The sequence below is a fragment of the Pyxicephalus adspersus genome, chromosome 8, assembly GCF_032062135.1.
Source record: "Pyxicephalus adspersus chromosome 8, UCB_Pads_2.0, whole genome shotgun sequence".
In the NCBI taxonomy this organism is placed as follows: domain Eukaryota; kingdom Metazoa; phylum Chordata; class Amphibia; order Anura; family Pyxicephalidae; genus Pyxicephalus; species Pyxicephalus adspersus.
This window is the reverse complement of record NC_092865.1, coordinates 49,301,379-49,445,557: the sequence shown is the minus strand read 5'-3', so window position 1 is coordinate 49,445,557 and position 144,179 is coordinate 49,301,379. Positions and strand designations below refer to the sequence as shown.

Below are 144,179 nucleotides of genomic sequence, written 5' to 3'. Positions count from 1 at the left end.
CCCTCTGCAGTACAGCACAATTGGGATACAATGCGACAGAATATTCAAGACTACATTGGCTCTTTAAATTGGGGCTACAGAGTGTCCCTGAGGGACAAGAAAGTCCGCTACGAAAATGCATATGCAGAGTTTGTTGAACCACATAAAATCAAGGTAATCTCAGTTCTCTGCTGCTACCAGTGTATGTCTTACATTGTTACTGAGCTATTGAGCTCCCTTGACAAATGTTTCCCAGATGCTGCTGATATCTAATTGGCCATTTCTGCCAAGATTATGGTAAAATCCCACTAACAAAAACAAACCCTGCCTAAAGGTCTATTGTGCAAGAACTGGAGCACATTCTGTGTTCCTCCCCATTGTTGTACTAGTTAGTATATTACCTTTTATCTCATGTCCTGCTAAGGTTTCCAAAACCAGAAACCGAGGAGAAAGCTCTCAATACAGCATTTAAGTATTTGAAGATAGATTTGCAGCTTTGCATCTTCCGTGCTGTTCTGTATGAGATTTGCAATGCTGCATTAATGTTTTATAGCAAGTTTGATTTTTATTTCATCACAGTTCATTGTGACTTGGAGCAAAGTGCATTTTTTTATAGGTAAAAAATCACCTGCTTGTCACATTTCCCCTCACTGATGACTTAGGGAAAACTGACACAGCAATACAGAAGTACCCTTTTTTGTTCTGCATATGATTAAAACTAACAGCATTCATTGTCTAACTTATCATTTTAGGCAACAAACCGGAAGGGAAAAGAGACTTTCTTCACTTCAGAAAAGTTTGTCGTGGCTACTGGTGAAAGGCCCAGATACCTTGGTGTCCCTGGAGATAAAGAATACTGCATTACTAGGTGGATATATAGCTTCTATTGTATCCTCTGTTTTGTGTTTTATACCAATACTACATTCCAAGCTGTCAGTCCTGCCTGAGGACATTGAACCCTTTTGCTGATTTCTTCTGTTGCCTTACAGTTTTATGGTCAGGGCAGAGTTTAAACTTTTTTTTTTATTAGTTAAAAGCCTTGTTCTGTACTGTTTAATATAAGCCATTGCATATTGCATATTTTTACCCACCTTCTACATTCTAGGTATGAACTTTGTAAACTCTAATGAGAAACTTAAATATGCATACTGCTAATGTAACGATCCATAATTTGATCCATAAAAAGGACTTGCGCTGTGGTAGCTGTATCTCAAATAGGCAAACAGAGGGCAAAGGACTAGTCACTGATATAGAATTGTGGTGTTCAGCAGCTGACTTTTTTTTTTTTCTTCTTTTTCATACCTGACTGGCCATCTTGGTAAAAGCAGGGTATGAGCTTTGCTAGCTCATACCTGAGCCGCACTGCTGTTGACGCTTGCAATGCCGGTTCTCAGATACAACTTTCTGTAGCAAAGGCAACAGTGGTCAGCACAGTGGTTACATTTCTTAATTTGCCCTGTATATCTGCAGTGTGAAATCACACTGCTTTATATCTTCAGTTTTGGGTTTGTCTACCGTAAAATCATGCAAGGATTAGCAAAGCCAGGAAGTTTTTGTAATCTTAAAAAGCTTTCTACATATACAGTGGTGCAAAGTGTTTCCTCACTTCTGCTGTTCATTACACAGATCAGTTATGATTTCTGCAAAGCTCCAGCAATTGGAACAGTTGTTTTTCTTCATTTTGCCTTAACAAGGGTGTACTTTCCTTCTAATGTAGGTCACAACATCCGGTTTGTGAACTTGCATGAAAGGGGAACTCGGAAGTGGATTTCTGCACAGTCATTTTCTTTTGCTGGCATGACAGAACCGTATTAACTGCCATTACCCTTTCAGCAGTTATCCTTTGACTGTGTTGTGAGATGCTGACCTAGAACAAAAAAGCCAGGGGGGTTCAGAATGTTCCAGGTCAAAGTATTAAAGCTTAAAATCACATAATGGCCTGAAATCTGTAGAATAAAACTACTGCCTACCTTGTGTAATAACCTACAGCATGTTTTATTATTTGCATACAAAATATAAGATGACACACTGTCCTTTGCATGGCTATAATCTATCAAGTCACTTGACATTCCAGTATTTCCATTCCTGCAATATAGATGCAAGGTAAAAGCACAGCCAAGAATCATTTTAGGAATATTGTATGTGTTTTGGTGCTTCAAATCAATCAAAAAATGGAGCAGTATAAAACTTCCGCAGATCTGTTTGTGTGTTCCAACCTTTCATATCATAATCCTATCTGATCATCTTTTCATATATACAGCCGTGTGGAGTTTAGTTTATAACATGTTAATGGTGGCATTAACCACTGTGTATTTATTCATGTTGCAGAATCGGAAAGCTATATTCTGAATTGTTACAAAGTTGCTCTTCCCATCTACCCTGGTTTTCTAAAACGGTGGTCGGCGAGAATTTTGGTGGTCCGCAGCTCTGGCCGGTGCGCCCCCGAGTGGGGCCAGGAGAAGGTCCCCTCTGAGGGTGCACATCGGCCAGAGCCGCAGACCATGTCCCCCATACAGATTGCAGGCTGAAGGAAGTGGGCGAGTTGTGTCTCTGGACACAACCTGCCCACTCTGGCATCATGATGTCACTAATAAGAGAAAATTTCTTCCCCTTTTGAGTGGCTCCTTGAGCATAAACGGTCCAGAGCCAGTAAATTTAGTGATCTGTCAGTCTGAAAAGGTTGTCGACCACTGTTCTAAAACAAGATCTTTGTGTTTTATAAGGGTATGCAAATACATGCAGGCAGTTCCTTTGAAAACCACTGCTACCCGTACATTAAGATGAAGACCATTTAAAAATGTTTCCAAATGTCGTTTACAATAGACATGCTTACAATGCCAGCCCCCCCCAGGGTGACACTTCTTACTCATTGAGCTGTGCATTCTTACCCACTGTCAAATCTTGCCAGTAACTAATGAAGTGCACCTCAATCTTCCTCCAGAGAATCTGTGCAAAGTTCCCTTCAGAAAGTTTTAGCCTGTTGCCCTGCCCGGCTGCTGTGCCTCCCCCGCCCACCTCTCCTCAGCAGCTCTCATCCTCTGCACAATCTCAGTGAGGCTGCTCTGTTCTCTGTGTCATCCGTTCAGAGGATTGCTGCTGCCGATGGGAGGTGAGCACACACCGTTCAGCCTTCATGTGAAGGGGACACAGGCAGCCCCACGCTCATCTGATAGCACAGGCTGGGATTTCTATTGGAAAAAAAAAAAACTGCCTGTGAAATGTATCCACTTCACAGTATGTGAAGTCTGCATGTCGTTCTGCATCCTCACAACTGTGTACAAACGTCCATATCTCCTAAACTATATGTCACAATGACTTGTTATTTTCAGGGAACCCTCATAGATACTAGTTACTACAATTTCAGCCCCCTCAGCTTTAAAGAATTTCAAGATATGGTCACAGTGTATGGGGTCACAAATGTAAACAATTATGAAAATTGGACATTGGGGTTGCTGTTTCACAGGTAAGTGCAACTAGGGGTACTTGAAATTGAAAATGCACATTGGGGACCCCAGGGGCACTAACATAGCAAGGAGCATTGGGGTGGGGCCCCTAAATATATGCCTACCTGTCATAAATCTATACCTTTGAATCTACTGTCTGCTTCTCATCTTTAAACCCCAATTTCTTTGAGGTGGGAGGTACAAAACTGAAAAAATAGGTGCAAGTGGCGGGCACATTCTCCCCTTACAATCTCATTACTACAGCATCATTAGAACATAAAAAACTTAACCCAACAAAATGGGCCTCCCTGCCCTGTTACACATTCCTGTCCACTTAACTAACATTTTGAACTTCAATTTCCCTGGAATGGACCAAAAATATAGGTACAAGTGGGGAACATCTGTGACATCCCCTAAAACGTCATCACTATGGCATCATTAGAAAATGATCTCTGCCCACTAACATTTATTGGGGTTGAGGTACTGGAAGGTTACAGTCATGTGTAACAATGAAGTGCATTTTGATGGACAGTTTTATTTTTTTTTTATTTTATTTTTCCACCTATTTTTTTTTTGTTTCCCTGCACCTCTTAAATCTAGAGAAGTTAGTGTTTGCGGTAGAGATGCAGACAGATGTGTAACAGAGCAGGCAGCACATTTTGCTAGGTAGAGATTTATGTTCTCATAATGCCATACTAATTACATTTTAGAAGGGTTTAGCCACAAGTGTCCCCCACTTGCACCTACAGTTTGTTTCCTATGCCTCCACGTGTACCTTCAAATTTCAAGTCAATACAACCCACGGTTTAGGGGATATGAAGGCTTGAACACAGCGAGTTGTTAGGCTGCAGAATATAACAAGAAGCTTTTACACACACAGCTATCACACTGCGCTGCTGATTACATCATTACACACTGTGGGTAAAGGTGTCAGCCGTTTTTTTTTTTTGTTTTTTTTGGCGGGGTGCGGGCGGGTTATAGAATGTGGACAGTTATGAGAGTGGGTCACTGGCTGTCTTGTCCCCAAAACTAAGAACACTAGTAAGTTGGGTCACAATACACGGCATAGGACAGTTGTTGCAAAATACATAGAATGGAAAAATTAGATATACCAACAGGACATGCATTACAGAGTTGGAACAAAGTATAGAGAGAAGATAAAACACTGAAACAATAAAGATGTTACTAGATACCCATAGCATAAACCATAATAAAATAAAATTTGCCGTGTTTTGCCACACCCTCTTTTTGACCACCCAGCTACAGCTTCCCACCACCCTGCTGAAAAAATTTCTGCGGAGAGCACTGCTGTGATTTATGTCATTTATCATACATTTGCACCTGCTATCGTTCTTTTGTATTAGAAGCTCTCCTGTAAACTCCTCCACAGAGGCTTCTTTGCAATCTATACCAAATTAAGTCAATTCAACTGTACAGTTCATCAAAATGTGATGGTGGCATATGAAATAAAAGTAAATTTTTAACCTTCACTTACAAAATAGCTTTTTGTAAAAACTTAATTTTGTTTTCCCTCTATTTCAGTGATGACCTTTTCTCCCTGCCATATTGCCCTGGAAAGACACTGGTGGTTGGTGCCTCCTATGTGGCGTTGGAATGTGCTGGTTTCTTAGCTGGCATTGGTTTGGATGTTACAGTCATGGTGCGATCTATATTTCTCCGTGGCTTTGACCAAGAGATGGCAGAGAAAGCAGGCGCCTACATGGAAACGCATGGAGTGAAGTTCCTCAAGAAATTTGTACCAACTTCAGTAAGAATTTTTTTTTTCCCTTATGATTTAACCTTATGTACAGGGTGCTAGAATACACTTTGTGTGAATATTGATTAATGCCTTTTTGCACATTCATGTAGCTTTTACTCAAACTTATACTCGCCCCTATATGACAATGACACGGTTGGTCCTCCAGGGACAGCCGCTCTAAAATACCCTCAATTATTTAATTATAATTAAATAGCCGCTCAATTGATGCCCATCAGTTAATCTCCAGAAAATGCCATGTTTTACCCTTGCAATGGGTCTCCCTTCTCTATATTAATACAGAACTGAAACAAAAAACTTTTGTTTATACGATGACTCCTTCAGCAGCTTTTCAATCATTACCTCAAAAATATGTGGGCATGCCCTTTGGCGGTTTCCTATACAATGGACAGCTTGATATTCCTGTAATGCACAGGATTATATCTGAGTTGATGTAATCCTGTGCATTACAGGATTACACCAGGTCATGTTTTATTCCCCTAGACAAATGCAGTACTTCTTGAGTAAGGAGGAGGTCCCATTGAAAGGATAACAGTTTTTAGCTTTAAAATATCTATCTGTGAAGAAAAATGTGCTTGATTACCTGTATGTATTCCTCAAAGATTTGTGACTGGTCAAATTTTCCCAGATTCAATGCAGTAGATTATATGGTTTTTATACTTGTTTGGGAGCACTGACATCACCTGCTGTGAAGCTGCCAACATTCAGCTTTACTACCCATGGAGAAAAATGAGAAAATATTGTGTAGTGCCCTTTTCAGTAAAAAAACAAAAAACAAAACCGCAAAGTCTCTTGTTAGCTCTCTAGTTAAGCCCTTCTCCAGGGAATGAATTGACAGTTTTGCCTATAAATTGTATAGTTTTATAATGAAGTCCAGTGTAAGCTGACATTACTAGTCCTAATATAGTAACTGATTCCCACAGGTGGAGCAACTGGAGCCTGGAACCCCAGGGAGGCTCAAGGTCACTGCTAAGTCAACTGAAAGCGATCAGATCATCGAAGGAGAATATAATACCGTAAGTGATCTTCACAGGTTACAAGTGTATATATTCAGAAAATTAATGTAAATTACCCTTTTATCCTTCACTGTAAATAATATTTGATGGGTTTGTTCTTGCAGGTTCTGATTGCTGTAGGCAGAGATTCCTGCACCAGAAACATTGGCTTGGAAAGAATTGGTGTTAAAATAAATGAAAGGTATGTTTTATTGATTAGAAGCCTCCATGTGGGCGGTAGGTTTTACAAAAAAAGTTTGAATTTTTAATGAAGACCAGCCCCACACTGATGTTTTTAGCATTTTTAAAAAATTTTTATTGCTCTGAATAAATCCATGTCCATGTTAGGGCAGGTATATGCATTTTTAAGTTTCCTTAAATTTCCTTTTTTTCATGAGTAAAGAACTTTCAAAATAAGTTTACTAACATCATACATTTGTGTGTGTGTGTTTTTTTTTTTTTTATTTATTTTCCCAAGAAATGGCAAGATACCAGTAAATGACGACGAACAGACCAATGTGCCCTATGTATATGCCATTGGAGACATTCTGGAAGGAAAGTGGGAGTTGACGCCAGTGGCTATCCAAGCAGGACGCCTTCTGGCCAGAAGACTATATGGTGGCTCCAATTTAAAGGTGTGAATGTATTTTGAGCAGTAATCATTCTTGCTCCATTTAGTTATGGGCCAATAGAAGGAATTTGCTAGGGTATACCATGAGGCTTTTGGTTAAACGGGTCACATTATCTGTCACATTGTCCGTGCAACTCAACTGTTCTGGTCAGTATTACCTGCAACAATATACATGCTTAATAAAAATACATTTGAAAGTTGCTTGGCTGGCATTTTGGAATTGAAACTTGTAATGGTAAGCGTTCTTAGTGAGTACTTGGTGAGAGGTCATAGTCAAGCTATTTCAAAACACATTCACTTTAAGCTTCCTTCTGTTTCGCAATGCAATGCCTTCTTTTAATTCTGGTGACCACCGCCAAAAAAAATAAAAAAGAGGATCCATAAATTTCCCACCGTAGATTTTAGTAGCTATGAGAAAACTGACTAGGTGGAATGGAGTATTCAGAAGAACATAATCTGCTTTTTTGCTGAAGTTAAAAATTCACTGTTTGCTGAATATTAGCAGTTTAGTAATTATGACCAGTAGCGATTTTTTTTTTTTTTTTTTTTTTTTTTTTTTTTTTTTTTTTTTTTTTTTTTTTTTTTTTTTTTTTTTGTGTTCTGGTGCTCGCTCTTTAAAGTGTGCAGAAACTTTTGTGTGTGTATTTAAAAAATATATATATTTTTTTTTTCCTTAGTGTGATTACATTAATGTTCCAACAACTGTGTTTACTCCAATGGAGTATGGCTGCTGTGGATATTCGGAAGAGAAAGCCATTCAGGTTTTTGGAGAGGAAAATTTGGAGGCAAGTTTTGGTTTCTTAACTAGTCATACTGGTTTTAATATAGAAATAAAGAAAGAAAAACTTACTCATTCTCCCCCAGATGCGTGCTTGCTAAGATTTGATATGGAGCTCTTCTGTTTGTTTCCACACAACATCCTTCACTGTTATTTTTACACTTGGGCATTTCAGCAGAACAGACTTTATGGAGTTGTGCTTTAGTTCCAGAGATATTCTGTAACTTCCCCATGGAAGTCTATGGGGAAGTAAAGCAATGGCGTTGCAAGATCAACAAAGACTTGCGTTAGCATAGCAATGTCTTAATCTCTTAAGTGTGGCTCTGTGGAGGTTTAAGGTTAGTCTAGACTAAATTTGTTAGCGTAAGTATATGTTAATTTTACTGGGATAGTGTATTTGCTTAAGTACTTTCCCTATGAAAGATGCTCCAGGCTGCCTCCAGTAGTCGCATAACAAGAAAATATAACTATGAATATATTTGTTAAGGAGGTGAAAACCTCAAACTTGCTGAACCTACCTTCCGGCAGGGATGGGAAGAAATTGTAGGTGTGTGGCAGCCCCTGTATTGTGATCCAATTCATCGGTAACCACCCAAAAACAGCCGGATGGCTGCTGAAAAGTGCCCGGTGGTGCACCCATCTAAAAGGGTCTGGGGTGAACTCTGTCTCTTTTATTTACAACCAAAAACCTTCACTTGTCTACTTTGGAAGGTATGAGCATGTATTGAAAGTTTTTAAATATATTTTATGTTTAACATACAATATATACAGTTAATAAACATGAAGACAAATTTAATGGCACGGATGGTTTTTTAGTAATTTGTTTGGACAACACCTTTTTTAAATGCTTTCTATAAAGATTATTTTAGCTGTTTGACCAGTTTGTTTTGCATTGCTCTGCTTTTACTGTATTCAAAGTCACATTTGTATGGAAGGCAAGTTGTGTATATTGACCATCCAGCGGTGTAACCTTTTATCCTACGTTGATCTTCTTTTAGGTCTACCACACTTTGTTTTGGCCTCTGGAATGGACGGTCCCGGGACGTGATAACAATCAGTGTTTTGCAAAGATCATCTGCAATAAAGCTGACTATGTAAGGAGAAATAAAATCCTTTCTAAAAGTTCCATTCCTTTCTTTTAAGTAACATAGAATTAGAGGGTCTATAAACCCAAAAACAATCAAACAGGCAATGTTACAGCTTGCCAGGCTATAAATGGGATGACTGCATTTGTCATCTTTTTCAAGCAATGTTTCATTTAACTGATGAAACTGCTAGTAACATTTCCTGTTGTGGAGTAACCTCAGCCACTCGTTCTATTGTTGGTTAAAGGGCTTTAATGGTTGAAGTCTGGCAGCCACCCAGACCTGAACGTTGTCATATTTAGAGGCTTACTCCACAGCCAAAAGCTTGGCTCAATCAGCACAGTGGACTGAGGGCTGAGTATAAGGTGCTTAGGTTGTAGGCAGTCAGGGATGCTGTCTTTGAAGGCAGATTTGTTCAGCAGGATTGCTTTAATTCCTCTTTCAGAGCAACCCATGCTCTTTTTGCCTTGCCTTCTCTTCCCTACTCAGGTCACATCAGGGCAGCAAACCCAATACCCTGTACTTCTCACTCTCCTTCCTCTCATGTGACTACATGGACAAAGCACTGTCTCACTTTAAATCGTAGAGAACTCTTTTCAAAGATGTCACTAGTTTATGGTTGGTCACGGTCACCTCATATAGTGAACACATCACCTACATGTGACCAGACATTCATCATTGTCATTTCCCTTTATTCATTGTGTACTTGGAGCTCATGGTCACGGTGTCAGTGGACAGTCATGTTTCCACAGCCTGATGGTGTAGTTCCTGGCCATTTAATCACTCTGACAGCTAGTTAAAGTTGTTACAATAAAGTTATTTGTATACATGTTTTTATTTTCTTGGGTAGCTGTTGTGTTTAATATCTATTTTAAAAGATTAATGATTAATGTTCAATTTTCTTAGGAACGCGTTGTAGGGTTCCACGTTTTGGGTCCGAATGCTGGCGAGATCACTCAGGGCTACGCCGCAGCAATGAAATGTGGGCTCACCAAAGAGAAGCTGGACGAGACAATCGGCATCCATCCAACCTGTGCAGAGGTGGGTAGTTCTAGGCCATGCCATTACTTGTCACAGCGATTGTAAATCCAAATTGCTAGGAGGGTTTGTCATTCTTTGTCATGATCTGTAGATTTGGTGCCCAGACTTGCCAAGCTGCTTGATAAAAACATATGCTTTGAAATGTCAAAATAGAAGATGTGCAGCAATTTTTATTGGCGGCAATATGTTGCATTTTCATGGCCAAAATGTAACTAACTGTAAAAAAAAAAAAGCAGGAAATGTTTTAGCTAGACTTGTGGGGGGGTTATTAATGTGTCTTGATAAATACATATTACCACAATATTTAAAACCATCCTAAAGCATTGTGCATTAAACAGGCTTACCTTTTTTTGTTTTTTCCCCTGCACCAGGTATTTACCACTATGGAAATCACTAAAGCTTCAGGTGGTGACATCACTCAAAAAGGCTGCTGAGGTTAAATCCTGCTGTTAACGCCATCCATGAACAATCTTCCAATTGTGATGCCAATGTGGCTTGGTGGACTCCAGCAGAAGATCATCAAGGCCTTCTAAAATAAATTTGGAAAAACTCATTCGAGCCTCCAGGAGTCGTTGGTGAAGCGCATTAGTCACTAACCAGAAGATTTTCGTGGATGTTTGGTGTGACAGCAGGGTTTCTGAAATGCCTGGATTTTCTTTGGGAGCAGCATTTTCTTTTTCTAGGGATGCTGAATAATGAAGTCTTTGCTCATCACCTCGAAGTTAGGAGAGCATTGACAGATGTCCAAATATCTTCCAGATAATAATGTTCTAGCTTAGGACTTCTTGTTTTAAGTATTTACTTTTCTCTTTTTTGTGTGCCCTTCCAGTATCTCCATGCACAACCCTATCTAGATCACACATCACATAGTTGCAATCAGTTTGTGATGTGCTCAGGGTTATATTAGTCCTTTCGTTGCCCTGTTGGCGGTTATTCCAATATGGCTGCCTCCAGTGACTTTTTTTCTAAAGAGCTGCCTATTTCTGTGTTCAGTCTTGCACCCATTGCAAGCTCTCTGTGCGTAATTTGCACCCTGAATGTTTTTCACATCCAGGGTGTTTCATAAAGTGATTTGTACCAATTGACCGAATTGGAATTTACATTTGCAATGACATTGTCAAATGGTATTGTATGTTGTCGGAAGAATAAAGTCACTTGCATGCCAGTCCTTTTTCATTGCAAATAAAATATCACAGATCTACCTGAAATCCGTAATGGGAGTCTAAAGCCTGTATAGCTTATTGAAAGTTTGCAGTGATAAAAATTCAATAAATTGTAAAATTTTTCCAAAAAATTGCCTGTAGCAGAAGCTTGTGTATGTTACCATGAAAAATGCACTTCAGAAGGGCCCCAGCAATGTTAACCATGCCTGCTTTCCCTGCTGGGTTACTTGATACATCCCCTTCCCTAATTTCCATATGTACAGATGTTCTGTAGACCAACAGGTAGGGTTGGTGCATGTATTGTAGAGATGTACTGACTATCTTGTATTTCCTACTTAAGTTTATTATAAACGTGAGGGCTTTGCGTGTTCATCTGCAGGGAACTTGACGGCTCTTACTTAACTGGTCTGTGTCATATTGTTTGTAAGGTCTTGGTAGCAGGGTGTAGGCCAAAACCTTTGAACTGTTCAATAGATCTCTAACAGAATATCCCATCCAATTGATCTGATGAGTAAAAACTTTCATGGCCGAGAGCATTGATGGCCTTTCTTGGACACTGTCCTATGTAATTATACAATTCACTAATACTTCTCATACCTGTACTGAAAAACCTTTACTCCAAAATCTAATCTTTGTCCAGGGACCCAGCCCCTTCTAATCAATACTCCAGTAGGTTAAAATCAATATATAAATTCCTCAGATATGTTGCTGAATCCTTGCTCACATGATGTGCTAGGTCCAGGATCTTCCCCCTCTGGACAACATCTTGTAGGGGGTCCTTTTCAGCCTCCCTTCTCGGTTTCTTCTGTCCTTGGTCTCTGCAAACTGCAGATATGAATGATGAGGGGCAGAAATTAAGTTGTGGCCTAAACTGCAGTGGTGAGCCAGTTTTTGTCAGTTGAGGTTCTACCAAGAGTCATGTGAGATTAAAGGCGAGGGGTTAAGTTTTTTTTGTGGGTGAGCACTGCAATGCAGTTTGCATTTTTCCTTGAGCATCAGAGTTTGATAACATATCCTTAAAGCACAGATTTACCGATTAAGTGTAAAGTTGTTTATCAAGTAAAAATATTTACTATTTACGGTGGTGTCCCCTTCCCAGCTGCGAACAGAAGACTTTATTCCACTGCACATTAAAGGGAACAATCATATGATGAATAGGTAGTCCGCATCTGTTCTTGCTGAACATTTTGCTCCAGCATGTAGTGTAAGATAGTGTAAGATCAGGATCTGCTAAGGCTGTCTAATTGGTCTTTTCTGCAAAGTACTACAAGCCTTCATTGAATTGCTTGTAAAAAGTAACTTATTACTCTATATACATTCTGTTGGTTTTTTTTTTATATTTCTTTATGCTCATTATTTAATATTTGCATCCTACAACTGCCTTTCTCAGCTCATGCAACTATTTAAGTAGATGAAATTAATTTTGGTTTGGGTTGGTTTTTGCATCTGAGAGTTCCAGACTGAATGTTCATGTCTTTGTAACACCAAACCCCCTCACTATGGGCTGTCGGGGCTGTAGATGGTTAGAGGTTCAATAAAATCGTTTGTTAACTTTTCTGCCTGTTCATTACTGCTGGCTTGTGTGAGGAAAGTCTTTTTTTTTTCTTGTAAGAATTGTAAAATGTATTTTTAAACATTGAATTTCTACTATTCTGTACCTAGCAGGTGGAGATAGCATGATATAGATTTGTCTTTACTCAACCTGTTCTGAGGACAAAATTCAGGTTAACCCGCTGATGTTTTATGTTTCTGGTGCTGTAGAAAGATTAAAAGGTGCATAGCATCTCGGCATTTAAGCTGAACTAGTAAACCATTGCAAGCAGGCAGGTTTTGTATTGCAAAAGGGACCATATGCTGTCTAACTAAAATGCCCACCTAATTAAATTTAATATGCACTCAACTTACCTCATGCTGTCATGGGTGCCAACATCTTCACTACGTACACTTCAGGTTTCAGATCTTTGGTCAGGCCAGAATGATGTAACTCTAATTATTTATTCCCAGCAGCCTGGGGTATGCCGGGATACCTGGCATTTTTCATCCATGTACATTGAAGAAAAGATTGCAAATGAGCAGGTAGGTTTTATTGCAGTAGGGACATAACTGTTCCCTTTTGCAATAATTAACCCGACTGCTCACAATTTTATAGTTGAGTTCTCAGGCATGTCTAGTATAAAAGCAATGATTGAATATAAACTACGCTTAAAGACTAGTGTCTCATTCTACGTAGGGGGAGATGCCGCCATATAAAGTCTGACTGTATGGAAGTAATGCAATATCGTCCTGACCACCTTACAGGGTATAGGGTGAACTACACAGCGCCCTCTAGAGGTAACACGACTTGGCTTTGGCCATACCTTATGGTTCTTGGTTATCTCCTATATGAGTTTACTGCCTTACATGTTTTCCTTCGATGTACTCTGCTGGGGTTACAGAGTTTGACCACAGTGATCACATGAACTCAAAGCCATCTGCTTGAACTCGGAGATAAGAAAATGTTCTCTAAATACAAGAGTTGCCAGTTCTTACTGGAACAGTGGTGTGCAATATGTATTTCTTCCAGATCTGAGCAGTAATCCAGTGTGAGGCTTTTCCTGTGCAGGAGCTCCCTGTAATACAGGCTGGTCATTGCTGCTTACTTGTGCAGTGTAGAGAAATGCCTATCCACCCTCATTTTACAAGGATTAGCTTAGCCAATGATCCGTTCCAGGAAGATGAAAGAAGGTCCAAAGTTATGATTAGAAGACTCCTATGTGAAGCTTAGCTATTGTCAAGAAGCCTCTACAATGGCCTAATGTTGAAAAAAAAAATGCTGAAGAGGTGATAGTTAGCCCAAGAACACATTGAATGGCGTAAAGTGGAAATGGTGCAACATTTTACAGACTGATGAAAGTAAGATTGTTCTTTTTGGATCTAGGGGCCGCAGACAGTTTGTACGATGACCCCAAAACACTGAATCAAGCATAGTGGCGCAGGCATCACGATATAGGGATGTTTCTCATACCATGGTGTTTGGCCTATTTATCACATACATGGATCAGTTTGGTTACATCACAATACTTGTTGAAGCAGTCATGTTGCTGTATGCCGAAGAGGAAATAGATATTTCAAAAGGACAACAACCCCATAAACACCTGTAAATGAGCAAAGGCTTGGTTGTAGACCAACGTTATGATTGACGTTATGGAGGGGCTAGCCCAATCCCTCACTTTAATACAATGGAAAACTTGTGAAATGACCAAAAATGGTTTTTCTGACAAAACCAAAAATTGTGCAATGCGGTCTGATCATCCTGGACTGGGATACCTGTGAAGAGGTGCCAGAAATTGGAGGACTCCATGCAAGACAGATGTGCAGCAGAAACATTTGTTATTCAACAAAATATTAGTTTAGTGAGTCAAGAAATGATGTGTTACGGAGAGGCAGGAGGGTGACCATACCATCCTTATTGCAGTGATTCAGATGACCTTTGCTGCCAATTATGACTATCCCCGGATACACCTCTGTTTCTAGGATCGATGTCCAATCTGCACAATCATTGTGACACAGAACTAAGCCATTGCGGACAAAACAAAATTGTGCTCGGTCATGATGGAACACAGGAATCTAAATTCGGTAAAGCTGCAGAACAGACAAAACGTAGGAGAACCAATCACGGTCTGCTAGCTTTGCATAGAGAAACACCTTATAATGATATCACCGGGTCTAAAACAGAAAAGGAAATAAAAACATTTTCATTAAAAAGTTTCATCAGCGTGTTGATGATGGAAGGCAACATCACATCTTCATAAAGTTACCTGGGTGTCGTGCTAATTTCTTTGCCACAATGCTTTGAGATGCTGACCTGGTTCAGGTACGAACATGTAAACAAATTTTCTGCATGATTCAGCTCTGTGCCTTGCAAATAAAGATCTGTGCAATTACATTTTCTAAAGGTGGTAATGAAAGTCACATCAAAGAAGTGACACAGCTGTTGTTAACTTTATAAGCCGTTCATCCAAAAACAGGTTCCCATTCAATGTATTGGGTGGATGAGGGGGAGCATTGTTCTCTCATAATTCTCCCACCACCCCTCCTACGACTTTCTAAAATCATTAAACTAAAAGTGTTTAGAAGGAAACCTACAGTGTTTATTTTTGCAGACCCTGTCCCCTTGTCCCTTTAACTTATGTTCCCTTTACGCCAGTATGTAATACCTGCACCTAACTGTATCTCTACGTTGCCCCAAAAGCACAGTGCTAATAGATTTGGTTATAATTTATGAAACTCTCCACATCCCTGTGTTGTGTTACAGAACAATATGAAGAATTTTTAAACAGTTTCCTACATCTTTGTGTGCTTTTAGAAAAAATAGGTCACATGGTCATTATGTACCAATAGTAATGCACAAAAAATGCAAAATGTTTAATCAGTGCACATGACTGTGGTTGCAATGTGGTTGTTCCATCAGCGGAGGAAAAGCAACTGCATAGCTAGAAGCAACATAACTCTATCACAGGAACTGTGTCGCAGTGCAAAAGCTGGCACAAAGTGGTTCTCAACCTCCCCAATACAGCTGAATGGGAGCACAGTTGAGCATGTGGTACCATGCTGCAGTGTTAGTCAGGTGACCAGGATTTCGGGGAGGGATAGTAAAGGAAAAGGGCAAATAAAATGCATCTGTGCATTGGAAACACATGCATTTTCAAATGTAGAATAAACCGTACTTAAGGCTAACCTGCATACCAGTAAGGCTTTCTGCTCATTTCCAGCTTCTTCAAATTACTCCAAGCTTCCATCTATGAGGCAGCATGCGCCCCCCCATCACATGAAGAAGGGAGGATTTTGGAGTGGTGGCTGTAGGGCTCTGGAAAGGAGATTATAAACTGATGACAGGATGGGCCATACATCCATAGACCAGCATGACTCAGTAGACAGGGCCTCTTTAAATCAAATACTGGAATGATTATAAACTGATTTGTGTGTATTAATTTGTTACAAAATATATTGTGTTTTACATACAAAAAAAAAAAAAAAACTAGAAAGACAATAGCAGTCCCCAGGAGCTGCATGAGAGGTACAATGAGATGAGAGCTTTGGAGCCGTCTAGTTAATGGAAGATCATGAGATGTGTACATGTATACATTGCCTTCTGATTGCAGGTTCCCTGTGGAATAAGAAACATCGCTTTACAAGCTTATAATGCTGGAAACAATGGCTGGGAACTGATGTGACACCCACACATGCAGGTGCACACAATTCACACAGCAGTTAGCATTGTGACATGTTTCATAGCCACTTATTAGCGCTCTGCTATTCAAAGACAACTCCTCTCCCCGTGCCTCCATTATTATATAAGGAGATGATTTGATCATTGCGAGCAATAAGTGGATGTTTGAGCTTGGCAGGCTGTGGATGTTGTGGCTACATGTTTTTTCATTTTTCTTTTTATGTTGTCACCTGTGATCTGATAGTAAAATACTTCCTGTCATAGTGTGAGGATCTAATAGAAGAATCCTGGCCCATTGGCTTGCCTTTGCTCCTTCCTATGTCAACCCTGTTCTCTACCCAAGCATGGCCTGAAAACAATCATGTAAAGTCCAGTTTGAATTAAAAAAAATGTATCATACAAACTTATTAATATTATTATTAGTAAACAGGATTTAGATAGCGCCAACATATTATGCAGTGCTGTACAAAAAAAATATGGGTAGCAAATGACAGACAGATACAGACAGTGACACAGGAGAAGAAGAGGACCCTGCCCTGAAGAGCTTACAATCTAGGCGGTGAGGGAAGTATCACACAACAGGAGGGGAGATATGGAGCGATAGGAAGTAGTGAGTGTTTTAGGAGACAGAAAAAGAGGGGTAGGCAAGTCTGAAAAAGTGTGTTTTGAGTGCTATTTTCAATGAGTAGAACGTAGGAGCAAGCCAAATATGACAAAAGTATTGCGTTTCAGGGGCTCATGGGGTTTTTTTTCCCCTTTGAGATTCTGCCAGCACCAGCGCACCACATTAAGCCTTTGCCTTACAGTTACCAGCAATGTTGCCAGCCTGCTGTTTTAGCTCCATTGCCTATTAAGGCGCCTATCTGGTCTGTGCATGCAACCTGCGGACTGATCAGCCAATTGAAGGAGCATGCACCTCATAATGACAACGCTGCTTCTAATTGCAAGGCAGTGACTAAGTGTTGTCAGCCTGCATCAGGAATTGCTGTCTGTATACAGTTGGGCACAATTCCAATCATATTAAAGAAATGATTTAGGGAAGCCTTAGAGACCTACTTTGGAATCAAGCGACCCTGCTTGGCTCCCAGCAGTTGGTTGGTCACCGCAGCGCTGGTTCCTAAACATCTGCACATGTGACGGCTGGCAGCAGTGAACAATATTAGTACCACTCACTGCCACCCCTATTCATTCTCTATGGGGCTGCTGCTGGGTTTAGCTACATGTAGCGCACCCCAGAGGCAGCTGTTCCCTGGCATGAGTAAGCGGTAACCGCACTACAACCTCATGGCCAGCGTGAACACAGCCTTATGTTTTACATGTACTTTGCAGCCCTGATTAAGTTCTGTGCCCACAAAATGCGTTGGCACTTTTGGATAAAAGCCATACCTAAAGTAGAACACTTCAATGTGGCATTGTTATCTGTCCTACTGTCACTTTTACAAGGGAGGCATTGCTGCTCATTTCTGATTGGTTGTCTGGCTCACTGTGACCTACTCACTTGTGGCACTAGAGAGTTAACTGCCTCCATAATGCGGTTTATTCCAGCTCGCAGGATATTGATGCTTCGGTCTGTGGGAAGGTAATGAATTGCTTGTGTTTAATTGGTGCTTGTTACAGAGTTTTTATTACAATCACCTGTGCTTCCTGCAGCTCTGATTGCATTCTTCTGTCTCCAGAGGTTCATAGTTGTGCGGTTGGAGATAGCTATTTGTTTTATTATTTTTTTGTAATAATGGATTGTAATCTATTAATATTAATGATGAATGTTCCTAGGAACATCAGAATCTATTATGGTACAAATTACTATAATTTCCTTATTAAAATGAGTTTGTATACTGATATTATATATTGTGTTTTAGCTGATTTTACAAACATGTACAATATAAATATTATAGTGCAGTATATTATAATATATAGTACAAGCTACATCCCTAACATACTTGGCCAAGAATGCTAAGCTAAAACAGCCTGCATGCTTTTTGGCAGTCTCTCTATAATTGACCAATCCCATTTAAAATAACTGCTAGGAGAGATATGAAAGCTATCTGTATAACTATTTAGAAATTATTTAGCAGTGTGTGTAATCTGATCTTCCCACTTCAGGTCTTTTTAAAATCTCTGGAGGCCACAAAGTTGGTGGTGCCCCTTTCAGATGAGCGATAGGTACATCCAGGATTTGGGAAGCCATCATAAGACACAAAAAAACCAAGCTTGTTTCCATTGGAAGGTTTCTGTTAGTTTTCTGTGGTTCTCTTCTGCTGCCGTTTTCCGTACACATAGTCCTTGGAAGAGTTACGAGGCTCGTGGGACATCGCCGCCGTCTCGCTGCTCTCCCTTTATTGCTTCACTGACATCTGTCCCTAATCATTGCATTTTTTTTTATTAACGTCAGCTGATTTCTCCGCTGTGGCCGGGGTCATTCGTAGGTTAATTATTTAATTGCAATAAAGAAATAAAGCAGATTATCATCAGGCGCGTTCCAATTCCTGGGAAACGAGCACAACACCTGTAATGCTGCTCCGAAGTTTAATTGGTTCTTTCTAATCAAATCTTATGAGCGATCTGCGGCACTGGGATTGGAGTAAATAGATTGGGGAGCCACAAGGGGTGGCATTTTTTTTAAAGGTCGCAAATGTCTTGCCACCTTTGCGGGGTTGGTGATTACCAGCAGTTTTGAATTAAATTGCGACCAACGCCAAAACTGTTTTTTTATTTTGGAGCCAGGAATTTTAAAGGCCCAATTCAGGCCGTAGGGTTCTTCTGTGGGCCTGACCAATGTCTCAACCTCTTCTATTCAAGTGAATGGGTGAGTTTCAGAAACTTTGAATTTTGAATTTTTTGCATGGTTTCTAAATTGTGCAGCTGCATGCAAATGTATAGCAGTTTTTTATCATTTATATCGTCTGGTTTTCTAACACTTATAATCCTGCCACCATCCCCAACATACAATAAATAATACAAAAGCAAAAAGATATGGGACTTTACCAGTAGTGGATATTATAAAAATTATCATACATCTTTTATTTCCTTCATTAAAAAACAACAATTAAAAGATACATGCCTCTTCCCCTATATCAAATGTTGGGAAGGGTCTAATTGACATTCTAACATACATGGGCTAGATGCATTGTACACATTACATATGTTGAGATCATCCAACGCGTTTCGCAGACTATGTCCGCTTCCTCAGGGATGTAATTGGTACAGCTAGTAGAGGTATCAGCACTACAACATGACACAAAAAACAATAAGTACAATTTCATTGTATACATAATTTCTTCAACATAACTAAATTGTTCTATACATACCAAAGGTTGTTACAATCACCAGTATGCTTATTCCCTTAGTATGAAGGCAGGCAAAAGGCAGGATTAAAATCACAACATACAGAGATGGCGGTGTCCCATATATGTTCTCCACAGTAACATTCAGTACTTCTCCAATTATTATTAGTAATGTTCATAAGCCGTTATCTTCAAAAACTAGATTCAATCACTGTGTAACGTACCAAAAGGTACATAGGTGAGATGTCCAAAGTTATCTTTATACATGTAAATATCTACACACACATATTTATTCCCATATAAATGTCTCCCCATATATCCTTACACTGGATCCATATCCTTATGTTATAAGTCACAAAAGTAATTCTAGTCTATGTGACTATATCATTCGATCATTATCCAAGATGAGACATCACTTAAAAAATGATCTTATTTAGATCGCTAATTCCATAGCATTCCAGCAAGACCATATGGCTAATCCAATCCTAAAGCCCCCCAAGCATTACAATTCCCCAAATGTATCAAAAACAAGTGGGACTATGTCAAAAATCTATTAGTGTTGTAACACAATATTACTGCCAAGAATTATACAAAAAACATCTCAGTACTTACAATAATTTCATCCATAACAGGTTTAGAGGGAATATCGTGCTTGTCTCTGGACGAGATGTCCTCACTGGATGTTTCCTTTTCAGTTCCAGTCCTGAAGACACAGCAGCAGAAAGTAAGAGGACATAGGTATATAAAAAGGTGGATCATTTCTGTGCAATTCTAGATTTCGCCACAAGATGGTGCTGTTGCTTAATGTAAGAATGCCATCCCTTTCATATTCTGAATCAGCATCTTTCCCTCCAGCAGCATCAGAGATGCCAACCACAGCCTGACCTGCCAGTAATCAAACTGCCAGAAATATAATATTAAGTAGAATGTCATTGCTGGGCATGTAGACCAGTGACCAGGGATAGATTGTTCAAGTACATGACAATCAAAATAGGCTATAGTTCCCAGTGTGTCCAAATATTCTCCCAGCAGCTCCAGCATACTGTAATCCAATGGTCCAAAACCAACCCAACACATTATACAATCTGATTGTACTGATTTATCAAAAGCTATGCAGCATTGCCTTGCTTGTACAAACCGAACAGATTGTTTTGGTAGACTTTGGGCCTGATTTAATAAAGTTTAGATTTAATTTTGAGGATAGGTTCAGACCTCTATCAGGTGATTAGGTGATCCCACGCAGCTCCTTACTGGTTACTTTAATTTTTTATTTTACTTTCCACATTGATTATGGGGAACTTTAAAGACGTGTGTATTGATGGGGTAAATGGATTTCAGGGTAGCATCTTCGGGACACCAAAGGATTTTAGGAAGGTTCAGTTATTCCTAAATAATCTGATATATACATTTGGGGTTCACAGGTAGGAGAAGTGTGGATTGTGACCCTGGAAGATGTCTTTTAATATTCTCATTGTCACATTGCCAGTCTGCATACAATTCGGTCACATGATGTCGTGGAATATTTCACATTCTTACTGCATTGTTGATTCTACTTCTCATTCATAGTGGTGCCCCTTATAGAAAAGTCCAATCGTATACCCAACATACAATCACACAACATTCCGCACATAGTCTTCTACTGCTTCTATCTGATGGGGAACAACAGGACCCAAAATACCCCAGCTGTATTAGTTGGGGTATCTTAGTTTTCAGAGACTCAAAAACACATAGTCAGTGCTATGGGGGACAAACTGGGAAAATGCTCAGGGCACCAATTGACAGAATGGCAAGGGATGAAGGGAACTGGAATGCTATGGAATCCCCTTCTCTCCTATTTGCCCATTATGCCCCCTAAGTATATGTAAAGGTTAGTTTTAGATAAAGCAGGGAAGGATCAGATGTTTTTTGGGGTTTTTAGTGCCACTGGGAATTAACCCCCTTTATTTGCCCTAGTTACCATGTTCATTAGTACAGAAATTAAGGGAGAATCCAACAATTGGAGATCAATAGGTAGAGGAAAAATGCTCTGAAAACAGTATAGAAATGATTGTACCACGGCCAGCAATGCAGCAACATAATAGAACAAAACAATATAATTTTTATTATTTTTAATAAACAGGATTTATACAGCGGCAACATATTTTGCAGCGCTGTACAGTAAATAGAGGTTGCAATTGACAGTCAGATACAGACAGAGACACAGGAGGAGGAGAGGACACTGCCCCTAAGAGCTTACAATCTAGGAGGTGGGGGAAGTATCATAAAGGGTTTTATTAGGGGTTCAAAACTTGGCAAGTGCCCTGGGCCCTCTACCTATTTAGCACCCCAATTAACAGAATAGCAAGAGTGTGGGGAGCTGCAATGATGTGCATTTGGGGCCCCCACTTTTTATATGCCCAGGGCCTCTATTTTGGCAAAAACACCTCCTGTATGGATCTGAAAAACAAGTCTGTAGATGAATTGGTGACATGGGACAGCATACAGCAAGCGTATCATATTTCTGAAAAGCTCTCTATGTGGCCAAAATGCCATAAACCAATCAAAATCTAAACTTTCCTTGCATCAGGAGGTTTCCTTTAGTTTTTGGATATTTTCTGCCACGTATCTGCCTGGTTTGGTGCCAGCGGGCAGACAGAGGTGACCATTGTGTTTCCAGGCTGAAATGTTACTGAAATATACAGCATCGCTCTGCCTGGGACAAAAGACCATATTTATATGCCGAGCTCAGCGTGAATCAAACGTTGGCTTGGATGGAATGAATAACTTAGGATAATGTTTGAGGAGCTGAATGTTTTGTGGGACCTGAAGTGTATCTGTGGCATTCGGATGGGCGGGAGACACAGCTACTTCTATATTTGTCAGTTCAGATATTTTTGTCCTTGGAAATGTCAGTGTTTTATGACTTTCATGCTATAGTGTGAATGGAACACAATTTACATATCAGGAACCTATTGGCACAGAAAGCCCGGGGTCATAAACTCTGCCTTTTGGCACTGGCTGCACCCCCTTATTGGGATTACTTTTTTCCTAATTTTAAAAACTAAACAGAAAATTGCAATGCAGCAGCCAGACTCAGCCTCAGCATGTCATCCCTTGTGATCCCATAAACAAGCAGTGCCAGCGGGCAGCCAAAACATATCCGGCTTTGCTGGCCAGCCTGAAACACCTCCTATGTGAAACCACCTGCAGCTGCAGCATGTCATGATACCAGTTTGTGAGTCTCTATTCTTCGCTCTGTGGGGGATGCTGCAGCATTTAATGAGGGCTAGAGGAGGAGAAGGGGAACCTTGACAACCACTTCTGCCCTCTAGGCATGCCTACCTCTCCTAGTGGCAAATATGGGCCTGATGAACTTAGCCACCCCATAATAAGTTCTTCACCGGTCCTGCTATTCCAGTTCACATTACTTTTAAACCCTAATAAATGGAGGAGCCTCCAAAACGCGTTGTAATTTTTACCTTGTTTATAAAGAGCCTCTTGGCATCTGTGGCCATTGGTGCAATACTTTCCAGCACATTTTCTGAAGGTAGACCCGGGATTCTCTAATGAAATAATCACCTATGAAAAGTGAATTTCACATTACACTTCCATGAAAGCTCCTCCATTTCCAGGGTCCCTCTTCACCCACACAGATAAAAGGAGATGCAGAGCATACTTTGGGGGTCAATGCTGATGAAATAGGGTCCTGAGCCCAAATTTCGCTGAAATAAGGATCATGTCGCAAGGAAATGACTACATACAAAACCACGACTTGAGTCATTACAAAACAGGAACATTAGCTAATCAGCAGAAGGCAGTTGGTTTGGGAGAATGTAGAGACGTTGTATTATGAAACACTTTGTAGAGGATATGAACCACTTCCCCTTTATCAATGTGACTGATATTCCCTGTAATGTGTTGGTGTAACTTGTAGGTACCCCTGGGATAGGAACCAAGAAGCAGGTAGATAAACCCAACATAAGGCATGGTGGCAGCACTTGATAGGTGGGCAGACAGGGTTCTTATGCCCTTCCTTTCCCCAGGCACTGTCATTCAATGTGCTGGATGTGGTTTGCAATGGCTTCTAATTGGCAACCACAGTCACTGCCTGCCACTCAGAACACATGGGCACAACAACATTGGAAAAGGCAAATACTCAACAACCTGCAGAGCTTATTCCTTGCATGTGTCTACTCATCTATGACTCAATAAATCCACCTACAGATAGCCACTGGTTTGCTGTATGCAACCAAAGAATGTTCTTTCTAGAAACCTACAGGTTGTGCAAATATAAGGGGGAGCTTGACAGACAGGAGCGAGCTCAAAAGAAACAATAGTGATTGCAGGCTTGTCCAGGGGTCATTACCCAGGGCCCTGGAGGAGCCTGCAAATATACAAATTTTCTTTGTAGTGATTATTCTGAGTACATAGACCTTATCCTCCATCAAGCAAACAGTAAAGACATTACAAACCCAAAATTTCAGAAATAGCTTCTCCTAGAAAGCCACTTCAGTTCACAGAAAGAAAGTCAATATGGAACTTACGCATTTCGGAAATGCTTAAGTATTTATCGTATCTGGCGCATTTCTAAAAGTGGCTCATAAAGTCAACTTGCGTGTTGTACATTTCTATAGATACGTGGCTGCTCTCAGTGCCTCATTTCTGCATGTGCCGGAATATGGAAAAGTGCTGCGAATGGTACAAGGCTCTCCTGTGTGTTTGGAGAAATCTACAGTAAGCCGAATCCACTCTGTAATTAATGAACATTTTGTTTTCCCCTTGCAGGCCGCCGGGGAGTTACGGGATATATTTTGGGAACATCAGCTGTGTTTGCTATTCAACAACACAAACCAGCGAGTGATTTTTAATTTACAGTCACATTATTAGGAGTGCATAAACAGCATGAATTTATTTATAAATTATTAAACAGAGGAGTCAGGCTGCATAAACAAGAAGGTTTATTATTTACAACAGAGGCAAAACTCATTTTAGAAGCTGCTCATTTGTGGTGGAACTTTCTTTTAAGGTCTGGATTCATCTTTTAACACTGTTTTATGGAAATTTGTGTTCTAGGAGGGCATTAATGGTTAAAACTGGGATGTAGATATCTGGTGCTGGACAATCAACAGTGGCTTTTGGGTGCATTGGATGGCTTGCATGCTATCCTAAATTGGTTGACTAGCTGATGAATATAAACCCATCAAGCAAGCTGAAGAGGTTAAAGAAAACCCTTTTCTATTCACTCAGAAGTCACATTTTTGACTGTCCATTGCTAATTGAAACCATGATTATAGAAGTTATACACAGTCAGGGATCTCTAAATTGATCACAGCTTCCACTTTCAAACTCCAGTTTCCTCTTGCCAATTGCACCTTCCAGTTGACTAGTGATGATGTCTATCCCATTGGCCAATGATGGGTGGAGAAGAAGAACCACATTGCAACCAAGCAAGACTGGTCACAATTTGCATCATTGGCCACCATTAGCCAATGGACACCCTTACTAGTCAATAGGATGCTGTAATCCACAGGAGAGAACTAGAGTATGAGAATGGAAGCTTCCTACAATGGCACAGTCTTCCATTTATTAAGGCCATGGCTGTATGGCAAAATTCGATTTTTCAACACCCGTAAAACCCATAAATTTTACATTCTCTAGTCTTGAAAATGTTACACTTTCCACAAAAAACTTCACTGCCTCACCAGAATGACCTTGGCCTCATAGCATAAACCCTTGCATCTGGTTGGCGGGGTAAGGACACCCTCCAATAAAAGAACAGAAATCACAGTATGATGGGAGAACCAAGACCCTCTACAGTGGTAGACACTGGGGACAAATCTTGCAAAGACTTCTGCTGTGCCAATATGGAAAAGTTCCCACCATTCCTGAAGCTGAAAACACTCAAACCAAGGCAGAGCCAAACAAAATTTTCAATCAAGAACTATGACGGAGATCATAAGGCTGCCTTAGGGTACCAGGTTCCAGACATAACTACAACAGTTCTAGGTGGACTGACCATTTAATAAAAGCAAATTGGTTAACCTTGCATGCAGAATTGTTTGATTGGAACATACCATAACCATTACATAGCTGTTGCCCCATGTAGACCTGTAAGAAGATTACCATAGAAGCACCCTTCAGGCCTGGTCAACCTGGTACTGGAGATCACCAGCAGTCTTCATACATTTTTTTACAGTAAAATAAATAAAGATGTTCAGTAATTCAGCATTTATCTATCTTATGCAGCACTCAGGATAAACTCACATTCCATTTCACATATGTTGGCCAACTGTGCTTATAGCGAAAATATTCTGTGCCAGACACCTAAGCAACGAGCCTCCATCACAACGGGTGGGAAATGTGACTGAGAACCGCCCAAGGGAATTCTGTTCACCAGCTTGTAACTATCATCTATATATAAATGTTCCCACTTCTGGATAAAGTTTGTAGAAATTCTCATAACATTTGGGAGAGACCAAAGCTCAACAGAAGCCACTGCTGGCTCAGTATGCCTGACCACAATACAACCGAGAACGTGAGAATGGAGACCTTTTAATAAGGCTCAGAGTTAAGTCGGCTATTTGTGTTTGCTTGGGTCACGTCTTTTTTTTCTTTTTTTTTATTTAATGAAAAAGAGCAACCCGTTTCACATATTTATTATCCTCATAAGTCACTTTGTAAATTGTTATTGTTTTCAGCAGCTGCACCAAAAACAAATTAGGCACTCATTCCGGAAATGTAGGACCTTCATTTTTGATGGTTTATAACTGTGTTTTTCGATCTTTTTACATGGGGGAACCCTTGAAATCACTTTCAGGTCTTGGTGAACACCTTCTATAATTACTATATCCACAGCCCACAATATAGTAATGTGGTGGTGAGAAGGAAGAATTCCTTTTACATTGCTGGCCATTGGGAAGAATGTCACCCTTACATATAGCCAAAAAGATCATTGGTGTCACTTAAACTGACCTGAGAGGAACAAACTGCTCATTGTTCAAGAAACCGCTGAAATCCTGGGGTTCTATGGAACTGGTTGAGAAAAACTGTTCTATACCTTTCTGTGTTACAGCCTTGTGAACCTCCAGGTGATCTCCACTGGTAACCTTCGACAGCCAAATGTTGTTTTTTCTTGACTTAACTCTTGATAACTCCTAAATTCCACACCAGCACAGAAAGATGGAAGCTCAAGAGTTGCCAAGAAGAAAACATGGACTAACTTTTAGTCTAAGTGACCTTTGGGTTTACACAGAGTGCCATTGAAATTAGCCAATGGGGGTGCTGAAAAAAACATGGCTTCCTTGGTAAGGTGTTGGTGAAAAGCCATTGTTCATATATACTAGGAAATGACGAACATGCACAGTCAGTGGTAAAAATCATTTAGAGAGCAGGTAGAGATCAGATTAGATTTTAACGAGGAGGTGCAGGATGCAAAAGCTGAGGACTACAGCCTGAAGCAACTAGGTCACCCTCAAAAACTCATCATCAATTGTATAATTACTTTTCTGGTTGTCCACGTCCGTTTCTTCAACCAGCAGCTCAGTCTTCATACCTTTACATGGATGAAGCTACCCAACACTTCCAGGGTGCTGAATGCTGCAGACTTTGGCAGAGGCTTCAAATCTTCAAAAGAACAAAGTTTAGACTTTGTACCTAATGAGAAGGTACTGTAAGTATTTGTTCATTACAAAAGCAATGCTTTACAATTTCTGTTTTGAGTTACTTGAATCTGTTTGGTTGTTTTCAGATTTCTATAATTCCCTGGGCAGCAGCACCCAGATAGGGACAGCAGTAGGTGCCAATCTGGTGTGCTGAATGCCCCTGTGCACTATAGGAAAGCACGCTGACAGGAGAAAAGAGGTGAACACATCTATCTGTTGCTGTCCCCTCAATGTTATTCAGAGGTTGGGGAGGTGAGAAATATTTATTGTCAACTGCATCAATAAAAATGTCAGGTCACTAAGCTCACTGTGTTGTCTGAAATGTATTTCAACTGTATATTTACCTGGAGTTCGCTTTAAGCTACGTATGGTAACTAAAAATCTGATCTCCAGGGACAGTTTTCAACATTTCTGAAGTTTGTCTATGGTCTTTTTTAAAATGTTGGGATAAATCTGATCAGTAAAAAATAGAAACAATCTTTTAACTTTAAAATTATTATTCCTGCAAATGACCAAAAATAAATTCAGCCAGCACAGTGTTTTCTGATGCAACTTGCTGATTTACAGCTGCAGATCAGACAGAGTTATGGAGTCCAAAGTTTATGTAAATCACCTTTCTAGAGAGTGAACATGTGCTCATTAAAGAGACAGCAGACCTGGGGGATGCAGAGGAGCTGCCACAATTCAGCAACATCGAAAAACCCCAAAAACCCAGCCTATGCAAATCTCCTAAATCATGCAATTCAGGGGCAATAGGCACCAGGAGGTGAAAAATGTACCACTGTGCAAGGACCTCAGACCCTATTCAGCCAACAGGGGCTCCAAGTCATTTCAATGGAGTAGCCCCAAATCAATACTGTACAAGGGCCTACTGTTTGCTTTTTCCGCCACTGATGCACATCAATATTTATCAGTTGTCTGCCCACCAAAGGTTTGTACCCTGGTATGGGCATTGAGTTAAATGTTTGGACTGGGACCTACTTTATGTTCTCTTATTGTATTTCTCTATTAAAGCACAGAAACAAAACTTGCTTTTGATGGCCATCAAAAGCTATGCTGCCAAAAGAATGAAAAGCATCCAATATACTTCCAGGTGAGTCAATTGCAGCATTTCCTGCTGCACCCTGTAGTCCTATCCACTGGACACTATGGTAATACTGCGTCCTGTATGCAAAGGGCAGCTGGCAGGAGGAACCACAACATGCAGCAGAATACCAGAAATCTGACATTCCTGGAAGTGTATCGGATCCAGAAGATTCCTCATCTGTTAAAGCTCTTTATTCAAGGCACAGGCAGCACGGCAGGTATGGCACCTTTTCTTCTACCTACTTTTTTATTGTATACAAGTAGCATTTACTTCATCATTGTTTTGTACATAGCAATGGTAGGATCCCACCTACTGCAAGCTGCCTGCAGAAAACTACATAGGAGGACAGATACAAGATAGGTCACTCTGCACATGGAGAGAGAGAAGCAATGACTGGTCTGTAGTACAAGAAGTGCCTGTTGCTCTGTGGAAGTTGTTTCACGTTAAATCGCTCCACAGATCTTTGCCAAATACTCGAAGGAAATCAATATTCTGGTAATAATATCCTCGGCGCTTGTATTTTTTTTTTTCGCAGAGACATGTCTGTGCAAAAACCTAAACTAAAAAAGTTCACTGGAGTCTTTTTATGGTCCGCCTCTAAAGAGGAAGGGCCACTTTTCCCTGACCCCCCAGGGGCATAACGCTTCTGATAGGGGAACTGGGTTACTTGACCCACCTGGGGGAAATTAAGTGGGCCCCATTCCTTGCGGGCTAGCCATAGCCAGCCCACCAAGTACTATTTACGGAGCTCCCCCCAAAGGAAGACTTCCGCTAATGGAGGGCAACCAACTATATGGCCAGGTAGCTCTGCAAGAACATCAGGGCTGAGTCCATAAGGTTACCAGCCTTCTACATTCAAGCGCCACACACAAAAACACACTAGTGACATAAAAAAAAACAAAAAAATGAAAAAATAGTGCTCAGTGATAATATTGGGTAAGAGATAAAGAACTGTCCATTGAAGACTAGTTGCAGCTAGCCTTGAAAAGAGGCATTGTGCCGAATAAGCAAAAAGGGAAACGAGCCCGGTGCACAGAAAAAGCACTCTGGGATGACCAGGCCTATTGTAGTTTTTAGGTGCCCCTGGAATGCCCCCTCCCCAAGGATTACAGGGAAAGATGGCAAAGCAGCATTCATGATGAGTGTCAGCCATTTCCTCCCATAGGATGATCATGACACTTGTTTCTTGCCCGGCTGAGCCACATTTGGAAACACGCTAATTATACTGCATGTGAAGGCAATTTTTGTTTCTGTTGTGATAACTGTCTTGCCCTCTGCCTTGCAATTCTGTGGTCAAACCTCCAGTAACCCAGACAGAAAACCATAGGGCAGGGGAGAGTTGTTTGGTAGAAAAGAATCTCACATTGTTCAGAGGATATGGAAATGTATTGTAGAAGTTGCTGGGTGTTTAAAGATACATAAAGTAAAATACACACAAGGAGTGAATCATATCTACCCAGGGGTTTAGGTTTTCACCCAGGCCAAGGCTGGTTGTAGAGGCGGGCAAACCGAGCAATTGCCCAGGGCCCCAATTGACAGAATGGCAGGGGCTTCACTAAGATGGAATGTTGTGCATTTTGGGCCCCTCTTAATTGCTCAGGGGCCCTACTTTCTCCAGGGCCCCAAATGATAGAATGGCAGGGGGTGCTGTGAACTGGAATTCTATGCATTTGGGGCCCCTACTTCTTATTTGCCCAGAGCCCTATCTTGTATACCACTGTCCTTGATGAATAGCAAATCCTTGGTGATTTGAGAACATTTTTGGAAGAGTGACAGCATTTTAGGAAGTGCAGCCCCGTGCAGCCCCGTCAGCACTTCCTAACACATTCTCTTTCTCTCTCTCTCTCTTTTTCTCTCTCTCTCTCTCTCTCAAGAAGAGAAGGGGGATAGGTGTTCTGTAACCTTACTACACTCCTTATCCCAGGGTGACAACCCTAGTCCTCCACTACAGTGAGTGTTGTCACCTTAGGACAGGAAGTTTGTTACCGCTGTTACAGCAGGATCAGTGACAGGAATAAAGTCAGAACATAACACTAATGCAGCCACCACATCTAAGGACTTGCAATCTGACATTTGTATTCCTGGGTATGAATTCATTCCTCAGGAGAAACAGAAAAGTCTTGTCTTCCTCTCTGCCATGTGACCTCCCTGCCTGATACCAGAGGAGTTTTATCTTGAACTTTAGTTTGCATTAACCACCAGCATTGTGCAACTTCCACTAACTGCAGAAGGGAACTGGGAGAGGGGGGGACAACCGTGGGGAATTTCCAACCAATAGAGATCTGTCCTCAGACATAGAATACTAGAATACATGAAATATGAATATGTATATTGATTGCAATAAAAGATTTCTTCGAATCTGTAAAGGATATTTAAACCCAGGGACCAATGTTAAATCTATTTCAGCTTGCCAGTTCTTAAATCAGATGGCTGCCTTAGTTTTCTTTTACATATGTACATATCCTGAAAGTACAGACAAATACCTGTTGATCCTGCCAGAATTCCTTTGTCCTTGTCACTTCATTTGCACTAGACTGATATCTCAGAGAATGTTATATTGTTATATAAAAAACACTTCCAGCATTTATGTTAAAGAGTAGATGTGTGCAGTCCAAATCAGTACAGCCAGGTCTGACAACTCTTCTCCTACATACAGTACAATAATAAAAAGTTGTCACCCTGAAACAGGGAATGTGAAACTCCCAGGGAGACTTTACTTGATGGCCATTTTGCTGGGTGTGAATTTGTTGCTGGCGGCGTTGTTTTTGTTCTCTGTTCCTGTAATGATGGTCTTGCATGGAACTCCAATAAAACATTGGAAGGAAACCCCATGTGCAGCTTTCTGATGCAGTGCCACTGTAACCCTCTCATATCATAGGCAATCATGGAGCTGCCTGTCCCCACCATAGACATTCATTCTCATTATTTGTCCTGGTGACTACCTGTACAGAAAAGGATGGCAAATCCAAAATGTTTGTGTTGGCACAGGAACAGGAAGTAAGGGAAAAGGTTCACCATTTAAATGGGGACACTTTTTGCTGTGGCAGAAGAAATAAAAATGTTCTTTGTCACTTTTAGACAATGGTTGCAAGGACCAATGGGGAAAGGGTGAATCTATGGGGGACACAGACAGTCATAAAAAAACTAGCAAAGGTTCCAACCCATTACAAAGTCCTTGGGTCAGTTTGCACACATTACCACATGCACCCTAGTGTGCATTGTGAATACATTAATTAATACCTTTTCTGCAAAATGTAAGACCCAACCACTGCTATCAGGTCTTGGCAATGTGGGTGACACCATCAATGCCTCCTGAGCACTCAACATCCCATGAGAATGCATTAGGCAACACTGGGACCACTGAAATGTGCTACAGCACATAGAAATATGCTTTAATGCAAAAAATGCAACTTGTACAATTATTTTCCAGTATGCACCAATGCAGCTCTTATTTTTGGCTTGAAGCCATACATTATACATATTGCCTTATTCTTGCTCAGAGACTACATTGGGCAACACTGCTGATGCAAATACTTGCTGAAAGCTAACAGTTTTGCAATTGCATACACAAAAATAAAAATATATATAAAATACATATACACACTGCAATCCAAACTGTACAGATCCTCCCTCTTTGTTTATACGAAGATTTCCTTTGCATCATTATTGTATAATTCATCATAAAATGTATAAAGTCCCCCTGACAATATTTATTCTTCCAGTATACAAATATAAACTTTTCAGATGATACAAAGTTTCACCAACTTTTCTGGAGGGCAAAAAAGGAGTTAGACTGTTCCATGTTACAAGCAGGGGGGATCAGCCACTAGAGGGGCTCCTCTCCAATAACTTCTATAGCTTGAGTTTGCCTATTGCAGTGGAATAGGCTGAACTTTTGTGAGTTGTGTTTGCAGGGGGGGTTGGATAGGGTGTTGCTGAGTGACGTTTGAACTTGTCCTCCCCTCTGAGGAGGGTGGGTGGTACAGTCCTGTGTGGGTCCCCTGGCTGTGCAGGCTTTGCTGATAGTGAGTTGGCTGGGCTCTCAGCACACTCTTCATGGGCAATGAGCACTCAGGGCTGGCACCCTGCACAGCATGAGGAAGAACAAGGTTATGGTCCTGGCTACTTGCCTGGGCTCCTTTATCCTGGTTATCTTTTACTTCCAGAGCAGCCTCAGCACAGGTAAGTGGCTCTGCACGCTTTACTTACCTCTACAGAATGATGGGGGGATCCTGGAAAAAGCCTTGGGTATGGCAGACTTTTTCTAAATGTACGCTGATATCGATCATTCCCTGATCAATATCAAAAATTGATCAGTAACCAATCGCATTGCCGCCACTAGCTGTGTACAGTCTAAAGATCTATAAAGCTAGACCGCTGCTCAATCAATAAAAAGAATGAAATTTTAACAATCAACATTCAATCAATTATTTGATAGATTTTCATTCTTGAATCAAAAGTCTAATGTTTAAAAAAAAAGAAAACGCAGCTCGTGTATTGCTGGCATTGCCCATTGTAAGATCTGTGTCCCCTTTCCCCGGTACATTCATTGAATTCCCATAAACTCATGTAGACAGCTTTGCAGATCATTGAGGAGCCATACCCAGCAACTTTCAAATGATTAAGGCGAATATTCATAATTAAAAGTGTTCTCTTCCCATGGCGCTGCATGCCCTTGTTCATTCTGATAGCCGATTGGATGAAATTGAAACATTTCTGGATTCTTTAACATAATTCCAGAATATTTTTTAACCTTATTTAATGTAAAGTGCTGCGTAATATGTGGGTGCTTTTTAAATACAGTTTAATAATTGTTATATAACTTTATTATCATTGGATCAGGTCTGCATTGGAAAGTGGACTTTACGACTGTGACACCAAAACTGCACTGATCCTTTAATTATAGATTCTCTAAGCAGTGTTTGTCAAACAAGGTTCCTCCAGAGGTTGCTGGGGGTTCCTTGAGCAATTTGTGACTTTCAGGTCAGTTTAAGTGACACCAATGATCTTTTTGGCTATCTGTAAGGGTGACATTCTTCCCAATGGCCAGCAATGTAAGAAACATTCTTTCCACTGACCACCGCACTAATATACTGTCATCTGTGGATAAAATATTTATACTAAGGGTTACCTAAACACCTCAATACCTCAGATATTTTGAGGGCCCCCCCATGTTGAAAAAGAAAAACATTGCCCTAAAGGGTTAATTAAAAGCTGTTCATTCATACCACACATGCTACATGTGTTCTTTTCCCAGTCCCCCCCCCCCCACTTTACATTTGTATTTTAACCAGTAGGATTATTTTGGAATGAAAACCTTTTTGGACAATGGGATTAAAATGTATGGGGGGGGGGGGGGGGGGGGGGGATGCACGGGTACCGGAGGGACAATGTTAGCCCAGCCTCACCACATGCCCCCATTTGGATAAAGGATTTTCATTGACAGTCCCAGGGTTTGCATGTGTCCATGGATTTTGATTCTTGACTAGTTCCGCTGTAAAACCTCTGAATGAATAACTTCCCCTTCTTTGCAGAAGTTTTCAAGCTGCTTTCACATTGTTTCAGTATATGTTGACTTTTAGCTTTATGTGCATTACGTCAAATTCTGTTTTTCGTTAAGCTAGCATTGTCATCAACCAGCCCTATAATGCACACTGATGCAATAAAAAAAAGTGAACAACGCATGGCACAGATGTGAATTTGCACCATTGAAAGTAATAGCTGACCTGCATTTGTGCACTGATGTGTGTTACAAATGTATAGTTATAAATAGGTCTTGGTTTTTAGAAGCAGCAGTTTGCATATAATGAACATGTAAGTTCAATGACTTCCTCACACCAAAATACAATGTATAGACCTGAACACATTGGCAGCTCAGCCTATGTATGAGTAAATTGTTCCTCTTCTCTGGAGTGGAGCAACAATTGGTTGCCAGCATGTCTGAAAATCTCCATGTGTGATACTGTGCGCTGTAGAAGTTCAGAAGGTCGTTGTTTTTCTAGTTCTGTCCACTAGATGGCCAGTTGGGACCAGCAATGATCGCATCCCCTGCATCGGTTGCATTTGTTGGGCCTCCGGTGGCTAAAAAAAACCCACAGGATGGTCAGCTGTGCTGGCCAGATGTATCACACATAGCTGCGAACCTTTTAGAATAACATTTGGGGACAATTGGCTGTGGAACGGGTGTATGTGAGCATGTTGTATCAAATATCTAAACAGCACCACTCGCCATACAACGATTCAACTATTTGGCATAGTTAAAGAATGACTCCAGACAGACAGCCAGATAACACACAGCATTAAAAAATTGAATAATCACTGTAAAACACAAAATCAGAACTATTTTCAATCTGACTGGTAAGGAGGCATATTATGGTGGCGCCAATGAAAATGGAGTTGGCTCCTCTGGTGTTGCCACCTTTATTCTAATGGAGAAAAGTGAGGTCACCCCCCTGTATATTGCATGGGTGCACAATCTGGTCCACAATACTGGCTGAACAAGCTTATGTTAATCAATTTTAAAATAAGTCGATTGTGTATTTAGGGCCTCTTGAACTCTTCTTGTATTTTTATACTGTTTTTATGATGATTTGTTAGAAGTTCTGTTTTGTCTAAGCTGGAAAAATATTTTCAAAATCAGCCTCTGGGAATAACAACAGTTGTGGTCCAGATGACAAAAAAACAAAACCTGTAAAACAGAAGTTTATTTTTATAAAACTTCCCCAGGCTCCCCTTCCCCCAATCTAATGACGTTATAGGCCCTTCTTCTTCTCCAGTGGCATTGTAGTAATGCTGTGTGATGGCTCTGCCCCAGGGCCCATGACAGACTTAGAGGAAGTGGGTTGAATGACGCAGGGCATCATTCCACCTAGATATTTGAGGACATCTAGTGGTGAAAAAAATTACTTCAAGAAACCACTTTAGATTGAAGTTTAGAATAACAGCAAAATCTTCTTTTGCAGGAAAATGTACTAATTGAAAGTTCCCAATTGCTCAACCAAATGACATTCCAAATCTACAGAATTGTCTTTTTTGGGCCACCTAACACGAGATCAGAGCAGAAGTAACCGTTGCTGTTCCCTTTCCCCCAGCTAATGGCTTGTCTCGTGGCATAACCTAATAGCAAGTCATTATAGGAAGGGGAGGGGTTTTTTTTGGGGGCAGGAAAAGTGTTAACAGGGTTACAAGCTGTGCTCTGTGGACACAGTATAAATTACACGGAGCTCCCCCATTCCCTGGCCTGGGCTGAGGGCTATGAAACATTCTCTTTATTTGTTGCCTGTGCAGAGTTTTCAGCCCAATGAATGGAACCTCTCAGCAGCCCATATTTCCACTTCGAGCACAGCTCAGCCCCACCATCACAAGGGTTAATGCTTCCCTTCTTGTTAACTCCTTCCAAGGAGCAGAAGATTTTTGGCTCCAGTCAGTGAGGTTTGGAACTGATCTGTGGCATTACATTTACCCTTTACTTGACAATCTGCAGCATGTTCAAATCAAAGCAAGAGACAAAGGTAAATAAACTTCAGAGTTTAAGTTTGCAGTCAGTAGAATCTGACTGTAGCAGTCTGAGAATCTTTGGCAAATTTAGGGGCCCCAAAATGGCACAGAAATCTGTCTCCCTGCACCATCTGCCAATCTGTCTTTTGGGACCCTGAAGAAGATGGGGGTCCTGGGCAGCTGGGTCTCGAAATGGTACAGCGTTCCAGCTCTCTTTACTCTCCACCATATTGTCTTTTGGAATCCTGTAGAAGGTGAGCAAAGGACTAGGCAAATTTGAATTTGGTTCCTCAAATGGCACAGCATTGCAGCTCTCTGCACCCTCCGCCATTCTGTCTATTGGGACTCTGGAGAAGGTGAGGCTCCTGGGCGAACATGAAGTAGGGATCCCCAAAATGACAAGCAATTCTGGCTTCTTGCACCATCTGCCATTCTGTCTTTTGTAATACTGGAGGAGGAGGTAGTCCCCGAAATGGCACAACATTCCAGCTTTCTATACCCTCCACCAGAACCTCTTTTGGAGCCCTGGAGAAGGTGGGGGCCTTGGGCATTTGCTCAAGGCTTGTCACTGGAAATCCTTGCCACTTATCATTTTGGGAAATGGTAATATAGCATCTGTACACAGCTTTAGATATGCAAATGGTTGACACTTAGATAAAATCTGTTGTCATCCCATTGGTGGACTCTTCCACTTATATTCGGACGGACCAGAGTATAGTGTGGGGAGCCCACTTCTTTTTTCTATATTTCTGTATTCACCCCCTTGGGTTGTTTCTACATCATTTCTTCTTCATAATAGAAAATTCCAAAAGTAAAGCCCTGCACAGAGACTCAATAATTGCCACTTGAACTGATTATATTGGGTGCAGTTTTTGGAACAGTCATTGTGCATTAAAGCTGCTGGGCCTGTTCTGTTCTATGGAGGAGAGGAAGCAGATGCAGGAATTGCTGCAGAGATCTCACCAGTCCCTGAGACACAGAACAGATCTCTAGTGGCTCTAGGTGCAGCTCAGCAAAATATGTTACAATTGATATTTGTGGTCTGTGGCATTCTCCTAAACTTGTGCAGGCTCATGAAATATCTGTTCTGTTCAAATATCTGTTTTTGCTCAGCAGCTTCTATGGATGCATTAGTAATCCCTGCACCACTGCTGACATCACTTGCTGCATGCTTATTTCAGGCTAATAATCAATGCACAGTGCATTATATAGCCATGCAACCAGTATTTATTTTCACTATGTCGTCCCCTTAGATTTCACACTGTGTAGTACAAAAATCACAACTTCAAGCGATGAGCCAGCTGCCAGTTATATTGTTGCCGTATTCTCAAAAAGCTAAAACGGTTGTCACACCAGGACAGGAAGTGAACACTTTACCTGCACCATAGCCAGAAATACAAATAATTGTAATTAGTAGAAAGCTACAACCTCTGTTTTATTGTTTTTCTTTAACCATGTTGCAGATTTTCATTAATGCTAATGGAGTCACAGATATCAGTAAAACCTGACATGGGGTCTAAATGTTCCACATTCTTTCCAAAACTAAAAAATGCATTATTGCTGCAGAGGCCATTCCCACCAACCGGCACCAGAGGGATCCAAAACGAATCATTCCACCAGACCCAAAAATAAAAAAGTGCCTTTTTCTTGCATTTCCTTTTTTTTAATTTTGCCATTTTCCATTATTACGTCTGTGTAAATAGTATTTATATTTGCACACCATGTTTTTATTTTGCGTCGCCCCATTGTTAGACTCTGGAACAGAAGGCTTCATTCATTCTGCTCCACAGCCTGTTTTAATACTTCTCCTGCAAACCGCAGCAATGCTAAAATTAGGCGTCGCGCTGCCTTGGTCAGGGTCTAAATCTGGTAGTGAATAGGTTAATTGTCTGGACTTTGACTTGTGGCCCCTCCCGGGGTCTCTGCCAAAGAGGCAGCAAAACAAACCTGGACTCCCCCCATTCCACCCAAAAGACACAAATTCTCTGTCTAGGCTGCATTGTGGGATCTACAATGTGTTATAGAGACCTAGGGGGGGGTCTTATAAAAACACAAAAATACTTCCTAGCTGACATCATCCTTAAAACAACCCCCCTCCCTTCCCCTGCTCCCCCCATGATTGCTTTAGTGTAGGATCGCCATGATTCACATATATCTGCAAAGTCACTGAGAGTGCTTGATCGGTGCTACATTCACATTTCATAGCTTTCTATGTGCTGGACAAGAATACCATAAATGACACCAATAACCATCGAGGACGAGGCATGCTACAGAACCGTGAATAGAACTTTTATAGGAATCCACCACCCTTTCCAATACTTCTAACATTTAGAAACACATAAACGGATATATATTTGTGCTTCCTTTGTTGCACCCATATATTGGCTTAACACCTGCATCTCCAAATTGGCATCCCTGGATCCCCTGTGTGTGAGTTAGAAGTTGAGGGATGCCATTCAAAAAAAAATTAAGTGGCCCTAAAGGATTGTTAGATTAAGTAGACTTTGCATCTGATATATTTTTTGTGCATTAAATGGATGCTATGCAATGTGTAAGTGCCGCAGACATCACAGTACCACCACCTGGTTCCTTCACTTGTTCCTCTCTCCTAAAGGATGGATCTGTCATTGTTCAGGTATCATTCAGGGTCACCGTACACGAGACACAAAACAGGGGAATCTCTTATTAAATCATACATGTTCTGACCTTTTGTTTTTTCCGTTCGTACCCATTTAATCATAGTATATCAAGGGCAGGAAAAATCACGTACTCTGGTTAAAATTCAAACTTTTGCTGGTTGTTCCCCTTACCCACACAAAGTTTTCTCTGTACATTGTGGTACATTGTTGCTCATGCAACTCCCTGATTGGCTGCCAGACTGTACATCAACCCCTGATAGGCTATCAATCATTTTTATGATTCATTTTATCAGTCATTTCACTGCCAGGATAATTCGCAGTAGGCCATCGATTTTTAGAGAGGATTTTTTTTTCATTCTGCATCAACTTTCTAGCAAACTTTTATTCCTGTGTTGTACTTGTAGCTGCCAAATGTCCTCAATTTCCAACCCAGAAATTGTACAGATGCCTGGATTTGTATGATTTTGGACCAGCATTTCAATACAGAAAGTAGATGTTGATACTGGATGAATCCTGAACAAAACTGGTGCTGTCTTTCTAGATAGCAGGATAGGTGAAGGCAATGTTTAAACCTGAAAAAAAAATATGTCTGACTTTAGGTACTGCTGTGTATTTAGCAACAGGTTGCCAGCTTTGCCCATAAGTATGAAGTATGGTATGAAGTTTGACCCCCCCCCCCCCAATCACCACCACCCCTATCTATGGTGCAGTACTGGGTACCCTGGAGTTAAGTTCGCCCAGGATACCTTGAATCTGTATTGAGAGAAATGTGTATTCTGCAACTTCTCAATTCTTTCTTAATGTTCCTTGCTGTCTGGTTAATCCTCTGGCTTCAGTTCCTTCTGGCTTCTTCCCAGTCAGTGACTCTTGAGTATTAAAGTCTGTGGCTGAGCAGGACAATGAAACAGCGAGTTGTTCCAGATGGAGAACTGCAGCGGTAGCTGACGCATTTCGCTCAACTCCACTGACTGTGAAGAATATGACTTAAATTGCCAAAAACATATTTTATAGACAAATATTGAACTACTGAATTCCATCCAACACCTGAAAATCCAGAATGGTTTTATTATACTTTTTCAGCATTCATATATCTTAAAAAATGATTGTATAAACATAACCGCTCTGCATGCTGATTTACTGCTGGGATCTGAAGAGTAGCTGAACTCTGATATAACAATTCTGATTTCCAAACTTCGACTGCTGACTGTGATGTGATGACATCACAGGAGAATGCAGCCTATCCATTCACTAGAGATTGGTGACATCACAGGGGAATGCAGCCTATCCATTCACTAGAGATTGGTGACATCACAGGAGAATGCAGCCTATCCATTCACTAGAGATTGGTGACATCACAGGAGAATGCAGCCTATCCATTCACTAGAGACTGGTGACATCACAGGAGAATACAGCCTATCCATTCACTAGAGACTGGTGACATCACAGGAGAATGCAGCCTATCCATTCACTAGAGACTAGTGACATCACAGGGGAATGCAGCCTATCCATTCACTAGAGATTGGTGACATCACAGGGGAATGCAGCCTATCCATTCAGTAGAGACTGATAAAATCACAGAACAATGGATCTGTTCAATTGAGGCCAGTAATAGAATGCAGTCTATACCTTCCCTTTAGACCAAGGACATCCAAGAGAGTGTAGCTTGTCTCCTGTGGCCTGTCATCAATGTGACTATATTCAATTCATTTCATGAATCTTTCCATATGTTCCACGTTATTGCTTATCCTTGACAGCCACATTTTCCTATGTTGCTATGAAATGACACTGAGGTTGTATTATCACTTTCATAGATTTTTAGTGTTTGGGAGATATCTTCTATATATAACATTATTGCATCCCATACCATATCCTGAGTCCTCTATGGATTGTCATATGATTATACAACACTGGTTAAATTTGAATGAGGCTGAGTTATGTTTCCATGAATTGAAATGTACTTGAGCCTCAGTTGAAACTTTAGATGGCGTCTTGTTATAAACCGACCATAAGGATTTGTAGCGGCTTCATATAACCGTCTCACCTTTGGGTTCCACGATAAATTTCCTTCCATTACACAACCAAGGGTTTTTGCATTTTAGATTAGTGAACCACTGTCAGTTTTTTTTCTCTCTTTGCAATCTTTACAAAATTATTTATTGTTCATTGATGTTCTCAGCGCAACCAGAAGTGAGAGGATATCTTTTCAAAGTGCAAATAAATCTCAATACTGTGATCTCCAGGACAGTTGTCCCATCTGGATGATTTCCCCTACAATACTGTTCTAGTAGTTACTCAGAATTTTGGATTTCCCATCATGCCGTGCCCTTGTTGACCCTGTCCACCACCTACAATGAGCACATGAGATGGCAGGGTGCACTATGGGAGTAAAGCAGGCTGACGGGGGCAGCAGGGTGAACAATGGGAATAAAGCAAGCTGGGGGAGGCAGTGAGACTTAAATGATGTTCTGGTACTCTCATGGTGCTAGATACCACAAAACACCTTCAGAGGGTTTGTGGAGTCCATACCTGAATGGGTCAGAGCTGCTTTGATGGCACAAGAGGAACCTGCACAATATTAGGCTGGTTACTTTTGATCGCAGTATATTGTACAATGGAAGAAGTTTGTTAATTTTTTTAACACATATGCAGAATTTTTCCATTAAACCTGACTTATGGTTTCTAGTATAAATTGGCTTTTCCATATATTTAATTGTCCTCAGCAGGCTGATGGTGCACATTTGGTCTAGCATGGAGGTGCAGCAGGGATCATTGGCAGGTGGTCAGAATAATAATGTGACCAGTACGCTGTGCACATCTGATGGAGGGTCGGACTTGTCGCTCAGTAGTGTTCTGTCTGTTCGCTCTATATCTGGCCCTCTGGGTAGCTGGAAGTTGCACGCACAGTCCCAGGGGTAAACCGTCTGGTAGTTTTCCACCGCCAATGAGTGGCAGGGAACATTAAAAGGAGACTCTGCTAAAAACACACAATTCAGGAATAAATTTATGTAGATAAATATTTATTCTTGTTGTGCTTCTTGGTTTTGCACAGACGGTCTGGAGGAAAGTTTTGAGCCACCCTCGTTTCTGGCCTGTGTTAATTCCAAGGTACTCTTCCACTGACAACGCTCTGTGTATATCAAAATAGATACATGATTCAGGAACAAACTTGTTATGTAGATACATATTTACTCTTACAGCCTGGAAGAAAAAGGTTATTGCTACCTCCATTGCTTTTAACAATTCCAAGGTAATCGACAATGGACAAGTTTGTAGAAAGGGCCTCCTATACTCTATTATGCAATGCTGTACCAAAAATCCATCCAAAAAGGGATAAATACATAGATGGAATACATATAATGTAATGTCTTTATGTGGGAAGGTTTTTTTTTCTGTCCATTCACTCCTGAGATGTACAAAGCTCTGCCACGGCACAGGAGATGTACTTTTGGTCATATATGTAGGCCAATATAGTTTCATGTTCATATATGTAGGCCAATATAAGGGTGCTGCTGCCTTCGTGGAATGTAACAGTCGTTGCTGCCAGTTGTCAGAACAGGAAATCTGTTGTATGCTTTGTTTGTTCAGCTGATTTGCGGACCTGCACTGACATGCAGTATTACATGCGTTAATCCTCATTCTCCATAGAGATAAATAAATGGATGTTGACAGCTGTTAAATTTAGCAATCAGCAGGCATGAAGATCTTTATTTACCACGCCAAAGAAGGGTGCTAGTATGTTAAGTTTACATTTTTAATTTTCCAAGTATAGACCTCTAGTTTTTTATGGCATGAGGGTGGGAAGGAACCTTGGTCAGGGTTTTGTTCCCAGCCATTGTTGTGTCAAGAAGTAAAGAAAATCTCTTTGGAGACACATACACCGTCAAAAGTGCTTTCACACATTCTTTGTTTTATTAATGACTGGTCTTCTATATTGCATCGTCTACAAGTCCCCTTTATTTCTAAACTTTTGACATCCCGGCAATAATATGCCACGTAGCACAGCTTGTTGTCTGTACATCGACATTCATTAGGTCAACCATGGAAAGCCGCATTCCTTTTGTTAATGTTCTAAAATTATTCCAGTGTCTTGAATACACATGATGGGGGGGAATGGTGATTGCCTTGAGCAAAAGTCTAGTCTAGGTTACGGGAAAAATGTGTAAGATGGGTTTTCAATTCTTCTGTCATGGTTGCATAAAAATTGTAGATTGCAATATGGGATTGATGACCATAAGAAGAAACCTGTTTAGGCAAAGGGCAAAATCATTAGTGATCATCACATCTGATGTGCAAAGTTCACGGTAAGCCTTCATCGTTATCCATAGTACGTCATTATCAAAGCCTATGTAGTACGTCAGTCCTTGTTCCAGAGGAGCTTACAGTCTAAAGCCGTAATTACAGGTTTACTGCACTCTAGGCCAATTTAGGTGGAATCTCAATAACCTACTCATGTTTTTGTGATTTCTGAACCTCATGCAAGAAGTACATACAGTCAATATGCTGTCCCTGGCTACAATTGAATCCAGGAACCAGTACAAGCAAGGTATGAGTTCTGTGGTGCATGGGATGACTAGTCCAGCTGCTGTAATGAACCACCAAAGGTCTACTTTACAACCAGTTGCTTTTTGTTCCCCTTTGATGTGCTTCATTGTTGGTTTGCCGGAAGTCCTATCTTTCACAATGACTAAGCCTGCTAACCACTCTTTCCTTCTCTTGTCTTCAGCCATGCCAGAGGCATCACTACCAGCATCCATCAATCTATAGCATGTCTCAGCCCTTTTATCATTTAGTTGTCCTCCCCGGCATTGACTTCTGGTCACCACCTGGATCGTATGTCTCCGTAACCGTTCATTTGGGTCTTTTAGTCTTTCTATACTTATGCTTTCTGTGCCTTTTTTACTATTAATTTACTGCTGCTCATCCACTTATTCTTCAACTTTTGCAGGCATAATTGTCTTCCCCATGGAGTTGGTTGTTCTTATAATATACCCCAAATAATAACAGCTTTGGTCAAGTCATCTGGGCTTCATTTCTGGAAGGATCCATTGGATTGTTTCTTGCTGTTTACATTAGGATTCTTCTCCAACATCAATGGCCTTCAGTATTAATATTTTTTCTGATTTGTCTTAGCCCTTAGGTCTAGGCCCATTCTTTGCCTGGGTCAAGAGACTTGCGTACTGACTATGGGAAGGGAATGAGACTTGAACTCCATGGAGGCAACCAATAAAAGTTTATAATTTTCCTATACAATGCTGTTATTGCTTGTGGTAACTCCAATTTTATTCTCCATTCTTTTTCTAAAATCCTAATTATCTGCTAACCTTTCTGTAACAGGCACATAAATATCAAATGTAAAAAAAATTGGGGACCTGTGTAGACTGCCGCAAAGGTTTCCTTATATTTTAAAAGACCCATTATGACCATGGTTACGTGGAAAAAAAAACTGATGGACCCCCAGCTCTAAAATGAAGGTTTTGCCCAGCCAGACATCTCCCTGTCAGCGTCTCTAACCGTTCACTTGTCAGACGGATCTTGTGGTATGACACCCTGCAGGGCAATACATTCCTCTGTGCAACCTACTCTGCTGAAACTTGCCTGACCCTCTCAAAAAGAATCTACAGACGTCTGGTGTGGCATGTTATACACAGGGAATAAGTCCAACAGAGTTTTCTTTTCTCAGAAATTTTGGCAAAAACTGGGAGATCTTATTAATTTTTAAATTATAGGAAAAATGCTTTAGCGATGACAAAGAAGGTGACATGAATGTTTCCTGGGGTGAATTGAGCATTAAATGTCTCCTAAGAATTACAGAATGTCCTTCCATCTCTCCTGGAGCTGTTCCCGTGCCAATTATTGGCCTGTTATATGACATTTTGTTCACAGAAGCAAGAAGTTGAAATTGAAACATTTGTAACCATTCACAAATAATCAGAAAAGTAATGATCAGTTACTGCATTACTAGGGAAGGGAGCTTCGTATCACAAGTTCAGGGTAATTACAGTAAAATGATCAATCACAGATCACTAAAATAAAAAAAAAATTAAAAAAAAAAACTTTTTTCCATTTAAAATGGTGCTCAGAAAATTTTAAAAGTGCTGATCTGTTATCTGATTGGCTAAAGTTGCGTACATACGTTAGATAATCATCGCCCGAGTATAACAGTCATGCTCATCGCAGATGACGTGTACAGCACTCCCCAATGTCATTTATCAGCCTACAATGGGGAATTGAATGACTGGGCAGAAATGACCACTGTGCATTTCTACGGAGGGGAACACATCAAAGTGCCACTCATTTGTCCTTCCCCCTCCCTTTTCCATATAACTGAATGGTGCTATCTTTACAATGGCTACCCATTCATCTGTGAGGGGAAACCATTACAAAGGATGTTTATTAGTGACAATACTCTCACATCCATCTGATGTTTGTATGGGTCTCAATGCATTGCAACCAATCGGAATTCATCTCTCAGCTCATGGTTTGACCCTAAAAATGAGAAATGTAGCCAAAAATGGGCCCCTGTGCTGAGTTGACATGGGGACCCCACCCTTGCCAGACAGATTTGCAGCCCCTGTTGGCTGCAGAGGGTCCAGGGCCCTTGTGAAATGGCACACTATGCACCTCCCTTGATTACAGATTAAGGCTGATTACTTAGCACTATTGGGAGTAACTTAAATGGGCCAATTAGAAATCATCTCATGTTTCTTTCCTAACTTTGGGTTTCTGGGCTCTACATTGCATTCATACAATTATTTGCTGCTTGGGCCCAACATATTTTATCCTGTAGTTATAAAGGTTTTTTGCCCCCGCAGCCCCACAATGTCCTGTGTTTGAGATAACATGATCCATGCCTAGACACCAACCATAAGAAAGATCCCTAAAATGATGCAGAATTCCAGAACAGAAGATTCTTTTTCCATTTCCATTTATTTACAGCAGGGATTGAAAACTACTGCAATGTAATAGCCTACCCAATCCCCCTGCCCCCTATGATCCCATTTTGATCTATGGAGTGTTTTTTCCATACTCTCATAAAATTCTGTTTTGGGGTCTGTGTGCGCAGCTCCGTCTCCTAAATCCTCATCTTATTGTCTGGCACTTCAATGGCTCAGTGTAGCGTCCCTGGGATCCCCCGTCCATCCGTTTCTCTGTCTGGGGAAACCACTGTGATGTTTTAACCATTAAAAAATCTGTATAAAAATACTTTCACCGGCGGATACGTAACTATTTCCATACAGAATTGGATAGGAAGGTATTTATATTGACTTGTACTGTCTCCATATGGTTTAATGCTGACGGCAGCAACAAAAAAAGGCTATTTTCTTTTCCAGACGGAACTTTATAGCACAAAATCTTCTAACCATGACCTTCCCTTATTAGTCATTTTGGTTTGATGAAAGTACCATTGAAGGTGTTTTGTTATGTCTGTTTATTAAGTGCCAAAAAGACCTCTTGAAAAAATGAAATTCAGATCTGTCTTGTGCACACTTCCTACTGTATGCTATCTCAAGGAATCTGATTGGCTTTTCTGGTTGTCATCTTGAGACTACAGGATATTATCCCTATAATTTCACTTCATTGACCCAACCCAATTGTGGGTCAATGCTACAAAGTAAAAAAAGCCAACAGTATACATTAGAGGGGTGTACGGGGGGTGCACGGTACAACATGCAGTAGGGAAAAAACTTCTGCACTAGGAACTGTCCTGGCCATCACAATATAGACTAACATCTCTATAGGAGTGAATAGAATTTTTCTGTTTATGCCCATAATATTTTGTGTTGGTTTCAAAAAATTAATTAGGTAGAAATTTTAAGAAGGCTCATTAGGAATATTGTCTACCCAATATTGAACCCAATTATAATTTTCAGGTGTCAAGGAACCCGTTATAATTGGTGGGGAAAATGCTGCTTGCATTGATTGTCAGTGAGAAGAATGCCCTCCCCCCCATACATCAGTGGTCAGAATGCCACCTTTATAGACAGCTATCTCAGAGGTTATTCAGCCACAGTTTCAGGAATCCCTGGTAACTTCTGAAGAAACAATTTGGTTCCCTAAAACCCCAGTTCAGAATGGCTCATCTAATTTATGCAGATGTTGCTTTCAGCGTTGTGCCATCTCCTAATTTTGTAGTTAAACACTGGGCTGGGCCGATTCGTCTGTCACATAATTGCCACACAATTGTCAAATATGACATAATTGTGTTTTACCAGATTTATTTTACTTTGTAAAAATGCTTGATGATGCAGCCCAACCTAACCATTAAACTGAGGGGTTCACCCAAGGATCATCCAAGGGTTCCATGAGTTGTGGCTACTGGTTTTCCCATAAGATGGTGGCTGCATGGTCAATACTGCTGTCAACCCCATTTCAAAATTTGCAACATGGGTGCAGTTATCATTATAGGTGCATTTTGCCCACCACTGCAAGGGTGCATTCTTCCTATTGGCCACCAATGTAGAAAGTTTTTCCTACTGACCCCCAATGAATTGGTTTTAGAAAGGATTCCCAGAGACCTAAACGTCAGGGGTTCCTCTGAAATAAAAAAGATAGGCTGGTCCAATGACCATATAGTGACTGTTGACTTACAGCTGAGGAAGCCCTTGGTAAAATGTAGTGATGTCATCCTACAATCCATTTCTTTTAACTCTGGTGATGTCATCACTTACACATCCTGCCTAGTCATTCCGCATCTAGCACTCCGACATTCTGAGGTAATGGATAACAGATGGAAGTCTGAATTCCTGACTGGCCACTGGAGATTACTTTCCCTGACTCCATCTCCCCCTTCCTCTACTTATGAAAACCTGATGGGGAGGACCAAGCGGTGAAGCTCTCAGGCAAAGCCATGCGATGGCTCATGCAACAGAGTGGCGTACATGACGATATTAATAATATAATAAAAATAAGTTTGGCTTTGTGTTTCAAAAAATCTAAGATAAAAGTTTATAAAAGGTGCAGCGAGTCCATGGACTCATTCATGGAGTGGCTCAACACAACCTCATGGACCGCAGAGGGGCTGTACTGTGCCCGCTTGCCCATCTTAAAAGAACAGAGACGTTCATAAACTATTGCCCCAAAAATCATTTCGAGGGCAATTATTATTTATTGTTCTCGGCTCTACAGTTCAGCTATGTACACGTCACATAAAAGTCACCTGAGATAAATGGTCGTGCTCATGTTGGGCAAAAATCTGACAATTGGCCCACAAAATATGTCCCAGAATGACTGACCCAGAACAACAGCTGTTCACTCAAATGGAGGAGACATAGTGGGGTGCAGCTCTCTCATCCTCTGTCCCCCTCTTTCCATAGAACAGAACAGCACTGTGTGTACAGAGCCTACTGGTTCATTTGGCACTGGAAACAATCACAAAAGATCAATTCCATCGACAATCATGTGACATTCATTGTTGCCTGTTGGGGTTTAATGCATTAAACCCCATCAGAAACCTGTTTCTGCTCATGGTCTGACCCTAAAAATGCCCCAGACAATGGAAGATTTAGCCAACAGTGCAGAACTGACTTTGGGCTCACCCTTGTGAGGGTCCCTTGTTGGCTGAGGAGGGTCCAGGGCCACTTGAAGTGGCATGCTTTGCACCCCCCTAAATCAACCCTGATTAGATTAGCGCTGATTACTTTAGCGCAATGAGAAGTAATCTAAAACACCCAATCAGAAATCATCTTCCTGCTTGAGTTGCTTTCGTAACTCTGGGTTCCTGGGCTTTGAACTGTATCCTGATTTTCTGAATACGCCTGTTTATGTAGGAAAGAATGCGAACGTATAAAGTATCCATTTCACAGGGGATTTTACCACTCGATTTTATGAGGTAAATTCAGATTTTTGACATTAGAAGTTTTATTGGATGCGCTCCCAGAGTTGTGTTGTGAAGATTCTCCACATTTTATTGGGGATTGCAAAAACCTTCTAAAGGATGTTCCTGTCAGTAAGACGCCTGCTGCAATCCAATAAACATTTTCTATGTTGCAGGTTTCTGAAGCATCTCATGGGGCAGAATTCAGAAAATTCCAGCACAATTACTTACATTTGAATCTGCTGGTGCTGTATGTTTTTGGGTCCACTATCTGCCATATAGACAGGAGCGCCGTCTAGTGGCTGTGCTACTACAAAGGGCGTCATATGTACACTGCAAACTTACAGAGTGTAAATACCAGCTCAAAAGTTATGTAACAACTTAACAAACTCATGCCTAAAATAGTTTTTTTATTCTTCCTTTTTATAAAGTGTCTTTCTCTTTTCTTCCTATTTAAGCTGAGGAACACGTCACTGCCGGCATCTGGAAAGGGAAGCGAAGGAGAAGTCCATTGCAAGCCTTATACGACAGTGAACAGGTAGGTAGGGTCCTATTTAGAAATGTCCAGGAACAAAGAATCACCATGCACGTGCTATGTATGTGATCTTGTAGGCTTTGAAGTCCTCCAATGTGTAGATCATGGATTGTCAACCAGAGTTCCTCTAAAGGTTGCAGGTCAGTTTAAGTGACACCAATGATCTTTTTGGCTCTCTGTAAGGGTTACATTCTTCCCAATGATCACCATGCTAATCCACTGTGATCTGTAGATTTAGTAATTATAACAGGGGTTCCCTGAAGACCTGAAAGTTATTTCAAAGGGTTCCTCCATGGTAAAAAGGTCAAGTAAGGCTGGTGTATATGTAGGATTGACCTTCATTGTGTGTAACTGCCAACTATAATGATTTTTTCTTGTCGATTGTAGTTGGAACCCTCATCAATCCAAGCTACACACCAAAAGCGCCGGGAGCTGCTGGCCAGCGCCTGCAAGACGTACACTCGGAAACGCCGCGTGCTGACCGCAGAGGACCTCAAACACCTGGTCGTGGATGACACCCATGGGCTGATTTATTGCTATGTGCCTAAAGTGGCTTGCACCAACTGGAAGAGGGTCATGATGGTCCTCACCGGCCAAGGCAAATATACAGACCCTGCCCTCATTCCAGCCAACGAGGCCCACATTGCGTCAAATCTCCGCACTCTTACAGAGTTCAGCACCCCGGAGATCAATTACCGCTTGCGGAACTACCTCAAGTTCATCTTTGTAAGGGAGCCTTTTGAAAGGCTGGTATCCGCTTACAGGAACAAGTTTACCCGCACGTACAACACGGCCTTCCACAAGAGGTACGGCACCAAGATCATAGAACGTCATCGCCAGGATCCTTCACTTGAAGCACTTGAGCGAGGGGATGACGTCACTTTTGAAGAGTTTCTTTATTACTTGGTTGACCCCCAGACTCAGAGAGAGGAGCCGTTTAATGAGCACTGGGAGCGGGTCCATTCCTTGTGCCACCCGTGTATTGTCCAGTATGACGTAATTGGTAAATACGAAACTTTAGAGGACGATGCCAGATATCTCCTTCAGCTCATCGGAGTAGGGGACTCCATAAAATTCCCATCTTCTTCCAAAACCACGCGGACCACCGACGGCATGACGGAACAGTTCTTCAAAGGCATCAACCGCTTCTACCAACGACGTCTTTTCAACCTTTACAAGATGGACTTTCTACTCTTCAACTATAGCATTCCATATTACTTGCAGATACATTGAACATGCAATGAGAAGGTGTCTGGGGCCTGGAGCCTTTTACAACACCTTTTCATTGGAGGAAAAGGAGATGGGAGCCATGTTTTTCCTTTTTTATATTTATTGCCAAATTTGTGCGCTGTGAACGTATAGACTTTTATAGAATGGCCACGTTGTGGAACTTGGTCAAACACTTCCTAAGCATTTTTTATTAAGAAAGAAAGCCTGTCTGCTTTTAGTGGTAGTTATACTTGATGGATGTTGTGTCATTGAACTTTTTTGATAAAAGGGAGCAAAATGAGGCTGCAGGAATCAGCCATTTTGCTGCAGTAACATGTTGCCTCGAGCAGCTTGAGCCATCGATTTATAAAAAAAGGCGGTGGTGAGCTACCGAATAATTGGTCGATGTACTCGGGTTGAAAATGAAAGAAAATGTTTCTATGATGGTGGCAAGAGGAATCCTAAAAAAGTAATAAAGGACTACCAAGGTTTTGGAAATGCTTACACAGAGTTCCTTATAGTGTAATTCTTAATTTTAGATCTTTTCTCTCTCTTTCTCTCTCCTCTTTGTGTTTTGGTTGTCCTTTCCTCTTTCCCTGTCCTCTCCGTCTTTCCTCTCCCTTCTCCTGTCTTTCCTCTCCCTTCTCCTGTCCTTTGCTTCCATTTCTCTGGTCTCCTCTCTTTCTCTCTCGTCCTCTCTCTCTTCTCCCGTCCCTTTCTTGCTGACCACTTCTTGAGAATATTAGGTTTTCGGTCCTTCACTCTTTAAACCTTTAAACTCACAGACCTACAGCACACACAACATGAAAGTCAGATTGATGTCCCAAATCTTGCATGCTTTTTCCATGTCAGTGACCCAAAGTACTAAATCCAATGTGCCAGCCAGGCAACTAGCATTTGGAGAAGGAGATGTCTGTGACACCACCCATTATACTTTTCCAGTAGAGTTCCTTTAAGACACTCACCTTTTCCATGTCTCTTTGTGCCCATGCTAATCTCCAATGAAGCCGAAAGATACACTGGCTGTTCACAACTTTTTCCTTTAACTTGTGTGATTCTTTCCCCTAGTAGCACCCCTAGTGGGAAATGGCAGAAAGTCGGTAAACAGGGGGAGCGGGTGGAGAATAAGCCTCCTTTGACTGGAGAACAGTCACGGTCGTTGTCCTGGCTGTACTGTGGTTGAGCCTTGTTTACCTGCTGACGCTCGCTTTGGCTGAAACAGGGCTATTATGCCCCTGTGGCTCTGATGGTGGAGGAAAGGTTAATCCTGCTGGGTGAATTCCAGAAGTTGGGAGGGAGATGGGATATCTCATGTGTAAGAGAAACCAGGGTAGCACTAAACTTTCCAGAAGCAAAAATAAACATTTTTACTAACATCCACCATTGTACTTCATTCTAAATTAAGGAAAAACACACAGTGACCTGTTCAAAAATAAACCTACAAGGTAACAAAAACATCCTATTCATCCCACAGCAGTGGAACTGTAAATGTGAATTTACCATTTATAAACCGGGAAGCCAGATTGCTGGCTATTATAGAAGGATATGTTGTTGACCAATATTAGCACTAGGGATGAACAAAATTTTTTTTTATCAAAATGTTTATATAAAATCACAAACACAACAATGTACATGAAAAAACAAAAACTGTTAAATGTACAAGCATAGGTGTCAATGGAGAAATTATTATTTTTCATGGTTTTTTCATTGTGAAAGTATAGGTTTATCAGAAAAAAAGCCATCAGAAAATTTTGCCTTAGCAGTCCTCAAAATCTGGGGCTAAATTTGATGAAGACATGCCTCTAAAGTCTAACTGTTGACAGTCCCTTGGATAACCTTAAGTGCAGGCATGGTCAAAAGTAGCAATTTTGGATTTGAAGTCTACCATACCATTGTACCACATTCTCAGCTGTACTCCCAACAGCTTCTATTCAGCTGTATGCGACAGATTGGGAACCGTTTTGTGCATGTGGTTGCAGTTGATTGTGTCACGGTTCCTGGGAGTAACAGAAGTTCTTGCTCTTGCAGTTCCTTTTTTGCAGTTCAGTTTGCCCTTCTTCAGCTATGCACCTGGGATAGGCTTACTATGCAGTTTGCAGCCACAAATGTGCAATGGGGCTAATGCCACTTCCATCCTCAACTACACAACTTGCTGGAGCTTTTAGGCCAGTTCATATGCTTCACATCCCCATTGGGAAATGAATAGGCTGTCCAATGCAGCCCACAATAACACAAAATGTGAACTTGTACACAGGAACAACTCTGAAGCATTAAAAATATCTGAATGGGTTGCAAAAGGGAGAATCCGACAATGAAACCATAATGTATTGGTCTTCAGGAACATACTTGTCCTCAGCCAGTGTCTTATCTAAGTTATAAATAAGTGAGGTCATAGAGAATGTCAGATGTCACTGGCACCAGTGTCCTGGGACTGTTCTATGTCCTGTCAATGCTCTGTACTTTTAGTCCTCTGTTATCGGGCTATGTGGCACTGATGTACTGTGACATTCAGCTACAAAGTGACACCACAGTGTGCCATGCAGCTTGTAAGAGTGTAGCTGGACAGGAAAGCAAATTCTGTCCTCAATGTTAAAATGTATTAAACCTAAAAGTCTTAAAGTCACACTCACCTTGGATCAGATGTGCTCAGTCGTTTTGTCCTTCATTATTCACGCCATCTATTTAGCTGTAGATTGACTTATTTTAGCTTTGCAGGAGGCTTTTTGTGGTGGCTGCCTTCATGTGCTGGGACCCTATGGAGCCCCATCATAGCCACCATTATGTGGTCACTGCAACCTATAGCCCCCCCCATCTTCCTAGGATCTTCAGATAGACATGAAGAGGAGAGGCATTGTGCACATTTAATGTACAAAATTGTACATTACAAATTAATGTACATTGTGCAAAATTAATGTACATGCCCAAGAAAATGCACAATGTGCCATTGGATGCACTGTATTACAAGGCTGAAAACCTTTTGCATGAGCAAAAAAATCAAAGTCAAACATACACAATTCTCATGTGACTTGTGCATACACCATAACCTGAGGTTACAGAGCATTTAGAACAACCATTTAAATTGCCTATGGAACATGGAGTCATGGGGGGTAATGGGTTCTGATCGTGATTAAGTATGTGCTCCCTGCCCAAAACGTCAGAAAAGGAACAAATAATAGCTCTGTGGTTAGCACTCTAGTCTTGCAGCATTGGGGCCCCAGAGTCTAGAATTTGGCAAGGTTGTTCTCTGCATGAAATTTGTACTTTTTTTCTCCTACCCCGCCCTGAAAATGTACTAGTAGGTATATTGGCTTCCTCACAAAACTGACCTTACACACCTGCATGGGGTGTTAGACAATGGCAGGCACAATAAAAGTCCCCTGCTTCTTTGTAAGCTGCTTTGAGAGACTGTTGGCGACATGGCTATGCACGCTGTAAAACATTATGGTATATGTCGGCACTATATAATTAATGTTGATATTAGTTTAAGTCATACTCTGCTTCCATAGGCACAGCTTCCCCTATTAGCCAATGTGCATTCATATAAATCCTCCATATCAATAGGAACACACTTGTTATCAGGATAACGGCCTCATGTGAGTGCAGACAGATGGTGTTTCTGTGACATTGTATGGGTTTGGCACCCTCTCCAGTTATCTCTTATCGACATTGGACTTGTCGTTTTTTTTGCACATCTCCTAAAGAGAACCCTATACTGGGAAATTACATCAGCCAATGCTGCTAAACTCTTCTGTCTAAACTAAAGCCCAATGTGATCAGCAAAGGGAAATCCTCCATCTGTTCTGATGAGGCCAGCCCATTTTATGATCCCCCCGTAGATGGGAAAAAAAACTTGCCAATCTCACTGCGCATGCGTGAGATCAGCATTTTTTCCCCTTTGACGAAAGTGTTTCCTCTGCGCATGCCCAAGGCATCCAATAGCCTCCCGGGATGACTGATGTAGGTATCCAGGGAGGCTCTGCGCTCCCATTCATTCTCGATCGATTAGGGGAGGCAGTGCTCCACCCTGTTGTCTACCCTTTTATGTAAAGTGAAAATTCTGAGTTTAGGTACGCTTTAAAAGCTGTGTCACCTTTCCCGACTCCAAAACCTATAGATACATCTTCTCTTCCTTTGCTTTGTGCAGGCACTACAGGTTTGCTTTATTTGTCATTCAATCTTCCCCACATCTGCACCAGGTGCTACAATCTGGAGATAGAGGGATATTTCCTTCTATAGAAGAACACTTTGTGTTTCTCATGATGATTTATGGCTCTATCTATCACATCTGCTGACCAGACGTTTTGTCATTTCACCACAATCTCCGCTGAATTTGCTTTTTAACACCACCGCAGGATCCCCTTTCTGTGTTCTTTCTCTGACATTAAGAAGTGTTTTAGCTCTTCAGATGATTGGGCTTCATTAACTGGCTGCTGCCCAACCTGCAATGTTGGTCTTACACAATATATAACTTTATTTATTGGGGGGCTCAGGTAGTTCTGAGGGCCGCCCTGCACCACCAGTCAGATTTACAGTTTCATTTCAGGCATCAAGGTAAACCAATCAGGGAGGGATTAATCTCATGCTCTAAATTGCGCTAAATGCTGAAGATTTAGAGCTGAACCTCACTGATTTGCACTTGCTGGCAATCCTGCCAAAACCCCAGAAAACTCTGGAGTACTCCAAGGACTAATGGAAATGAAGCTGGTATATTGTAGAGGGAATGTGCCCCCTGGGTTATCTTGGATTGGAGTAGGACCTGTAGGGAGTCAGCTAGGGTAAATGCGTACTAAATGCACCAGCGTGCAAGGTGTCGTTTGGCCCTTAAAACATATGCAAACACAGGTGATCGAGTAAACCTAGAAAGATCTGGTCCAGCATTGAAGAAATGCATTCCAGCTTTGCTGGATTACCTAGGTTTACCTAGGTAATCCCATGATCGTCTATATTCACCAGTCTTGGAGAGCTTAAATAAATCAAACCCAGTGAGTGTGTTCTTATGTTAGGTCTGCAGAATTCATTAAAATAGGTGTTGATCCTGCCAGGGATGTCCTTGTTGAGGCACTCTCACTTGTGCCCCTGTGTTGGCCATCTGCACCCCAGGAGGAGATTACAGCAGCTGTGGTGACACACATTGCACAGGCATTGTCCTCTGTTGTCAGTATCAGGAAGCCAGTCCAGATCAATTCTGTGCAGCTGACACTAGTGGCTCCCTCTAGTTTCATTTAAAGCATAAAATACATAATATTAAAAATTAGGCCTAAAAAATACCAAAACCAAATTAAACAATCTGACAAATAAAGTGTATGTAAAGCCAAAACATTTTGAAAAATGTAGTTCTGGATACAGATAAGGAGTAAAACCCTAGGGTATTTCAGCATCTCGCTTGAGGGATTCCAGTTTACTTCCACTCATAGAGGAACAACATCATATCTACCCTAAGCAAACTGTTTATGTTTGAGAGTTGTCACAGAAACAGGTGTCTCCACTCTTAGATTGTAAGCTCTTCGGGAGGGAGTCCTCTCCTCCTTCTGTGTCACTGTCTGTATCCTTCTGTCATTTTCAACCCCTATTACAGCTTTGCGTATTATGTTAGGGCTATATAATAACTGTTTATTATTATTATTAATATTAATATTAAGAAGAAGTTATAAGCTCACCTTCTTTTCTGGTATCAACACCATTATTGCTGCTATCCATATATATCAGACGTTACAACACTGCCATCTCGTGGCAGAGTTTGGTATGGGTGGGAAATCAGTGAAGTGGGCCTTGGGGCTGAGTATCTGTAGATAGGTAATATGACCAGGTGAAAGGATGAAGATTTTTAGACTGTGAATAAGCACAAATGTTCTCAGGTGATGGACAACTAGACAGTTTATTGTAAACTGCAATCCACTTATGGGAAAGTTGTCACAATTGCTTGCAGAAGTTTTAGTGATATTCATCATAATACACCTCCTCTACATCAGTGCTCACTTCGGGGCTCCAGACTCCTCATACCCCTGCTCCTGTATTTGTCAGGAGACACTTTCTGTAATGGCATCAGGTTTACTCCACTGGAAATCCCATCTCTATGACTTCAGGCTGAAATCTAACATACGGGAAAAAGATTTCCTTTTCTTTTTCCATTTTTTTCCTCTTTTCTTTCAGCTTTTTTTATCTATTCCATTTTACCTTCCTCCCATTTTCCTCTTTCCTTTCATTTCATTTTCTTTCTCTTTTTTCTTTTCCCGTCCTCTCCTTTGCTATTTCATTCTTCCTTTCCCTTCCCTTTTCCTCTTTTCTTTCATATCTGTTTTCCTTGATGATTTCCTTTCCCTTTTTCATTTCGCCTTTCCTTTAATTTTTTTTTCTTTCCTTTTTTTATTCCTTTCTCTTTTACTTTCCCTTCTCCCACTTTACTTTCTCCTTTTTCTTTTGTCCTTTCCTTTCCTCCTTCCCAAATATGCTCTTGGTCAAAATACATCTACATGTGCACCCCATCTTTGGCCAAAGTGAATAGCTAGGTGCCTCCTTCTGCTCAAACTCTAGTTAGGGAGCAGCATAGAAACTGGGGCTGCCTAGGAAAAAAATAAAGTTAAAGCTAGCGGGTAGGTTAGCAGCAGAGGTAGCAGCTTTGCTTTTTCAGGTGTTTGCTAACCTGCTCCAGGTGGGTGGCACCTTGCCAGTTGCTTGGTGGTGGACATGCTGGTTCTTAAAGAGCCAGCATCTACTCATTTGAGAGCTGGTGGCAGTGAGCGGTACTGAACCATCCATTCTGTATGGGGCTGCAGCTGAAAGTAGCTATATATAGCACCCCCCAGAGGCAGGGGTTCACTGGCATGAGGAAGCTGTACCTGCACCACAACCTTCCCATATTGTGTGATCATAGCCTTAGTCTTGAGGTGAGATGGGGATGTTGTGTTACACAAAATGCAAGGATTCTGCAGCTGTTATCATTTATGGTGTATCAAACATGCAGAGCTGCTGAGAGTCTCTGGACTGATCTGTACATTCAGCCCATGTGCTCATATTATTATTAATATTAATAATAAATAGGATTTATATAGCTCCAACATATTATGCAGCGCTGTACATAAATAGGGATGAACATGATCCAACATGCTGTGAAATGATGACACTGTACTGTTCTTTCTGTGGATTTCTCCTTTAATATCCTGGGATTAACAGACCAATGCCAATGGGCGTTCCCTATTCCTGTGCCAGGAGCGCCATCTGCAGCATTAATGCAGGAAGGGCAGAAGGTCGCAGGGTGAGGACTGGACTCTGCACCGCCAGATTGTACAAAAGAAAAATCTGCTCCATCACTTCTGTACTTGGCTTCACCAAATCTACAAAACTGAACTCCAACTCTGCTATTCACTGGAAGTCTGGAAGGGAAAACACAGTGCTGGCTACACTGCGACAGGAAGTAGGGGCAACATTTTCCCAGAGGGGTCACAGAGACATTTAGGAACCCAAATATTGACTTCCTGCTGAACTTCCTATTTCAATAAGCTATGAAACAAAAGCAGTGATGTGTAAGGGGTCTAGAAGCTCCTCCCACTACAGGCTGCCTGCAGAAAACTATAGGAGGAGGCGGAGACAAGACCGGTCAGCCTGCACAAGGAGAGAGAGCAGACGTGGCCGGTCTGTATTACAGTTCCTGCACAGAGGCAAAATATCCCATTGGGTCACTGCACAGATCTAAATAGAGATACACAAAGCACCCCAAGAGTAACCAAGATTCAACACAGCTCTACAATAATAATTTATACTAAACTTTTTTCATTACAATAGCACAGGGAAGGGATTAACACCTTGTCAGGGCTTTCGGTAGCCATCAGGGAGATTTCTCTTGATTTCCTGTTCTGAAGAAACAACAGGAAGTGGGAGGAAATCTCAGAGTAATCTGCTCTTAAGCTGGGCTCACATCTGTTCAATGTAAGTGGTTCCTGGGACCTCCAGGCACTGCAGTGACACCATCCTAATTGGTAACTCATCGAGTCACATGCACATGTAGTAATCTGCGAATGTATGCAGAAATTAGTAAATGACGGGTTTTCCTGCACTGCCTGCAGCAAGACACACATAAGGACACATCAATATAAACCAGGCCTTAGTTGTCACCGGTCCAGGTGTCCCCAATAGAAATTCTCCCTTCTGTTGCTGTTTTGGTGACAACGATGACTAGGAAAAGTATAGCATGTTGATTCTCCCCAGTGGGGGCACAGATGGTAAAAAAAAAACATACAGGGGGTTTATTTCCCTGCATCTGGGTTCTTTAAAGCCAATAAAATCATATATTTCTGAGCTAGCAATAGAATCTGTCAGCACTGCGACCTCTTTAAACATATATATGTGTCACCTGACCCCCCCATAAGCCCTCCAACCCCCTATCCCTGTCCCCTCCTCCCCATAAAGAAATTAAAGCTGAGATGGGAGAAATTTAACCCCGTCATATTAGCCGTGACACAGAGAACGTGGCCCCATCCAAGCAGCAGCTGCACCTCCCTGTAACTGTCACAGTGCCACTGAGGAGCGGACTTCATCCAGCAGCGCTGAGCTGCCCCTGGCGTCCCCCCAACCCAACCGGTGCCCCTGGGATACCCTCCAACCCAATTGGTGCCCCCTGGCATTCTCCCTATACAACCTGTGTCCCCCACATGGTGTCACTGGCCGCACTACACCAACTAGACACATTGGATGAGGATCTGCTGAGCAACAACACTTCCAGGTAACGTCACCTTTAATGACCTAGAGGTACAATGTACACAGGGGAGGGGCAGATTAGGGGGATGGGAGTCTGTAACCCCTCCAGGGGTAAATTCAGTCTCTCCCAGGTGCCCATTCATGAAGATCCAGCAACTATATTCCAGAATTCAGATTGCTACTTTGTATCTTTTTTTTTTTTTTTTCTAAATTGATACATTTACCACACTAATGATGATCAGGGATTGGTCGTCAGGCTGTCATTCATTTCTATCAGAGATCAGTGATTGGTGGCCAGGCCATCATTGATTTCAATCATAGATCGGTGATTGGTCCCCTCATGGGATGCACACAACTATATGTTATGCTGTGACATTAGGGAAGAAATTCTCCCTTTTAGAGAATTCTCACTCTTCGATGTCCGCAATGGACGATTTCCCCTATCACTTGTTGTATGCATGAATAGTGCTGCCTTTAGCAGTGCCGCAGTACACTATACAGGGAGGAGCAGACGTGAAGAATAGGAATAGGTTACGCTGCCTGTAGCAGTAGTGCAGTACATTAGGGTAACTTATAGAGTGGAGCAGAAAAGGGAAGAAGAGAGATGAATAACACTGCCTGTAGCAGTGGTGCAGTACAATAGGGTAACCCCTCCAGAGGTAGGAAAAAAGAGAAATGAATGGCGCTGTCTGTGGTAATGTTGCAGTACATTAATGCAGGAAGCGGTGAATTACTGGCCCAGAATTCACAGGATCCAGGCGCCCCTCCCCGGCTCTCATCCCCCGGATTCTCCTCCCATTCCATAGTGTGTGAGCGCACACGTTATAGCCCCAGGACACGCACAGGCCATGGGTGAGTATGGAGGTATCATTATTGGGGCCCCGTTCATTCTGCCACGTGTCTTCATACAATACAGAACCCTGCTTCTGCCGCTAGAGGGCGCACAGCTTCCACCACTGACATGAGCACGGCCATCTTGTTCCCGGGAATGGTTTCCATAGAGATTGGGGCTCACCATAGATATGAGGGACAATGTCAACAACCTCAGCTGAACGCTTCCTTTCAACCTCCAGCCAATTGGAGCACTTCCCGCTATTTTTTATAACCATACACCTCTGCTGGTTGCTATTGTAAATACCAGAAAGAGCTCCTGCTGGTTGCTGGTGGCAGATGTGCTTCCTGGCAACCAGCAGCCAATTTTCACTATATGCTATAGCAACAGACAGAGTTGTGTAGTTCCAGTGACAATTAGGGAGCACTCCTTTTGGTTATTATTAGGGCATTTTTTCTGACATTTCTTGTTATAGGCTGACAACTGTCTCCCAATTGTTGTACTGTGTTGTCACTCCATCACATGCACCCAGGAAGGAGAACGTGTTGTCACGAGGTGACAACGTTTTGTTTTTGCCTCCCAGATGTGCTCCTGCATTGTCACCTTGTCACCTGGCCTGCAAAGGGAGACAAGTGGCCATTTTAGGACACATGGGTATGGTGCATACCCATCAGGAAACTGGTCCTGAGAATACTATGCAGCTATCATTTGAGTGCTTGTAGATGGGAAATGGCTGCAGAAGATCAGCAGCACTGAGATGCAACAAGGGACGAAAGAAGCGTACGAGAGGACTCTCCCAGTCATGTGACAGAGATGGAGAGGCGTCACAAGCTCCCTCTTACGTCTAAGTATCAGGGTTGCAGCCTAGCCACCTAAAAAGAAACAAAAAACCTGTTGCTTTTCATGGTTAAATCCCAAATTCGTTCAGTGTAAATTATAATCTTTAACTGAAATCTAAATGGCTGTTCAGATTCTGTTCACGACAAGCACTCTCTGCTCAGCCGCTTGTCTCATTGCTTCGTCGGGGATTAGAGCCCTCTATTGATCCCCCTCCTCGTTTAGTAAAGGGTTTGCGCTGCCCCTAAAAAACAGGTGTGCAGTATATTTATATCCTGAGATCATCTCATAGAGGCCGTGGAACAGGACACCGACATTGCCATCCCTGGGCGGAGAGCAAGATGGCCGCTGACGTCAGCTGAGGGACCAAGTCCGGCAGTTCTGCTTGGTTACCAGAATTCCTGGAGATCTGAGCACGCCGATGTCACCTGGCGTGATTCCTGGGTTCCGGCCATTCACAAATGCACATCTGTGTGCGTAAATATTTCAGCATCTGGACTGTACTTGTCTCTTCTTGTGCGGCAGACGGGCGTTTGGAAGGTATTTAGTGCTTTGCTTTGTGTTTTGCCATTTGCCGTACTTAGAAAAAAGATTGACGCAGTTGGAAGATCACTATTTTCACTGATGGTGGTCAGCCTGATCACCAGTTTATCGATCTTCAGATTGCATCAGCACTTTAAAAGTAGCCAGCGCCATGGGCCATAATGGAGATCAGCTGCCTTATTTTCTTTCCCCCCATTTACCACTTTTGCCTCAATCTCAAGTCTACACCTTCTGATTTAAAATGCTGCATAAGACTGGTTACACCACACATTAATGATCAATCACTGGCGATCATAAAATACCTTGTTCCACCTTTGTTTCATCCTTGTGCTACCTTTTTGCTGCTGTGCTGATTTCTTGCAACCTCCCTCAGACACTTTCTGTCTACATGCACTCACTCCACACCACCTGCACATTATTGCCCCTGACAGTGACAACAGTGGACTGTGCCTGTGCAATATGTGTCACTACAGCCACTTGTAGTCTCTATTAGGGGGCGTATGACAGGGTGACATCGCAGTAGCTTAATTGGGAAACAGTTGTCAGCAACTCTCCAGAAGTGGCTGAATGAAAACCTTCATAGCATGATTTACCAGTGTTTGTGTGATCCTGATTTGTGCAACCAGCTCAGATCATGACCTGTCCCACATAAAACATATTAATAAACTGCCCTTTGTGCCACCAGGTAAGCATATGTACTTTAAATGCACATAATGTTTATTGGGAAGGTTTTTGTCCAAATGAATGGTCTAGTGACAGGTTCTCTTTACGGATTTTAGGTTGCTCTGTCCTGCAATCAGCTCTGTAAATAATCATTATCTTTATCTCTGCAGTGTGACAATCCCACAAGGACAGCCAGGTCACCATGAAGGGCGAGGATACCCGGCAGAGGAGGAAAGAGGGTCGTGCCAGAAAAGGAGAGCGTTCCAAACAAAGAGCAAAGAACAAGGCCAAGCACAATGAGAGCCGAGCCCTGGCCCGGGAACCCATGAAAGAGGTAGAGCTGCCAGTTGTTCCTGAGAAGCGGCTGCCAGAGAGGAAACCTCCTATGCCCAGACCAGGAGATGAGTCCTCAATTTCCATCGCCCTCCAGGTCTTATTCCCGTACCTGCTGGCAGGGCTCGGAATGGTCCTAGCTGGGATGGTGCTGGATGTGGTGCAGGTAAGGTAGAACCTTATGGAAAACATGCAGAGCTTGGGGGGGTTGGAGGGGAATACCTCTGTGACCAAGCTAATTGATACCATCGACACAAGTGGCCCCTTGTTTCTGAGTCTAGGGGATCGCTAATGCTGAGCCGAATTCAATGACTGATCCCCTACTGTTTTCATGCTGAGATCAATGCTTCTGCACCCTCTCCTGGATCCTGAAAGGACCCCACTACTGGTCAGCCAATAGGAAGTATTTATGTCCTGCAGGGAAGGAGAAACCATAAAAAAGGACAGGTCCTGCTCTAAGCAAGAGCAAGGACTCTGGACTAGAAAGTCACATGACTGTGGCTGTTTCCTTTCATGACAGTGTAAAAACTTGTATGTAGGACAGGAAGTAAGGAGAAATCACCCGGAGGCTATGGACATACATCAGAGGATTCTCACCTGATACAAACAGTTATGCTCATCGTGGGTGGGTACAGCAGTTGTCGGATGTTATTTATGGATTGATCAGGGTGGATCCATGAACAACTGATGAGGAACGACTGCTATACAAGTTAAGGTGCTGCTGGTGTATTTGTGGTGCCATTAGTAGTAAATAGTAACACAGCTCACCAAGGTATGCGATTGCATTGCTGCACATTTCTACACCCAATACAATGCATTATCACAACCTTAGTGGTAATGAGCCCTTCAAAACAAAAGCACCCATTCACTTTTTATAAAGCCTCAATCACATGACATGCTAAGCTCTGAATCTTCTACCAATATAACAATAGGAGGGTATTTCTTTGGGTCTGCACAAGCCTAGGTTATGAGGACACTTACTATTGGCTGGCCAGCATTGGGATCTCCAGGATTCCAGAAAACTTCATGATGTGATGAAATGACAATGCGTTGTCTTGTGCATGGTGGAATGTGCTGGATCACCATCCCTCTATCCCAGAGCTTTCTGGGGCTAAAAATTAAATTAAACTTGTCTTGTCTTAAATTAAACTTGCCTGTTTACAAGCATAATTTGCCCAAATTTGATTGGTAGATCCTCGGAATTTACAGCTATGTAATATATTGACCATGGTGAAGCGGTTGTAATCTGAATAATCTGTTCATGTAGGTCCACCCAATTAAGAAAGAGTGTTTGGTAAATCCTGAGCTGACCATAGATCTTATCATGTAATTCAATGATGTAGTGCAGGGGTATTTATAATTAGCAACCCATTGAATGGATGCTCAGGTAGGTCCTTATATAAGGATAAGTGATATGGTAAATGTGCAGGGGTCTACAGTCAATTTGTAATATGTGGTGGCAGCTTTGAGCACATTGTGCTGTCAGATTGTAATGTGTGTGCGCCTTTCATTGCCAACATTCAAACATTTCTGAAAGCCCAGACCAAAGTTAGCAGCATCAAGACACCACAAGAATCAGACCACTTCAATTCCTTCCCACCAAACCGGATAAATCATGTCTCTGTGCAGATGCTGTGTCCAAAGTACCAAACTGTTGTCCCAAGATAGGACAAGCGCTAAAATGTCTTTGCATGCTGCAACACTAGGAATTCCTTTCACTGGAGACATCTGAATTTGGAGAGGTGTCCACATTTGGCCATATGGTAGGTGGGATGGTCTGGTATCCACGCATTGTTTGGACAAATACTGTATGTATTGTATACCAACAGGGAACTGTACTCAGCGTTCTACTTTATGTTCCATTGTCACTGTGATCAGGTCGCTGTGCCCTCTGATATCAGATAACGACACAGGACAACATGTGTCTTGTGCCAGCAGTCTGAAAGCTCAGCGAGATGGGACGGGCGATACAGGAACAAATGAAACCAGTAATTAGAAGGGGACCAATGTGAAATACCAACCAGGGATTTTAAAGGCAACTCTGGTGATGATGGCAAAGGCAACTTTGGAAGATGAAATTGTTACTGTAAAGGTGCTTGTGTACCAATCAGGAATATGTATTTGCATTTATGGTATATGTAAAGATCACATTTGTTTATCATTTTGGAGAAAATAGGAAAAGATTCCCTACAATCCCGTCATTTTTTATTTATTTTTTTTTTGCTAGGTGGAATAGCAAAGTGTCTCTAGCACAGTGATGTAAATCACCAAGGATAATTAAGTGTCAAACTGCAACATTTTGGGACCACATAAAACCATTTTATCAAAGGAAAATCAGTTGCTGGGATTGTCCAGCCCTGACTCTAACTCCTCCATAACTGGAAGCAGAAAAAAAGGACAGGTCTTATTACCTACCAAAAGTAGTCCAAGTAAAGGCAATCAGATCACTGGTGACAGGGCCACGGACACCCAGGATCATTGATAGGATGGGATTGCTAGCTTGTTTGGTCCGATCCCACAAAAGAGAGGCACTGTAACCCAAACTGCTGAAACAAAGCTGGCCATTACTTTTTTCTGTATATGGGACCACACCACCACAAACCCTTCAGGGTGCCCATTGTCACCCCTTTCCTCCTCTGAATGTGCTTACAATAGGCGCGTCATCATCAGAACTGGTGCAAAGGAGAAGGTGGCCTGGTCTGATGAATCGTTTTTTTCATTAAGAGATTGCAGCAGGTTGCATTAATGGAAGAACACAGACCAATGTGTGCAGTGTGACTTAAAGGATCTGGTACTAATGTCTTGGTACCAGGACCCCATTGGAGGTCTCGTTCCAGTTAAGGGGTACCCACACAATATTAGGCAAGTGGTTTTAATGCTTTTGGCTGAAGTGTGTACATACAGAATCTTGACAGAGGTGTGGTGGAAACATAGAAAAAGAGGTCATCGTGTCTTTGCTGCATGGACAGCTATGGTATGAAAAAAACGCATGAAAAGTACAGACTCATCCTACATATGCTGAGTCATAAAACAATTATTACCGCTGACAGTAGACATGCAAAGATATCTTGAGAAAGTCACATTACATCTCATTTGTTCTATCAGAGCTTCTATTTTTATTTTTCCCAAAGAATCTGAAGATATTTTTTAAAAACTGTGATAATGTGACCCGTAGATCTTTCACCTCGATGAGATTCGGTGATAATGAAACCAATTCTTTCATTACTGATCTAGTCATTATGGGTATCTGGTGGTAAACTAAGGCCATCACTCCATTTTCTGCTCCCAGTGACCTTGGGCATTTTCCCTCATTCTTCTTTGCAAGTCTTCTCTTTTTATCACACCAACTCACCTTTCTTCATCATTATTTTAGATGGCAATGGGCAGCACATCTGCCAATCACCAGCAATAATGTCCATAATGCTTATTTTCTCTTACTCTTACTTGTAGATCTGTTCTGTAGAAATATATATACACAGTTCTTGCTCTGTTCTCCAATCCCTCTATATGCCACAATATATTCATAAAGCAATCCAGTCCAATTCCACCCTTCTGTAAAGGCTTTCCACATGGTTTTGTAGATTGTCTTTGTGAATTTGTGCTCATTTGTGGGGTCAGGTACTGATGTTGGATGAGAAGACCTGGATCATAGTTAATGTTCCAGTTCATCCCAATAGTGTTTAATAGGATTCACTATGGCTCTGTGTACGACACTCAGATTCCTCCAAACCAAAATGTACAAACAATACATCTATGGAGCTGGCTTTATGCACTGGCACATTCATGGTGGATCAGAAAAGAGCCTTCATTAAACTTTTACCACAAATTTGGAATTCTACATTTGTTTCAAATATCGTTGAATAAGGTTTTATTAACTGTACCCTTTACTGGAAATGTCTAAGTTCAATCATTTAAACAGGTGTCCATGTTTTGCCATTTAATGTTCACTTATTTCCCATAGGTTGAGACAGAACTGTAGCCATACTACATCACATGCAATTTGCTGGTGGTAGGCAGGGTTAAATTGACAATCAGATATAAATCCTTTCACACCAGCCCTTTCCAAGTTTTTTTTTTAATATTGAAAACACAATAATTTTGAAGGGAACATGTGCTGTACCCAGGAAGGGCATAACAACAGTTTTACTTTAATACCAGCCTCACCAGCAGTACGTCCTTTATCTGCTTTCCTCAGAAGAGAGGCCTTGTGTTAGCCCCATATCTAGACTCAAATTAAGGTTGACACAGGTCTGCCAACTCTTTTTCTACCCCTTGTAACAGTGCTGGATGGCCAATGTCCATGTTGTCACTCTTCCCCATACTTGGAAATGCTAGCTGGTCCATCTTCGATAACACAAACTTGTTTATTTGCCCTGCATCTGTACATAGCACAGCTTCATTATAATGTTCCTTTTGGAAACATTTTTGGATAAATGACAAAAAAGTAAACTCATTGAAACATGTGTTTCCATCACATTACCCACCTTGTGCCCGTCCATGTTAAAATAACTACAAAAGCAAGGTCATGAAACCCATTTAATCTCTTTCATTATGAAAGAGTCAGGTCCTCGTTAGGTTTCCCTTGGCATTTTTCTGACACTTCAGTCACATGCTCATGTTGTGAGAAATGCCTGGAGTTGTTTTTCTGGTTTTCCTTTATATTTTGGCCTTTCAACTTAAAACCTTTTTTTAAATGCAGTTTACCTATGCCCTGAGGGAGGCTAATAAGTATGATGATAGCGGACCTGTCAAGAGGTTAATGGGGGTACACACAGCTTTGTAACTTGAACACAGTTGTACTGGTTCCTTCCCTGTGCTGAAACTTGGATTTCACTGGGCTCTGTGAGCTTCTCACAATGTACATTAGAAGCTGCAACAAGGGATATCGAGTTTGCCTCACTTCTTGGTTGGATGACATACACCATCATCTGGCTCCTCCTTCCCCAGCCTGACCCCCACTCTTTAATTTATTTGATTTTGATAATTTATTAGTTCTGGAGGATAAGGATTACATGTGGGCATTAGCAAAACTTCTTACTTTTTGAAAGCTGTGTACAGGAAACCTCCCACAGGCCACAATCTTCCTGCATTGTATGGGGAAGCACAGATTACTTTTTGGGGTGATTTTTTGAAATTGTAGAAAATGAATTCTTTATAGCCCCCATTGCACTAGTGGTGCATTGCACTTCAATGCATGGGGCCACATGAACTGTGGATTGAGTTGGAAATATAAAAAGTGAGAAGTGCAAATTAATGATCTGCCTGACCTCACCAAATGGCAGCCCATAGGACAATGCACATATGAGCCTATCCTAAAATATGCTGCATTAAGGCAATGCATTTATTTTAATGTAGGCTCGCTATGGACTGATAAATGTTTAGTGCTATTTTAGCAACCCAGTGTAAAAAATGCATTGTATATTTAGGTTTAGCTGCAATATAATTGTATTCTTATATACCATGGGGTTGTTATTTAATTCAATGCAAATGTGCCCTTGCAATAACTTATTTTGTACAATGCCTATCAACTTCTTGCTTTATGTGTGCTCAGTCTTCTCTTCTTTAGCGGGGTGCACCACCCAGCACTTTTCAGTAACCACTCTGCTGTTTTTGGTTACTAAAGGGTTTCATCACAATACAGAGGCAGCCACCCGCCTACAATTTCTTCCCACCCAGGTTAAAAAAAATTCTGGGTTGAACACTGCGTGCATATCAGCATTTAGTGAATTTATTGTTTTAATCAATTAAGAGCTATTATACTGGAAGTGGGTTTTGAAAGCGACTAAAATGTGTTTGCACTTCTGAATTTCGAATTCCAAATGAGGGACCAGCAAATCCATTCTATTTTCCTTTTTATTTGTATATAATTTTTTTTCATCAGTTAAACTTAGCTGTCCATGCTTTAAAGAAAGAAATGGAATATAACACACACATATATATATATATATATATACGACAATCACTGTAGAAAAAACATTTTTTCCACCCACGATTCTCCAGTATCAGCTGTGTATAAATAAATACCTAAATATGTCCAGATTTCCTCCAGATTTAACATAAATCAATAAAATGCTGCAGAATCAAGTGATGATATTGGAGCCTCCATGGGCACCACTCATGTAAATGTCACACCAGGCTGCCCTTAAATCTTTCCATGAACTTTGCACGTCATGCTAGCATAATAAAAGAAACTATTTTAATATGCGTCTTTATAACCGAGGTACATAGAAAGCGATGACAGCTGATATACATCTACTGTCTGATTGGTCACTACCTTGGATCTGGTGCAGGAATCTCCCTGCCCTGCACACACTGCTGATTAGACCCTTGTGCCATTCCTTCCCCTCTTTTTCTATAGATGAAGAACTGCGAGTGTAAATGACTAATCTTTCCTCACAATCTTATTCTTTGAAACTGCAACATGTTCTGAAGAAATTTGAGGCTGCTTTGTGGTGTCAGACAACTGATAGAAAGTCTCAGAGGCGTGACGTTAAACTATGTGACGAGATTCTGGATCTTGTGGTTTAAAGATAGCAACATGGGCTGCAGATACGTCCCACTACATAGCTGCATTATCTGCTAGAAGCACATGACGCTATATACCCTCAGGAAGCACAACCTTCACCTAGATCTGGACAGTCTCGTTTTTCCCTTCTCCTGTCCCTCTTTCTTAGCAGTCTTTTTCGACATCTGAAGAACTCGCTGTCCTCTTGCACTCGTCATCTTTTGAAGCTCAGTTGGGTCCTGGAAAGACGTGACTTTGTATGGGTCCACTAATAGGTCTAACAGACCCTGCTCTTGGTTTGAATCCGTTTTCAACCTGGAGACTATGGATTACGTGACATGGCGGTGACTCAGTTGGACCTGGAGTTTTGTTATTATGGAGGGAAGCTAAGAGGGTTCAGGTGCAAGCTCTCAAGGTACCCACATGGGTTCGTTAACGAGACATTTTTTTCCATTGCTGCTCAAGTGCTTGTGCCCTTTCTGTTGTCCGGGTATGGCATGGTGGCAGCTGGACTTCTAATGGACATATTCCAAGTGAGTAATCCAAATTCATTGTAACTACTGAATTTCCTGTTGCTTTTAGGGTTTTAGGGTGGCTTCATTGAGGGTCAAGGCCCAGCCAATGAATTGTAAAGAAACGGCAACTTGGGGCACTTTGGCAGGAAAGTCATCTAACCAGAGCCCTAAAATTTAAACAATCTCCTAAAGAGTAACTCATTTTGGTGAATGTCACATTTATTATTTTAAAATGTTGTTACTTAAAATATATATATATAAACCCAAACCGGGTGACATTCAGCTGTGTAATGTAAACCATTTTCTTTTTAGAAATTAATTCCACTCCTTTTTGTTTAATTCCAGTACTGCTATTCTTCTCTAGCCTGTTTCAGCCATTTCCTACCTACATTCAGTCCAGTGGTAGTTGCATGACATTTCACAGGATCAGTTTTCTGAGGGTGACAACCGATCCATCACGTGTCCTCCATCAGGAAGACACATGGTTAAGGTGACAACCCAGGAACACGACTGTGACATACAAATAATTTTCACCTTATATTCTCCAGAAATTACCTGTACAAGCCAGGATCAACAATTTTTAATTTAATAAAAGATGAATATTGAAAATTACATTTTGAATTCTGATATATGGTAAAGATATTTTTAGTGATTGGGTTAACTCCAAAATATAGCTGAAAACCATCCCCCTGATAGTTGTAGCCAAGACCCTAACTCACAAACCCTGACTCTAACCTATACTACAAAACTGACTACATTCTAAATTTAGCTTCCTCCTGTCCAAACTGGACAGGGGGAAGCTAAATCGCTATAGCAGCCAAAAGCACCTGTTTCCTGCACCCAAACCAAGCAGCACCCACGTTGCAATGTTAAAAATGTTAGATCACACGGCAGATTTTGTTCCATTTATGACATCTGTAAAGGCACCTTTGCAGGCTATGAAGTATTTGTCACATGCAAAGCTCTACCATGTACCTAAAACATACAACCCATTCACAGATTGATAAAAATAATCCTTAAAGTATTCAGTGATTTTGACAACATGCCAATGTTAGGATTGAATCAGGCAATATATGGTGGATTTCTCTGGTCCGGCAACATCCAGGTCCTGCAAGAGTTCTCGTGCCAAAAATGATCATTACATGACCAGAAGATATCTGTAAAGTCCCCCCTTAAAAACTGCCGGGAGATTTTTTTGAAGTTATCTCTTGCTTATTAGTGTTGTCAAACAGGTCACAAAGGCTGGGCTCCGAGTCTCCAAAGTAAGACATTTTAGATCCTGGTAAAAAACAAATATATAAAGGATAGATTGATTCTTTAATGTTAAATCATGTTTCCATTTCTATATCTGTTACATAAAAAAACAAGATTTTCCTATCCTTTTTAGCATAAGTAGTCAACCTGCATCTTTGAAACTGTTGATGCCATGCTTAGTACCTTGTTAGACTATGGGGGGCATCATCACATGTTGCCTAGACTCTGCAAGCCAAGAACCTACAAAGTGATATGTTGGTCCAATCAGGCTCAGTGGCAGGAGATCTTACACCTCTAGGTCCCATGTGTGATGAATCTTGTGCATAAAATAACGTCCACAGATCTGCAGCCTGGGATGGAACCATCTTGTCTGCTGACATAAGTGGAAGTCAGATGGAACTTGTTGAATGTTCTATGTATAGTAAACCATTCTTCTAATCAGTGGTTATTGTGTGTTTAACTCTTTCCAGCATTGGGATGTCTTTAAAACCATTACAGAGATTTTCATACTGGTTCCAGCTTTGGTCGGCCTTAAAGGGAACCTGGAAATGACATTGGCCTCTCGGCTTTCCACTGCTGTAAGTTTTCACTTCTTCCCCTTTACTCTCACCTCCTTGTTTTCTCCTATCCTTATCTATTATTCTGCTTTCCTTTTATCTCCTTATTTTCTCTCCTCTTCTCCTCACCTGTCATAGGCCCTGATTTATTAAAGCTCTTAAAAGCTGGAGAGGATACACTTTATTCAGTTAAGCTGGGTTTTCCAGCAACCTGGAATGGATTTCTTTAAAGTAATGTGCTTGTTGCTAGCAAATGTTTTGAATCCTGGACCTGATCCATTCCAGGTTTGCTGGATCACCCAGCTTCACTGATGAAAGTGTATCTTCTCCAGCCTTGAAGAGCTTTAATAAATCAGGCCCACAGTGTTTTATGCTGCTTCTGCTCTCCATTATTCACCTTTCCTCTCCTTTTTCATCTCTTTTTCACCACGCCACTGCTCCCCCTTTTTCTGCTTCTCTCCAATTTTCTTATCTCCTTGTCTTCACACATTTCCACTATTCCTCTTCTCTCTTTTCCTTTTCTCTAATCTCCACTTCCTTCCTTTGTTCTTCCCTTTCCTACTCTACTTTATTTCTTTGCCTCTTCCCTTTTCCCCTTTACTCAATTCTTCTCTTTTTTTTAGTCCCCTCTCTTACATGTTTTTGTTACTTTCCTTCCCCTATTATTATTCAGCAATTGTTAGTAAAACAATTTGTATTCATTCATTTATCCTTTGCAGGCAAACACAGGTCAAATGGATGAGCCCAGTGAAAGATGGAAGATGGCAATCAGCAACTTAGCTTTAATTCAGGTCAGTCATAATATTACATTGTTCTGAATAGAACATTTTTTTTCTTCCTTTAGGATTCAGTTGATAACTTTGACAATTGATGGATTTCATACCATGTTACCATATTCCTAAATATTCATAATAAAAGAATAGTTCCCCTGGATAAACACTTTGTTTTTTCATTCTCTAGTCTGTGGAGATTGGGCAATACAACAATAATTACATTGGTGACCTTTTTTTCTGTATTCTAGTTAAACCATAAAGTTAACTTATCCAACCAACTTATCAACAGCCTGTGGTTGGATAAGTTAAAGCAGCGCTTCTATGAGCTTTTTCTACTATACCAAGTCTATTATTCAACCAAATCACAACATGTTACTATCATATCATAATAAACTCAAGTTACCTTATCTGTTTTATTTCTCATTTATTTCTTTGCTTGATTGACTGAAACTTGCTATCATTTCAGGTTCAGGCCACCGTGGTTGGTCTTTTGGCTGCTGTTGCTGCCGTCATCTTAGGGGCTCTGTCTAAAGGTTACGTTGAGCTGGACCAAGCGGCTGTCCTCTGCGCCAGCAGTGTCACGACAGCCTTTGTGGCTGCCCTGTCCTTGGGTAAGAGCTTTCGATTTCCTCCCCGATCCAGGAAAGCCAATTTTATAAATGATTACATTTTATAGTTCCGGAATTGTATGTAGAGCATAAAACAGATACTTGATTATTAAAAATGTATCTAAACCTTTTAGCTCTTGAGTAGAGTGTGAGATGTTTAAAACCCAGTCAATGTTTTTCCTGCTGAATCTCATTATGGCATTAGTGAAATGTCCCTTTATTTCCAGTGTTGGAGACACAACAGAAGGTGAAAAGGAATCTGTCCAAAGTAAATGCTTGAACTTGAACCTAAAATACATTTTATTAGATTTGTCTATCCCAACTCAGGTTTGCTTCAAATATTTCGTTTATGATGTTGCTTAGTGTATTAGGAGTAGTACTGTGACCTGTGCTTATTTTCTAGGTGTAGATTTTACCAGGGGAGCTGTCTGGATAGGTATTATGGGCCTGATTTAAAAATGTTCTTCAAGGCTGGAGTGAATGCACTTTTATCAGTGAAGCATGGGTGATCCAGCAAACCTGAAACGTATCTGGTCCAAGATTTAAAACATTGTTAACAAATAGCAAATTACTTTTATTAAATTAATTTCAGGTTTGCTGGATCACAGAGCTTCACTGATGAAAATGTATCCTCTCCAGCCTTTTATAAATCAGGCCCACTGTGTTCTCCTGGTGTTTCCATGAGTTTGCTAGAGTCATGTTAGTTTTCTTGCAATCCTGGATAAAAATGAAGGTCATTCATTTTTATCATAATGATCATCCTGGATTTATAAATAAAATGAATAAACATAAATGGGTGAAAGTACAATGCCCAGATGAAGTATGTGAAAAACAACCAAAACAATAAATCCAGATACCTAATACTATGTAGGTCCCATTATACCACCCAAACAGCTATCCCCAACCCCTTTCAGGCCCATCAATAAGCCTTGGGCACTGATGATCCTGTTGCCAGTTGTCCTTTCTTGGTTCTCTTTTGGTACCACTGTATGTTGATAACTCCTTACAAGACTTCCTGAATTTATAGGTGGCCATCAAAATTAGGCCCTTGTCTGTCACTCAGATCTTTAGGCTACATACACACGTCAGATGATTCTCAGGGCTCAGGGCTGATATCGGACAAGAATCTGGTGTGTGCACAGCGCTTGTCGTCCAGACGGCCGTCCTGGCGGATCCATTGACGACAGATGAGGAACAATTGTAATGAAGGTGAAGAGGAGAGAGCGCAGCTGGGTGCCTCCACGTAGCTCTCCTCCTCTTCCCTCTCCATAGAGCAGAACGGTGCTGTATGTACAGCAGTCGTTTATGCATCGTGTAGTCTTTTGTCGTTGAAAAAGGATTGTGAAAGATCCTTTCCAATAACAATTATTGCATGCGTGTATGCAGCCATAGGCTTGGCCCTTTTTCTTACAATCCCTTTTAAGAACTGACTGTTCACTTGCCTATTATATCCCAAATGTAATCAGGTTACCAATGTTCTTCACTTTACCTGTCAGTGGTTTTTATGTTTTGGCTGATCAGTGTAAAAACAAGTAAAAAATAGGAATCTGACCAAATGGCCTAACAGTCCAAGACTATGGGATTGACTGGACCTAATATGTGATACGCATGACTTGTGGGCATGGTGGTGGAGATTCAGGTGTCAGTAGTAATATATTATTCATCATTTTGACATAGTAAGCAATACAGTGATATATTAATATGGGATTTTCTAAACCTTAAACTATTCTAGTACTGTTGATTAAGTAGAATACAATCTTCCTCCTTTAATGTCCTGTAGGTCTCGTGATGATCGGAGTCATCATAGCATCCCGGAAATTCGGAATAAATCCTGACAATGTTGCTACACCCATTGCTGCTAGTCTGGGGGATCTGATCACACTGTCGCTCTTGGCTGGTGTCAGTAGCACCCTCTTCAGCTACAGAGGTGAGGACTTTATATGGCCCTTAGATGGAGCTTTTGGTCACCTTAAGAAAGGGGTCCTGCATGGCCATAAAACATTATACCACAAACATCTACCACAAAGAACTATACCGATTGAAGACATTAGTTCGTGCAGGCTGATTCTTGTATCTTACTGTGTCACTGACCTCACTATGCATGAAAAAAGCTTTCGCCTTTAAACGATGTGTCGTTAACATTTATAACTATTTTATGTACAGGTAGTTGCACTGTGTTCTTTTCCATTGTTTATTACTGTATGACTTATTTTCACTAGCCACAATATGTTTTGGTCCCTCCAGTAATTAGTGGTGGTGTACGCACTGGGTATCTTTAGCCATACACAAATCTGAGGTTCCAGGAAGTTTGTATGGAGTCATGCTGGAAAATCTTACCTTTTTTTCATAATCCTTCGTTTAAAAGGTGGATTTAGCTCTGTGTAGGGATGGGATTATGAATTGGGGTAATACATCCACAAAAGCTTCTGTAGTCTGCATTTGTTCTTTTACCAAATACTCTGTTTTATCTCCTTGCAGAAATTCAGTACCTCTCTCCGTTAATCTGTGTGATATTCATCATTCTGATCCCACTGTGGGTTGCAGTGGCTAAGCAGTCTCCTTCCATTGCCGAAGTCCTGAAGTCTGGTTGGCAGCCTGTCATTGTGGCCATGTCCATTAGCAGGTGAGGATCACTTACTGTATATTCAGAATTTTGAACTGTCACATTAGTAGGTCAAATGGGACTTACTAATGTCACAGAACAATAGCCTTGAGAGCATATCTCATAGTCAGATAATGCTTGTCTAAGTACAGACATTATATGTCCTTAAACTGGTACACTCCCTACGTTGTTTCTTGTAAAGTTAGGTATTAGGCTTTACAAGAAATGGCGTAGGGAGTGCACCAGTTTGAAGACACAGAATGTCTGTACTTAGCCAAGCATAACCTGACTATATGATATCCGCTCAAGGCCACTGGTCTGGGGTCATAAATTATATGCTTATATTATAATAATAAAACTTGGAAAACTTTTCATACTGATTGTTACAGGCTGCACCTTGTGGAATACCATATGCTACAACTATCATTAGCCACTTGTACTGTATTGGTGCCAAATTGAGTGTTGCACCATAAAGTGTGTTGTAAATGTAATGCGTTTTATGTTAGCAGTGAATAAAAAACAAATAAATGTAACTATGGCAGAAAAAAAAAATCACTGCTCTTCTGCAGTGACTTAAAGAACTTTGGGGACATCACTTATAATTTAAATGTGAATAATCCAAGTTTCATAGATTTGACCACCTTCAGCATACATTACTAGAGGTTGGGTAATACAAAAGTTGTGCCTTAGATTGGTTGATCTTATTAAGTAAATAGGCAAGAAATGGTTAAAAAAATCACATGACACAGATAGTCAAGACATGTTTATTTTTGGTAAAAATCTAATATACTTTTCTTTCTTGATCTTTCCTAGTATTGGTGGCCTTATCCTGGACAAAACAGTAACAGATCCCAAATTTGAAGGAATGGCAGTATTCACTCCGGTTATCAATGGTACGTACCTTTTGTCTTCAACGATTTATTTGTGCAAAGAGGAAAGTGCCAAAAGCAGAATTTAGAATAAATTATATCCAGTTTCCTATATCATAAAATTTCAATGACGTTTTAAGGGTCACCCTTCTTCAGGACTACAAAAACCACATAAAGATAATGATCAGTGTAGAAATGTTATTGTTTGGGGTTTCTGTTGTTTCTTGATAAGTTCTTAAACAAATTTCTTTAACTCTCTTTAAACCTGCAGGTGTGGCCGGGAACCTGGTTGCTATTCAGGCCAGCCGGATGTCCACTTTCCTTCATTTCTGGAGCATGCCAGGTGTCCTACCATACAAAATGAGGCAGCATTGGCCCAACCCTTGCACCACCTTCTTCTCCTCTGGTATGTAAGAGCTGTAAATGTGACAAGCGGTAGTAATCTCCCATTGCACTGGATTCATGCTGTGGTACTACAGTTTATGAAAGGCTATTAAGGAGAACATCAGTTAACTACAACTTCCAGTATTTCAGTGCAGGGCTGGTTTTAGGAAGGAGGGGTGGGCATTCTCTGGGGTCCCAAATAACAGAATAACAGGCAATGCAGGAAGCTAGAATAATGTTTAAATAGGACCCCTAATTATTTTTTGTCTAGGGCCCCAATTTGTTTCTAATATTTATTGGGATGTCGGGGCTTGGCAGGAGTTGTAGATCTTTAGGTCCTGAATGACTGTAACATGGATACATATACAAGTATGGGGCTAATCATTATGTACAGACAGGCCCCACACTGTATTTACTAACATTCCCTTAAAGCAGACCTTACATATAAAGGTAAATCTGCATATAGTGTCCTGGCCTCCTTCCTCTGCAAATTCCCCAGCTGAAAATATTTGGATAGGATATCTGGAAAAAAAATTGTCTAGCAGGTGATTGTTATAGACATATTAGGCTGACCCTGTATTGCAGTACAAGGTTTTCTTTAACACCTCTGCAGTTCCTCTTTTCACCCCTGGGAGCCATCCATTCTTTTTTTCTAGGCAGTTTTCCAGGCATTTCATGCATTCATAGATTTTTCCTCAGGCTATTGAGCCGCATTGAAATATAATCCAAGGTACATTGAACAGATCAACTTTCTCCTTTTCTCCAGGTGTTAATTCCAAATCAGCCCGAGTATTGTTCCTGTTGGTCGTCCCGGGTCACCTGGTCTTCCTGTACACCATCCACTTGTTACAAGGAGGCCATACCTCCCTCAGTGTACTTTTTGTCACCTTCTACTTGACTGCTGCCCTCTTACAGGTAATGCTGGTAGTACTGGTAGTGTTATGGTCATGATGCCACCTGTAGGACAACACATGATATGGCATTTTGTGTTTGTAGATGTGCATTTGTTTCTGTTGTTTTTGTGATTTTATTGTTACATTCATTTTATTGATAACAAAAAGATAATTTAGTAGTTAATTTGCTGTTGCCATTCAACCCAAAATTGTAAAACCGTTTTTTGATTCATCATACCCTTGTTCTTTTCTATTCCAGGTCTGCACCTTGCTGTACATAGCTGACCTCATTGTGCGGTTCATGTGGAGGAAAGGACTGGACCCAGATAACTTCTCAATCCCATACCTCACCGCCCTCGGGGACCTGTTGGGCACCGGCTTCCTCGCCATCTGCTTCCGTTTGGTCTGGCTCCTCACGGCCACCGAAGAAGCAGAGCTGGGCAATTAGGCAAACTGATTCCTTCATTTTTCTGCCAATCTTTGCACTGAAAAAAGCAATAATTGAAGATCCAGGGATTTTTATAGCCAGCAACAAACAGGACTTGGAATTACCAATATTTATCAGCAACACGAACAACATTGCACCGGATTTATAAATGAGAAAAAATGTATTTTTTAATTTGTATATAAATCTGATGCTGTTTACAGTAGAATAAATTTTACTTTAAACAACTAATGTCTTTTAAAGTCTGTATCTTGCAGTAGACAGGATACCATCTCTTTTATTAATCTGTCTTTTTAGCAAATCTTAGAATGGTTCTTGTGGGAGCCTGTTACTAAGATATATAGCATAAGGCACTGGTCTGTGATTGAGGCAGGGCCTTTCTCCAACAACCACCAGGCAATGCAAATCTGCCCACTGTGTACATTATTGGTTAGCCCTCTTACCATTAGCAACTTCTTGGGAGTTGGTACAGGCAGCATTTTTATTAATTTGTTGGTACAATCCTAGAATGTGGTTTGCAAGGTATGATATAAGGTGATAATGAAGGTATAACATTCAGAATGGTTCCATGTAGTGTAAATAGTCATGTAAACTTTGACAACCATAGCATCTTTGTAATAGTTTCTTCTCCTGTTGGAGCTGTTGATCATATACATGTGGTTTACTTCAGCACCATCTAGTGGTTGAATGTGAGAATTACAGCCCAATAATGTTGCAGGGATGTGCAATTTAAAAAAAAAAGTAAAAAAAACCCTGCCAGCAGTGATGTGCAAAGAAGTAAGAGAAGCAACATTGGCAATTTAGAATTGCTTCATATTCTCTGATATTCTTCCTAAATGCATCAGTTATGAATCCCAAATAGCCAAACTGTCATAAATGCATGGAACTATATCTAGATTTAGAAATAGACATGCTCCTGATATTTTTTATAAAGTCTTTTATTTATAAATTGTACAGCCACATAGAAAACAGATACAAATTAGAAAAGGATCAAATCTGATTCACTACATCAGTGTAATCTAAATCTGGTCCTCATGGGCCACTAACAGGAAATATTTTTTCAATGCCTGGTAGGAGCACAGATGTCATCAGAAGTCTTCAGCACTACGATTTTGCCTTTCACTTTACAAAATACACACAAGTTGCTGTGCATTATATTTGCAATGCAGTGCACTGCAGTCTGCTGGTGTGCAATGTGCTCTGCAAATAAAAAGCAACCCAGTGCCCCAACATTTGTCACGTGCTTTGCATTATTGTATGAGCTTCCACATAGAGATACAAGACTGGTGCAAACAAGCCCTTCGTCATTCTGCCAGCTCGGCTCTGCTTACTATTATTATATCAATATGTGATCATGTAACATTGACCGCTACTAAATGCTACTTGTGTGGCTCACTCCATAGGCAGCCATTTGTTCCAAGAGTTTTATTTCTCCCCTCTTCAGATTCCTTCTATCTGCAGCTCCCCTCCCACGGGACAGATGCTGCATGTCCTGACCTACATGTTCTCTGAATATTTTGGGGTGGCTTACTATAACTATAAAGAATTCCTAATGAAGGACATAAAAAACCATATGGAGCCTAAATGGACCTCTAACTCTAAAATAAAACTGACTTTCACACCTCTAATACACCATATTATGGATCTTTCCTATTATGGCTGCTGTATTAGGTGACAGCAATGTGACACTCTTTATTCTTTATCAATGGGGTTTATTTATAAAGCTGTGAATCTAAAATTCCCTGATGGGGAATCAATTTCTGCCATTGTAACACATGGATCTGTTAGATTCCCCACCAGAGAATGTTTCAGTGAATATCAGATTCACTGCTTTATAAATAGACCACTATGAAATGCGTTGACCACAGCCCTGCTTTCTATAATGATTTTATCTAAACTTCTGTTCAATCATATGGTACAATAGCATTCATCTGAGATTATTTTAAAAAAGTCATTTAGAAATGTAGCAAGGAATAAGATCTTGCCTGTGAGATTGGTAACAAAGCAAACTAATTATTAAGAGTCAAATTGTGATTTCAGTCTGGTGCTAAAAACAGTACAGAGGAGAAGGTCAATCAGTAAAAAAGTATCTTCATCTGGGAAGGGCAGGGGTGAGGATTTCCTTTGTATGTATCACAGCGTGTCATTGGCACGACTCAATATCCATCCAGAAACAGAAGAATTGATTTGAACACCGTCAGCAGTCTGTGCAATAGATGATGATCCTTTTAGTACTCAATGGTCACGGCTTTGGTCTTCAGATATTCATTTAGTGCATCTTCACCTGAAACCAAAGTCATGTTAGTAATGTAGATCTAACTCCAATCACAAAACTCAGAGAGGGACTGTGGCAAAATGGGGTATTAGGAAAGATAGAAGTCTTGTCAACCACCCCCCAGCCACACCTCATTTGGCCAACAATGGTTGGGATGGCAGTAGGAACAGAGAAGCCCACCATTGGCATTGCCCCATTAGACATGAATATACCCAACCTTGTGAGGAGACAAGTGCATTGCTGTAACCAATACCATATTAGAATACTATTCTACAGGAGCAGTGAGGTTGCATCTGGGTCCCCCAAGACATTTCTTGGCCCCTAGGCTCTTATCTAGGTTGCCTTGTGGATGGTCTGGCTCCATTAAAACCTCATTGATGTTAATGTAATTTCAAAGTTTGTTGTTGATCTTCTGAAATGTGCAGCTTTCATTTTAAAAATCACTGGTGAACCTGCTATAAAAATTCTAGTTCAGTACTACCTAATGGAGTGACAACAGTCTCTTAATTGTGCACTCGTGTTGTCACCCTGTCACATGCACCCCTGGTGGAGACTACTATGGTCCATGCTAACACCCCTTGCAGTGACCTTTGCCAACTGCTATTAGTATGTCAGTCCAGAGCAATGATGTACATATAGACAGGAGTTGGCTACAAAAACACTTTAAAGATCTGTTGCAGGCAACTAATCAGTCAGCTAATTATGGCATCCAGCAAACACCGCATATGTCATAGCATGAGAAAGCTATCAGAGGTCTGTGTAATGAAGAGCAGCAAAATGAAGCAAAGCTCCTCACAAGGTCACTTCTGGAAGCCTGAGCTTTGTGACCTCATTTAGGATCATTGGCTGGACTTATAAACATCTAAAATCGTTCTCTTAGGCCTGTCTGCAGGGAAGGACCCTTTCATGAAGAAGCAGTGATCTCCCTGCAGAGGTCTTCTTGCTGATCTAGAGCTACAATCAACAGGAACCAGACAGGTAATGGTTTCCATTTTTCTGACTACTACTTGTACACATTACAGAGTCATATTCATCCTTACCTAGATCCTTGCCAAATCCTGATTGCTTGAATCCTCCGAATGGAGCAGCAACGTCTGTTTTGTTGTACGTGTTGACAAACACTGTGCCGGCCTGAAGCTTCTCACTGACATACAGAGCTTTGTTGATATCCTTGGTAAATACGCCAGATGCCAAGCCTTACTCTGTGTTGTTTGCCCGCTCCAGAACACTGTCTATGTCTCTAAAAAACAGAAGCACCATCAGTGGGATGGTCAGTGTATAATAATGGATGCAGGGGTATGCAGTGTCCAATCAGAAATCAGCTTTCCCAAAACATGGATTCTAACTGGCTGATATGAACAAAGCAGCAGGTCCACCTATCAATAAAATATGCTGCTTATACATGTCTATAGCTAGGGTGAATAGGGGAAAAAAGTGACCCAAATGCTTAAAAAAATCATCTTTTGACATGTATTTTTTCAGAACTGGCATGGCAGGGATGAGTCGGATTCCTAATTTTTTGAGGTGCCTTCCTTCCTATCTCAGACTTGGTAGGTACAGTGGCAGACATAGCCAATAGTGGACCCTGGTTCACAACTCGCTTGGAGCTTTTAGCAGCTTTGTATGTCGACCCTTTGGCAGGTGTGCACATTAGGAGCTTGGCCAAACTACCCTATCACCTCCCCCACCAGACAAATGTCATAGCTGCTACATTACCCATCTCCAAATTTGGATATTATCATCACTGGGCCAAAGGACTCTTCTTTAGCAATGAACATCTCATCAGAAACATCTGTAAATATTGTGGGTTCAAAGAAGAAACCTAAAACAATACAATAGTATGGGAAAGATTGAAATGCCTTGAAAATGATGTGAAGAAACTTCATGTGCAAATGCCTGCAATGGAGCAATGGTGCAAACTACAAAGCAAATGTGTCTCCGATCAATCATCAACCTACCTAACATAATGGAAGCAATTGATCCCCTTTACACCCTCATTCACTAAGCTAAGTGAAAAGTCACCTTTGTAAGTGACAAGCCCTTAGTAAATTAGACTCTTTGCATTGAAGAATGAATGGACTCTGGGGGAGGTAAGGTAACCTTCTATTTTTTCTATCAAGCAAACATTTTAGCGCAACGTTTTAGAACGACTCCAGGTCCGCCTTATCAGCTCATCCTGCACATTATGCATTCCGCCCAGTCCCCGGCCGCCATGTCACCCTCTGCCCTTCCTGCATTAATGCAGCAGATGGCGCCCCTGGCACAGACATAGGAACATTCATCCTCGCCCGCTGTGCGTATCCTGGGATATTGAACCCAGATTTCTGGAGAGATGCCCAGCACAGTGAAGGTACATCAAATGGGATCAGATATCACTGCTGCCCAAAGTATCTTCCAAAGAAACAAATTGGATTTGGAAGCTGAGCTCTAGCCAAGCAGCTAAAAACACATAAAATCCAACTTTTAGATGAGCATCTGTAGTCCCAGCTTTATATTTACCCAGAGCCCCTTTTATTTTTAAACCACCCATAAGGGTTTATATAATTGTATCTTCTCTGAGCTGCCGTCTCAGTGCAAGAAGTAGATGGTGACCCTGTATAGAATGATATAGATAAAGGAGGCATGAGAGGTACAGTGATCTCTGACATTACTTAGTATGCATGGACCTGTGCTGAGTGCACTTTTGGTTCCAGTTCCAGTTCTATTATACTGAAAACCCCAGCATGCACATTCTCATAGCTCTAATGTTCATTGAGAAGAAAGTTACAATTAAAATACAACTTCCACTTGCTGGAAGCATCAGATACAGCAGGGAAGTACTGCCACCTAGAGGACACTTAGAGAAGTACACTACTCTGACATACTGGCTCATTCAATGCAAAGAAAAAGCCCATTTGGTAAACAGTTTAGGGTTAGATACTACCTGATGGCATATAGGATAACACTTTGCCAGATTTAAGTGAGAGCCCTGGAGTCTGCATTGTAAACACAAGTAATCAACAGATGTAATATTATTATTATTACTAATATTATTATTAAAAATAATATTAATAAACAGGATTTATATAGCGCCAACCTATTACGCAGCGCTGTACAATAAATAGGGGTTGCAAATGACAGACAAATACAGACAGTGACACAGGAGGAGGAGGAGGAGGGGACCCTGCCCTGAAGAGCTTAACATTTAGGAGGTGGGATCTGCTAGGTTGGTATCTTTATTAATTACTTATTATCAAAGGTAAGTAGGCTTTGAGAAGAAAAAATTCCACCTGCCATGCATTAAATTAGTCACTGACCAAACAGGACACCATCCTTGTGGATAAAGAAACTGATGAATGCATTGCAATAAAGAGTGCAGAGATTTATCCCTGCTGTAATAAACACCTAAAGGTTTAAAGCTCAGAAAATACATCAGATTTTTATCACTGGAAAAAATCCTTCATGATCATTTCCGGCAATAGGAGAACAAACAAATCCTGTACACACAGCACCATTTGGTTCTCTGGAGAAAGGAGGACAACCGAGTAGCACCCCATTGTGCTCTCACTATATGAAAGTACAGCGAATGTCTCTGCTCGGTCATTCATCATTCTTCCAAGGTGAATTGATGAATTAAATTGGCAGAGTGCTGCACATGTTCGATTTTTGCCCCAGATAATCACAACTATTCGTTTTGGGCAACAATCATCTATCTTACACATTGCATGCACTGAACATATAAAATAAAGTTGATCCTGTTGTGCTATCAATGTACCTGGTCTTTGGACTTGCTTTCCTCCGTATACCAGCGTTGCGCCCTCCTTCACCCCCATCTGACAATACTCAATAAGTTTATCCAAGTGTGCTTTGTGGTTCTGAGGGCCGTGGTCTGTTGATCTGTCTAGAGGGTCCCCAATCTTCATCTTTTTCACTTCTTCAACCTGTAATGAGTTAACAAGTGAATATGGGGTTGTATACATGGGCATTGGTGTCAAACGCACAATGGAGGACACTAAGGCTCCAGCACATGCATTTCAATACAAAAAGGCTGCATTTGTTCTGCTATGTTTGCAATGTAATGCTCCTTCAATAGGACATGCTGCAGGGCTAACTCAGAACTGTCATCCACATGGTATAATTGAGGTAAATGGGATTCTGCTGATCTTTGTTTGGTGTGCATTTAAAATGCATCAAAAGCAGCTGATGTGCAGAGTTCATTCATCCATAGCAAGCCACTGGAATTCATCTGAGACCTGTAAACTGGAACCATATTAGCTGATGATGTTTAGGGTATTTGTTGAAGAACAATCCAAAATGGTAAATGCATTTGTGTTTGAATAGCTATGCAGAATCAAACTTATGCATTTGAAAGGGAAAGCCAGCAAAGGAAAAGATGCATTTGACCTCCTTTGTTCATCAGCACCCCAACAGACCTGCAGCATCCAAAGAAAGACTGCAAACAGGTCGAATGCAGCTTGTGCTAAACAACCTTGTGCACAAGTCATTGAAAGTCAATGGGAATTTGATGACTTACAATAGGGGTGTGGAGCAGCAGTAAGTGACACTGTGCTGCTCACTGCCACCCCTATTCATTCTCTATGGGTCTGCTGCGGGTAGAAGGGGTGTAGTGTAGCTTGTAGTGTCTCTCCAAGGCAATTGATCACTGGCATGGGGAAGCGGTGACTGCACAACAACCTTGTTGCCCATAGCCCTACTTACTTAGCATGGCAGGCTCAGTGAGTCTATGAACACCATTTTCACCCAAGAAGATCATTTCCAGTGACAAAGAACCTGTACAGAGACTTAGACTGGGCCAGGGTGAAGATGAGCAACTTTTTCCCCTCTGCTCCCAATTCTGCACTCTGGGTAATATTTATCACAGACACTCACCACTCTCCGTACAAACTCATCATGAATGGACGACTCTACGAACAGTCTTCCAGCAGCAATGCAATTCTCCCCCTTGTTGAAGAAGACGGCACTCATCCCCTACAGAAAATATAATTTTAGGATTTGAAATTGAGCCACTAAAAATGTTTCATTTAAATTCCTTTCCCCTATTTAAGGTATATAAAGATAAAATATCAATTTCAAAGGGAAGCATTGTTTTCAATGAGCCAGCTGGCTTATAATCTTGTGGAAGGTTGGATTCAGATTCACCTCTGCATGGAGTTGGTGAATCTGAATTTTTTGCTCAAAAAGTTTGAGGGTTGGCCCCCAGAAATAAGGATCCCATGCATAGCCTCTGGTCAGCTAAGTCAAATAATATCATGGAACGAAAAACCCAATTCTCTTTGACAGGGGAATCATTTATCAATAGAGCATTTAATCTTATAGGAGATTATTAGCAGGACAACTGCATTTTGTGTAATATTGCAAAGCAGGGCTTGCATATGATCAAATATGACTCCCCACGTTTATTTAAAAAATAATAAATCATACACAGAAACTGTTTATAGAACATTAACAGATAAAAGATCATGTAAAGTAAACTGATTGCTTTATGAATGTGTAAAAAAAATGGAAAGACTAAATGACTATAATATCAATCCCGCTCCGAGCTGTGGCTGCTTTCATGATACAATCTCACCATTCGGACCGCCTTGTCCAAGTCGCAGTCTGTGAATATAATAAGAGGAGATTTCCCACCCAGCTCCAGAGATACTTTCTTCACATTGCTCACTGCACAGCTGGAGGGGAAGACAGAACAATATTATTATAATCTGAATATCTGCTCTGTATCATCACACCAGAGAGTAGGTAAGGAACAAATACAAAGTTACTTTATCTAGGAGAATTGATATTTCCAAATATTAAATGAAAAAAGTGCAAGAAAGATGCAAAGCATATCCAGGGTCTGTAAACTTTATTTGATCAGTTCAGAACCTGTTTCTCCTGTTCCTTTATTATCTATATATAGACCTGAAAAAGGGAGAATTTGGTATGATGAAACGTGTTGGATTTTTTTAACCAACTGACTTATTGGCTGCCTTTTTAGGATTTGTGTATATTTAGGTAAGGCCAGAAGCACCAACACTCCTGGCCTGTACTCTTTTTAATAAACTGGCAACTTCACTTTTGCCTAAAGATCCTATGGACGGCTTTTGAGCACATGACTGTGGTCTTTGTCAGAAACTTCCAGGGGAAATTTATGACATTGACCGAAGTCACATGACCGAATATCAAGACAAAGATCACAGCCAAATAGTTGAGAAATGGTCAGAAAGCAGGATTTCTTCCAGCCTTTTGGATGTTATACTTTGAATTGACTTGAAAAAGTTTTTAGAAAAGTCGACTTCATACCTTTGGATGGGACTGTGGGTAGGGACACCAAGACTCAACTACAGGTAACCATTTTGCACATGAACTGAGCTCTTTGGTTTTTATAATCAAAATACTTTTGCCATGGCGTGTTGGGTACCAGTTCTCAATTTTTCAGGAATGTATGTAGAAGATAAGTAACTGGGTAGATGGGTTGTGGACCTGCTAGCACTTATTGCTGATGCTATTTTGCACAATTTTGCATAATATGGTCCCAGAACACATTCCTTGGTTGTAACACTTTTTGCCCCCTCTCTTACCTTTTCATGATCTGTTTTCCTATAGGGGTGGATCCAGTGAATCCTAATTTCCTGACATCGGGGTGGTCAGAAAGTCGTTGTCCAATTAGAGATCCTACAACAGAGTAGAAATATTTCTTAGTAAATGATCAATTAGAAAACAAGGAAACATATACAAAATGGTCCAGATAATAAAACCAATGCCATGGGTATTTATATTATAAACAGCAACATGAACAAGTCCTTCTATGCATGCCAAAGGATTATCCAATCCATTCTGGTCCATTGTATGATTGTATGTGTTTTCCACCACCATGTCCCTGATGAAGAGGGAGTGACGAGTCTTAGAAATGTGTTGGATACTGCTGGGATTTTTTACTGTGAGCAATAAATATCTACCTGTATGGCTCTTATCATTTTACTATAACTTCAGTTTTTCATTCTATTCATTTATAGTTTATATATATATATACATATAGTGAGTTAGAAAGAAAGCTTTGTTAGGGCTTCTAAATGACTACTTGTAAAAGTTAGTATCTAATTAATGAAGCTGCTATTAGCATTCATGGTCATTGAAATAATTTGCATATGTTGGTAGGTTGTATAGTAAACATACCAGCTCCAGGCAAGATGTTCACCACTCCCTTGGGGATTCCGGCTTTTACTGTCAGCTCTGCAAATTTCAGCGCTGTTAGCGGGGTCACCTGCAGCAAAAAGGGCAAATGGTCATGTGACATAATGAAAATGCCATCATATATAAAGGTTATTCAATGCTGTAGCTAAGCTTGCTACCTCTTCTGGATAAAACAGAACACTATTTAGCTGACTCCATGGCGATAGGCAGGTATGTATGAGTGCAAATTTAAATGCAACTTATATTAGTAGGACTTGGTTTTAGCCTTTTACAATCCCTCAATCCCCTTGCAACTAAACTGACACTGAGAAAGGGAGAATCATCAATCAGAAGAAGTCAATCAGTTGTAATACAGAGCTCAGTTGTACTGATAGCAAATATATAGAAAGGCAGAGAGTAGAAGGACCAAAGGTGCAGTCATCTGCTGCTCTTCCTCTGTCAAAGCACAGGCATAAGGGCCAGAGGTGACTAAGCTTTGGTCCTTAACTGCAGCAGAGAAAAGTCTGGCAGGGCTGCATACTTAGACTTGATGGGTGAATACCAACCCTTTAGCAGTGTTATTCTGCTCAATATTCTACTCTAAACTACAAAAAGTAAAGTAAATAAAAAAAACCAAAGCTGTAGAATTAAGAAAATGAAACCACAGTGCTTCTTATTGCTCCCTATTACACAAGAAGTCTCACCTGGGCAGGCTTCAGGACCACCGTGTTCCCGGCAGCAAGGCAGGCAGCTGTCTTCCAGGCCAGCATCATTAGGGGGTAGTTCCATGGAATGATAATTCCACACACACTGAAAGTTCAGGATAAAGAAGAGACAAAAAGTAAAACAATTGTGAATTTCATAAAAGTTTTATTTTGCATATTTAAATAGTCACATCTAAGGCAAACCAACTTCTAATTATCTTAGAGTGTACTAACATAAAATGAATATTGAAAAAAAATCTAGAAAACATAATAAATCACTACCCTATATTGTTATGTATGCCACAAAGTATCACACATACCCGATTGGCTCCCTCCTGGTGAATGTCAAGTTCCGATTTGGACGTGCTTGGTTTATGGGAATAGTGGAACCCTGAAAGATATATGGAGTCAATTCAACCTTATTTGTATTTTGGTAAATATTGATTTATTCTGCTAATCCTCTTCCTGGCCAAAAAGGTCACACTCTCCATTTTTTTACAGCACGCATTTGCCATGGTATCATTTGGATAGTCTTATGCAATGTCACATCATTTATTTCTGAATTCATTTCCCCCAAGATCTTGTATGGAGGATGGAAGAGTCTTCCCCAGTTCATGCCAAAGATTATCAATGGGGTTCAGGTCTAGACTCAGGTGGTGACCAATCCATTTGTAAATGTGCATCTTCCCTGAACCATTCTATCACCAATCCAGCCATTGTCATCTTGGAATATGGCCATGCCATCAGGGAAGAAAATGTAAATTGATTGAAAAACCTGGTTTTCCATATATTAAGGGAGTCAGCTGAGCTCATTTTTGGCCACTTAGAGTTACTGAACTATGATCTGACCAACTGAAGCAACCCCAGATGATAAAAATGCCCCCACTGCACCCCAGATCATACCACTGCCCCTACAGGCACCCCATATTATAACCCTGCCCCCACAGACACCCCAGATCCTACCATTGCCCTCACAGACACCACAAATCATAACACTCTACTATCAGGCACCCCAAATAATAACATAGCCCCTACAGGCACCCTAGATCATAACAGCGCCATCACAAACTTGTGAGTTTCATAATTCTGAATGTACCCATCAATTAAGACCTTCCAAGCTCCAAAATAAAATCGCACCTGAATTTTATCACACCAGCCAGCAAAGTAGCGAAAAGTTTGAATTGACATCCCAACATGGGTCTTCAAAGCTAATGTGTACACTGCCCCCGAGTCTAAGGATTCAATGGTGGCCAGCTCTTCCTGGTGCTCTTCCATGAGATCAGCCAACCTGAAGAGTAATATAAGAATCATCCTGAATCTAAAAATCTCTATTACATTCTTAAACAATGGGTACACATATATTAGGCCCATATTACTCAATATGGAGCCCAGGCCTCTGGGCCAGCAGGTAAAGAAGGCATAGACATCAAAACAGGGTAATAACCTAGGGGTAACTAGAATTAATAGTAAACTGTAAATATTAACCAGAGATGGAGACATTTTACCATTACAGGTCCATATGCCCTATAGGAGCAGCTAAGCAGTGACCATGCATAGCATTACTTGCACCTAACCCCCCAAATCCCAGTAAAAAGATGCATTGGCTTGTCGTGCATGGTGTTGGCCTGCAGGTCCCCTTCTCAGTATAACCAACAAAGCTGCACCAACACAAAGCTGGAACTGACACCCACCTGTAAATTAGCCGACCCCGGTCCCTTGGGTTCATCTTGCCCCACTCTCCCTTCTCAAAGGCTTCTTTGGCTGAAGACACAGCTTTATCAATGTCAGCCAATTGGGCCAGTGACACTTTGCAGATGGCCTATGAAGAGAAAATCCATGAGCACACAAGTACAGCTCAAGTTTCAATTTGTGCTTCAATGGCATCACACTTACGCTGCCATCAGTAGGATTAATGGTGTCATAGGTTTTTCCTCCCTCAGCATCCACAAATTGGCCATTGATGAACAGTTGATGAGGTATTTGAACCTTCATATTGTTGACGTCCTTTTCCACCTGAAATCATGTAGATTGTTGGTAACATACCTGAATTTATTTGTAAGTGTCTACCTTCAATATAATGTTTCTGCAACCCTATTGGAAAAAAACAGGCTGGACTAAGGGAAACAACCCAAAAGTGGTGCAGCCGGCATGCCATCCACTGTATTAATGAATGTTTCTGAATGTAGCAGATCAGTTTGGTATTCCAAAAATATTCCCAATAGACACTGACCCTTCTTTTTGTATTGGTGACCATGGTCATCAGGGCTGCTATCAGGAATTTCTGGCCCCCATACTAGATAAACTTTCTGTGCCCCCCTTCCATGTTTAAAAGTTCCAGCATTGCAAAAGTCAAGTTCTTTTGATTGGAGCCCAGTACAGAAGTATCCCTTGCCACCCCCATTGGCAGCCCTGATGATCACCGAGAAAGAAAGTGAAGGAAAATGCAAAATTTTAAAATTGTTCCCAGAACAAGAGGAAACAGGACACCTATTACAAGGACTACTGATTAAAAAGGAGATTGGCCATACATTATTTACAGGAGGACAGCTTTAAACCAATGCTGCATTCTTACATATTCTATGACTTGTTCCTCTTCTGCACCCTCTCCTCTGAGTCGTCTCACAAGCATCTGAACAAACTCTTCAAATTTTGTGGCCATGTACACATCCTCATTCTGTAGCTGTAACCCATTACACATGAGCTTCACCTCTTCCACCAACCTGATGATAAATGGAAGCAAATGCACCATTTATTGAGTTTTGTAGCCATAACTTGTAATGTGAGATAGATATTGTATACGGATTTTTGCAAAAAGAATATAAACATTGGTCTGTAAAGCTTCTCATTTATCCAAGTTTCTTCTTCTGGAACCGATGACGTGGACTGGACAGCTAGGAAATGTCATCAATATTACAAGAACAAATCCAGTTGAATGGGAATAAATATTACTTGCTATATATAAAATCCATTCATAACCTTGGAAACTTCTTTTAAAAATGTGATAAAATGCATGAAAAACATTCTATCATTGTGTTGTTCACTAACCTTACTACATCCATGGAGGCTGCCCCAGCCTTGAAGAAATCAGTAGAGTCTTCTATTTCGGTGACATTGGTCAGAATCCGTTTCCATGCAGCCTGAGACAAAAGACAGGATGAGTTATTCTATGGGGTGAGGAATGTTATGGAAGAAGCCAAAGCTACACATCGTATTGTGCTGGGACACTTTGGATGTGTAGAGAGACCAGCAAATTATATAGCAGTCTTTCCTAATCTTTTTACCCCAGAAAAACCCATATTTTTTTCCATTTCTAGAAGAACCCATGCTAAAACTATTATTTGGAGGTCAGTTGGAGAAATGACTAATATATCTGTAGCCAGTTAGAAGTCAGTCTCCCTACATTAGCAGTCCAAATCCCACCCTTATGGGCAACTAAAAAGATTTCTGGTGTCATGCCAAGGGTTCTGCAAAGTAACGTTGGACCTGGAACTATGTGGGCACCATCACATGGGAGGTTGATCAGCCACAGGTAAACAACCCCTCTTGAAGAATCCTAGAGTTCAACAGAACCCTGAGATAGAAAGGCTGATCTATACTGTGGGCTAACTACAAAACACCATACAATTTAGAAAGTTATAATAGACCCCACCTATTAAGCCTAACATGTTTTTGATTATGTGTTCTTTACAGAAATATCTGCAGAATTACTCCTGGATTATATATTCAGTCCTTGTGTTACCACTCTGCCCACAGATCATCTGTCCAGCGGCTTGCCGCATCCCCAGCTGTGCACAGAGGCGTCTTTCTTAGCATCCCCTGCATTTACTCTGAGGCTGTGCACAAGGGGATTTCAGAGTATGTGCTGCAGCCAATGAGCAGACTAGTTCCTGGTTCCAATATTGTCCTGCTATTGGCTGCTTGTCCTATTTATACCTCTTTTGTTCCAGGCTCTTGTTGCTGGTTCCTCAGCCTTGCTACATGAGACTTTCTAAGCTATCATCTGCCACATTGAGCCTTTTGAATTCCTGACCTCAGCCTGATTTTGATTATGCTTGTCCGACTCCTGCCCTGACCTGTGCCTGGATTTAGACTACACTCACCTGCCCTGACCTGTGCCACGACAAGGCTTGCTTGTCCCCTGCTTTGACCCCTGCTTGGACCTGAACTAAACGTATCTGTCGCTAGCCTTTTGCCAGCATCCTTCCCTGTTCCTGATCTTTGCTTTCCCTACACTGAAGCCCTCTGTTCCACTTGTCTTGAAAAAGCCTGGGGACCGCCATCTGGTGTTTTCCCTGCAGCAAAATAGTCCAGGGGCCACTAGAGCCCCCGGCCCATCACCCTATGTTGAGTGCTCTGGTGATAACAAGGAGACACTTAGACTCCATGCCCCAGGTAATTCTGTGTCACCTGCCAAATTTGATAATTTTGGGATATATTTGCCAAATGTTTCAGTTGCTAAACCGCTGTAATTTACAACTTGGCCTTAAAAGGTATTTAAAGTAGTCCCTTAAAGGTCCGCCATAGTCAAAAATACGGTATTCTGTAAGTGTTTGGGAGTATTACCTGCAAGAAAAGTACAGAGCTTTTTTTTTTTTTTATAAATATTGCTATATATATATTCTTCATATATTTATAGAGACCTTGCATGGTCTGTATGTATATATAACACTGCCAAAAGGTATTTACAATGGTCAGCATTTTTGGAGGAGAAAAAAAAATATTTTTGTAATTTATTTTTGTCTGTCTCTTTAAAACTGCATACTATCTGACACTACTCTACCCTGAGAGTGACAACATAGTTGAGCAATTTCAATGCAAAACAAACAATTTTTTTAAACATATTAACCTGAAGAGCAAAAATGCCACATTGTTGAAAGGATCAACAAATAATAAAACTATGACAGTCTGGAATGCATCATATATGTCATTGCTGTCTTATCCCCCTGATTCTACATGGCCATAGCCATATTGGAACCTAGTATTAAAAAGACTGTAACAGACCCAAAACAGATAGGAATGATGGAAATTCAATGCTGCCATGGACAGGAAAGGAAAATTACAGTAAGAAATATATTTTATATTAGTTGCACTTCTAGAATACTCTGCATACCACTTTTAGCACTTGCCCGGATTGCAATCTTTCTGTGTTTAGATATATGGTCATCTTTTTAGTGCCTCAGCTTACCCGAATCTCATTCGATATGTCTTTTTCCTCCTCGGTTAGTTGCAGGGTGGTGCTATCAGAGGATTTAAAATACTGTGAAGCCGGAATCATCTTTCCATCCTCAAATTTAATGTTTTTCACCATAAGCTACCATCCAACAGAAAGACAATGTTAACATTTACAAATGTATAAAAATAAAAAAAGATCCACTAAACAGAAATTTTTACAGAATGCTCACCCATTTTCCATCATTCCCAAATAGCACCAGTCCATTCTTTGTCACCACACCTGGTTTGGAGGCCCCTGGGATGTCAAGAGGCTGCCCATCAGGATTTGGCCCATTGCTGGTAAACGACGAACCAAAAAACGTCAGTTTCTGAATGTAAAAAGGAAAAAGGTGTTTGTTATAAACATAGGTCGTCGTGTAAATAATTTTCTAAAAAACAAAACTGACAGTGGCTAAAGAGATAAAGGGGGGGGGGGTATTTATAAAAGTAGGGGAAGGATGTATCTCCAAAATATTTAATAAAGAGGGAACAGACATCTTCCATTGATGAACTAGGTTACAAAAGTCACATAATTCAGCAATCTTTTCTAGGGGATCACTGATGGAAAGGACTGCTGTGGTTCACCTCCAGCTCACTCTACTTCTTCCCTTTTCCATAGAACAGAACAGCTATGTCTGTATTACACTCATTAGTTCCAACTGTTATTATATAAGCTAAAAAAGTTTCCAGTGACAACTATTGCACGCCAAACATCAAAAGACCGGAGATATGTTGCAAGGTACTGCTAGACATTGTTGTCCTTATGGTCCCCTTACAATATTCCAATATTTGTGCCCCTCAGACTGCCTAAAATGACTGTTCCCACATTGGATACATTTCAAAAACTAAGATCCATTTGATATTTGAGATCATAAGAAAACATATGGTAGAAAAGAAAAGGGAAATGACAGTATAAATATCAAAGATGGCCCTCTGGCTAAAGGTTGGACATCATGGCTCTAGTGGCTCATCTCCAAATCTCGGTATTTACCATATTACAAACAATAAGGAAGAGCATTAATATTAGAAAACCACAGCAAACATAAGTAAGGTCCCAGATCCCTTATTTAATTTGCATCCCTTTTTTATGTGGATAAACACTTAACTTGCTCCCTCATGGAGAACATACTTTGCCTATGGAAATGTATTTCCCATGCAGAATTCAATGTGCCCTTTTGGACAATTGCAAAAAAAAAAAGCTTGTGAGGGCCCCAAGATGGGCAAATGCTGTTGATGTTCAGTCCTGAAATGACCAGCCATTGCCAGGTGCCATAAACTCTTGTGAAATATTGGCAGCTATGTAGCATTATCCTTGAATGCGGTGGCATCGCTCTTTCGTTTAAACAGTAAACTGATTAATCAGCAACCTTCACCTAGCATGGGGCATTGAGTGGGTGTGCATCAGGTCTGCTCAGCACTTGGCACTCACAGTTCCATTGACTTCTGTCCAGGCTCCTGGCACTTTGTCATTCCCTCTAATAAAGTTATGGATTGCTTCTGCTGGCTGATCCCAATTAATCTGCGGGAGAAGAAAAGACAACATTTTTAAAACATAGATATTTTCCAGATATACATAGCAAGCAAAACAGAGGTCTATTTTTGGATGGAGCAGAGCTTGATACCCTGGCAGGTCTTTAGGTACTCTACTACGTCCTCTTCTGTTTCCAATTTAATTTTGCAATGAAGCTCACCTGCTGACCCCACAGACATGCCAGTCCTTTTGATCTCTGCCAGTGTTGCCAAATCAAAATCTGGGTATGATTAGGAGTTAGCAGGTTTGGTCTAATGCATAAAAATATCTGTCCTAAGTTTTCCATGCAGATCACAGCCTTACCTTTGCATTTTCTTTTTTCTGTATGGGGTCATAAGTCGCTCCCTCTTCTGGCTGAGATATCCTTGGGGCATTTCCCTCTGCTATCAATCTCACAGCTTCCACCTATCACATAAACATTTTTATCAAGGTTAAATAACAATAAATTCCAACTAATAAGAAAAGCACTTTTTTTACAAGGCATAATTTTTAGGCAATGGTGGGAAAAAGCCTATTACTCTAATAGTTATGGCCTTCAAGAAACCAATCTCTGTCCCTTTGAGCAACCAGGAGGGTTTACTGTAGTCAGGTGGGGGATAACCTAATGTCTAGTAAGGTCTTTCACTCATGATTCCTTCAGCAAGGACACCTGTCCTCCCTCTTACATGCAAGAAGAATGGAGGATATCACATCATAACCTGCTTTGTGCAATATTACGTGAAAACAATCGCATGCCAATAAAAAGGAGAATTCAGGTCTTTTTAGAAGTGTAACTAATATATAAAGTATAGGAATAAATAGAACTTGTCAGCTTTATGTTGATTTTCATATCTATGTCAGGGCTATTTCCCTAAGGACCAGTAAGCTGGTTAAATATTCATTGTGATTTATACATCACACCATGTATATAATAAATTCTTTATACCAGCAAGCTTAATGAAGAATAAAACAACTTGAACTTTCAGACACAGATCTTCAATGCCTAAACCAAGTTATGCTGAGATATTCACTATGAACTCTTCCATTTTCCAGATTTTGGATATACATACCCCTGCTCCCCATAATTCACAATAATACATCTGTGCTCTCACCATGCCTTTAACCCCCTCTGGGAAGAGGAACCTGTTATATATGGAGTTCACTGTATCATCTGGAAGAACTTCACACTCTCTCTGAAGCAGGATGTTCCCCGTGTCCAAACCATCATCAGCCCAAAATATTGTGAAGCCACCAATTTTGTCTCCCTGAATCAGTGTCCTGCAAAGCAAAATTTATCAAAATTTAAGGGATTTTTTTTTACAAGATCCCATATAAATATAAGACGTTGTAAGTGTTTTGTTTAAGTATTATTGTATTGTATAGATGCAGGCGAGTGAAACCATTTCCTGGCTTCTGGAGAAGTCTATTTGCTTGTGAGATCCTAACAGCTTTTGGCCATGAATGCTGAAAGACTCTCCTTTGGAGAATACAAGGGGAGGTGAGGGACAAACTAAGGTTGGTGGGAAATGCAAAAAAACTTTAAAGTACGTAGGAAACAGGCCCAGGAACTACATCAAAGAGCCTGCGGGTAAATCAGACCCTCAGCTACCCCACTAAAAGGTATGCCTTCAAATCTTGGTGGATGAGCATGTAAAACCGCCCTGCCTTTTCTTTTTCCAGAATTCATGGCTTCCAGAAGTTCTTGTCCATTTAACATTTCACAAAGCCCAGTGTGGCTTTTGGAAGCTCAAGGTTGAACTACAGGATAAGCGAATATTGTCTTATTTCAAGATTATTGTATGTTTTACTTTAATCATAACATTTTTTCTGTATTTGTTCTGTGCCATAATCCAGGCTAAAACTTTAGCACTGTACTTCTTTTAGCAAAGACTGGTCCCTGCTGCTCTCTCTTCTTGTGCAAGATACCTAGTTTTGTATCCGTCCCCTTGGGTACTTTTTATTGGGCGTCCGTAGTGAGGGAACTGGGACCCATCCACAAGCCTGCTATGTATGGCACGGTGTCACCTTTACTTAATACCTAATATCCAGGTTAACAAAGGCATTTGCTGCACACAATGTAAATTTAGATCCTTTGGAATTCTTCAGGAGGTTACATAAATTTGTTTTTTTTGCATGGAATTCAACTTAACTTTTACATTTGAACTTATATTCAAAGCCAACGTTTTTTTCTTAGTTTTGTAGAATGTGGATGCATAGGGCTGTCATGGTCACTTTTTCTGCATTCTTTCTTAGAATCCTTTTCCTATGGTTAGTGCCATAATACCTTGTGTCACTCCTGTGTCATTTTCATTTTAGGGCCTTTCATGCCAATATAGCTGCCTTCTAATCACACTTACCAGTTAATGGCCGAGGCTCCCCGGTGTCTGGGCAGGATAGAGGGGTGATAGATAATGGAACCATGCTTTGGGGCATCAACTACTTCCATTGGGATGAACTGGGAGCAGAAGGGCATGACGTTTAATTCGGCCTGCAATGCTGTGTACTTTTCCACCACTTCTGGGATGGCTTGACCCTTCACCCGCCATCGGGGAAACTTAAATACAGGAACTCCATCTTTCTCAGCCTCATCTCCTGTAGGGGTATAGAATAGTAAATAGGGTAAGATGCTGAAATGTTATGCCTACATAATGTTTTGAATTTTGTCAAGAGTAGACACATGAAAATTCACACAAACACAGTGGGAACGTACAAATGCCAGGCAGGTGTTGTCCATCATGGTTATTGAACATTCGTCCCAAGCCATGGTTGTGCATTGAACTACCAAATAACTTACCAAGTGGATCAGCTTTGCCATCTTTATCTGGGATGGTGAAAACTCCCACTATTTGGTGTCCATCCTTTACAAGCTCCTTGTAGACCTCTCTTCCGAACAGACTCTGACCAATCACTGCTATTCTCATGGTTCTGGTAGGCAGCACCAACTGTAAAAAGACAGAAAGAGACAAAAGATATGATGGCTTATAGCTTTTTGGTCATATTGTACATATATTGGACATGCTGAGCAGTGTAACACACTATCCAAGCTGGAGCTTGCAGGAACTTCATAATGGATGAATGGCTATCAATGCCATTATCAAAAAATGCATACCAAAGCTAAAGTTCTAACTCTTCTCCACTCTACAAAAATGTGTTTATGTACATCTGATTCATATATTTTGCTGGAGAAGAAGATTACTCGGACAGGGTGTCCATCTTTAGAGATTAGCCCAATCCTTTAATTTTCTTCAATAGATTTCCATTCAATTGCACCCTGAACTGTTTTATCCTAGCCACCAACCCTAAACCTGGACATAACACTAAGACTTCAAGCTTGGCCATATTTGCTATAAATAATATAATCTCTGTGAAGACTCAATGCTCCGTAATCAATGTTTCCATTGTAAGCCACAGCACCGAACCAGAGAATCCTGTTTCTGTTAACCTTTACACCTTGGTAAAACAAAGTCATATATAATACATATGAATGTCAATGTTTTTTATGAATACATGCTATTTTATAGAGGTCTCATATTATAATGACAATATGCTGGTGGACAATGCATCTTTCTGACAGTGAAAATTGAATGTAGTGCTCACCCCCGTAGGAGTGGCTAGTTTGTACCCGGGTTTTTCCTGGTTGGGTGCCAACAGAAACTCATACAGGCTTGCAGATCTTTATTCTTATTATAAAATACAACACGCAAGGGTAAAAAGGTGAGGGTAGCAGGGTGTCCTCTGAGCTCAGTCCATTTCCATGGAGTATATCACAGTCCCAATACAAATGACAATCTCACAGTCCTAAAGAATGTTCCTAAAGTCCCAGTTTCAAACTTTGAGCACCTGCAGGGTCATGTCCTTCGGATCACAAACTAACCAAGCCCCAGAGGCTTTCAGGCCCAGCTCTCCTGTCCTTTCACTCCATCAGCATCATTCCATTAGGGGGCTCCCCCAACCCCAAAAAGGTCTATTTAAACTACTAGAATCCAAAAGCACCATAATATTCTATAGGCCACAAAGGTTGTGCACCAGGGTAGTGAAATGCTGGTATCGAAACCTGGCCATGTATTTCCTATGCAGCATTAGATAGCCAACCATTACTCTCTGCAGAGGGTCAAGTTCCAAAATCATCTAGAATACAATAAATGTAACTCTAAATCCCTTACATTGACCCAATTTTAATAAAGGGGGCTCTACATGAGTTATTGTCTCCCTTCCATAGGCAAAATAGTTAAGGACCATGTCTGACTATGTGACAACACAGGTGAACAGTTAGAAAACAGGGAAAGAACGTTGTCAGCTTCTAGTGCCAGAACAAGGACCTTCATGGGAAGGTCTCCAGAGTTAATTTTGATGAAATTTGCAGATTTAAAATTCTTGAATTTGTAAAATGTCATGTAAATGTTGAAGCTTTTCTAAGATTTAAATGGCTGGATTAAGATCTACTATAATCGGGAGGAAAGGAGGCGACACCAATGAACTTTGTCCAAGTTTCAAAGATCTTTTTTGTAATTTCCTGTTTTTCTGCACTCAGCTGTATAGCTAATACTGAACTAACTCACCATAATTAGAACATGGTAACAATAAAAAACAAGATTTCTATGCTATGGAGGGCGCTGGCTCCTTTCCACCAATCAGAGAGCTGATCTGTTCCAGCCTCCCAGGGGTTTGTCCAATCCTCTAAAGGTATGCAAATATACTCTAGGATATTCTCGAAGGTTACTGCAGTTCAGAGTCCTCAATATTCCCAGCAAACAGAGCAATCAAATGTCAGATAAGTCTTAAAGGCAGCAAGGTACAGAAATACATCCAAGGCCAATGTATCATGGGGAGGATGACAGAAAACACTCCAATGAACCATGACATGAAAAGATAAAAACATCTACTTGCTAAGGCTCTAATAAGAGGCACCAGAGGGGCCATTGTCTACCTAAAGTTGCTGAAACTGTTTTAGGAAGAACAAAAAATATAAAAAAGTACCTTGCATGAACTTAGTCCCTAAACCAATTAGTAAATTTGGCCCATTTACACCTAGATGCTGAAGTAATGCATGTGCTTGCACTATAGGCCTGATTTATTAAAGCTCTCCAATGCTGGAGAGGATACACTTTAATCTGTGAACCTGGGTGATTCAGCAAACCTGAAAATGATCTGGTCCAGGATTCATAACATTTGCTAGCAAAAAGCAAATGACTTTGAAGAAATCCATTCCAGGTTTAGCTTCACCGATGAAAGTGTATCCCCCTGCAGTCTTGGAGAGCTTTAAAAAATCAAGCCTAATCCATAGTAAACACACATGAGCATTGATGCATTGTTAGGTCATTTACTGAACTGCATGCTCTAGTACAATGCATGGTAACACACATGAGCATCAGTGCATTACAAAGCCATTCGTTGAACTGCATGTGTTAGCACATTACAAGGTAACACACATGACCAATGGTGCATTGTGAAGCCTTTCACTGAACTGCATGCTCTAGCAAAATACATTGTTAACATACACACATTGGGAAGCCATTTACTTTCAATGAAACCTTAAAACACTAAAGCAATACAGCTCAGTTGCAGCGCACTGCAACCATTGGTAACCTTAAAGCTAGCCTATGCTTTGCCAGCTTAACTATCAACAGTCCCCTTTCTTTTCTAGTAATATTCATTCTACATTCACTTATCCTAAGCTGCTCTTTCTCCCTGCTCATGATTAATATTGATACTTCCAGGTATAGGAAAGCAAGTGATTTTCTCGATATCTCCCAATATTCGGCTCCCAGTGTCTGAACAACCAATCCCCATTCATGTTGGGAGTCCTGTGTAACCTTTAGGCAAAGCAATTGTTGGAGTCTCTTTGCTACAGGAAGAGAAAATGTACAGTGAATTTAACAAGGGGTGAGTAAGTGAATCTTTATAGGTGCATCTCACATTTCACATGACTGTGCCCCAGTGCACAAAGCCAGCTCCATTAAAAACAGTTGATCTGACCAATTTGGTGTGTAGGAACTCAAGTGCCTTGAACTATACTTCAAACCTATAGAATAAATTGGAATGCCAGGTCTTCTGCTATAGCAAGGGGTAATTAACTCCATATTACTGGTTTTGAAATGGGGCATCCAAAATGCTTAGATAGATGTAATGTTCAGGTATCCATAAACTTTTGTTTAGTTTGGGTCAGTCCAAAACGTAATCTTCAGTCTACATTGAAAATGTGGGTACCCTTCACTATCACTTGTTGCAGGCAAAGCTGGCCCAGTCATTCTACCATGTATAAATTTTGCGGTTGAAGACTGGACAAAAAAAAAATTAAACAATAGAAACATAAAAAGTAAATAAATAAGTAAAAAACACAAAAGAATTGTTGTAGCTTTGCACAGCTCATGTAGACAGTAACAGCAACTGTCTATTGTTTATTTATGGCACGATTATTATGCAAATAAAGATTTTTTTTTTTTTGCTGTTTCCTTATAGACACCAATAAAGGCATCTTCTGCCTTAATCAACAACCTGGAACAAAATGGAAAAAAATAATCTAAAAAAAGGTTCCCTTTAAAGATATTTGTATATATTAGTATACAGTAACCCTTCCTACTCTTACCCTGAGAAACCCTTGAAATAAAACTAGATATCAGGAAATCCTAAAACCAATGCATTTAGGGTCACCGGGAAGAACCCCCAATACAATGGCGGTCGGAATTCCCACTTTACAGTTAGAAAGACCATTGGTGTAATGTTCCTGGCCAGCTCCAAGTATCATTGGCAACATCCATCAACCAGCCACAGCTCAACAAACATCTATCAAACTCTGGATGAAAGTCATTGGTATATAGGGAAGCTGGCAATGTCATCAACCCTTAGGGGGCACCTAGCTGCCCTCCAGTGTGCAGCATCCATCTCTGGACATATCCCGCCCCCACTTTTTGGGTTAAATATAAAAAAGTGTCTACCTGCTCAACAAGCCGGGTTGGTTAGCAGTGCCACTTTACTATGGAGGCACCATTACATTTTGCAGGGTGATACAAAAGACTATTTCTTGTGCCAATGTTTATTCTTTTCTCGGCTGATTTTCTCTCACAGTACTATGCTCCCATTGTTAGCACCATGATCTTATTGAAGTTGACAAACAAGACTTCTATCCCATATCTAATGCTGTTTTTCTCCAAGGGGAACCCTTGAAATAACTTTCAGGTCTTCGTGGAACCTCTTCCATAATTACTATATCCACAGATCACAGTACATTAGTGTGGTGGTCAGTGGGAAGAATTAATCTTACATTGCTGGCCAAAGAGAAAAATGTCACCCTTACAGGTAGCCAAAAAGATCATTGGTGTCACCTAAACTGACCCGAGAGGCACAAACTGCTCAAGGAACCCCCAGCAACCTCTGGAGGAACCCTGGCTAAGAAACACAGATCTAATGAATACAAAGCTATGACACTTGCAGAAAAGTCTGCTCAGGGTTGGCACAGGGTTCGAGGTGCCACCTAAAACCGCTTCACTTGCTGACCTTAGTAAGCAGATCATCTTCACATCTATTTCAGGAGAGGGGTGTAAGTTGTGAGCAGTATTTATATATACACATGCAAGGAGATACAAAGTTGCATGTTCATACAATGTGGGATCTTTGTGTTTATTTTGTACACAATGTTCTCCCTTAGTGGCCCAATGAAATGCAAATTGGAGGGCTGACAACAAAGAAGATTTCTGCTTTCGTTCATTATTGGAGCATGCTGGAAAATCTGAACAACTTTAGGGAAAAAATGGAGCAGCCGCTGGAGAATGTGTGCACCACATCCAATCATTAGGGGGATCAGACATGTGATTGTGGGGTTCTAGCAAATCCAGCAAAAAGATCTCCCACCAAAGATCTTATTAAAAATCTGACTGAGCCACTACATATTATAAAAATGTAATTCAACAAAACATTTTTCTTTTTCATACATTTTGGAGGGATCAGAACTGTTGTTGGATTCCCATTGCTATCTGACGCTCCATAGATCATATTTACCCTCACTTCCTGTTCTCCTAACCAGACAGGAAGTAAGGAGAAGGCTCTAATAACAAAAATAAAAACCCTTCACATACACTTTTATCAAAATCGCAGCAGCTGCACCGAACAATCAGCTTTACTTCTGCTGCAGCTTTTATTAGATTATTTCCTTGTTTTCTAGATAAGTAGTGCAAATCATAGATGTCAACTTTCTATGGGTAAAACAAATAACTTATTGGCTGCTATAGGTGGCAGTTGGCAGGTTTTATATAATTCATAGGTCTTACTGTAAAGGTTACTGCAAGGTTTTCCAGCTGTTACAGAACCACAAGTCCTAGAAGATCTGTTGTTCTATCACAGCTGCAGCCTTTTACAGTTCAGTTTGCATCTATTTGATGATTGTATTTGAATGATCTGTTAAGGTTTTGCTAACCACTGTTGTCCATCATATATATTGTACATTGCTATGGGATGGGACAGTGCTATGTAAATTGAATTTAATGCTTAGAAACTGGCCAGAATTATTCTTTTACTGATCTGACATTAGAAAAGCAATTGCTGTGGATTTATATTACAATACAAGTGACACCCACCAATGTACAGTATGAATGCATTGATGTGACCCCCCCAGCAGAACTCACCTGGACCCAGGAGGACTGGAGCAGCAGAGATGTGAATGTTGCAGGAGCTGTGTTATTCTCCAGAGTCAGGAGGTGGGAAGGCAGAGGAGGAGTATAGATGTGACTGGTGTCAGGGCAATGGTGTAAGAATGCAATGGGAGGGGGTGTGTAGGCTGCTCTCATGATATGCAATCTTTTATATTGTACCTGCTAGCTGCATTCTCAACATAACTGCTGTGAGGGCAATACTTTCCAGGGGCTACAGCTAATGCTAGGGATTTATTATTATTAATAAACAGTATTTATATAGCCCCAACATATTACACAGCGCTGTACATTAAATAGGGGTTGCACGTGACAAACAGATACAGACAGTGAGCCAGGAGGAGAGGACCCTGCCCAGAAGAGCTTACAATATTATGTATGATTTATCAAGTAGATGATCAATATTTCCCCGATCAGAAATCAATTGGGAAATATTGATTCATTTATCGCTTTGAACCCCTTGAATCAGATAGTCAGCGGCAATGGCTCAATGATCGCCCACCATTTCCATCCACCTTTGATCTATAGAAAAGCGTTTTTTCCTGATCAGTATTTAATCAATTTTTCCATCAAACTAATTTTTATAAGGCGGTGGGTATCAACTGATTTTGTGATGATTCAATTGGCTAATTCACTCACTTCACAAAACAGTGTCAATCAGCGACATTTACAAAAAGGATATTTATAAAGTGCCAATCAGCCTGATCAGCACCCAATAATTCACCACTTTGGAAATATGGAGTTCCATGGGTGAAAATTGAATTTAGATGTGCTGATTGCCTCTTGTGCTGCTATCACTTTTTAAATGTGGAGTTCAGCTGCCACAATGAAAGTTTATAGCTGATTATCATTTTTTGGTGGCCCTTGCAGTGATTAGTTGCTCCAATTACGTGAGTGGAGTTTGTGATCGCCATTTCAGACTAGCGGTTGACTGCCACAGTTTTGGCCAAGGACTGTTTTGTGCGCGGGTTTGTATGGGCTTGTGACTACAGTAGCAAGGGATTGCGGTTGGGTTCCTGAAAATGGTGAATTGCTTTTGGCCACATGGTTGCTTTTGTTTTTCTGGAGGAAGAAAGGCACAGCAACTGCTCAGCAATTCATGGAAATGTGTTAGCCTGCAGAGCAGTTTTCCTCCACCATAAGTATAGCAGCGGCTTTCTATGCACCTGAGAGTGGCTAAGTGCCACAGCAAACATACAAGAGGCCTAAATTTAACATGGGGTAAATACGACACAGCACTAATGGCCGCTCTATAAACTTTGATTCCAATATCTGTCATCTTTGGTGCTTTTCAGACCCCTCCAAGGTGGGCATGGCATGGAATGAATGTACAGACATCACTATTTTGTTCAGGGAAGAAGGAAGGAGTGAGGGCTCCTAGGGCATTCCCACTAATACTTAATAATGTGCAGTTTATAGTCTCTGTGCCAGAATACTGCTCAGGATACCACCAGGGACAACAGAGCAGTGTTCAGGATGGCCAAGCACAGAGTGATCTTCGATTATTCCAAATTCATGTGATCCCGGAAGTGCACTGCTCGTAGCACTTCCAGGTTCACTGCTCCCAAATTTCAGTTGTCAGTAAGAAAATTGAATTTTGATTGTACTAGATAAAGAAGTGGTACTGTGCAAGGTCTATACATACAGAATAGGGACAGATACCAAGATACCAAGTGTGCGGAGTCCATACATAGATATACTGCACTTGATGAAGCATTGTCCCTGCCAGCACTGGGTATTATGGGGGCTAATATGCAGTTAGCATTGGCTGTGTAGATTATCACACCCAGCGGCACATGGAAATTGGAATAACTAGCGGTACTCAGGAAACAGCAGCATGACTAAGCATGTAATATGTGCCAACTTTTTGTTAATGATTATTTTTCAGATCTTATCATGCCATCTTTATTTAGTCTGGCATGGCAAATGTACAAAACCCTGCGGTAATAAAAGAAAAAAAAATATTTTCAGATAAAAATCTCTATCAGGTGTCATTGGAGATCCCAAAATAAGAACTGAAAGATTAGCCTTGGCAGTATTAGGAGTACCACCAACCTTGGGTGCCAATTCACACTTTGTATGTTCCTACATCCGCCATGAATTAGCATGCATTGCATTAGGGCATGTACCAGACAGAGCACTGCTAGGAATGTGTTGCAATATGTCGCACTGTAATACATGCTGGTCAGTAAGGTGCATTAGGGTGCCATTTTTGAATCAATGGACGCTCATTCCCCCAACACATGTAATGCAGCACATGTTATGAATAATATTAATATGTATACCATAATCTGCATGTTACCACTACTCAGCTGTGTGAATAAACTATTAAAGTGGAAATAAACCCGTACCCAAAAAATCGTTTGTTGCAGAAAGGCCAGGTGATGTCCGTTGTGGGCACCACCATCTTCATTCTTCTCCTTTTTCTGGTTCCTATCTTTGGCCATCTTCATTGGCTGAGCTAAGATGGCATACATTCATTCAGTCCTAGCATATTTTTTAGGAGAATAGTGATCAGACAGGTAAGTGTATTTTATTGAAGAAGGTACATCACATGTACTGTATAGAGGAGCAGTGTTGTCACCCTAGGTTGTTTTCTGAACTGGGATCTCCAGATTTTCCAACCTCCATGGGATAGGGATTAGGGGATTGTGGTGGTGGTGGTGAGGGGGAATCTATTGTTGATAGCTGAGAAAGCTGATGCATTATTTAGGATTTTAGTTCAATAGACAAGGACAATGGATTTTTGGAGGATCAACATATTTTTTTTTCTGTGCTTGCAAACCATATATTTAGCCTAAAACAAATGCAGCCACCACATCTAAAAGCTGAGTAGCTGCAATGTATTAGGCATAATAAAGGGTTGGCAATAGAAGAATCAATGCATAACTTAGATAACAATGTATAAACCTGAATAAACCCAAATTCAAGTTCCAGCTGTGGCTGCCCTCTCAGTGCTTCAGTTATTCATTCACAGGTGGTGTGACAGCTACAAGGTCAACTCTGCTTTTATCTACTGCAAATGTTTTTCTTATTCCATACCTGGGAGGCATTACACAGCACAGAATCCCTAAATGCAATGGAGGTCTGCAGTGTTTTAAGACAGCTTAGCAATGTGTTCCCCTGATGGGAGCCACATGGAATTTCCCAGTGTGGTTTTTCTGATGTTGACTGCAACATACCATGCTTGCATTCTATGCATCAGCATAACTGTTTGTAGTCTCCACCAGATGTGCATATGAGCGGTGCTGCTAACCAAATGCACATGATTAATTTATCATCAGCAGGTGTGACCATATATATAAAGGTAGTATGCTGGTCTGGCGCATTCAAGTGTGTGCTAACACAATGCCAAGGAGAAAAGACACCAGCAATGATTCCCCCCTCCTATTGTGTGATCCTTTCCCCGCTTTTAGGATTGTAAGCTCCTTGAGGCAGGGTCTTCTCCTCCTCCTGTGTCATTGTTTGTAGCTGTCTGTTATTTGTTATCAATCCTTTTTAATAATAGTAATCATAGAGAAGCAATTATTGCTGCCCACCAATCTGGGAAGGGTTAGAAGGCCATTTTTAAACAATTTAAAGTCTATCATTCCACAATGAGAAAGACTTTTTACAAGTGGAGCACAATAAGGTGCATGAATAAACCACAAACTTCCGCAAACACTATCTTTTAGACAGATAAAACTAAAGTGAAGATATTTGGCTATGATACACAGTGACACTGGTGAAAGCACATCATATCAGTATGAACAGCCCATACCAACACTCACATTGATGGAGGGGAATGATCAGGGCTTGTTTTGCAGCCATGGGACTTGTATATTCACTGAGTTGACCATGAACTCCTTTGTATACCAAAGTTTTCTAAAGTCAAATGTGAAGCCATCAGTGTGACAGCTAAAATTGGGTCATGTAGCAGGACAATGATCCCAAGCACACCAGCAAATCTACAAAAGAATGGCTGAAAAAGAAAAGAATAAAGGTGTTGCAATAGCCTAGTCAAAGTCCAGACCTCAACCTGATCGAAATGCTGAGGCAAGGCCTTAAGAGACCTGTGCATAAACAAATGCTTGCAAACCTCAAATAATTGAATCAATGCTGTAAAGAAAAGTGGACCAAAATTCCTCCATAACGATATAAGAGGCTGATAAAGTCATCCGTAAAACAATGACTTCTACACAATGGTTCTACAAGCCATTCATGGGGTGTACTTCACCCCAGTAGTTTTTCACACATGGCTTCTTCATTTTGGCTTCATGGTGGCAATCTTTTGTGTGTTCTGTTACACCTTAGGTTAGATTGAAACAATTTTAGTACTGTAGGACCATTTGATATGAATATATTTAAAAGAGGGTGTATTTTCTTTTTCCCATGACTGCACTTATATTTATATTTTTGTACTGCACTACCTTCAGGCAAAATGATCCTTTATCCCCAGGCAGAGTATTGCAAGGCAGGGGGTAAGGAACTGTGAAGGGAAGCCCTTTTAGGACAACTGTCACTGGGGGGTCTGTGTTGAGGTCTACACTGGGAGTCTGCACTGTCAAAAGGTTTGAAATTTTTATTGAAGTCTGTACTGAGGTCTGCACTGGGAGTCAGGATTACAGTTTACACTGCAGTATGTTTACAGGTCTGCACTAGGCATTAGTAAGGTCTACCTGGGGGTCTGTACAGAGTATCTTTACTGGGAGTGTACACTGGGCATTTGTTACTGGGGATAACTACACCTGTGTTATTGCCCATGGTATTGTTTCCTGGGGGAGGAGGTGGTATCTTTTCAATGTTTGCCTTGGGCAGCAGGAAGTCTAGAACCAGCCCTGGCTGCCCTCCAAGGTTCAGGTGAGTCCTATTTGTCCTTTTTGCTCCACTGCAACTTTTATGCATTGGTCTGCATTTGCAAGTTGCATTAGAGTGATATTTAAAATGAATGACACTGCATGGAATGACAGCAGCATTCCCTCCAGTGGACAGAGAACAGTTTGATGTTTCAAATTACTAAAGAGGGTATAGAGGCCAATTAGTTCCACCAATCAAAGATCATCATAAAAATCTCTAAAGGGTTATGCAGATAACTGTTATTTGTAATGACCCTTTACCAGTTAGAAGGTATGAGGAGGGACAGTCCCTCCAAATCAGTGGCAGTTAGCTGGTATGAAGAGGGACAGTCCCTCCAAATCAGAGACAGGTGGGTAGAATGGAGTTAGAATTACATTGTTCAAGGTTTTCTGAAGCAAACAGCACAAATTCTATAGGCTGATATAGATTATTGTGCGTGTTTACAAGCCCCGGGCACCAGGTAATCTCAACACAAAGTTCATTTCACAAGTTCATGTCAATGCTGTAATATACTGTGTAAGGGGGGGGGGGGGTAAGACACAAATGTATATATTCAGCCCATAATCTCCCAAAAAAATTTATCATATTTATCCTATATACAGACAAGTTTGTTCAGAAACAGGAACATTTAGGCAATACCAATCAATGTTTGACCAATATATATATGTGCTGTTTCTGATCAACAACAACTACAAGAGCACAGAATGGGATTTCCAATCAAATAATAATTAGGAATGCCCTTATTTTAATAGAATTATTTTTTTCAATGTGCATTTTTTGTTTTAGCTAGGAGCAAATCCAATTACCACTAGCCAATGGAAATCTTCCTAGACATTTACACTCACAACTGGCAGAGCTAAGTACTGGCATTTTCGATCATTCAGCAAATATTGATAGAGAATGTCCTTTACACTTCACTTGGCTGCAGTGCCGGGCACAAAGTGGGGGGCCCTGTGCAAAATTGACAAGTGCCCCCCCAAACAAAATAACTTTATCTCTTTATCTCTCTCTCTTTCTTCTCTTTTTTTGCAATTCTCTCTCCCCATTTTTACTTTTTTCCTTACTCTCTTTTTCTTCTCTTTCTATCCTCCCTCGCTCCTACTTGCAGATCTGCATGTGAGGGGCTCCAAGGGTGCAGTCCTAGGGGGCCCCTCACTGACTTATGACTACATGCCTATGGAGCCCCTCACATGCAGACCACATGTGGATCTGCTGGTACTGCTGGTCCTGCATTCTACCTGATGATTTTGAATAGCTGGGACCAATGGACAAAAAATGTCCAAAACAATAATTTAACCCTTGTAGTATAAGGGAGTAATCTACAAAATTTCCCTGGATTAAAAAATCGATTGGGGAAAATCAATTAGTTTACCTCCTTACACAAATGAGATTGGAAATTTCACATATTGTTTAAAAAGCACAACAGAAAGTACAAAAAAATCTTCCCAATCCCAGGGGCAATACACTTTTAGAGAGTTGTCATCCCTATTGGAAGATTTCCTCCCCACTAGGGGTGTAACAATCACCCCTGCAAGCAGAAGAGGGGGGTCTATATCCTGGACCATGGGGCTGCCAGTGTCATATGCCAAGCATTCCTATGCCCCTTCAAATCGCTGCTGGCACCAATGGCTGCAGGCTGGTGTCTTTGCATCCTATTTTGTCTTATACTGAATAATCATACCAGTGGAGAAGCGGAAGGGAAAATGTAAGGACAGTGGCCTGCAGCCCTGATGCTGGCAGAGACATGGCAGTGTAAGAATACTTAGCGAGTAAGGGTAACCCTGGACTCCTTGCAATCACAGGCCACCCTAGCAGAAGGGGATGTAGGGGTACAAAGATGGGGCAAACAGAGCAACTAGATGTCCATCATCATTCAACCCACTTCCTTCCAGATAATCATGGACCTACCCCCAGCCTGTAAATGGACTGTGAAAGGTGAACCAGAAGAGCAATGACCTTGTCTCTATGTAACAACACTTTGGCCTCGGGTACTTTAAACCAATTTATTGTTAAACAGCCTAATCAAGTCAGTTTAGCCAACTATACCAACAAGGTAAATTAACAAACACTTCCTGTTCTAGGGTGACAACTCCTACTCAGTTCAGCTGCAATGTTGTCAATTTTTCCTGCACAATTTTAAGTTGGACTACAAGCAGCAGTGCCAAAATACAGTGTGCTGTTCTGCTGTAGACACTACAGTAAAAATGCAAAATGGGAGAACAAAAATCAAAGTGGGAAAGCGCATTAAAAAGCATAATTACAGAATACAATTTTAGTTACAGAGCCCAAAACTATTTTTTTTGAATATTAAGGAATTCTAGTGCAATCTCCTCATTGGGCACTAGAGGGCAGCAAATATTACAGAATTACCCTACTGTACTACAATTGTATGAAAACTGGACAGGGGGTAATCTCTAAATTATCTTCTAGTTTTAAAAAGATTTCCTTATTCCTATTGTGTCCTTAAGACAAGAAGTATAGTAATCCTTCAATTAATCAAACAAGAAAAGTAACACTTTGAAAAAAAACATTTGATTTGTTCCTCTCTTTAATTAAAACTAAGTAAAGTAAATGATTCACTTAAAGGATGCAGTATGTGTAATCTTTTAATCTCTGATACCCTAACACCTTTTTTTCAGGGTCAGAACAATTTTTACATTGACAATGAAAAAAGGAACACATAAAACAAGTAAAATAATGGTAAAAAATAGAAATATGCAAAAATCCACAGAAAAATAACAGCTAAATGGAGAAGGGAAAAAAAGGGTTAATTAGGGCTGATTAGGTCTCATTAAAGGTTAATAGGAGGTAAATTAGAAATATTTGTTAACTGAATTTGTAACGTGTCTTTAGGTAATGACATTATGTGATCAATGTATGAATGTATGACTTGTACCACATCCCATAATTGTAATATAATCAATGTATGAATGAGATAGTAAATACAATGAAACCTAAGGAGAAAATATTGTCCTCAAAGAACACTGAACAGAAATGGTAATCTTTCAAGTCTGTTCTACAAAAGCATACTGAGTTTAAAGGCTTACAGCTGATGTTAAAAAAGCAATAAGGAACAAGAAAAGGGCATTCCAAAAATATAAAAATGAAGGATCACCTTCATTGTTTGAAAACTATAAAGAATATAACAAAAGATGTAAAATGGAGATAAACTGTGCAAAACTTCAATGTGAAGGACAGATTACAAAGGAAAGTAAGGCAAACCCTCAAAAGATTAGTTCTGAGCATATAGGCCCCTTATAGGATGTCGCTGGGTTGGTAACTAGGGATAAAGACACGGCAGATTTACGAAACACTTTTTTAGCTCTGTGTACACAAGGGAAAATGGCAGAGCTCAAGTCCAAATTCATATAGCAATGTTACTGCCTTAAATGAGTCACAATGGCTCAGAATTGATATGATTGAGAAACAGCTGTGAATTAAGGTTGACAAAGCACCAGGACCCAATGGATTACATCCACTTGCAAAGCCATTATTTCTAATTTTTAGAGACTCTTTAGTTACTGGCAAGGTACCGATGGATTGGCATAAGGCCAATGTGGTTCCTTTCTTCAAAAAGGGGGCTTTCTTCAAAAAGTCATTACCAGGTAACTACAGACAACATAGTCTAACGTCCATATTTGGAAAGGTCATAGAGATTTTAATAAAGAATTACATAGAGGAGTTTCTGCTAGAAAATAATATTATAAGTGATAGTCAGCATGACTTCAAGAAAGACTGAAGTTGTCAAACAAATGTACTCTCTTTTTGAGGAAGTAAGTAAACAGGTAGAGAATTGAGTAGCAGTTGATATAGTGTACTTGAACTTTGCTAAAGCATTGACACTGTACCCACAGACGGTTAATATGCAAGTTAGGGTCGATAGGTTTAGAAAAGTCAATCTGTAAATGGATAGAGAACTGGCTTAAAGACCGCATCCAGAGAGTTGTAATTAATGATTCATACTCTGAATGGTGTAAGGTTATTAGTGGTGTACCCCAGGGTTCAGTGTTGGGACTTTTACTGTTTAACATCTTTATAAATGATATAGAGTTTGGAATCAAAAGTACCATTTCTGTGTTTGCAGATGACACCAAACTATGTAATGGAATTATGTCCATACAGGATGTATATATATATATAACGGTCCATATAGAGAACTCTCTTCCCAATTATTCACTGTAAGATCATTACGAAGAACAAGTGGGCACTCTTTGCATCTGGAGGAAAAGAAGTTTAAGCTCCGGATTAGGACGGGATTCTTCACTGTAATGTCTGTGAAAATGTGGAAACGGCTCCCTCAAGAATTAGTTTCGGCAACTACTATAGATTGCTTTAAAAAAAAAGCTGGATGTTTTTCTGGAAGCACAGAATATAACTGGGTATTAAGGCTTTAAAGTAAAAATAACAGTGACTGCTGATCCAGGGAACATCCGATTGCCTCATGGAATCAGGAAGGAATTTTTTTCCCCCTGTTGAAGCAAATTGTACCAGGGTTTTTTTTGCCTTCCTCTGGACCAACTATGTCTTATAGGGTTTTATATCTGGGATATGTTTATTTCCCTAGTGGTTGAACTTTATGGAATTATGTCTTTTTTCAACCTAACCTACTATGTAACTATGTGACTATTTATTCAGTGACACATTCACACTACCATGCAAGTGTTGTGTTGTGCTGGAGTGTGTCCTTCACATTTGCAATTTCATAAAATGCATTAAAAGAAAGTTACAGTCTCATTATTGTCATTCAAAGATAAGTGAATGAACAAAATCTAGAGCTCCCTCTAGAGGTCAATCTACAAACTTCCTTATTTCAGACAAGTTTAAAAATATGGACAGTAATTTTGTACAAATATTAAACATTCATGTAAAAAAAACATACTTTTAATAAATATTTACTCTATTGTCTATCTATTGTGGGGAATAAACAGTAGGAAAATAAGTATTGAGTTCTCATTGTATGGGTTTTAACCCTTTCCAACTCATTTTAAAAAATCAAGAAAAACATTTTTGTTATTGTTGACCATTCATTGACCACACTGTCACTGGATGCCACTTGGTTGAGTTGTAGTCGATTTTTTGCTGCAGGACTTTTCTCAGAATGAATGTGCCCATCACCTCTGATGCTGTCCTGTGCTGTTCCATGGAATGTTCCATGGAATGTTCCGGTGCCAATGTTCCGATGGCACTGGACCTAACAAACATATGTCCCCTTGTTACCTATCAGTGTCCCTTGTGCTGGGCTGAAGGACATTTTGCCGGCTGTTGTGCATCCTAGCACCAACCACAGATTATTTTGGGAGTCCCTCAGTGGATCACAGTGTGAGAACAGCAGGTTACAGCTCAATTCTAGGAATTGGATGGCACCGGGGAGATGAAGTGCCAAATACATAAAAAGCTGCTTCATGTTTACCTAGCTGCAAGTCATTATCCCTGTCCTGCCAGCACATTAATCCCATGATTTATGATTGGAAACCCTAAGAAAATCATATCCAGAATTGCATACAGCCATTTATTATTATTTGTTGCATTTTAGTCCTACTGATGTTCTGTGGGGACCTTTAGACCTAATCATTGCAAAATGACAAATGTGCAAAAAAACAAACAAACTGATAGCAAGATTGCAGCTGACCATTGTCAGTCCAGAGAAATTGGTTGCTACAATGTATTACATATTGTACATTGCTTTGCTCCTGCCTGAATTTATTAACAAGCTTCATCTTTTAAATTTGTATACAGTTGTCACTGTGGCATAATTGCCTAAATCTCATTGTTGGTCAATAAACATTCTCCGGAAATATATCATAAAAAACAAAAATCGGCAGATAGCAGAGGGTAGTCTTGTAGTTCTAACATATGGCCACAAGGTGGCACTTGCTTTGCATTCTCATCCAGCAACCCCCCTAAAAGAAGAAAACTTGCTCAGTATTTATTTGCTCATAGAGTCATTATTATTATTAATATTATTATTATTATTTAAACAGGATTTATGTAGCGCCAACATATTACGCAGCACTATACATTAAATAGGGGTTACAAATGACAGACAGATACTGACAGTGACACAGGAGGGAGAGAGGTCCCTGCCCAGAAGAGCTTACAATTTCACCAAAAGGAATGTAGAATTACATAGAATTGCTCCCCACATCGGTGATAGAGTAAAACCTATAGGACTCATTACATGTAAGCAAATGTACAGGTCTGAGCCAAGTGGTCTTGTGCATGCTTGACTCTTGCCCTGCATGCTTGTTTGCAATGCAAGTACTGACCATTGGATTGGCATGACTCAGTGATGGGTAGGATCCACACTCAAGGCAAACAGCTCAATGTTCCTCCAATAAGCTATAAACTGCTTTGGCAACATAGTTTGCAGGTCCTGCTGAAGCACTGAGGGCAAATGCCCCTTCTGCCTACCCCTCGGCCCTGCCCTATGGTAGCCTGGTATTAAGGGTATAACGGACACCCATGTCTTCTTCCAAAGCCAAACTAACCTCACCTCCTCTTGCTGCCTCGGTGGCATAGATGTCTTTGCCTGGGCTTTTTCTGTGTTTGGCCTCTTGATTGGTTGCAATGGAACAAAACAGCTCCTGCACATGTGCATTGGTATTCATTACTCTGCATGTGAAGAATGTGCACTGAGCTGCACATGTGCATATCACAGTGCTGAAGAATGCATTCTGCCAAAGGATGAAGATGTAGCTCAGGATAATGTGACTCCATTGAATGTGAGCGGAGCAGGTCATCGCTGGCCACTGGCAGAAATTGGGTGCAGAGGAAGCATTGAAAAATATGGCTAAATGGCAGACCATCATAGGTCAAGGCAATGGTGTGGACATGAGCAAAAGCCATAATGTGCAATTATTCTGCACATATAACAAACCCATTCACGGCCCAGAACTTGTTACCTTGCCCTGATTTTTTTAAGCGCGGGTGCCCTTTAAGAAATACGTGGGGGTCTTCAAACAAGCTGCAATGTTTGCTGGATAGCATTTCTGATTGGTGTCACCCCTGTACTGAGCACATATAATACCACTTTACATATGGTCTGGGTCGCAGCTGCACTTGACATGTCATGCCAGCACCTTGGCACCGGGTCTACAGATGAACTGTAAGTAATGCTGGGACTTGTAGTCCACCACCAGATGAATGGCTCTTCTTTCCAGAAACATAAACACTTTTCACACAATCCCAGCCTTTATGACTCCTGGAGGGGTAACACGCTGGGTGAAAGCGTTGGAGAACCAGAATGGTCTGGATCTGTGAATCAGGGCTTCAGAAGGGCCTTGTATCTATTTACAGCTCCGTGTCCCAAATTACCAGCAGACAACGGCCCCCTGTTACACGGCCGTCTCTAAGGTGAAGGGGGTGAAAAAAAATCTTGGAGAGACAAAATTGCAGCGGAGACACTTAATACATTGAATTCTCTGCAATGATAACCTCAAATCACTAAAACTTTTAATAATGTCATTTTATAGCTGTTTTCAGATTTATTTATTATCAATAGAAAAATCCTGCTACGACAGTTTGTACTTATGCACTTCCTGTTATAAAGTGACAACCCTCAATCGCTATTTCCCAATTATGCTCCTGCATTGTCACCCATGTTATAGATTAGTGCCATGCACAATGATCATTCTCTATCATACCGCTCAGTAATTGCAGGACTAAATAGCGCCTCTCCCTCTTCTCTGCCCCGGCCATTTTATTGCCCCCTTTTTTTAAAGGAAGGTGGTCACTTTAACAGCTGCAAACATTTGTGTTGACTGATAGATAGGTCATGTGTTTGTCTGTGTGTTTCTTTTCCAAGCCAAACAAGGCTGCTGCGAGGAGTGTCTCGAGTCCTTGCCTTGTCACCAGCATGTGTTTGCTGCATCTGCTCTGAGAAAAGAGTACCTGTTCTGTGCCCATAACAGGTTCATTTCAAAGAAGGAACGTTAAAATGGGGCTCCAGGCAAAGCCTTTCTCTAAACAACCAATATGCCTTCATAGAATCTCAAATCTGCTGTCCTTATTGCATCTCTTGTCGAGTATTTAGACTTTGATCCTGCCCGTCCTGCCAGTGTCTCCATTCCCTGTGCTGGGCTAACAACGCCATGGCTGAATTTGCAATGATGTCGGCCCTCAGATCTGCACCTTGTAAATGGTGACGTCCTCACAGCTCCAGGTCTGTTCTGCTCCTCCAAGCCTAGAATGCTGAAATGCGGTGATATTGGAGCTTTCCTACAGCCTGCCCACTGCCCGAAATAAGCATGCGCAAGGATTTGGCGGTCATATTGCAGAAAATAGTGCTCATGTATAAAGGTATTGACGTGCAGATTTTGGAAAAGGTAACTTATACTGATGGGGGGGGATATTTTATATAAAGATGAGGTTTGGGTTCGTCACTACCATGGCTCCGCCACACTGGATCTTCAGATTTCCAAAAATCTCTTTGAAACTACAAAAAGTGCAAAAAATATAACGCAGCCTGGTCAGCTGAGTCATAAAAGCCAATCGTTTGAATGCATTAATAACCCAGCCCCCTTATTATAAAGGGGTACGCTCACAGTGGTGTATTGATGCAATTTCAAAAGAGCTGGTATTGTGTTTCGTTGCCTGAACACGGTGCGGAATATGGACAAAAGATGATCATTTTAGAAGAAGTGCCTATTATAAAATTGTCAAAAAGTTTTGTACCTGAGTAAAATACATTGATTTATTAGGGGATTGATCAACACAGATGACACATTTCGAGGGATCAGGACTCCTTCATCAGGGCCCAAAATTGCTTCATGAGATCTAAAGCCATCAATTGCTTGTTGCCCTGAGTTGAGAGCTCCTGATCTGAAATGGTTATCTTTGGGCATGTCATTTATGATAATAATTTGCTTAATAGCCCTCCAACTGGTTAGAATTGAACAACCCAAATCCCTCTCCCACCCCCAGTCCCCCATAGACCTCAAAGGGGTTACCTCAAGTTCTTGACCTTCACAATTTTGGTAGAAAAACTCCATGCAGATTTACTTACCCCTGTGAGCCAAGAACCCCATCTTTCCTGTTGCCAATGAATTATGGTGGACCACTCAGGTGCAAAGTGATACATTGTCAGGAGGCAGATGGGGCATCAGGTGTTCCTTCATACCCACCATTGTATAATTCTTGTAGGGGAATGTGGGAAAGGCAGTGAAGGACGTAGCCTTTAGGAACCCAAGTTTGTGGTTTCTAAAGTCAGCCTATTACTTTGCCTAGGATGAGCAAGGCACACACTGACTTCGAGAAGCACAGAACAAGGAGTTCCACACAATTACAGAGTGCCAAGTAAATCACAAACCTAATAAAGTAACACCACCCCACTGAGGTTCTTCTCCTTTCTTTCCAAAACAAACCAAAAAAAATAAAAAAACAAAAATCTGGCTGTGCTGGGCTTTGTACAAATAGCATCTCGTAAGGTCATGGTGACATTTTTTGAGGCTTGGATAAAATACTAAATAACAAGAGCAAATACCAAGATATTTTATATGTTCAGTAAAAATGTTTCTGGGTGTATGTCTCAGGCCATTCTTGCAAATTGTTATAATTTTGTATAATTTTGATAATGCAACTGTATGTGACAGTTATATGATGAAATATAGGAGAACTGCAGATGCTCACTGCAGCCTGAAGGTGGCAATATTCATTTGCAGGCTGTCAATGGACCCCCAGCCTGCATGTGATTGAAGTTGACAAACTGATCACATGATGGTGAACCATTGCAATTGTTTAATAATTATCAATCAATCTGGGATCCATCATCTGCTGCTTTGTTCTACACCATCAGTTTGCAAATTTACTGGCAATAAAAAGGAAAGGGGAAGATTATTACTTATTGCTGATAAAATGATAATTATTCCCAGATCCATAAAGACCTCTCATTGGCTCCAAGTTACTACTAAAATGATCCCTATGAATTAGCATTTAGTAGTCATGTTGTCTGTTGAGTCAGCTGATGCAGAACATCTGATGCCTTTATGGGATTGTAACCTTCATCCAGCAGTAACATGGACGCATTTGACTTTAAGCCACACTGACAATCGCCTCGTGTGCCGGAGGGCTCAGTTACATCTTCCATATCTCCTCGTGTTTATTGATTACTGTCCTGGGACCACATATTAGATGGAGATATCACAAGAAGGGGCTAAAAGTGGAAAATGACTTCATAAAACTGCTCTTACAGCTCTCATAACTCAGAATAACTCCACAGAGAGGGTAATTGTATCCCATCTGGCAATCTGGAAAGGCAATACATCAATTTATTGCTGCCAACTGATAAATATTGTTACATTTCTGGCTGCAGAATTCCAGCTTTAACTGGACCTGGGATGCAAATTTAAAGAAGCGTGATGATAAAATTCAGCATTGCTATAAAAAGTGAGGGAAAATTGATGACAATTTTGTCCTGGGTGGGCTATCTGATTAGGAGCTTTCTGTTGTAGATGGGGAATATGAACTGGTGGTTCTGGGCTCAACCTGGAGCATGCACCTTGCTAGCTGCTCAGTGTACACTCAGTCGCTGAGCTGGTTCCTAATGAATATAAGTATAAACAGATTTGTTGTTCCTTCAAAATGCCATTGGAAAAACAATTTTGGTTAAAACACAGGTCACACCAGTAGATGGCGCAGTGTGCTCATGTAAAGTGTGTAACAAACTTTTGTCGATGGACTAGTGAGGATGGAGATTTGAGTTTTTTTTCACACTTTACATGGGAACACAGCACCATCTAATGGTGACCAACAATAATTCACAAAAGATAATTTAAGAATGACCCATCATCACCAACTCACCAAATACTTTAGCTGTAAAAAAAGGGAAATAAAATACAGACTGAGACCATGGGCCTTTATTTATTTCTCTATCTATTTATTTTTAATATCTGTTTTAAAATCACACCATAAGTCTATTTATTTAATCAATGTTTCAATAATTACTGTTTTCAATGTTAGCAGTAATAGATGCTACATGAGACCTAGGTTTATACTTGAGTCTAGGCATTTTTCTGTATTTTCAGGTTTAAATAAATGCCTCATGTTTCTATACTTTTTAAACATTTTGGGAACTGGTTTTGCCCCCTAATGAAGGAAAAATCCCCCAGGGCCTGAGGGGCCCAGGGTCATTTGGGCCACAACTTTACTCTGACAGAAGCCCCTCTCCAGCACTCCCATGGTAGTTGGTATTCCTCTTCCCATCCTTCATTTGCAGTAGGTCAGAGGTTCATTAAGTGTATATTAAGTGTATATCTCCCCCCCCCCCCCCCCGTGTTGTGTCTTCTGGCATGTCAAGAAACATCAGGAGTTGCTTCTTGTGAGTGAGGTTCAACACTAGAGGGGGTAGCATACTTTTTCCAGCGCTGCTGCAGAACTTTGCACGGGATGAAAGGTGGAAAAGGATCAAGTAGTGGATATACCAGAATTTGCTTTTCTCCAATGTTTCTTTTGGCATTCACCATTTTAGAATTGCTTTATTTTATCTATTTTTAATTTTGTCTATTTTAAAGTACCTTTAAAATATCAGTTAGGGTTATCACCACTTTATACATATTGTAAATGGCACTATGGTGTCCATAAAACACCACAATTCTAGCAGTAACATTCTCCTCCATATTTGGGACCATAGATGGTCAGGAAAGGGATAGAGACACTTCCTAATGTTGAAATCCAAAAACTCCAAGCACTAAAAATGAATGTTACTCATGCAGAAGGCCAGCTATAGTAATTTTCCTAGAGCTCCAGTCACTATGTACCTTTCCATCTGTACTCTAGACTCAGCAGGAATCTGCAGAACATTTTGTCCTGTAGGCAGGGAGAGAGCCCTGCACACCGTCACCCGGACAAGCTGAGCAATCCAAGCACTGAGGATGTGTGAGTCCAATATGAGCCACAGATGGCCCTGTGCTAGGAAAACAATGTCTGGAACCGAAGTGAGTCACAAACCAATTATTACTGTACCAATATTGGGAACACCCATTTGAGCCGCTTTATAAAGATTTACAAAATACGCCATACACCGTATATAGCGCCAACATATTATGCAGCAAATGACAGAGGTCCAAACAATGACACATGAGGAGGAGAGGACCCTTCCCAAGAGCTTACAATCTAAGAGGTGGGGGAGGTAGCATTACTGCAGATAATAATCAGTAAGTATGTTGTGTTGGTTTTGGCAGAAGTTCACCACCTACCTATGGGTGTAGTTCTCCTTTAAAGGGGCTGGAAGAAACCAGCATCACTGAGATGAGGGAATGGAGTAAAAAAGGATGGGGATAATATCAATTTCTAAGACAGATCGGGATTCAGGAAGCTAAATTTCATGCAGTCTGTGTCCCCAATATTATTATTATTATTATTATTATTATTATTAATAGTAACAGTATTTATATAGCGCCAACATATTACCAGCGCTGTACACTAAATAGGGTCTACAATGTAACCTGTACAGAGATGACGCTTCCCCTTTAAATTCAATATTTCCATATAGGCTGTTGACAAACTTTGCTCCCTGCATGTAAACATATTTATGACTCGATTTTACATAGTGAGCATTTTTAGAATCCCCAAACGCTTACATTTTCCCCAAAAAGTCACATCCAATTTTCCTGTAGGAGGTCACGCACTGACATTTCCAGGTCAGCGGGGAACCTTCCGTGCGCCTCCCCGACCACAAGACTGTCAACAAACGCTCTCACCTTAATGTATAGAAAACAACATTAACTGAATTCAGATGCCGCCGGGCGACTTTTCCTAAATTCTGTTTTATACATCACAAACACCACATTCTGTGTTCATGATGAGCCACCTTGTCCGACCTATTTTAGGATGTTGCTCCAGAATGGGTTTACTTAAAGAGACCCTGAAGCTGGATTATTCATTCCAACATCAATCATTCCATAGGATTATTCGAGGGTTTAGACTTTTATAGATATTATGGACATGATTTTTTAAAGCTCTCCAAGGCTGGAGGGGATGTACTTTCATCAGTGAAGCTGGGTGATCCATTAAACCTGGAATGGATCTGGACCAGGACTGAAAACATTTGCTAACAAATAGCAAATTACTTTTAAGAAATCCATTCCAGGTTTGCTGGATCACCCAGTTTCACTTAGCAAGTGTATCCTCTCCAGCCCTGAGAAGCTGGATCCTTTATACTCGTATTTGATAAGGGTTTTTCTGAATAATACTAGGGGGGTCAGCACATGCTCAAAGCTTTAGTAGTTTGGATGAGTCTGTCTCCTTTCCTGTTATTGATACATTTTCAGGTAGACACATCACCCAATATTGAAGAGAAAAGAGAGAAGAGAAATGTTGAGCCAGGGTTTGGACGAATCAAGGGTTTAGTAAGGAGTAAGCAAATTTTTTGTTCCATGAAACCTCAGCATAGGCACATCAACCAACAACCAGAGCACTTCTTGGCCATAGACATCAACTAAGTGAAATAATCAGAAGGACGCAGTCACTGCGCTGCACCTAATAAACAGGCAGCAAAGAATGTGCATGTAATGTAGAATATATATACAAACTTATATATATAAAATACAGAACACTAGTTTGGCCATTTATTATATACAATTTTCTTTTAATTTTTTTTAAACTTTAACCAAAATCGTCAACATCGTTCTTTTTTTTATTTGCCACAAATGCCATTCTAGAACCATTTTTTTCTTCTCTGCAGACCCCAAATATTATATTTTGGACTTTTTTTTATTCCTCGAGATATAAAAATAGCAATTATTTGTATTTTTGTTAGAGTTCCCCCTCAAGGCAGCTATTTTACCCCCCTGTGGTTATCTCTTGTGGCAGGCGGTTAGACCACAATGTTGACTCTTTGGTTGGCACAAAGGATTCTGGGAAGGAGCTTGAAATGAATGGATGGAGTGTACCCTGTTAAGACGTAAAAGGTTTAATCTGCTGCGGTGAACTTAAAAGGTTTCTTTTTCTGGCCTTTCAACCGCTTGTCTTAGGGGATAGTGTGAGCTGTATTTACTAAACTGTCCTGAGATGTGCTGGATTTCTTTCCCAAATGCAGCATGAGAGGTGGGCGAGGGTCCAGATTTGTTGTTTGTGATATTCTTTCGGAGGCTTTGTAGTCTCAGGATTTGGGTACGGGAGAGTGTCCAATGAGGGTGCTTGGCTCGGATTTAAAGTGAGCTTCAGAATTGACAGGGCCTTGGTAGGGAGACTGATGAGAAGAGACATGCCATGAATGCCTGTTAAGCTTGGACCCGGGGCGACCATCTCCTGTACTATGTCTGCAGTCTCTGACCATCTCCTGTACTATGTCTGCAGTCTCTGACCATCTCCTGTACTATGTCTGCAGTCTCTGACCATCTCCTGTACTATGTCCACAGTCTCTGACCATCTCCTGTACTATGCTTGCAGTCTCTGACCGTCTCCTGTACTTCCTCTGCAGTCTCTGACCATCTACTGTACTATTTTTGCAGTCTCTGGTCATCTCCTGAACTATGTCTGCAGTCTCTGGTCATCTCCTGAACTATGTCTGCAGTCTCTGGTCATCTCCTGTTCAATGTCTGCAGTCTCTGGTCATCTCCTGTAGTATGTCTGCAGATGCTGACAATCTCTTGTACTTCCTCTGCAGTCTCTGACTTTCTCCTATAGTATGTCTTTTCTCTCTGATCATCTCCCATAACATGTCAGCAGTCTCTGACCATCCCCTATAGTGTCTGCAGTCTCAGCACTGTTTAGTTCCGTGGAGAGGAAGAACAAGCAAGTGGAACCTCTCTGTGCTCCTCTCCATAGGAAAGCACAGTGGTCCTTCCCATTCATTCAGTCATTCATCAATCCACCAGGGCAGATCGCTGAACACATGCTAGACAATCATCCAGCATGTCTATGTAGCCTAACTGGACACATTTATTCTGGTAAAGCTCTGTGTATCATAAATAATGAATATGCTAATTGATTCTTCAATTCACTCCTCCTGCTCCATCCAATATCAGATCATTGTTTCAGCTTTCTGATAGTGACAACAGGGGACCATGCTGGTCAGCACCAATAATTGTCATCTCTTCCAGTGGAGCATGGCACAACGTGACAACACAAGAACTGGCAAGCAGTTGTCATCTCTCTGCAGAAAGGAATTTAATGGCAGAACCAGGTGTTCCTTTAATAAAAGCTGCAAAAAGCTATTGCAATGACATTAACATGTTAACACTTATATAAGAAATTGGCATTGAGTTTTAGGTTTACTTTAATCTCTATACACAAACAGGAAACAGAAGTAAAAGATGACAACAAAGCTTTGGGTTTCCTGAGCTGCTTTTCATTTCTTGATGTTATTTTCCAGAAGCGAATGCTACAAGCTAAACCTAGTGCGTGTGCAATGGAAAAGTGAGCTGTTGTGTTTGTGCTGCTCATTGGGATGCAGAACATGAAGCACACACAGCTCCCTCTATGTGGGACAAGGCTTTTTTTATGTTCCGTGTCCCACGGCTGCCAAGTGCTCACGCTGGCATCGTTGCGAGCCGCTGACATCAATATCTGACATGGCCAGAGCCAGCCCAACAATCTCAAAGGCCAGCTTGTTAGTCGCCCTCCTTCATAAACTGAGCTCATTGAAGACGAAAACAGATTGCCGTGTTGCTGAGCTGTTTGATAAATGAGGTTTGGAAGTGGGGAAGGCGCATTTTTCAGGGCTGCTAACAATGTGGATTCATCTATGTACCTGTTTTTAAATGGGGGTGATAATGTTTTGGGGAACAGGCAAAGAATGGAAAGGTATTATAGGCCTCCTTTCAATCTGCAGTGTAGAACCAGTTGGTTTGCCACCCCAAGGTGGGGAGCAATCTGCCCAAAAGTGGAGGAGCAAAAGCAACTGTGTGGTCAGGTGCAACACGTGGAGTCCAGGACCTGCAATGCAAACGCAACTATGCAAGACTGTCATCTAAATTTCTGGGCCTAATACTTGGTAAGCCTTTTGGCCCCCTTCTACATGTCCAAAAAGTAAGCTCCTTTGATCAGTGTCTGGTACAGTACCCCCTGCCCCCCTCTTGGTAACAGCCCTGCAACTACTGTATGTGCATGCACAAAATGGTTCAATTAAATGGGAGCTGAGAGAGGCCATATAGACCATTATAGAGCTTTTTATTGCTTGGTGTAATGATAGCAGCGAAGATCACTTCAGTACTTGGAGAAGAATATGGAAGGTAGGTGGAGATTGGTAGACAGTCCTGGGGCCCCATAGAATAGTACCAACCATGAAAGGAGATTGGAAGATGAAACACTGCTCAATTGCTCCAAAATATCCTTAATTTGTAGATAAACCAACATGATTATGTTGCTGCAAAGGTTGCCCTTCATCAAGGTTGGAGAAATAAAGGGCTGACGTTCCAACTGGGATGGGAATCAATAAAACAAACAAAATTCTAAGGACAGTTCCAGCACCCCACTAAAATATCATCTCACAAAGAAGTCTCTGAATGTTATCTTTTTACCTATTGTCGGGTAATTAGTGCCTCATCATAAAATTGCCTTCTCTACTGGATGTGAGTCTTTAATGCATCCAGATTTGGCTCCTTTAAGGTGTGTAGGTAAATATAGGAACATTATGATGATATATTATTGGTATTATCTTGGATTTATATAGTGCAGACATATTATGCTGTACAAAGTCCATAGTCATGTCACTAGCTGTCCCTTAAAGGGGCTCACAATCTAATGCCCCTACCATAGTCATATGTCATTAATAAAGGTCAATTTTGGGGGGAAGTCAATTAACCTAACTGCATGTTTTTGGAATGTGGGAGGAAACCCACACAAACACAGGGAGAACATACAAACTCCATGCAGATAGTGTCCTGGCTAGGATTTAAACCCTAAACTGCAAGAGTGCTATCCATTAAGCCAACCATCCTGCCATATATGTTTACTATATGACCATTATCTTTATACAAGCTTATTGAAATCTTCATTATCATTTAATCTTCTATCTATCTAGTCTGTCATTTGGAATGATCTTTTATGATGGCTTCCATTGACAGTAAATGAAACAAGCGTTGTGCACACAGCCATGTTCAGTTCATGTAGGGAGTGGGTAGGAGAAGCCACAGTCTCCCTGCTGCATCCTCTGCAATATGAAATAACAGCGATACAGTTGTTGTCTATTGAACCATCCCTATCTGTCACGGCTCCACAGGGCCAAGTGGTGGACCCACTGTGTCACCAACCCGCACAGGGCACAGGGTCTAAGCAGTAGCTTGGTCTTCTCCAGAGCCTCTAGAGGTGAGGTGGTTTGTGCGGCAAGCTACTGCGGCCCCCGTGCCCGCCAAGGCAGGTGACTGCTAACAAGCAGGAAGCAAAACGTAGTGCCAGAGGGAAATCCAAAAGTGTAGTCAAACGAGCCAAAGGTCAGGGCAGGCAGCAAACAAGGGTAGTCAGGAAACAAAGCCGGGGTCAGTACACGGATAACACTGAAACAGTACGCAGGAACTGGAGCATTAGAAACCTGGGAGTAGAACAACAAGGAACTCTATGTCCATCCCACTTCCTTAAAAGGGGATGTCATGTGATGAGCGTAGGTCATGTAGGCCGCAGACACCAACCCCACCAGCAGAGGGAGTGCTGGTGATAAGATAGCCTCTGGTGTTCACATGTCTGCCAGCAAAAGGAGTTCGTCTGCACAATACCCTAGTCCTCTGAGGCAAGGGAGCAGCTGACCGGAATCACATGACCAGGAAGTGTGCAGAGAGTTGGATCCAGAAACAGAGATGGTGCTGGAAGTGGAGGACTGCAAGTTGGGTGACATTGAAGGGGTAACAGATCCCCTGTTTTTGTGGGGATCAGTGACAATATCTAAGATTTTCACCCAAGGCAATCACAGCTGTTTATCTCTAGAGGCAAATATTCAGAGCAGCCATTTTCAACCAGTGTTCTATGGAACCCTTAAGTTCGTTCACGGACTCCTAGGGGGTTCCTTGAGCTGTGGCTGATTAATCTCCCATCCGATGATGTCTGCATGGTTTTGGGGCCGACACCACTCTGGAAGAGCCAGGTGCATGACTCTAATTATGTTTTGGGTGATGATATTATAGTCTCCATTGGAAGGGGGGTATTGTTTTCACTGGCCACCAATTTATAAGCCATTTTTTCATACTGACCACAAGTCGGTATAAGCAGGGGTTCCACAGGACCTAAAAATTCAAGGATTCTTTCTCCAAGGCTCAGGCTTGGGTTACCTGGCTTCCCTCGAAAATTGACTTCCAACTGTGGTAATGGCATATGGCTATGGTAGGGACATTAGATTGTGAGCCCCTTTAAGGGAGAGCGAGTGACATGACTATGTACACTGTACAGAGCTGCATAATATGTTGGTGCTATATAATACTGTATAATAGTAATATTAAAAAGGCTGAACTGGAGTGTGTTGGCTTATCCATCTATGTATGTGGATCTGCATCTTCCATTTGTGCCAACGCAGACACCCTCTGGTGCACCACTCTGTAGTATTGCAGCTTTGCATGTTCCCCTGGAGTTCCTGTTTAACGTGGCGCCCATAATACTGGACAGACCACTTGCTAGAGGTGAACAGCGGAGAGGAGAAGCAATGCAGGTGTGCTTTAGTCCCATTTAGAAGACGCCATCAACGCTCCAATGAATGAAGAGTCTTTTTGTTTTTTTCTTTCAGGAATAAGAACTCTCAAACATCCCCTGGAAAAATCCGTGCTCTGTTCCGGGGCCACAACAAGCCTTGAACATGCTCTTTATCAGCACAATCTGCCTCAGGTACAGCAAATTAAGGCTGGCTGCAATGCTTTTGTAAATGCTGCCAAAGCAAACAGCTGCAGGAGGACCAGCAAAGAGCCCCTTATGGCTCCTCCATCTGGGGGGGAGGCCTGCGTCATCGCTGTTACTTTCTCGGGACACAATTTGGCCTCATTGCTGGCAAACAGAGGCGGCAGTCAGGAGTGACCCCGGGAGAAAGAACTGTGAATTGGCATTGTAACATTTCATAATCAGTCGTAATGGCATCTGCTTGATGGATGGGCCATATTAGTTTATATAAAGTCAATTAGACCGGCTGGTGGGTGACGTTTAACACTCCGGTAATTTACGGATGGCACGCACGTAAATAAAATTATTTAATGCTTATACAATGCTAGCTTGAGGAATAGAAAGATCTGTTTATTAAAGGTAGAATGTCACGGTGGAAATGTAAGATTTGCCGTGGATGACCTGCTTAAAGGAGAATGATGTCAGGCTGCCATTGGTTTACTGCGGATTGAGTCCAAACTCCAAGTCAGCATCCAAGGATGGTAGAGGCAGATGGTCCAGAAGCTTCCTTGTATAAGCTTATGATCACACTTGCCATGTGGTTGTGGTGGGGTTTTGGCTTCCCTATGCCTAGGAAATGCCGCTTCTGGGTATGTAGATTCTCCCCGCGGCAGCTTCATAGAGAATCAATGGGGGTGGCAGTACAGTACTTCTCATTTGCGCCAACTGTTGTATGTGCAGCATATGCTGGTTCTTTAAAAAACAATGCCTGGCCGAGCAGTTGGCAAGGTGCCAGATGACATACGAAGGGGTGCTGAGAAGTTCCTGGCTTTGCCCCCTTCCAGGTGAAATAGAAAAATGAGTGGGGGCATATGACAGCCTAATATCTTAGTATGTAACTGTGCAAATATCAGATCTTTACGATTCTTAAAACTGTTTTTTCTTTTAGTGAGAATCTGTGATGGCAGAGGAACAAGCAAGTTTCACGTTGTTGGAGTTATGGGCCATCATGAAGTTTTTGTTTCCGCACGGAAATTCAGCAAAGGACATTCAGACTGAGATGTCACAAACACTGGGGGAGAAGTGTCCGTCCTACAGCACTGTCAAAACCTGGATATCTCGTTTCAAGACTGGGCATTTCACCGTTGAAGATGAGCCCCGCAGTGGGCTCCCCCCAGCCTCAACTGCAACCTGCAATGCTGTCCATGAGCTGATTATTGAGGACTGGCGAATATCCGCAAAAAAGATAGCCCAGAGACTTGACATCTCACGGGAGTGTGTTGGATTTGTTATCACCACTACCCCAGACATGCTAAAGCTTTCAGCGAAGTGGGTGCAAAAATGTGTGAACAGTGATCAGAAGAAGGAACGAGTTGAAGCATCCAAAGCCGTTTTGGCCCATTTTGAAGTTGCACGGGACTTTTCGGCTGGGTTAGTGACTGAAGATGAAACCTGGCTCCACATCTATGATCCTGAAACCATGGAACAGTCAAAGAAATGCCGCCACAGCAGGTCCCGGCGGCCGAAGAAGTACCGAACCCAGAAATCGGCCAAAAAAGTCATGGCGTCCGTTTTCTGGGACAAGGACGGTATTCTGTTTTGTGGACTACCTACCTCAGGGCTCTAGTATCACCGGGCAGTATTATGCTAACCTCCTGGACCAGCTGGACGAAAAGCCGTGGAAAGTTGACCAAAGGGATCCTCGTAGTTTTGTAAAATTGCTGGGAATGTTTTGAAGAAGCGGGAACATGTCCCAACAGAAGAAGTGTTTTGTTTTCCCACACATCATTGCTAATGTATATGTGGCAATTAGATTTCTTTAGTGTTAAGTTAATTGCAAAGCACCTGAATTAATATAGTGGCTCAAGTTGCTACAGATGTCAGAGGGGGTAAGGGAACATGCATCAAGTGAAATGTTTTCTGTATAGTTGTAAAAATGTGTTCTTATAGCACACAAGAGAATTTTGCTCATTAATATCCCAATGTTTCCATATGCATTGGGTTTTGTCCCGAGTCACTATAATGCACTGGCCAGGGGGGGCAGCAGGTTGCAGATTTTTGGGATTCACAATTAATTTGACAGTACAATTTGCCCTGAAGTAAAAATGATCAAAATCAAAATTTCTTTTGGGTACTCTGTACCTCCCTATTTCAATCAGTTACTTGCTGCTCATTGTTCGATGTTTTTACAAATTCATACTTCAGGTATTCATTCAGTAAAGCAAAGGATCGGCATCTTGATGCAGTAAGGATGGAAGGTGCTCACTATCGCCCCCTAGGAACAGGAGTAACAGATCTTGAATCAGATCAGGCGGTTTACAGATCGGTAGGGAAATGAAAATTGGGGCTGCTAATATGCATATTACAAATCTTCCAGAGCCAGAAATTAAAAAGTAATAACACCCATATTTAAAAATTTCAGCACCCTCATTTATAGTCCATACACAGCATTTCATTGGGATTAGAGTTTTTCCTTCACCCAAGTGGCAAAGTCCATTGATTTGTAAAGATTTGATCTTACTTCCTGATGCAACTCTGAAAAAGTGAAATTAAATCGCCCCAAGAAGACAGTACAGTCAAAAAATGTGGATGGGTCCAGGGTGACTCTGGTTCAGAGGAAGTGGGTTGAATCATATCGGCTATCAGTCTGGGGACATGTAGTAGGAGCCAGGAGGTATTGTAGTCGGCCATTGGTTTAAGGACTTCTAGTGGCAGTAAGAAGGTACTACACTTGGCCATCAGTCTGAGGACATCTAGTGGCAGCAATAAGGTATTGCAGGACAATATCAGGCTAAGTACTGATGAATTTGTTATCCTATCTTTTAATAGGCTGGCAATTTTTTTATGCTTATGTTTGGATGGAGTTCTGCGTTAACATATACTGCCTATTGGAATTTTTTTTTTAACAGAAACCAGTTAAAAGAAAAAATAAAGGTGGTTACAATGTCACTTTAAATAGTTTGGGGCTTGGAGTGAAGCACAACACAAAGGCTTTTGTGCAGTAGGTAACTCAAGATACCAGCTATAAAATCTGATTATCCAGCACAATGACCGCCGACCCAGGGGAAGTGTTCTAACAATAGGGATTTGGCTCTGAGATCTGGAAGTCGTTGCTGAGGGTTGAGAAATCGGAGAGGCCCTGGCAGCCACGTAGTACTGCGCCTGGCCTGGTACCCAGCTTAGCTCACTCTCCGGCTTGCCACAGAATACACATGTTCCTAATTCTCTCTCCTTTGCCTCTCTTAATTTATGAAACTTCTTTCTCCTCTTGCAAAACCCCACCAGGCTTGGCACAGAACACATTACTTCTGTTACATGCTCCAGATCTGCTGACTCAGGCTCACTGTGCACATGCCTTGCAGAAAGATAGCGATAGCCTCGGGTGTATACATTTCAGTATGGTCCCCCCCATTGGACAGTCCGAGTAGAGATTTCAGCCAGAAATGTCATGTTTAGTTTTGCACCAACAAAGCAAAGGGACCTTTTAGTGGAGAATCTATCCCTGCCACTGAAAATATGTGAACCTGGAAGCACCAGAGAATATTTGGTGAATATGACATTCAGCTAATGTTTATTGGGGTGCTAGTTTACAAAATTCAGACCTGAGAAGTGCATATTCTAGTCACCCAGACTGGATTTATGTAGATTTTGGAACCTAGGTGAGGTCCATTATCTGTGAAAGAGACAGAAAAAAAGTCGAAGAATATTGTAAAAGGAGAACACTAATTTATTGAACACTAATTTATTGATCTGGTACACACAATGGCTCGGTATGGCTGGTGTGGTGGAACAGCCAATAGAACATTCCTCTGAATGTCATTCAGCCTAGAATTATATCTCTGCCGGTAAAATAATCAGATCACAATCTGGACATTGCCGGCTGTAATGGATTCTGATGGACAAGCAAAGAAGATGGAACATTTTCAATAACAAAAGTTTTTCTGGGTGGGGGCTCCAGGGCTGTTGGAAACAATGAGCAATTCCTGCTGCACTTTGATGGATCGTTCACATTACATTGCCCTACTTTGTGCAAGTGACACCAATATTTATTTAGATTTTAAAGTGTGTTGTGGATCTGCTTCATTTTGGGTTCTTTGATCTTGTTTTTCCAATTAAAATGGATCAAAATGCAATGGATCTAACCTATGGCATTGCAACACACAACCAAATGCATGCTTCTTGTATGGGATAATCATTATGATTAAAATAATCTTGTGTTTATTTGAGGTTATTTTAACCCCAATCACTAAAATCTCCTATAATCTTTAACATATCATTGTAAAAGTTGGTCCACCATTAAAACCACATATGTGCTGCAGAACTTGACAATAACTCCTTTGCACTTTTACTTTTTTCATTGTGAGCCTACAAATCCGAATTGATTCTGCCAGTGAAGTCCACCTTTTGCCGCATCCTATGATGTTGCATTATTATTATATTAAACAGTATTGATATAGCGCCAACATATTATGCAGCGCTGTGCATTGCTCCTGAGTTGTCAATGTCATGTAAGCCATGCATACAGACACCACAGTGGAGTAAAAGGACATTGCAGGGGGCATAAAACCTGTCAATCAACACATGGCCACACCCAGTCCCACCCACTGCTTTCTGGATTGACACAGCTAACCTCCTCCCACTTTGATCTGTAGTGTCTGTAAGGGTGAGTGTGTGAGATACAAATTCATAAGGATTTGGCTTACTCAGGGAAGGCTATGGAAGATTTATGTTTATGAGATAAGTGCATCACATAGTAACTGGATTTGAGACTTATTTAGACTGCCATACAAGTGTGCCTGTTCTTTAAAATAATCCCTGGAGGTCTATGTTCATGTTTTTTCTGTTATGGAGTGACAACTGTACTTGTATCGTCATTTTCTCACATGCAATATAGACTACAAGAAGCCATGCCAACATGTATTATGTTCACCAGAACATTAGAAGGCCAGTCCAAAGTAATAATGTGCAGATAGTGCCGAGCAATCGCATGTAGACAGGAAGTGGCAGAAAGAAGCTGGCAGAGAACAGCTCTAAAAAAGGAATAAGCAATTTCAGGTGCCAGGTTGATTGTAAGGGCCCATTCCCATCCCTGTCCTGTGTTTATTCCCTGCACTGTGCAGCTTGTTCTTGTTTTAACTTTTAATGACCTCATGGCAAAAGCAGTCTGAGTCAGTCGGGAAGCGCTCATCAGTCATGAGTCCATCTACCGCCAAGACAACAAATACGCTCCTGTCACTCACACCATGTTAATATGAGCCTTGTGCGTAACCTTCATGTATGGGATCTCTCACACCTGTCCCTCGCTGCTGCCTGTTTGTTTAAAGCAGAATTCCGCAACCTGAGGCTGCAATGTTATTCCAAGCTGCAATCCTAACTACGAGAGATTTTAAAATAGATCTAAACCTGATCAGTAAAAATCTCACATATTCTTTACCAGACTCTTGTGATTTTATAAATCATTTCTAATAGGTTTATATTTGGAACATTCATTAAAATAATGAACTGATCAAGCAGGATTTTTGTTGAAGAAGGCACAGTCGATGTCTCTTCTGCAATGAAACATATTTTCCTGCCTGTGGTAGCAGCTCAGTGTATGATGCTGGGTATCTCAGCTTCATCCTCATGGGATGCTGGAACTGAATTAACTTCCACATGTATGTGCAGGATTTGCATCATCCTGCTCAAATCAAATGTCTGAAGATTGGGAACCTGAAAAAAGACCTGGTAAGGATGGTGGCACCTGCGATAGAACAAGGACAGGTGAATGTAATGTAAAAAATATGATCAGGCAGGTAAGGTTGTTTAATTGCAGAAGGGGCGTCGTCTGTCTGTCTGTGCTGAGCGCAGAACTATGGGAAGGTTCAGAAGCTCCACCCACTATAGGCTTTCTGCAGAAACCTACAGAAGGGGGCAGATACAAGATCAGACACCCTGCACAAGAAGGGAGAGCAGCAGTGACGGGTCTTTAATGCAGGAAGGTCCTGCACTATAGGCTCTCCCTTCTTGTGCACGGTGTCTGATCTTGTACCCGCCCCGTCCTGTTGTTTTCTGCAGGGGCTTTCTTTATTAAAGACCAGGCTTTGTGCAGAAAACTACAGGAGGGGGAGGATACAAGATCAGACATCCTGCATAAGAAGGGAGAGCAGCAGTGACCGGTCTGTGTTACAGGAAGCTACTGCACAAAGTGTCACACTAGATCAGAATGAAATACACAACAATTCCCCGAGACTCCAATCACAATCCACACAAATCTTGTACATGGACAATATTTGCTTATCCTGGAGTTTGGCAAAGTTTGATGAAACTCCAAACTATTAAATTAATTTAAAAAAATGAATCAAGTTACATTTTATAACATACTGATGGCGCATGTTACATGCCCTAAAAATGCGCTTACTCAGCTTCCTAAAAAAATTCATTTTCTACCCAGGATTCACACAGGAACAAGTGATGATACAAATTCTGCAATATTTCGGAAAAGATTCATCTCGCATCCTCTGAAGTTGTTATTTTTGTTTGCGAGTGTTTGCATTTTGACTGCCAAAGACCCGGTGGCACGGCGGGCCGCGGCGGACACAGATAGATTACAGATGAGCAGAAACACAACGCTTTAATATTCATAAGATGCAGAGGATTTCACAGCTCCTCCACAACAACCCACGTCCCAGAGCTGCAAGGAAAAAGTTGTAAAAAGTTGGAAAGTTTTTACCAGCAGGCGTTGTAAAGTAGCCTTCTGAGCCTGCCAAAATGCTGAAAACAATCTTCAAGGGATGTTTTGCTTGTGGAGCAGTGGCTCGATACACAGTGCGTGTGTGGAATCTTCTGGATAAACACAAAACATTAGCGGGGTGTTTGTATAAAAGGAGCTGCGCCATCACTGGCTTGTTTTGACACAGAAAGTGAAAGTTTTAAAAGGACCACCAAAAAGAGATAGACAAGAGCAGGGCTTGTTCACAAGGATAGGTGGCAGATGGGTAAACCGCCACTACACCGTGCCTAATACTAATAAATGGCAACACTTCAATGATCAGCTGTGACAGGTGTTTGCATTAGGCCCTGTACAGACATCCAATGGACATGGAGAATTGTTGTTGGAAACAATCTTTTGTGATCATTTCCAGTGATAGATAAATAAATGAGCGCTGTATGCATGGCACCAATCTGTTCTATAAAGCGGAGAAGGGGAATGGCAAGCAAGCAGCATTTTTCAGCAATTCCCAACAAATAACGATGCCATATCGCGCAATGTATATAATTACAAACATGAAGAAGGAAGTTTAGGGTTGCAGGACTGCAGAAGGGATCTCAGCTGTCCCTTTTTGCAATAACCACCAACCTTAATCGCCCATCTTAAAAGTGGGACTTTAGTTCCACTTTAAAGCAGATGCAAACTGTAAGTGACTTTAGGTTTTTTACAGCTCATATTATTATAAGAGGCAGCTCGGCATGTCGCAGGAAGGTTTTCCTGATGATGACAACTGTGATCCATGTCCGCATAATGTGTGTTTAAACATCTACTCTTAATGTTCATCAGGGTGACAACTCAAGAGCACAACTGGAGTGTTGTCACCCTGTTACAGGAAGTGCTTGGAGAAGGAACTTTATCGCATGATCACCTGGGAATATTAAAATGAAAGATTTTAAAAACTGAACAAAATAAGAACTCCCAGACTGCTTTTTTTGCCGAGCTGGCTTCAGAGCAGGTACACTAATGACAGTTTGCTCTGTCCATGAGAAAAATCTCCAGAATAAAATGTTCCTTACAAGAAGATGAGGAATGTCAGGCATGTCCACAAAATACCATCTTGTATGTTCTTCCCCAACCTTCCTGCGGCCGCAGTCCTGGCTCCGTGGCTGCCAGGCACGTTGAGGTAAATAATGGCGGCGGGTTTTTGTGGTATTGGAAGATTCTGTGTACACAGACCACAGGATGGGGGCGTGGTTACAGTATGTGTGCTATATGCAGCCAGGACTGCTGGGCCCGGCCGCCAAGGCGCCTTTAAATATCATTTCTGCATGGTGCTGGCTCTTAACTGGGGCAGAAATAGCTGTCAATGCACAAAATACACACAGAGCTCTGTCCCAAGACATTTCCGGGCATCAGTGCTTCACTGAAGAAAGAGGAACGCACTCCAAACGATTCCTCTCCCGGGCCAGGGGGTCATAACGGGGCACTATGTGAGCTCCTCTGTGCTCCTCATATGGGTTATCTATAAAGCAGACATGAACCCAATCACTGAACCTCACAAAAGCATTAACAGATTTACTAAAACAATACAGTCTGTTCACCAGGGGTGTAGTTGTAAAAATAGAAGAAGGGGCATGGTATTATCCATGGCGAGGGCGCATGCTCAACAATGTTATGTAAATCCCTAATTCCCGAAAAAAAAGTGAGGGTGCCTGCCCACCGCACTACACAGTGCAAAGGATATTTCACTTAGCTTAATTAACCCAATCACATGCAAGGAAGTTTTGTTTTGCCCCCCCCCCCCCTTTTCTCTTCTCTCTCTTCTTTTCTCTCTCTCTCTCTCTCCTCCCTCTCTCTCTCTCTCCTCCCTCTCTCTCCTTCTCTCTCTCTCTCTCTTTCCTATTCTCTTTGTTGGTCTGTATGCATTCTCATGGTAGATTTGCCTTTTTCTTCAATCAGAGGAAATGACAGAAGAGTGACAAGCAGACAGTTTGTGCCAGGCCGGCAGTGACCTCTGACCCCGGGAGTATGACTGGCACAGAGCTGCAATGGGCATTCTCCGGCACTTATCAGTGATCCCGGAGTAGGCCAAGGCCTATGAGGGTCGGTCATGTGCATTGGTGATGTCATTGCAGCCCTAAGAATAGACACATCGCCCTAGAACGGGTAACCGGATCACCCTGCAGGATAACCTTCCTTCATGTTCCATACATGACACCAACCAAAACACCTTCCTCCGCTATCATTCCAGCTAAGAATATCTGCTGTGTTTATGCCGCTGAGCTCCTAATATAGCAATCCCTGCTCCATATATACTGCTCGCCTTTTCTGTAGATCTAACATGACTGTTAAAGAGAACCTGTTATGAATTTAATAGATCATTGTAACTGTTACTGATCTACCAATACCAACATTTCCTGGGTCAATGACCGGAAAAAAACATATATATCCGAAGTTTCATTGACTTTACTGACTTTATGCCTATTGCTTGAAATTGAAACAAGGGACCAGTTAGGGGGTCAGACAATTTCCATCCTCAGGAGTCACAGATTTCCTTCATAATGGTTTCCTGTTAACATTTTATGGCTGATGAGCATATTTAAGTATCTGTAGTTGATCTGACATCAGGCCTTGTACAGAAGAGCTCAGACTGGAAAGGGTGGCAGATATGGTTTTAGCCAAAAAGGGTAAAAAAGAAAACAGGTTGCACATGCACAGCATTCCTGCTCATTGCACCCCTGTAAGGTGAGGGCCTTGGGCAAAAAAGAGCAGCCCAGTGAGCCAATCAGTTGCATTACAATGCTAGGAGCATGCTGATGGAAAGAGGGAGTCACATGATCTCATCATTCTTCTGCTTCTTTCACTGTCCAGTCACAGACTGGGGGAAAGAAGGAGACCCGTACCTGTCACTTACCTGGAGAAAGAAATCAAACACCCACATTAACTTTACACCAGTCTGGGGCTTTTTTAAACCAGCAAAGGACAATAAAGGGTTATGTTGGTGGCATATTTAGCCATGTTTTGCGCCGTTTCCCGGAACATTAATGAGGTGAGACCTATAATGTCAAATGTTTATTTCAGTCTCTGTCGCGCAGAGAGTAGATGGAGCCTCGGCGCGGCGTAGACGAAGAAGGCTGCTTTTTGTCAGCTTTCCTGGGAACAGATGAATGGAAATAAAAGTATCAGCGATGGGAAATTTCCAGGAAGGCTTGTCAGACTCCGCAGAACGCAAGCTAAACCCCTGCCAGGAGCTTGGCCGGCCACGAATGAGAAGAAAACTATAACGCTGCAACGATCACCAATATTAACCCTTTGCCATCGCCACTTTGTCACCCTTATGTTACATAATAAAGTGTTTGATGGATGGACGTATCACAGTGCTCAGCACACAATTGCAATTAGTGTTCAGACTGGCAGTGAGGTTGCAGTGCTGTTACCACTTCTGCTGCCTTTGGGGAGAAGCTACATGTGGCTTCTACCTGCGGCAGCCCCATAGAGAATGAATGGGGGCAGCAATGAGCTTTTCAGTACCACTCTCTGCCACCTGATGTCAAATCTGCAGATGTTCTAAAATTGTAAGCTCTTCTGGGCAAGGTTCTATCCTCCTCCTGTTTGTATCTGCCTGTTATTTTCAAACCTTATTTAATGTACAGCACTGCATAATATGTTGGCGCTATATAAGGAAAGTTTAATATAATTCGCTATGGTGCCGAGCAAGGTGCCAGCCAAAAGGAGCTGTGCGGGAACGCCTGCTTTCGTACAGGCCTGAACCTGCTCTTACTGTCACCTGAAACAATGATTAGCTATTGCATTGAGATATTCACTGTACAAATGTGCTGCTTCTCCCCTCTCCATAGAATGAACAAAAGATGCCACACCGTCATTACATCAATAGAATTACTACAACATTGTTCATTGGTGATCCATCATGGTGGATTCCTAATGATGTGGGGGGGGGGGGTCTGTACTCACACTAGATTAATAAAAGATCACAAATTATCATTTTAAGAAACACTTTATATAGCTAAACCAGATTCCATTGCACCACCGGCTGCCACCCCCCTCCTCAATGAGATTGCCATAGTGGCCAACAATGATATCCTTCTTTGCCAATGAGAAAGGCAGTTGGTAGACCCTGTAGCTGAAGATAGGGAGGTCCAAAGGTTAACGCATCAGCCTCCTTTTAAGCAGAACTTTATCAGTGGCTCACATTCAGGTTAACTTATACCCATTGAATCCAGGCTATTGAGGATCTACTGGGGTGCATCATCAGGCCTCATTTTTGTTTTACACTTTTGTCTACAGAATTTTGGATCTGCCCATGAGGAGCAGAGGGGGCGTGCAACAATAGGAGTGAGATGGGTTGGGTTGCAAATGTAGGCAAAACCTTGATTTAGGATAAGAGGGATTACAAGAAGCTTTTATGAAAACACAGTAAGTGTGTTAGTAAAGTATTAGGATTTACTTCTGTTCTGTTTTCTATCTGTCCATAGTTCAGTGCCGCAGTGCCCTCTGTGTGTTTAACCTTAATGGCAAATTTCAATGACCAATGGGAAAAACATAGACGTACCCAACCAAGAGAGCCACCAAGCACTAGTCATGATGCCAAAAAGTTAGTAAAGAACATTGTGCTAAGAAACTAGTTAAGCTGAGATTAAAATTTTCCAGGAACAATAGTACTTAGAATATCACTACCCCGGGCTCGTGTGACCATGAAGTGACCCAGTTGGTCCTGTAGCTTTGGTGCTGGTTAACCCCTGATAAAGAATGATTTATAGAAGCCTGCTGCAGGTGTGAGGCCGGAGGAATTCTTTAAAAGTGATTAGTGTGCAAAGCTTGTCGGTCTGCCACAAAGCGCAACACGGGGCCACATCTATAAAACAACAGTTCTCGCAGTGAGCGTGTTATCCTTCTTGTATGGGAGCGCAGCTTGATGCATCTATTTTAGTTATGTTTGTATTTGTGAAGAGGGGTTACAGAAACAAACTGCGGATGAAGTTATGTGAACAAGAGGCTGTCTCACTTCAGGAGCCATCTTCTCAGGATACAGCAAGGCTGTGCACTTTTGGCTTGTGTGTCACTGAAACCTGTCCCAGACCTGGTCCCTTGTGTGTCACTGAAACCTGTCCCAGACCTGGTCCCTTGTGTGTCACTGAAGTCTGTTCCCTGACCTGGTCCGTTGTGTGTCACTGAAGTCTGTTCCCTGACCGGGTCCCCATATGTCACTACAGCTGGTCATTAACCTGGTACCCTGTGTCAGTGCAGCTGGTCCCTAACTTCATCCTTTTTGTGTCACTGCAGCTAGTGTGCAGTGTACAAGCAGCTTGTTCCTGACCTGGTCCTTTGTGTGCCACTGTAATTTGTCCCTGAGCTCATCCATTGTGTGTAACTCCAACTGGCCCATTACCTGGTCCTCTGTGTTCCATTGAAGTCTGTCCTAGACTCAGTCACCTGTCTGCCACTGCAATTGGTTCCTGACCCAGTCTTCTGTATATCACTTCAGCTCATGCCACCTTGTGTGCCACTGCAGCTGTTTTTTTTAACCAGTCCCTTATGTGCCACTTGAGACTGACCCTGACTAGGTCTTCTGTGTGTCTCTCCAGCTGGTCCTTATTCTGGTCCCCTGTGCGGCACTGCATCTGATTCCTGACTAGTCCCTTGTGGGCAACTGTTACTTGTCCCTGTCCTGGTACCCTGTGTGCCACTGTAGCTCATCCCAATCCTGGTACCCTGTGTGCCAATGCAGCTGGTCCCTGACCTGATCCCCTGTGTGTCACTGCAGCTATATATTGACCTAATCCCTGTGTGCCACTTCAGCTTGTCCCTGACCTGGTCCCATGTATGCCACCGCAGCTGGTTCCTGACCTGGTCCCATGTGAGCAAATGCAGGTTGTTACTGACTTGTCCCTTGCATGCCACTGTAGCTTGTCCCTGTCCTAGTACCCTGTGTGCTATTGCAGCTCATCCCTATCCTGGTCCCCTGTGTGCCATTGCAGCTAGTCCCTGACCTGTTCCCATGTGTGTCACTGCAGCTGGTTGCTGACCTAATTCCTGTGTGCCACTTCAGCTCTTCCCTGACCTGGTCTCCTGTGTGCCACTTCAGCTGGTTCCTGACTTGGTCCCCTGAGCTACCTGAGCCATTTCCTGGCTCAGCCTTCTGTGTGTCTCTGCATCAGGTCCCTGTTCTGGTCCCCTGTGTGACACTGCATCCGGTCCCTGGCCTTTTCCCCTGAGGACCACTTCATATTGCCCTTCACTGAGTGTCCTTTGTGTCCCTGCACCCTGTTCCTGACCTGACACCTTTGTAGAAAGTTGTGGCGCACTGGACCCTATAAAGCAGTAGTTGTTCTCAGGTTGGTTAGATCTCAAGGAGTTTACAGGGAAGGATTCCCCCAGGAGTGGTCTTTGCAGGGTCTTTGCTTGAGTTGCGACTGTGGGTGTCCAAGAAGGAAAATTGGAAAAGCAATATGTAAAAAGCCCAGATTCAATTTTATTCAAATTCATTGCCAGTACGTTTCGAGGGTTTGAATGGTTCCTTCTTCCTCAGGGCTTGGTACTGCTGAACAAAGTGTGTACTGGACATATGAAATTAGATGGATCATAAGGGGTAATTTTGTATAATTCCTGCAGATTACTGGTATGCATAATTGTACAAATTCCCCTTTAGGATCCCTCCCATTTTATAATTCAGTACCCACTGCAAGTCCCTGTGGTCTCAGGTCTGCTGTGTTTCACTAAAGACAATGTTCCCTGACTGTCCCAGCCTGTTCCTGCCCGAATACTTTTGTGTCACTGCAGCCTGTCCTCTATGTGTTCCTGCAGCCTGTCCCTGGCAGTTCCTCTGTATGCAGTTTAGTAGATAAGGATCAGGCTATCTCTGAACATCTGGAAGCAAATAGTGGAATGTGAGTTTAATGAGAAGGCAGGCCTGGAGCCCAGAGCTTTGATGTGTATCACTTCACTGTATTCCTGCAGTTTTATCATTAACCTCTCAGTAACAGATCTGCATGCCATTGGGACCCCTGGCAAAACTGCAAGTCATCCAACTACAGCAAGATCAAGAAATAAATCAATCTATCTAATTATCCATCTATCTATTTATCTCTATATATCTATCTCCAGATATCTATCTGTTAGATCTGATGAAGCTACATTGATCCTTCAAAGATATTTGGTTTCCACAAACATGTAAATAATATTTAGCCATGCAGGAGTTTTGCAACATTAAATTTAAAGCCAAAGTCCATCTAAATTCAGCATTGTGTGGTCACTGATTTTGACCTTTTGGTCTGTTAAATATACAATTGACAGAGTTTTCTTGTACTTGACTGACAAGTGTTAAAAATAGATCCAGAGCTGTTCTATGCATTGTGGAGCAATATCAGAAAGTCTAGTTCACCTCTGCAAAGTACAAAACAACTGCCTATGGTATGGATAAGAAGAAAGAAGGGAATTCTGTTCTACTCTATGTTAAGTTGGCAATGCTGCTCCTATAAAGACTCCGGGGACATTTGGGTTGATTTACTAAACACAATTGGTTATTCACATAGCTAAGTGAACGATCCCCTTGGAAGGGATTTTTTGTTTAGCTTTGCTGCTCTGTTGGCATCCATCCATTCATGTGCAAGGAAAAAGTAAATTTGCATTGCATTCACTAAGCTAAGAGAATTTTTCTTCGAATGGTGATAATGCAGCCTAAATTCTTTTAGTAAATCCCCCCCATAGACCCCATAAAATTCTGCTCTATAGACATTATATGGTGTCAACCTAGGCCTGATTTATTAAAGTTCTCCCAGACTGGAGAAGATAGACTATCATGGGAGAACCTGGGTGATCCATCAAACTGAGAAGGCATCTGGTCCAGGATTGAAAACATTTGCCAACTAATAGAAAATGATTTTTGGAGAATGAAGAAGTCCATTCCAGGTTTGCAGGTTGTACCGTAATAGTCTATCTTCTCTATCAAAGTGTGTAACTTGCAGTATTGGCTAGAGAAAATAAAAGAACAAAATAGCCTGGAGAAGAAAGGACTGGTAGGCATTTTGGAGGATTTTAGGGGGTGAAAGATTTGCCAAGATGCTACAACCATCACAAAACCCTATAAAGGTGTCATCCTTCCTCTATTGAAGTCCCTATATTATGTAAAATAGACAATATTGGTGATTCCATGTACATGTTGGATCAAGTTCACAAACCACTGCAGGAAAATACTGAAGATATATAAGGTCAGTTAGCAGTCAAGATGAAAAATTATATTTTGGGTGAAACCTGTTTTTAATGCAAAACAAATTCTAAACATTTTAAGAATTGTAGAATGAATTTAGACAATGGCTGTTTCTGGTGGCAAAAAAGATCGACTTTCCAGCCACCTACAAATATTGACAACATTCTGACTGTCACCCCCATACAGACGGTTGCCATCCTTCAGGAAACTGCTGTGAAAAATGCTTCTTCCCAAAGCCATAAAACTTCTGTTGTTTCTTTTCTTTTGCATGGGGCCCCTGGTGAACAATGATCTATTCACCGCCAATGGCTGGAAAACAGCGGCGAAGCGATGCCTTGTGTAGAGCGCGGCCGGCCTCTCCGTTCCAAAACCGTCCGCGACAAGAAAAATAAAAATGTGATGGCTTTTTAGCGCTGTCGGCAGGTCACAATGGGCCGATTTGGTAGGGGGCCACCGTGCCCTGATTAATGGCAGGGATTCTTCCCTCCTGATGTAATGTTTGTATTATCTTGTGTTTAATGGGGCTCAGAGCTGTGGGCATTAGTAAGGCTTAATTAGATCTGAAAAGGCCACAGATATCAGTCATGTGAATGGGACAATATTTATTGGTAAAAGTCAGTAAAGGGAACCTGTCACCAATCCAAAATATCCAGAGCAGTGAGCTGCAAATGACGGTATTAAAATCTCACCAGTCGTGCCTTGACTGTCTGAATTATTCCCTGGAATTGTCCTGTAAGGGAAGTAAAAAAAGTCAGTGGTTTTGGTATATGGAAAGCAGTTGGGAGGTATAAAGGGGGACAGTCCCTACAAATCAGAAGTAGTGGGGAGATATGAATAAGGGCAGTCCCTACAAATCAGAAGTAGTAGGGATGAATAAGGGCAGTCTATCCGAATCACGGACAGTAGGGAGGTATTAAGAGGGACAGTCCCTCCAAATCGGGCAGTTGGGTGGTATGAAGAGGGACAGTCCCTCCCAATTGGAGACAGTTGGGTGGTATGAAGAGGGATAGTCCCTCCAAATCAAGGGCAGTTGGGAGGTATGAAGAGGTATAGCCCTTCCAAATCAGGGACAGCTGGGAGGTATGCACAAGTGCTAAGAAAATCTATTGTACATAAATCAGGTTGTAATTTATAATTATTGATCCTTTTCCATACTACACAGGATCAGGAGGGATCTGTTAACCTCTTCAGCTCTGCTACATTCTCCAAAAATATCTACGAGGCCCCTCTGGTGATAAAGTTTCCTTGGTAGGATAAATACTTGGGGTATTATATTAGTAAATAGCTCTTTTCAGTAAAGGCGAGAGTTGTGTTGCTTTTTTTCGGAGGCCCCTGTAAAGCAGATTGCCCATGCTGTGATGCAGGCGCTCGGTAAAGGGACTGCCTTTGACTTGGCTGGATAATACAAGTTCTGTATGGCTTCCCTATCAATAGTTACCAGGGTTTCTCTCTACGGAATTTGAAAGCAAGAGACTCTTAGTGGAGTGCCCCAGAGGCCTAGAGCAATGTTCAGCTCACAATGGACACCATTAAGACTCTTTGACTCTCTGCGGCTCCATTACCAGGAACGGAGACCGGGCCCGGCCGGTGACACATGGTCTGTGCAGACTCCAAACACTCAATAATGTATCTGTGCTGCACTGATGAGACACAGCACTGCTCAGTTCACAGGCACTTGTCTAAGAGGGGCTCTACATTACAAACCCTCCAAGGCAATATTCTGGTGGCCCCATACAAAGGGGCAGAGAAGGCAAAGGGGGCATAATATCACTTTGTTTGAAAAATAAGTGTGCCATCAAGCTCCAGGTTTTCACTTAAATCCCACATAAGTTTTAAAATGTTATTGTGATCCTGCCATAAAAATCCCTATTTAGGTACCACCTATTATGGGGTCTCCATGTGGTGCCCCTGCATTGCCAGCTTGTTTCATGCTACAAGCATCTATTCTGATACAAATTAAACAGGCATGGCCCATGCCAAGGCAGCCCTATGCACATCAGGGTGGCTATGTCAGGACTCCAGGGAGACTGTGCACGGCAACGTAGCCACTCTAAAGAAGGAAATACCATAGAGAAATCATTTCTGGAAGATTCTGCTTCAATGGCAGACTGCACAGACATGGTGAGGGGGAAGGGGCAGCTCTAATAAAAATATATCAGCTATGTTGCAACATACATACAGGTTTATTGCCACACACCATTCTAATCCTAAGTCATGTTCTTGCTTCCTCCAAAAAATGAACACAGTTAGCATTTTATGTTGTAGACCCAACAAAACTATGTGACTCCATTATGTCTGAGGCTTCACTCTGCTGCGACCCGTTTGGTGTCTGACCCGCTGTAACAACTCTGCAAAAACATCCATAAAGCAGCAGGCCCTGTCCAGTTTTATTTTCCTACTGTGCAGCGTACCTTTCTGAAGACCATAAAATGGCATTGCACTGCATGTTTCATGCACCTCTGCACCCCACGCCTCATTCCACAAACATCTGCTGCATGTTAACAGTTCACTGTCCAAGTCAACACAAGGAAGAAAGACATTAATATTGGTGCCGCGGCTAGGGGAGAGTTATTGTGAGGAGTTGTCAGGTGACTTTGTCCACCTCAGGCACGTTGTCTTGGCATCACCTTTGATTGCGCCCTCCCCTTCACCCACCATACTCAGAACATTTCCAGGTCCTGTCATGTTCACCTGTGCAACATCTCCAAAATCCACCCCTAGCCATCCCCAGAGACCACCAAACTCCTCATCTGGACTACTGTAACTTCCTCCTTTCTGGTATTTCACTAACCTGACTCTCATCTCTACAATCTATTATGAATGCTGCAGCCAGACTTATCCATCATTCCCACCTACCTACCCACCTATTATCTGTGGGAAGATCTACATCCTTTCCACCACTTCTCTTATGCTGCTTCTCTTTGCACTTCTCTTCATTGGCTTCCATTTCACCTTAGAATCAAATTCAAGCTCCTGTGCTTTGCCTTCAAATCCCTCCACAGTTCCACTTACCATTCTGATCTGATAGAAAAATACTCCCCTAGCCGCTCTCTTCCCTGCTCCAATGACTTACTAATGACTTCCTCACTCATAAC

General features: G+C 41.3%; 4 protein-coding genes and 1 long non-coding RNA gene across 11 annotated transcripts in view; 3 read left to right on the top strand and 2 right to left on the bottom strand.

Moving 5' to 3' along the window:
• TXNRD3 (thioredoxin reductase 3) overlaps positions 1-12,448 on the top strand; it is a 23,918-nt gene extending 11,470 nt beyond the window's left edge. Inside the window, exons 7-16 of the mRNA XM_072420536.1 lie at positions 11-153; positions 732-847; positions 4,965-5,190; positions 6,123-6,215; positions 6,320-6,396; positions 6,673-6,829; positions 7,503-7,610; positions 8,602-8,697; positions 9,595-9,729; positions 10,101-12,448. Of these exons, the coding sequence (XP_072276637.1) occupies positions 11-153; positions 732-847; positions 4,965-5,190; positions 6,123-6,215; positions 6,320-6,396; positions 6,673-6,829; positions 7,503-7,610; positions 8,602-8,697; positions 9,595-9,729; positions 10,101-10,163 (1,214 nt within the window). The 3' untranslated portion in view covers positions 10,164-12,448. The remainder of the gene's footprint in view (positions 1-10; positions 154-731; positions 848-4,964; positions 5,191-6,122; positions 6,216-6,319; positions 6,397-6,672; positions 6,830-7,502; positions 7,611-8,601; positions 8,698-9,594; positions 9,730-10,100) is intronic.
• A 6,644-nt stretch (positions 12,449-19,092) lies between these two features.
• On the bottom strand, positions 19,093-27,870 carry LOC140337030 (uncharacterized). Of its 5 annotated transcripts, XR_011921982.1 has the most exons (4): positions 22,844-23,048; positions 19,998-20,088; positions 19,410-19,596; positions 19,093-19,326 (listed from the first exon to the last, which is right to left on the bottom strand). It is a non-coding gene; the product is annotated as an uncharacterized lncRNA (long non-coding RNA). The 5 variants fall into 5 exon arrangements; XR_011921981.1 differs by lacking the exon at positions 22,844-23,048 and adding an exon at positions 26,866-27,870 and having other exon boundaries at positions 19,093-19,596; XR_011921980.1 differs by lacking the exons at positions 19,410-19,596; positions 22,844-23,048 and adding an exon at positions 26,866-27,870.
• A 4,232-nt stretch (positions 27,871-32,102) lies between these two features.
• CHST13 (carbohydrate sulfotransferase 13) lies at positions 32,103-50,310 on the top strand. The gene is made up of 3 exons (XM_072420535.1): positions 32,103-32,294; positions 48,521-48,600; positions 48,985-50,310. Exons 1-3 carry the CDS (start codon positions 32,207-32,209, stop codon positions 49,828-49,830), a joined length of 1,014 nt encoding a protein of 337 aa, XP_072276636.1. The 5' UTR covers positions 32,103-32,206; the 3' UTR covers positions 49,831-50,310.
• Positions 50,311-58,315: 8,005 nt separating this feature from the next.
• On the top strand, positions 58,316-77,337 carry SLC41A3 (solute carrier family 41 member 3). 3 transcript variants are annotated; one of them, XM_072420531.1, is made up of 11 exons: positions 58,316-58,522; positions 61,543-61,871; positions 70,450-70,557; positions 71,256-71,327; positions 71,776-71,920; positions 73,698-73,844; positions 74,396-74,540; positions 75,333-75,412; positions 75,660-75,794; positions 76,539-76,687; positions 76,925-77,337. In XM_072420531.1, exons 2-11 carry the CDS (start codon positions 61,575-61,577, stop codon positions 77,111-77,113), a joined length of 1,467 nt encoding a protein of 488 aa, XP_072276632.1. In that variant the 5' UTR covers positions 58,316-58,522; positions 61,543-61,574; the 3' UTR covers positions 77,114-77,337. The 3 variants fall into 3 exon arrangements, with proteins under 3 accessions (XP_072276632.1, XP_072276633.1, XP_072276635.1); XM_072420532.1 differs by lacking the exon at positions 58,316-58,522 and adding an exon at positions 60,454-60,706; XM_072420534.1 differs by lacking the exons at positions 58,316-58,522; positions 61,543-61,871 and adding an exon at positions 68,100-68,743.
• A 1,764-nt stretch (positions 77,338-79,101) lies between these two features.
• On the bottom strand, positions 79,102-102,670 carry ALDH1L1 (aldehyde dehydrogenase 1 family member L1). Its single transcript, XM_072420530.1, has 23 exons — positions 102,581-102,670; positions 96,757-96,904; positions 96,320-96,554; positions 95,075-95,240; positions 94,287-94,388; positions 93,882-93,971; positions 92,644-92,781; positions 92,427-92,552; positions 90,287-90,378; positions 89,814-89,961; positions 89,135-89,254; positions 88,933-89,060; positions 88,379-88,529; positions 87,562-87,632; positions 87,242-87,347; positions 86,541-86,628; positions 85,946-86,039; positions 84,955-85,054; positions 84,255-84,353; positions 83,140-83,305; positions 81,102-81,207; positions 80,426-80,625; positions 79,102-79,394 (listed from the first exon to the last, which is right to left on the bottom strand). Exons 2-22 carry the CDS (start codon positions 96,881-96,883, stop codon positions 80,583-80,585), a joined length of 2,496 nt encoding a protein of 831 aa, XP_072276631.1. The 5' UTR covers positions 96,884-96,904; positions 102,581-102,670; the 3' UTR covers positions 79,102-79,394; positions 80,426-80,582.
• Positions 102,671-144,179: the final 41,509 nt, after the last annotated feature.

Coding starts and splice junctions, on each gene's coding strand:
- CHST13 (XM_072420535.1), top strand. CDS start 32,207: ATGAGGAAGAACAAGGTTATGGTCCTGGCTACTTGCCTGGGCTCCTTT. Junction 32,295..48,520: donor CCAGAGCAGCCTCAGCACAG/GTAAGTGGCTCT, acceptor TTCCTATTTAAG/CTGAGGAACACGTCACTGCC. Junction 48,601..48,984: donor CCTTATACGACAGTGAACAG/GTAGGTAGGGTC, acceptor TGTCGATTGTAG/TTGGAACCCTCATCAATCCA.
- SLC41A3 (XM_072420531.1), top strand. CDS start 61,575: ATGAAGGGCGAGGATACCCGGCAGAGGAGGAAAGAGGGTCGTGCCAGA. Junction 71,921..73,697: donor TGTGGCTGCCCTGTCCTTGG/GTAAGAGCTTTC, acceptor AATGTCCTGTAG/GTCTCGTGATGATCGGAGTC. Junction 74,541..75,332: donor GTGGCCATGTCCATTAGCAG/GTGAGGATCACT, acceptor GATCTTTCCTAG/TATTGGTGGCCTTATCCTGG.
- ALDH1L1 (XM_072420530.1), bottom strand. CDS start 96,883: ATGAGAATAGCAGTGATTGGTCAGAGTCTGTTCGGAAGAGAGGTCTAC. Junction 96,555..96,756: donor TGGCAAAGCTGATCCACTTG/GTAAGTTATTTG, acceptor ATACCCCTACAG/GAGATGAGGCTGAGAAAGAT. Junction 92,782..93,881: donor GGACAGAAGTCAATGGAACT/GTGAGTGCCAAG, acceptor TTTTACATTCAG/AAACTGACGTTTTTTGGTTC.